General features: G+C 51.7%; 3 protein-coding genes across 8 annotated transcripts; 1 reads left to right on the top strand and 2 right to left on the bottom strand.

Annotated features, from left to right (window-relative positions):
• The first annotated feature begins 23,958 nt into the window (after positions 1-23,958).
• GPX3 (glutathione peroxidase 3) lies at positions 23,959-34,067 on the top strand. The gene is made up of 5 exons (XM_030571760.1): positions 23,959-24,177; positions 30,131-30,284; positions 30,978-31,095; positions 32,537-32,636; positions 32,761-34,067. Exons 1-5 carry the CDS (start codon positions 24,091-24,093, stop codon positions 32,995-32,997), a joined length of 696 nt encoding a protein of 231 aa, XP_030427620.1. The 5' UTR covers positions 23,959-24,090; the 3' UTR covers positions 32,998-34,067.
• Positions 34,068-35,265: 1,198 nt separating this feature from the next.
• TNIP1 (TNFAIP3 interacting protein 1) lies at positions 35,266-83,549 on the bottom strand. Of its 4 annotated transcripts, none has more exons than XM_030571746.1 (18): positions 83,366-83,549; positions 58,152-58,322; positions 56,540-56,662; positions 54,566-54,654; positions 53,788-53,856; positions 49,758-49,946; positions 48,865-48,959; positions 48,603-48,693; positions 47,059-47,148; positions 46,175-46,240; positions 45,536-45,667; positions 44,498-44,626; positions 42,926-43,054; positions 42,550-42,675; positions 41,042-41,122; positions 40,271-40,468; positions 39,388-39,474; positions 35,266-38,865 (listed from the first exon to the last, which is right to left on the bottom strand). In XM_030571746.1, exons 2-17 carry the CDS (start codon positions 58,282-58,284, stop codon positions 39,409-39,411), a joined length of 1,806 nt encoding a protein of 601 aa, XP_030427606.1. In that variant the 5' UTR covers positions 58,285-58,322; positions 83,366-83,549; the 3' UTR covers positions 35,266-38,865; positions 39,388-39,408. The 4 variants fall into 4 exon arrangements, with proteins under 4 accessions (XP_030427606.1, XP_030427603.1, XP_030427604.1 ...); XM_030571743.1 differs by having other exon boundaries at positions 39,388-39,478; positions 83,366-83,546; XM_030571744.1 differs by lacking the exon at positions 83,366-83,549 and adding an exon at positions 78,207-78,296 and having other exon boundaries at positions 39,388-39,478.
• Positions 83,550-91,646: 8,097 nt separating this feature from the next.
• ANXA6 (annexin A6) lies at positions 91,647-132,701 on the bottom strand. Of its 3 annotated transcripts, XM_030572682.1 has the most exons (26): positions 132,585-132,701; positions 126,099-126,157; positions 121,924-122,014; positions 121,013-121,107; positions 120,527-120,640; positions 120,028-120,118; positions 117,137-117,216; positions 116,984-117,040; positions 115,923-116,016; positions 114,168-114,263; positions 112,897-112,955; positions 112,205-112,327; positions 111,453-111,511; positions 107,546-107,624; positions 106,364-106,445; positions 104,406-104,500; positions 103,502-103,615; positions 102,046-102,136; positions 101,015-101,094; positions 99,831-99,884; positions 96,578-96,595; positions 94,638-94,731; positions 94,039-94,134; positions 93,058-93,116; positions 92,610-92,732; positions 91,647-92,057 (listed from the first exon to the last, which is right to left on the bottom strand). In XM_030572682.1, exons 2-26 carry the CDS (start codon positions 126,114-126,116, stop codon positions 91,998-92,000), a joined length of 2,022 nt encoding a protein of 673 aa, XP_030428542.1. In that variant the 5' UTR covers positions 126,117-126,157; positions 132,585-132,701; the 3' UTR covers positions 91,647-91,997. The 3 variants fall into 3 exon arrangements, with proteins under 3 accessions (XP_030428542.1, XP_030428543.1, XP_030428544.1); XM_030572683.1 differs by lacking the exon at positions 96,578-96,595; XM_030572684.1 differs by lacking the exons at positions 126,099-126,157; positions 132,585-132,701 and adding an exon at positions 122,271-122,274.
• Between the last annotated feature and the right edge of the window lie 9,020 nt (positions 132,702-141,721).

Genomic DNA, 141,721 nt, shown 5'->3' with positions numbered 1-141,721 from the left:
TGTAGAGTCTCTAAGCAAGATCCAGGCACTGTATAAGCATGGGGTAAGAGTTTCCCAAAGAGCTGACAATCTAACCAGGACAAGGAGTGCAAGGGGAACCAGAGAAAGGAGGTGACTTGCCCAGTCGCATTGCAGGTCAGCAGTAGAGCAAAGAACAGAACCCAGGTCCCCACCCACTAGATCGCTACCTCCAGGACACCCGCGAATGGGTCTGAGATGTGTTGGGTCTAATGGCTCGTCTAAATGAACACTTGGCTGATGGCAAGCTGAGGTGTAAATCTATCCCACACGCGCCTACTGCGCACTGCTTGTCCACATGACCCGTGCTGCCGTACACTCACAGTTCTCTCGTGCACTTTGTTCTATCCCACTTTGAAACGGAAGGAGATCGGAGCACACCACGGAGCTTTCAGTGCACAGCAGCAGGGTCCAACGAGCACTTAGTGTGTGGCAGGCTAGACTGGCCGCACGTGAAGCGTTCGTTTGGACTCACTTTAAGAAAGCGAAGAGCTGGGGGCAGAGGATGAACATTCCAGATGCAGAAGCTTTTGCTTTTTTGCTGTCACGATGCAGCTGGTGCCCATCTAGATGAGCTTTCACAGAGCAACAAGCCATTTCCTTTGTTTTAATCTGGCTCTTTCTTTTCCCATGTAATCTCAGCCTCAGTGAGACTCATAGAATTGCAGGTTGTGTGGGGTAGCGTCACTGCAGCGCGTTCTCAAAGGGAAAGCAACCCCTTGAAGTTCAGAGGCTGGGAAAACGGTACCTGTGCCAGAGCATTAGGCTGAGGAAATGCTCACAGGACTGATGGCCAGACAGCAGCTGCAGCCAGTAGGGGTATGGGGAAAGCTGGCTGAGCACAAGATGATGCCAAAGAATACCCAGGTAAAATGGCTGCCTAGAGAGGCCTGACAGCGAGAAATCCTGGTGACCTGAGCTTACACCAGTCCTGGTGAAAGTGCCCGGTCAATCCAATCCACACCTCTTCACTGAGGCTGGCTAGAGGGTTGATCCCCATTTCAGAGGCAGAGGTGATGGAGGAGGGGCTGTGCATATGACAGAATAGGGACCAGTCAAGACAAGAAGGGATGGACTGTTCTGGGAGTCTGGTCAAGATCCAAGGGGACTGCCCCCCATCCCCAGGAAAGGAGTGAAGAGGTGTCTGTGCTTCAGGAGAGCGCGTGGATGTGGCGACAACGAGAAGGTTGGTGAGATCTCTCAAGGAAGTGGGGGGTGCTCAGAGACCCCAGTGAGACAGAGAGTGAAATTCTGAAGGGTGACTGGACTTGGTTTACTCATCACTGTAGTGCCTCCTGGTGGCTGGTCAGGACATTGCATGGATCCTTTCACTCTAGCCTCCCCATCTTGTCAGCTGACCTAGTTCTGCCATGGACTTCTTCCGGATGACTTGGCCTCTGGCCAGGTCCCACTTACGTTCAATCCTCCGTCCGGGCTACAAAAGTCCAGCTAAAAAAATCCAAAGGTCCCAAAAGATCCTTCTCTTGGTCATCTCCTCAGCCCTTGCCTTGGACTCAGTCTTGACCCCCACCCTGAGTTGAATAGTGTCCGATTTTTAGGCCCTTCCTTGGGGCTGGTAGGAGAGCCTAGTCCCACCCTCTACTCTGGGTCCCCAGGCTGGGGACCCTGTATTAAGTTGGTAAATCTGCCCCTTTGGACATATTGCTGCCTCCCTGGGCACCTCTCTACCTCTAGTCCCCTTGCAGTATCTCTGGGCCCTTCCCTGGGCATCTGGCAGTTACTCTTAGGAGACTTCTTAGGTTTTCTCAGTTCCTTGCCCCTCCCTTGGGACACCGACCGACTTGACTGCCTCTGTGGGTTTGGCTCTTCACCAGGCCTAGCATGGGGCTAACTCCACCCCTGTGGTTTCCCACAGAGAGGAGCCTTCCTACCTCCTGGCTCTCCTCCTTCCAACATAGGTGGCTCCCCTAGCCCTCTCCCTTTATAAGAACCACCCAGTCTGAATCTCCCCAGCTGGGTCTAGTCCTTAATTAGCTCTGTCCCCACCAGGTGCCACAGAATAGGCCAGAGGGGCCCTCAGGCTCTGTGATAACCCTTTATTTGCCAGTGTGGGACATATGCCCCATCACACTGATCTTAATTACTGACTCACTCCACCTTTCCCCAGACCTCTCACCAGCACTTCAGCTCCCACCAAGGAACACAGAAGAATTCGACTGAACACAGGGAAGAGTTTGACCCTGGGACAGGAGATCCTGAGTCAAGCACGGGCCATAGGGGGTGGGAGGCAGGTGAATGGACTCTTTTGTGAATGGCTTGGAAATGGCATCCCTTTTGGCTGGGAGGTTCGCAGGGTGAGGGTTCAGAACCAGGCTCCATGCCCACCACTCACGTCTCACCTCACTATGTCAAACCCCACTCTCGAGGACATCTCTTTCCCTTGTCACTACATCACTGCCCCGGGCAGAGCACACAGCATGGTTCTGGTTCTTGTTCCTGCCATCTCCTCTCAATGAGGCTCCTGTACATCTCCTATTGTGCTGTTTATCACGGCAGGGCCACTCACAAGCACTGGCCGTCTTTCCCCGGTTGTTTAAATCTCACTGTATGCCTTGCTCCCCCCCAAGATGCCACATTGTTATCCCTTGGCAGTGAGCATGGTGCAGGGGCATCACAAATATACACAAGCCACGTGAAGACCTGGTTGCCCTCCATCTACTACCTGACAAGCCCTGCTCCATGGAGGGAGCAGTGCAGGAGCAGCCCTTGGGGACTCTGCCTAGCTGGATTTTCCTGCAGGCATTTGTATCATGCCTGATACTTGGACCCCAAGCCATTCCTTCTTTATACTCCCACGCAAAAACCTTGGTTAAGGTGAAGCTAAGGTTGCAGGCCCATAGCAGTGGTTGGCCCCTATTGTAATGGCAGCACCTCCACCAATAGATGGTGCTGTGTCTATATCCTAATGTTAAGTTGTTGTTATGTTGTTGTATCTGATTTGGGAGGGGGGGTTAGTAGGAAGGTTGAGCTCTGCCTGTCATGCTGGAGTTGTTACCTGCAGTGTTCCAATACCTCTTTTGAGTTCTATAAGCCAGTATTATACTGTGTTATCTTTCAAGAATGTCAGAGCCAAGGAAAAATCCGAAACGTCAAAAGCCCTGGAAATACAGTTTGCATTGCTCAGCCGAAGCACACAAATCCCCAGAGCAATGCCTGAAGCAAACCACACAATATCCCATTGTATCCATCCAGAGCAAGCAGTTCAATTTTAGCGCTGATCAGAAAAAATCTAGACTATCCTAACCTGAATTGCATGGTGGTTTATGGTCATGCACAACACACGTATGCAAATTTTACATATTCCTGATTAGACCAATAGCATTCTTACTCTTAATTAAGGACCTGATCCTGTGAGGAGCTGGCACGATTTCTCTTTGTAGGGTGATATAATTCAAGAACCCCTTGTGCCATTCACTTCAAATTTTATAGAAAAATTCTTTCTGGGCATCACTCCCTCCTACCATTTTAGATACTGAAATGATTTGTTTGGTGACATTAGAGGTGGTGAGGAATGAGTTTGCTGCCCTACCTGGCACATTGATCATTACACAAAAGGTTAAAATACACAAAGGAAACTCAGGTTTCAGAGTAGCAGCTGTGTTAGTCTGTATCCACAAAAAGAACAGGAGTACTTGTGGCACCTTAGAGACTTAACACTTTTATTTGCGCATAAGCTTTCACGGGCTACAGTCCACTTCTTCAGATGCATGAGGGAAACTCAGTGGCATTCTTAACTTTGGAGTGATTGGCCCCATTCTAGTCAATCCAATACTAGTCAATTGAAACGTGTAAGGAAGTAAGAGAAGTAGTCAGTTGTGTCAGACATTTGATATTCCCCTTTTGCTTCATCTACTACCCCCAACAGCGCTAGATAATGAGTGAGACTCTGACTCAGCGACAATTCCCACAATTGTGTAAGTAGGCCGTGTCATAAACAGATAGCTAAGGGTTAATGTCTCTTTCACCTTCAGCACCTGACCAGAGGACCAATCAGGAAACCGGATTTTTTCAACTTTGGGTGGAGGGAATTTTGTGTCTGAGGTCTTTGTTTTCTGTCTGCCTGCTTTCTTTGAGCTTTGGAGAAGTAGTTTCTGCTTTCTAATCTTCTGTTTCTAAGTGTAAGGACAAAGAGATCAGATAGTAAGTTATATGGTTTCTTCTCTTTGGTATTTGCATGAATATAAGTGCTGGAGTGCTTTGATTTGTATTCTTTTTGAATAAGGCTGTTTATTCAATATTCTTTTAAGCAATTGACCCTGTATTTGTCACCTTAATACAGAGAGACCATTTGTATGTATTTTTTCTTTCTTTTTTATATAAAGCTTTCTTTTTGAGACCTGTTGGAGTTTTCTTTTCTGGGAAATTTCAGGGAAATTGAGTCTGTACTCACCAGGGAATTGGTGGGAGGAAGAAATCAGGGGGAGATCTGTGTGTGTTGGATTTGCTAGCCTGATTTTGCATTCCCTCTGGGTGAAGAGGAAAGTGCTTTTGTTTCCAGGACTGGGAACGGAGAGGGGGAGTCACTCTGTTTGGATTCACACAGCTTGTGTCTGTGTATCTCTCCAGGAGCACCTGGGGCGGGGGGGAAGGGAAAAAGGATTATTTCCCTTTGTTGTGAGACTCAAGAGATTTGGGTCTTGGGGTCCCCAGGGAAGGTTTTTCAGGGGGACCAGGGTGCCCCAAAACACTCTAATTTTTTGGGTGGTGGCAGCAAGTACCAGGTCCAAGCTGGTAACTAAGCTTGGAGGTTTTCATGCTAAACCCCATATTTTGGACGCTAAGGTCCAAATCTGGGACTAAGGTTTGACATGGTGTTAGCGGTGGGATCTACTACCCCCAACAGCGCTAGATAATGAGTGAGACTCTGACTCAGCGACAATTCCCACAATTGTGTAAGTAGGCCGTGACACACAGGGCTTAAGTCGCTAGATTCCTGCATGCTGTCTGTCTTGCTTACTCACTGGGTGCTCTCCTGAGGCATCACTGCAGTATGCATGACTGTGCATATGGAAGGTGGGTGTGTGAAAGAGCGACGATGTACGCTGGCAGGGGATGGGGGCGGGGCAGGGCGGGGTGGGGAATTGGTGGCGGAGACACACACAATTTATTCATTAGAAATTTGGAGAGAAACTGGAGGCTTGTATGGCTTGTATATTAGTATGTGCTCTCAGGCAGGAACAAAAGTTTGTGCAGCAGGTGCCAGAATCCACTCATGCAATAAATTTGGGAGAGTTGTCAGCACTAATTGCCTCTCCTATCGGGAAGTGCAAGCTTTTGAGAGCTCTGTGGCTTTGCCTGTAACTGAGAAGTAGCTGACGGCAGGGGGAGGCGAGGGCAAACAGCTGTTGCCAGGGCAATGAAGAAGGATGACACGGCAGGTAGTTCTGGAAGCGCAGGCAGCAAGCTCCTGCCACGTGCCCACCTCCTGAGCTGCTGGGCTCTGCCAGGGTGTTTCTGTCACACTGCCAGGCAGAGCAGCAGAGTAAGCGGCTCAGAGAAATGAAGTGCCAGGGCTGGGAACGACCCCCAGATGGCTGAGTTTTCTTCTTTTGGAGCTGGCAAGAAGACGAGTTCCTTCCTCGAGAGCCGCGAGAGGCCCAGCAAAGGGGGTGTGTTCTCTCTGCTTCTGGCTAGAGGTCATCCGGCCACTTTTACAGCCACAAGCGTTCCTACAAAGAGCCCAACCCCGAGGCATGCTTATGTGTGCTGTAAATAATAATCAGCAACAGCTGCAGAATAATGCTGCAGGATCAGTCCTGGGCCCTCCATTCCCCCAGCTGTGCATTTACCCAAGCTCCCCAGCCAATCAGTTCTGTCAGTTCACATGTTTCCAGTGGCTTCACAGGGCAACAGATGTTGGATTGGACCCACTCTGAGCAATGGGTGGGCTGTTCATGCCATTGAAGTCAATGGGAGGTTTGCAGTAGGCAGGATATCACCCCAGATATCAGTCTGTCTAAATTATTTAGCTGGCCCCCAGTACCGTTGTGTTAGAACAATTCCCCATCTTTAATGTTTGGTCTGTAATCCTCACAATGGCCCTGTGAGGCCGGGAAATAGGGTGGTATATCTCTTTAGATAGCGTGTGAGCCCTTGACTGGTGTTCACCACGTTCTGTGTTTCAGGAGCCGCCAAAGGCCAGCCGTGTGTCTGGAGTCAGGCGTGGCCCATCTGTGTATATTTAGCAAACGCAGTTATTTGGGACCCACGTGTGCTGGTCCAGTTTCTTCACAATGCTTTGTTGTGTACAGAGCAAAAGACAGCTATAACCCCTGTACAGGGGGAGCGGAGACACAGAGAAACGAAATGACTTGCCCTAGGTCACACAGGAAGAGTAGGAAGATCTGAACTCAGATCACTCTAGTCCCGGACAAGCTGCTTAAATACTGGACCATCCCCTTGTCTCCTACTTGGCCAGTGTCGCAAGAGCTTCCCCACTCTTCAATCTACCCTGAAAAGCACAAAGCTCTCCTGGCAGCCCTACGTGAAATAGGGCTGTGGCTGAGCCAAAACAGCTGACTGGTTGAGGCAGCCAGTATGATGCTGGGGTTTGCTTCTCCATCTCCCAGTGAATTATTAAGGAGAAGACAGGACATAGAACTGGCCACTGCTTTCCCACCGCCTCATTTAGCATCCACTGGGCCAGTCTTTCTTATGGGAGCTAAAATGAACCCAGTTACTTTCAGGACCCCCACTGCTTAGATTCTCCATTCTCTGTTATATAATCTCACGAACACTATCCCTTTCTCTCCATTCAAACACCAGCAATATTCTTTTCTACCTGTGAAACCTCTAAAGAATGTCCATGCATAGCATGGAAAGCTGTGACTGGCATATTACAGCTCCTCAACATCCCAGGAGCACTTGATTCCCCACTGTGATTCAGCAAGGACAGAAGATTTACGAAGCCAGAAGAGAACACTGCTGTTGTCAGACAGCTGGGTAAATAATGGCCTTACAACAAAACATGATGCAAAGGTAGCTGGTGTCCCTCACCCATCGTAAGCGATTATTCTTTTGCCTTCTATTGTGCAACTAGAACAAAAGTTCAGAGGCTAAGTGGACTTTAGATAAATCGTATATTGCCGGTTGTACAGATTGTTCTTTGAAAGAAATTGCACAGCACGTTGCAATTTAGCACTGTTCCTCAGACTCTTGATCTTGGTGAGAGCTTGAAGGTACAACCCTGTTCTCCAAGACATGTAGGCATTCGGGAAAGACAGCTTCTTGGCTTGCATGCCTCCAGCTGCAAAACTGGACACCTGCTCGGCCTCTGGCCTGGCTTCTGTGCTCAGGAAAATGTGGTGAGGCTTTTCCATGGGCTGCACATCCAGGCTTTCCTCACTAGGCCATGGCTATTCCTCTGCCAGGTTCCTGCTCACATCATGGTAACTGATGATCAAGTCCTCAGGCTGGGGAACGCATGCAGGCTAGCGTCAGGGGTACTAAAGGAGGGAGGTGAAGTAATACAGAGTCTGATCGCTGACACCAGCTCCCTGGGTAACAAATTGCAGAGGTGACGTCCACGTGGGCATTGTACCAATGAAGAAAATGCCTTTGCAGGCTGCTGACAAGCTGCAAGAGGCAGACACAACCCAGGTGCTGTCTGAGCTGAGCCATCCAAGGTATTGCTTTTTGCTACTTGTGTTCCAGTCATGTGCCTTAGCTGTAATTACAGGTGGCTGTAATGCAGCCTGTACTTTGCTGATGATCCCCAGCTCTCAGGGACTGGATTGAAGTAATTGGATTTGCTCCAGATTGGCACCATTGTTCAGGGCAGAATTTGATTCTCTGGCTTTAGAAAACAAAGACTTTTTAAAAAATACTTTAAAATATATTATTTTTGCATAATGTACTCCCTCCTCCACCTTGCTGGCTTGATGCAGGGGAAGAATTTTGCCCACAGAACAATTTGTGCCATCATGGAGGGGTCATTCTGGACTGAGGCATCTGAAGAGCATCCCAATGGGTCAGATATTGGCCTGGCAGCCTCTGGAAGGTCAGTCAGGAAAGTGCTTTCCAGACCAAGCTTCATCATTTACAAGCATGGAAAAGGCCCAGATCAGCCCTAGAATTCAAAACACGTTTGACTCCCTCCATGTGGGGGTATCTATCTATCTATCTAATGCATAGAGCTTCCAGAAGAAGAGACAAAGGAGCACCGAAGAGGACTGCATAGCTGGAAGGATTCCAAATGGATCTGGCGTGGAAAGAAGATGTGATTGTTGGCACAAGGCTTTGCCTTTCTCTGGAAGTTTCATCTCATCGGTGCGGGGAATTCTTTCCTCACCCTTCTGTTACCAGATTTGCCCGTTACTTTGGGGTATACTCATTTATTCGGGTTACTCTGCTGGGGGCGGTTCTGTAATTCTATCAATGTACTGCTTGTGTCATGTGTGTTTTCATATGGAGCTCTACTCCTCCCTTCTGCAAGTCCCCTCCCAATGGAGCTACCCTGCAGGACCTAGGTTCCCTAGGGCTGGGTTACTCCAGCCCCAGAACTGGGTGAACACACACACACAGAATCGGAGTGGATCGGGCCAATCAGCGCTTTCAAGCTGATCCCTTATATATCTCTGGACTCAATAGGCTGGATTGAGCAGCACTTTTAAGCTGCCACCCTTATGCATCCCAGATTCAGCACGTCCCTATCCCCACTCTCACATCACAATTGTACTGGCAGCAATCTACTTGGTGAGCAAACCCCACAGGATTTTGGGCACTGCAGGGATCTTTAGCTCAGGTAAAGAAGTGTTGCTGCAGAGTGAATGGGGGAAGCTAAAAACACAAAAGAGTAAAGTTCAGCAAAAGAGAGAGAAGCAACCAGCTTAACCATAAAAGTTATTTATTGAATACTAGTGATAATTACACAAGGAGGCTAAACCAATATAACCTACATTATTAAAGGTTAATACCTAAGATAGAAAGGAAAACAGAGAGAGAGAGATAGAGGGGGTCTCACCCACTCTATGAGGCTTGAACTGGTTGGGGTTCCCAGGTGATGGTGGTAGCTCAAGGTCCTGAGTGCTGGAGACAGGCAGAGCCCCCAGCACAATCTGTCAGGAGAATATGGAGTTCCAGTGAAAGCAATGCATAGTTTGGATCTAAGCATCAGAACCCTGACTGGAAGGTGAGTAGGGATTTTTGTAGAGAAAATACAGTGGTTCAAGGGAGAACACTACACTTGTTTATAGGTAAACTGATGACTCAAGGGTTTTCTTTAAGCTAGACAATAGGAGCTGATCACTCTTGGCTATGGGTGGTGGTTTCTTCCAGGGAGCTCACAATGCAACTAGGCTGCTTCAGTATTTTGGATATCAGTCAAGGATTCATTACTAGAATTGGTCTGATAACTGCTGAGCTGGGCACGGGCAGGCGTAGGTTCATTAACATCTGGAGCAGAGATTCCCATGATGCAGTGCTTCTCTGCTTTTTCTGGTCCCAGAGTTCAGTGCAGTTCTCTGTTCTTCATTCTATATGCTAATCCCTGTCCCATCTTTCATGCAGATGAGGCAAGGGGAGTTGTCCCTGCTCTCCATTCTGTATGCAAATGGAGATGTCTTAATCTTGTCACCCTTCTCAGGAGGGGTCTAGGTGTGTCTCCCAATGCCCTTCACTGCTCTCTGCAAGCCTTTTCTCTGATCAGTCTTGGTTTAAGCAGAGACCGTGTGGGGGTGTCTTTCATAAGTTAGACAGGCTGGATACTGCACCCTGGTTCCACAAGAACACAGAGCTGACTGGTCTCACTTCTGGCATCATCTTCCTGGGAGACGTCAAAGGCTCGTGCTCTGCTGTGATCCTTACGCTAGTACAGGGGTAGGCAACCTACGGCATGTGTTTTTATTTTATTTTTTTATTTTTATAATGGAGATATACCAATCTCCTAAAATTGGAAGGGACCTTAAAAGGTCATTGAATCCAGCCCCCTGCCTTCACTAGCAGGACTAATTTTTGCCCCAGACCCCTAAGGGGTCCCCTCAAGGATTGAACTCACAACCTTGGGGTTTAGCAGGTCAATGCTCAAACCACTGAGCTATCCCTCCCCTGAAAGTAGCACACAAGCTGATTTTCAGTGGCACTCACACTGCCTGGGTCCTGGCCACCAATCTGGAGGGCTCTGCATTTTAATTTAATTTTAAATGAAGCTTCTTAAATATTTTAAAAACCTTATTTACTTTACATACAACAATAGTTTAATTATATATTATAAACTTATAGAAAGAGACCTTCTAAAAACGTTCAAATGTATGACTGGCACGCGAAACCTTAAATCAGAGTGAATAAATGAAGACTTGGCACACCATTTCTGAAAGGCTGCCGACCCCTGTGCTAGTAACTGGGCCCATGGAGCACATGCAGGAATCTTGTATTCAGGCAGATCCAGACAGCTCACAAAGCTAATTGAGTATCTCTGGGTGCAGATGCCCTTGTTGGTGCTAGGACTGCAGTCAGGTGAGCAATTAGGAGGGTATATTGAGACCAGTTGTGGGGGGATGGCTTCATTGAGTCAACCCAGGAGCGGAGAAAAATCTGCTATTTAGCTTGACATCAGGGGTTCTCTCTCCATTTGCATGAGCTAATAAGGATAGGAGGTTCTCTGAGTTGGAAGCAGGGCAAGCAATGCAGGGAGCTGTTTGGGGCTCCATTCCCCCTCAGAGTCACAAGCTCTGGGACGCACAGGCCAGGCCACTCCTTTCTCAGGAGAAAGCCACTTGACACTAGACCTCCCACTTGGCAGCAGAAGCAGAGGACAAGTGACTCCTGGCCTGATGCTCACTTCCTGCAGCCTAGACCCTGATGTCTGACCTGAATGGGAATGGATGGAGCCAGTTCAACTGAAACGTTGCGGAGGAGCCAGCCACAAAGCAGATGATTTGAAAGGTGGCCAGCGGGTTAAAAGGGAAGAAAACGAATTCAGCAATGAAAGCTGGAAGGTCCTGAGCAGTGGCAGAGAGACATGTGTGGCACATGTAGGAGTCTGTTGCAGTATATATGTGTCAAAGTGAGTGGGTGCCACCAGGTGTGTGCAGCTTAGGGTGACCAGATAGTAAGTGTGAAAAATCGGGACAAGGTGTGGGGGGTAATAAGCATCTATATAAGAAAAAGCCCCAAATATCGGGACTGTCCCTATAAAATCGGGACATCTGGTCAACCTAGTGCAGCTGCATAAAGGGTGGAACTGAGGGCACAAATACAAAAGCATGCAGCTGCCTACGTGTGTACATGTGCATGTGTAACGTATGTGTTTTCAGAGGCATACACTTGCAAAAGGGCGAGCTTCAGTTTGCACAAGTGCAAGAGGGTGCGTTAACTTGTGTGCAGAAGTGCATGTGTATGTCTCACTTGGTTTGATAGTAGGGATCCCTTCCCAGGTCTCCTTATCCCAAATCTCTATTTCTTATGCTGAGTTAAGATCAATACACCTCAGACCCTAAAGATGGTGCTAGCGAGTTTTGGTACGGCCCATGTGAACTGCAGCACAGCCTGGCCTCACCAAGTGCGTGCAGTTTTTCAGTTAACCCGAAAAAGGACTTTTCAAGCAATCTGATATGAAAATACCAGCAGTGTTGCTTTGCTTTTTAGTTTCCGAGCCTGCAGAGTGCACTCGGTTTACGTTTTCCAGCTTTTCTCCATAAACAGGAGGGCTGGAAACGCAGTTTTTTAAAAAAATCAAAGCTGAGATTTTCTCTTCCCATGCATCCAGGAGCTGGGGCTTTCAGAAAACAACCCAGTATCGCGACTCTTGTGATAAAAATCATGAGTGTTGGTGACAGTAGGGCGCTGTTATTCCAGACAGACTCTGAGCTGGTTGAGGGAGTTTCTCCAGGCCCCAGCTGCAGCCAGAAATGAAGGGAGACCACAGAGCAGCTCTGTCTGGAGAAGCAGGGGAAATGGAATGACCGCAAGCCTGTTTACCTCCCACAAGCCACCCCCAGCCAAGCGTCTGTAATAACAAACCTGGGGCTAGGCACTGGAATGGAGCCTGTTGACTTCTGATCAAAGGACAAATAAGGGGGAAGGTTACATTTGTCTAACCCACAGAACCCTCCTTTGGCATGTAAATAAATTGTTCTGGTTGCAAGGTAGCGCTCCTCATGGCCCCTGCACTAGAGAAATGGATAGCGTGCTTTGGAAATAGGCAAGCTTCTCCCCTTCCTTTCAGTTACTTTGCTGCTGGCAAAAAGGGCTTGAATGAAAAGCCTGGAGATTAAAGGCCCCAGTTTCTCCAGCTAGTGGCAGACTTTCCCCACACCAACCCCTCCCCTGGATTCTGCTATGGAGGTCTCACCTCCGCGAGAAAGAGGGGAGGTCAGGTCTCCTTGTTGCTGAAGATGCCCATTGGTACCAGCTGTGATGGCTGCTCTGCTTTTCCCGAGCCAGAGAGCAGCTCTGAACTTCCAGCCTGCATGACTCTTGTTGGAGTATCAGGGAAACATCAAATCAAGGTAGTACAAAAGGAAAGACTCCAGGAGAGAGCACCCAGGGTATGTCTCCTCCTCTCTAATCCGCTGCCCCAGATCTGCCTCCCCAGAGGGCAGCTGCCTTCAGCAGACAGTGGGCTCCTCAAAATGCAAAGTGCGGTGCAGAGTAAGTGAAATCGTAGTGCCTACCTAGCCACATACAACACAGAGGTCATTTTTCCTGCTGCAAACACTTCTCCAGTTAGGAAGTGGGCTGAAAGAATCCATGCCACAGACTGCACTGAACGGCCATCTAGGGACAGGAGACCCTCGGAAGGTTTGAAGGCTCTATTCGACTGAGCACAAGTAGTGGGGAAGATTTTTTTTTCCAGGCCATTCTCGTGAACCAAGTTTCACACGCAGCAGTGTTTGCCAGTTGTGAAGCGGGGGTGTTGCAAATATAAGAAGTAAAGTTTTAAGCGTGACCCTTGTATTAGGATGGGGGCAGGTTTGATCGGTACCACAAACTCTTTGACAGTTCCATTGGGGTTTGGGAGGCCTCCAAGCAGAGACCTGAATCAATACTAGGTGACCAATCAGAAAGCTCAAATAGTGATTTCTGAAAGCCGTAGCCCTGGTGACTGGACTATATTCACAGAGGCACCATCAGATGCCCTCGTAGCTGTTCAGGAATATTTCACAAAGAGGAAAGGAGGCCAAATTCCTCAGGCAAATTGTTTGCTGGGAATCATTTGCTCCGCTCCGCAAAGCATAGGTGCATTTGGTACTTTGGGAGGGTCTAAAAAGGATAAATTTGAATGTTAATTGTTTCAGACTTAGATTGGGAGCTCTTTGATGTAGAGACGGTCTTTGTGTTCTGCATTTGTGCAGTGTGAGCACCCTGGAATCCAAGTCTCTGACTGGGGTGCCGAGGTGCTACGTGCAATGCAGATTCTTCCTTTTGCACTCGACCCCTGGCCTCCACACATGCAGCACACGGCTCTTGAGGGAGTTTTAATGGAGGTCTGTTCCTGGGCTTTCCAGTAATGCTCCATGACACCTTGCAAAATCTCTGCAGGCTCCACTCCAGGCGCCAGGGTCGAGGTCAAACACAACACAGCCCCTGTCTCCTTTCATCTCTGCTGGCCCAGGGCTGTTGTAAACAATCCCAGGCTGCACTTTAGGAATGGGTGAGGCCGATCTTTGATCCCCTGCTTTCCTAGGTCTGACAAACAAACCAAGCCGACGACAATGGGCTGCTGTTTTTAAAGCCTTGCTGACGGCAGCGGGTGCCACCAAGTCCTGGGCACATTCTGCCCCTGAGGGGAGCCTGTGGGAGAGACAAGCCCCAGGGGTTGTAACAGTCCTGCCTGAGGCGCAGGGAGATGAAATGACTCGTCCAATGTTCTGCAGGGCATCTGCAGCAGAGCTGGGAGTTGCAGGCAGGTTTCCCAAGGCCTAAGCTAGGCCCTAAGCAGCCTTCGGCTCTACTCACTTTGCCATTTCTACACAGACTGGGCAGATCCTGTCGCCCAAGGCACTCGCTGCTCTTCCATCTCACCCAGACCCTCTGCATCCATTCCCAGCCCTCGTGCCCCATGACCATCTGCCCCCACTGGCTTTCTAGTCCAGGCCACTGGGCGGGTTTCCTGTGTGAATACCTGGTTGCTCCTGTGCTGGTCTCCCTCCCTTGCCAGCTGCTTTTGCACTGGCTGCATCACCAGCTCCCTGCTCTGATAAGCCAGATGACAAAGATTAGCTACCACCCCCGTGGCCTACCCATAGCTTTGGTGGAGGGATTCTCTGCTGGCCAGTAGAGGCATTTTGTGCTCCTTTGTCCCTCTTTCCAAGCACAAGCTATAAACTAAAATCCTGATCATCCCCTGGGGAGTAAAAACACATGCCTGGGAAAATGCAATGGAAGTGGGGTGCCACACATACCTGCTGTGGGGCTGCACCTGGCCAGCTCTGGGGGGCGGGGAGGGGGGATCTATGCTGGGGCAAAGACAGAGGTACACCGGTAACCAGACTTATACTGATTTCTTCTATGGTGTATTTCTCACCAAGCCTGCAGATGTCACAAAGAATAAGCAAACAGCGAACAAGCCAGCTCTGCTGTATCCCAGCTGCCATAGGGGTCTGGCATGGTGTCGCCACCCACAGAGGAGGAGAGCAAAGGGGGGAACCAGAAATGAAAGACACCTCAATGTGTGGAAAGCACTGCCAGCGATTAGTGCTTGACAACTGCACATGACAGAACAAGATCTTCCCATTGCCCCAGCTGGAATGCTGGAGGAATCTGTCTAAGTGATTGCCCAGGGCCAGCTTATATTGTGCCAGTAGCTCACGCAGCGCATTGTGACGTGGGGCAAACGAGCTGCAGTCTTTCACACTGTTCATCCCAGCCCAGTGGAGACAGCAAACATACAACCACTGCGAGGGAAACTGGCCTGGACATAACTCTGCAGCCTGCATCCAGGCCTCGTGCTTAATCAGCTGCTTCCCTGGAGCTATTAGGGCCTTGGCAGCCTGACACTCATCACTGTGTTTCATTTCAGAATGCCGGCCACCCATCGTGACACCCTAAACACCCTCCTGTACAGATCCATAGGTGGAGCCTGGGGCCGCTTTCCGCTGTAGCTGTGTGTGGTGAGGCTTGTGGTGAAGGAGCATACAGCGCTGGTCTCGTATCTTCTCCCCACCCCCACCCCTTAGTAATTGGCATGCCCACTGTTTAACTTGTGCACATCAGTGGGGCTGCACTACCTGCCCCACACTATGCACGGAGCTAACACAGTTCTCTTGCACTTCTCCTTCTCTTCCAAACATTGCAATCCCCATCTCCATGCTGACGCCAGCTCAGAACGTCAAATCATCTCCAGTTGGTGCATTCGGGGCAGGAGGCACAGCTGGATGGGGAGGTGGTGCATCCCATCCCTGCACCAGACCTCTCCTTATGAATCTTCCCAACAAACAGAAAGGAGCTGCCGAGGGAGTCTGCCAAAGCAGCTATCACACTCCTGGTGCTAAATATGGAACTCCTGGGGCCATGCGAGATTGCCAGGGTGTCAGGAGACAGCCCTAACGTTGTCAGTCACATGTGGAACTGTGCAGTGGAAGGGGGTGTGGTACAGTTCTTTTCCAGCTCCCCACCTCCCAGGAAGTGGAGTCAGTTTCCAGTGGGAGCTGGGAGAGCGTTAGCATCTCTCTTGCAATGGCTCAATCATCTCCAATAGACTTAAAACTTGCAGCCCTGCTCTGGTCTTTGACCAGGTTCCAGCTCCTGAGGGTGAGCCCGGAGTGAGGATCCCTTTGCTTACACATTGGATCCGGAGTCTGGCCCATCTTTGCAGTCTGGCTGGATTTTCTGTGATCAGAACCGCAACACTCAGGTGTCTGCAGGCTCAGAGGGATAGTGAGAGACAAGGAACCTATCCCCTCTAGCCTGGCCTGCAGCCCAGTTCTGCTCTGCAGAAGAGGAGCCCAATGGGTGGATGAAGAATACAAGCCCCCAGGGGCTGCTGCTGTGCTGGAGGTTACTCAGATGGGGGCCCTCCGTTCATATCACTAGTGCCATGGGAAAGCTGTTGATTTAGTGAGCCCTGGCTTGCTGGGTGCCAGCTGATCTCAGGGTTACAGTCATGCCAGTTGCCATCGCTGTGGTTGTATATTTGCAGTCCCCTTGCACTGCTCCTGGGCTAAGATGAATTGTGTGCAAGATTATGGCCCGTTTGCCCAGTGTAACAATGCGCTGTATGAGCTAGCAGCATAATACATGAGCTGATGTTGGGCAGGCTCTTGTGCATTTTCTCAAGCTGTTCAGTTCCTCCTCTAGCCTCTCTCTCATCAGTGTTGTTGGCTATACAGGTATTATGCCCCTGAGACCCGCTGGCCACTGATCTTACAGTTTCGCCTACATGTCCTTGAGTCTCTTATTCCCTAGCCAGAAGCCATACAAGCAACAGGGTTGAGTTTGCAGGTTGGGGATCCTCCCAGGAACTGTCCCTGATGGAGAAGGGACAAAGGAGGAAGCAGAATGATGCACATGGCCTTGAATCAAGGGTGGAGTGAGTGATCCACCTTCTGCATAAGCCGCCCAGACTGACTGACATGCATTCTGTAGCCTTTTGGTTTTTACATCCCCATCAGGGCAGACACACACGAGAGGGGGAGAGTTTCTACCTGGCACCACTCCGCAGATGAACATCTCCTTTGGAAGATCACGCATTTTGGGATAACAGGTTTGCCTTTGTCCTTATGACTCTCCCCCAGAGCTGAAGAGACAGCTTCAGCAATACCTGCCATATGACTCAGTAGCCATATGATACGCTACTTATGCCAGAGCCTGGGGACAGCCTGTGAGCCCCAGCTCTCCTGTACGTAAGGAGGGGATTTTGTGGTATGCTAATAGCGACGTAGTGTGCTTTCTTCTCCTATAAACCATACGCAGGAGTCACTGGATAATGCACGTCAGTCATGCAAGGCACACACACTGTTGAAAGGAACTGCCTGCTGTGCCATGGACAGGAGATTGGCTGTCCAGTAGCCTCACCAGGCATGGTCAGTGCTGTTTGATGGCTGTTTGGCCTCTCCGGAATAGATTGATGGGCTTGGTCCTGGTCCTGCGGAGCAGGTGGCCACATCACACCCACAGAACGACAAACCACTGACACCCTCCGAAGAGAAGCCAAGAACTGAATGGGGTGGCAGGGAGGCTGACCTGGCTTCTTCTCTCTCAGGGGGAAGCTCACAATGCTGTGGCCTGTGCTGAATCCCTACTGTGGATAGAGGGGTTGGTTTTTTTCCAGTGCTCCCATCTTTCATCAGCACTGAGCTCACTCGGAGAAGAGGAAGCCCACACTAGATTGGCCTTTCCTTCCGGCTTGGAAGACTCCTTGGGATCTACAGGAAGATATAGTTGATTATCAAAGCTTTGTAGACAGGAAGGTTGTGACGAACTGGGAAAGTTCTTAATGTTTTCTCTGAGTACTGTGTTGGTGCCTCAGTGTCCCCATGGCAGTTCTTAAGTATCTGGCAGAGCAAGGGCCAGTGCACCTAAATGCCTGACACTCTGTCTCCTAGCAACTGATGGCCTGGGCCCCTCCTCTGCAAAGGTGCCAGCTGAAGGTGTTGGAGACAAAGGGATCAGGTGACCTCCTGGCCCGGGAAAGGGGCTGAGCAGAGAGGAGGGGCTGGGAGGGGTTGTTAGTCTGGAGCTGGCTGGGGTCAAGGGTGGAGGGCAGACCTGGGGGTCTGGCTCACTACCCCCCAGAATGGACCCAGCCGAGGGGTCCGGTTCGCTGTATCTACAAGCTCTGTTTTAGACCCTGTTCCTGTCATCGAATAAACCTCTGTGTTACTGGCTGGCTGAGTCATGTCTGACTGCAAAGTGGGGGTGCAGAACCCGGTGGCTTCCCCAGGACCCTGCTGGGGTGGACTCGCTGTGGGAAGCGCACGGAGGGGCAGAGGATGCTGAATGCTCCAAGGAGAGACCCAGGAGGTGAAGCCGTGTGAGCTTCTTGCCCTGAACAAGTCTGCTCCAAGGGAGAGGAGGCTCCCCAAAGTCCTGCCTGGCTTGGTGGGGAGCAGTTCCAGAGCATCGCCCGGTGACTCCGTGACAAAGGTACATGCTGTTGTTGGAGTGGATGGCTTTTCCTGTTGGCATGGATGAGAGATTAGTTGATCTCACAAGCCCTATCATCTCTGCAGGCTCTGCTCCAGGTGCCAGGGTCGTGGTCAAACACAACACAGCCCCTGTCTCTTTTTATCTCTGCTGCCCCAGGGCTCTTGTAAACAATACCAGGCTGCACTTCAGGAAGGGGCGAGGCCAGTCTTTGATCCCCTGCTTTCCTGGGTCTGAAAAACAAACCAAGCAGCCAACAGTGGGCTGCTATTTTTAAAACCTTGTTGACATAAGCAGGTGCCACCAAGCCCTAGGCACATTCTGCCCCTGAGGGGAGCCCATGGGAGAGACAAGCCCCTGGGGGTTGTAACAGTCCTGCCTGAGGTGCAGGAAGACAAAATGACTCGTCCAATGTTCCGCAGGGCGTCTGCAGCAGAGCTGGGAGTTGCAGGCAGGTTTCCCAAGTCCTCGGCTAGATATGGAAAGTACATGCTGTTGCTGGGGTGAGTGGCTTTTCCTGTTGGCAAGGATGAGAGATTAGTTGATCAAGCCCAGAGAGCCCTTCTCACTCGCTAGCTGGGCCGCCCCATCAGAGTGAGAGCCAGCAGAGTCTCATGATGGGGCTTTAGCCCTCTGCACCCACAGCTGGGAACATGCACCCTACATGGACTGGCCCTGGGAGCTCCTGATCTATGTGTGATGTGGTGGGAGCAGGGGTAGGTCTGGATCAGAGGATTGCACAGCCCTGGACTGCTTCTGATGGAGAACAGAGTGGATCGTGAGCAGCCTGTTGGCAGGACTTGAGTGGACCTTTAGTTCTTGCAGAGCCAATGGCAGCCAGCTCCCCTGCTCTGTCTGGTTTCCCTCAAAAGCATTCACACTGCAAACTTTCTCTGCTGAGAGCCTGACACCCCTCCCTTATCACAGGGGCAGGGTAGCACTAGCCAACGTTAGCACTAAGCCTTCTGCTCTTCTTGGTAATTGCACTCTCCTAGCAGCCCCTTTAATCATTCTCGGAACCCTCTCCAATGTATCGACATCCTTCTTGAGGGTGGACACCAGAACTGGACACAGGATTCCATTAGCGCACACCCCAGTGCCAAATACAGAGGGGATTGAACCTCCTTCTCCTACTCAACATTCCCCTATATAAACACCCAAGGACCACATTACCTCCTCTAGCCACAGTGTTCCACTGGGAGCTCATATCAGCTGATTATGCACCATGACCCCAAAGTCTTTTTCAGAATCACTGTTTCCCAAGATAGAGTCCCCGTCCTTTACTTATGGCCTACGTACGTCCTTCCTAAATGTATGCCATCACATTCAGCCAGATTGAAATGGAGAGTGTTTGCTTGTGCCCAGCTTATCAAGCGATCCAGATTGCTCTCCACCAGTAACTCCCCCAACCTTTGGATCAGCGGCCAACTTTATCAGTGATGATTTTATGTTTTCTTCCAGCAGGTCACTAATAAAAGTGTTAAATGGCATTGAGCCAAGAATTGGTCCCTGCAAGACCCTACTAGAAACATATCCGCTTGATGATGATTCCCCATTTACAGTTAATTGTTGAGACCGATCAGTTAGCCAGTTTTGAATCCATTGAATGTGTGCTGGGTTTATTTTGTATTGTTCAAGGTTCTCAATCAACATGTTGAGCAGATGTCTAAGCATACGACAGGTTTCAGAGAAGCAGCCGTGTTAGTCCATATCAGCAAAAAGAACAGAAGTCCTTGTGGCACCTTAGAGACTAACAAATTTATTTGAGCATAAGCTTTATGCTCAAATAAATGTTAGTCTCTAAGGTGCCACAAGGACTCCTGTTCTTTAAGCATATGACATCAGCATTTCCACCTTTATCAGCCAGACTTTGTTATCTCATCAAAAATGTTACCAAATTAGGTTGACAGGATCTATTTCCCATAAATCCATGTTGATTGGCATTAATTATGTTACCCTCCTTCAATTCTTTATTAATCACATCCCGTATCAGCCGTTCCATTCTTTTACCTGGGATCAATGTCAGGCTGACCTGCCTATAATTATGCAGGTGGCCCTGTTTACCCTTTCTAAATGTTGGCAGGATTGATTTGTGGCAGTCATTGCAGAATGAGCATCTAGAGGCACCTGAGATGTTCCTTGTTATCTCCAGCTATGTAATCCTCCAAAGCGTAGGGCACTTTGGCTGAAATCAGAGACACTGACACACTGCTTTCTCCAGCCAGAATCCTTCCAGTCCCAGCTTGCATAACCCTCACCTCCCGCAGCACACTAGCCCGAGATCTTCACCTGCAGCAGGAATTAAGTGAACAAGGCTATTTTGTTTTCTGATCAAGCCACTAAAGCTTAACCAGTTTAGCATGTCCCAAAGGGCAGCAAACTCTCAGGCACGTTAACAAGTGCTCCCATCTCTTCCCAGGACTGTCCATGTCAGCTGAACATAGATGGGGCCTGCAGGGCTTTGATAAGCCCTTGGAAGGGACATCAGCTGGAGCCCAACATTCAGGGTGGCATCTTCAGAAATGCTCATTGTACAGTGCCTAGCACAGTGGGATCCTGGCCCATGACCAGGGCTCTTAGGTGCTACTGAAATATGTAAGTGAGGCCAAAGCTGAGGGCTTAGGAAAATCCCAAATCTTTATTGCCCCTTTCTGATAAATCCAGACCCCCTCTCTGGCAGCTTCAGCCCACCTCCCTGAACTACAGGGATCCCAGTAGGGAATATTCCTCTGTAGCCCAGACAGCTACAGCCGGCCTAGCAGAGGGAGCCACCCCAGACCTATTCAGTTTTTTGTGAGTTCAGGGATTCACGTGTATGTCCTGCAGTTCTGAGCTGCTCTCCAGTGTTTGCTGTCCGCTGCCTCCCCAGGACCTTTGTCCCATGTCACTGCCCAGTTCTACGTGACCTGGCCAAGAACTTGCTTCGATTGCTCCCCTGAATGTCCCCCTCACTGTGCTCACTGCTCTCCACCAATCCCCTGCAGGGACACTGGCAGGGACTTCGCTTCAGCACCAGTCAGATTGAACTTTGAGTCAACGCAAGGTAAATATTTTGATTTCTCCAAACTGGGGGGTACTGGGGTCCTTGGCTGCCTGTGCTGTCCAGGGAGCAGCTGAGGCTAGAGGGGACTTTCTTGGCGCTGTGCTTAGCCAGAGGTCATGACCTCATCTCTTGGTTGCAAACCTTGCTGCTTTCACCCTGGTGGTTCTGGGATCTGCATGGGCCCAGTTTAGAGCATCTCTTAACCCCAGTCTGCCCTTTCTCCTCACACACCTAAAATCTCCTCCTGCAGCCTCCTTTTTGGCCTCTGCAGCCCCACACTCACCCCTCCCCCATCCAGTACAAAATAGCTGTAAGAACATTTTGGTTGCTCATGGCTCTGGCCAGGACACCTCTCTGTGCTGACTCCCCAGTTTCCACCACATCAAACTCCTTGTCACTGTCCTCCCCTGCAGAGCCCCTCCTGGCTCTGCACCTCCCTGCTTAGGCATTCTGATCCCTTCTCTGTTTTCCTAGCCATACCCCGAGGTATGGGTGGAGGAGGTGAAGGGGTGTATTCTTGGGGGGCTGGGTGGTCCAGTTCAAGGTTTGCATGTTTGTTGAAGCTCCCTAGAAAGCGGCTCCTCATGCACTGAGGCTCCCAGGGCAAGCAAAGCAAGCCTAGCTTAAAGGACTTCTTAGTCCCCACCCCAGCTTGCATTAGCCAGTCCACCATTAACTTCTCCCTAGAAAGGAGTCTAACCCCAGCTGCCCCCATTAGAGCACCTGCTCCTGAGGCCCCACCCACAAGCCTCTGCTCTGCCGAGAGGCAGCCCTAATGGGTTCCAGCTGCTAATCAGGCTTTCTGGTCTCCCAGTGGCCACCTGGCCCCTTTCCTGACCTCTGGTTGGGAGGGGCCTGGGAGCCCTACAGCAGAAGGATGTTCAGAGCTGAGTGGGCTCAGAAAGTGGCACAAGGGCTGGAAGGCAAGGCAAAGAGCCGGGTGGAGAACAGGGGGGTTGCTTGCCTGAGTCACCGCAGTGGCTGGAAATGTAGTGGAGACATTGAGAGTGGGCTACATGTCAGCATCAGGGGTCTGACTCGAGTGACCTTGTGACCGGATGACAGAGACACAGAGGAGCAGTGGAACCACGTTCCTCCTATGAAATCCCCCAGTCTCCTGATGCCACCTGTTCTCAGTCAGCAAAACCCAAACGCAACCAGCCCTCTAGGGACAATCCCACCCACCCTGCTTCTGCTCCTCTCTGCTCAGAAGTAAACAAGGGTGGGGTTGTTCCCAGGCCCCTGTTCTCCAGCCATGCTGCAATCCAGCAGGAACCCAGTGTGTGAACTGAGCAGCCCAGCTTTGACAAGTGCTTCATTAATAAGGCCAGCGTTCCCAGAGGCAGCTGAAAACTCAGGGATGGCATCCGTGGGGAGTGGGTTAGGGGACAAGGAGTCTCTGTTTAGCAGAGGGCAGGAGCCAGCCATCAGCTGGAGAGAACCAGGAGCTGCTATGGATGGGCTGTGGATCAAGATGAAAGCACACACAGTTAGCTAGTCAGTGTCGGCCTGGAATGGCCTCTCTTAGGGCTTAATGGGGCTTGCTAGTGTTACTAGGCTCCCACTCAGAGCAGTAGCAGCCCGTGTGTGACTCTAAGGAGGGAGCCGTGCCATCACTGTGTCTGTGATGGTACTTACAGCTGTGGCTGTCTGGGTGCCCCGAGCAGAGGACAGTGCAGAGGTACTGGGGCCACTCCCTTGATGCTGGGACCTTCCATTGCCTGTCCAGTTCCCTGTGTAAACTGCAGCAGGTTGGGGAGTGCTTTAATTTACACTGGCTGCCAAGCAGCTGGGGATCAGCACAGGTGCAGGGAGCCCTGGCCACAGCCTCTTACCCACCATCAACAGCTGAGAGGTGGGATGGTGTAGAAGCCACTCTGTCCCAGGGGCTCTGATTGGCTTTAGAGCTGGAGGAGCATCAAGTGGCCCTAACACAGGGAATTGAGACCAAAAAGTTGCCACCTCCAGCAGAGATTTCCCCTAGGCAGCAGGAATGGGAATGCCTTGGTTCTCCATTCAGTTATACATACTGGGTCACACCACAGGTCCATCTAGTTCAGTATCCTGCCTTCCTCAGCTGTTCTCTAACCCTTCCCAGGAATATTTGCCTTTATTTTATACCCTAAAATTGGGAGCTCCCAGTGAGTGCTTTAACCGCTGGCACTATCGTGCAAACGTACCCATCTTCCGTGTCCCCCACCCACCCCATTCCCTCTCGGCTGGCTTACCCACCTGCTGCATCTTGCAGGGCACTTAGCCCGTGAGTAGCAGGGATTGTCCTTGGAATGCTGGATGGTCCCTGCTTGTGCCCCATTTGGTGTGAGATGCAATGGATCAGTGGCTGTATTCGGACACGTCCAGCAGGATCACCAGGGTAAGACTCGTGGGCTGGGCCAAGATAACAGCTGTGAATTTCTCCATTGTTTTGATCCTAATCTCCAGGAGCTCAGGCCCTGCTGCGCTGCAGCCAGGCCGTAGTGTGTTACGTAACAGGTAGGTGGTTACACTCCTTTCCCCTCCACCCCTTGCTCTTTGGTTTTATCCCCCTCTGCTTTGGAGAGTAGCAGAATCTGCACTTAGATCCCAGCCAGAATTTCACACTGGGGCCCGAGCTTTTTTTATAAGCCAAACCAAAGCCCTGCAACTCGACCTCTCCAGCCACGGGGGTGTTGGGATGCCTGATCTGAGTGCAGATTCTCCATTAGCTGAAGCAATCAATCCCCTTTCTCCCTCCCCCAAACACCTCTGGAGCTCACCAGGGCCCACATGGTTAATAGCTCCGGTAGCAGCCCTGCCATCCCTGCCTCTCTCTCTGTGATTGGTTAGGAGGACTCAGGCTCAGCCTTTTATTTCTCCCTGCTGTTGTGCTGGAAGGTGGCACAGTGTGGGGAAGAGGACAGTGACGGAGAAGCCCAGCCAGACACGGGCACCCAGTTGCTGTGCTCCGTGGGGCAAGAAGAGGGTGTTGGCACCCCACAGCTGCCATGGGGGGCAGACTCAGGGGCTCTTGGATTTTCCCCTTGTTCTTGGCTGGGTTAATTCAGCCTAACCAGGGACAGGAGAAACAGAAGGTAAGGGGAAATCGCACCGGAGAACGGTGTGCATGCAGGGTCGGTGCTTTGACATGATGCTATTGGGTCCCAGGGAGCATGCTGGGGTCGGGAGGGCATCCTTCATCTCTGTCTGGGGGTCTCACCCATACGCTCATCAGGAGAGATGGACACAAATTGGATCTGGGTTTCAATGCCCTAAAGTTCAGGTGTGTTGGGATCTGGGTGGGGTGCAGAGGGCTTGGGGTGAACAGCTCCCCACAGAAAGGAACAGAGTTCCCATTTCTAATGGGGGTTTGGTCTGGGCCAATTCCTGTTCGCAGCAGGCAAACAAGGGGAATGCACTGATTTGCTGGCGGGAGGAAGGGATAATTTCTCATTCCCTGTCTCAGCTGATTCCCTCTTTCCCTTCTGCCTAACTGGGTTTCACCTATTTAAATACACGGTGTTAGTGCAGGGGACACAGACGCTGCCTTTTCTTCTCCCTGCTCCCTCGCTGCACCCCACCTACTGCTCTGGCAGCTCCCCCATTCCAGCTATCAGGGTGAAGCTTCCTTTTGGCCTGTGCAGAGTCCTGGGGCCCCAGGGAATGATTATTCCAGGGAGCCTGGCTGCCTGAGGATCTTAGAGGAAGAGGAAAACATCTAATCAGTGTCATTGTCTCGGTTGACAGGTCACCTCATGAAGCCAGCACACCAGTCAACGTGACTGGCAAGCTCTGTGCAGGCCAGCGCCAGGACTGGACTAGCGGGAGGTGGTAGGGTCGGAGTGGGGGGCATCAGAAGAGCTGTGGAAGGTGTCCAGGGAGTAAGGAGGGCCCAGTGATTAGGGCGCAGGCCAGGGACTTGAGTTGCACTGGCAGATCTCCATGGGGAAGCCTAGCTGAGCTGTCGCCTGCCTCCCCCCCCGGGATGCTTGTCTCTGGCAGGGCAATCAGCTCCCAAAACCGGGCTTACGTGAGAGTTGAGTGCTGCATAATTCCTAGGCTGCTGCTCTGCATCACCCATCCATCGCCTAGGAAGTGACTGTGATGTCACAAGCCCGGAGTGGTAGTGTCTTGGACTGAATCAGAGGAGCTGGGTGGAAAGGGAGAAAGCTACAAACATTTGGCTCGCAGTCTGTTAACCCTGTTTTGTCTGCCTGTGCTGGAGGCTGCCTTGCCCTCCTGCTGGCAGGGGGAGATAATTCTAGATGCCCCGGGCTCAGGGTGTCAGAAGGAAGGGTTGTAGGGTGATGAAGTGCGAGAGACAGGTGCGCTGACACCCCAGTGCTGGACATGGGGGGGGGGGGAGAATGCATGCCAGGCTGCATGAGGTAATTAGATACAATTATTGCAACAGTCCTTAGTCTCCCCTATACCTTCTGTATGGGTTCCTGCAAAGACCAAGGTAGCATGTCGAATCCCGGTCAGGACTCAGGGCCCTCTCTGTGCTAGGGGCTGTACAGACATATAACGAAATGGTGGTCCTCCCACCAAAAAGAACTCACATTCTAAGACGATAGTGAGAGGCAACAGATGGATCTGACAGACGGGCTGCAACAGTGAGATGGTTGTGAGGAGCATAGAAAATAGCAGTCACATTACAGTTATATAAACCGTATTCACCGACGTTAAGCTGGCACATATCAGCGCTCTGAGTGCATCTTGCCTTCTGAGAACATGAAAGTGAAACAAAATGCCAACTGAGCAAACAACTTAAGAACCCAGGGAGTTCAGAGTTGGGGTTATATGTACAAACCCCCCAAACTTTGGAAGGTTTTAGACCCATAATTATTTCTTCACTTCTTCTCTGATGTAGAGGGGAAGTAAAAGCAGTTCTAAAAATAATAAAATATATAACAAATGGAATAAAGGGGAAGTGGATAGTAATGAATATAAATCAGAAGCTAGGAATGGTAGAAAATTGAGAAGGGAAGCAAAGAGACACAAGGAGAAATTTATGGCCAGCAGAGTTGAGGACAGTAAGGAGTTTTTAAAGTATGTTAGGAACAAAAAGAATCCTGATGATGGTATTGGTCCATTACTAAATGGAAATGGTAGAATGATCAATAATTAATCAGAAAAGGCAAAAGTGTTCAATACATATTTCTGTTCTGTGTTTGGGGAAAAAAACAAATGATGTAGTCACATTTTATGATAACACTCTTTCTATTCCACTAGTATCTCAGAAGGATGTTAAATAGCAGCTACTAGAGTTGGACGTTTTTAAGTCAGCACATCCGGATAATTTTCACCCAAGAGTTTTAAAAGGGCTGGCTGAAAAGCTTGCTGGACTGTTAAAGCTGATTTTTAATAAGACTTGGAACACTGGAAAAGTTCCAGAATACTGGAAGAAAGCCAACATGCCAATACTTAAAACTGGTAAACGGGATTATCTGGGTAATGAGAGGCCTGTCGGTCTGACATAGATCCCAAACAAGATAATGGAGCAGCTGATAAGGGCTTCGATTAATAAGAATGAAAGGAGGGTAATGTAATTAATGCAGCTCAGCATGGGTTTATGGAGAACAGACCCTATCAGACAAACTTGATGTTTTTAATTTTGATTCCAGTTTTGTTTGATAAAGATAACAGTGTTGATGCAATATATTTAGACTTCTGTAAGCCATCTGCCTTGGTACTACATGACATTTTGATTAAAAACACCAGAAAGATATAAAATTAACATGGCATACATGAAATGGATTAAAAGCTGGCTAACCGGTCTCAACATAACCATAAACAGAGAATCCTAATCAAACAGGTGTGTTTCTAGTGGTGTTCCATAGGGACCGGTTCTTGGCCCTGTGCTATTTAACATTTTTACTAAGGTCTGGAAGAAAACATAAAATCATCACTGATAAAAGTTTGCAGATGACAGGAAAAATTGGGGGAGCGGTAAATAATGAAGAGGACAGGTCACTGATTCCAAGTGATTTGGATCGCTTGCTGAACAGGGCACAAGCATTTTAATAGAGCTAAATGTAAATGTATCCATCTAGGAACAAAGAATGTAAGCCACACGTACAGGACAGGGGACTCTATCCTGGGAAGCAGGGACTCTGAAAAAGATTTGGGGGTCTTGGTGGATAATCAGCTGAACAGGAGCTTTGGGCAAAGGGGCTAATGCAATCCTCAGAGGCATGAAAAGGGGAATATTGAATTGCAGAGAGGTGGTTTTACTCTGTATGTTGCATTGGTGCCACTGCTGCTGGAATCCTGTGTCCAGTTCCAGTGTCCACAATTCAAGAAGGAGGGTGGCAAATTGGAGAGGGTTCAGAGAAGAGCCACAAGAATGACTAAAAGGTCAGAAAACCTGACTTACAGTAAGAGACTCAAAGAGCTCAATCTATTTAGTTTAACAAAGAGAAGGTTAAGGGGTGACTTGATTACAGCCTAGAAGCATCTACAACTATTTAATCATTTTAATAATAATACTCTGAAACCTATTTAATACTAGGCTCTTCAGTCTAGCAGAGAAAGGTCTGTCACTATCCAGCAGATGGAAGTCAAAGCTAGACCAATGCAGACTGGAAATAAGATGTACATTTTAAACAGCGAGAGTAATTAATCATTAGAGGAGGTCAGATTAGATGATCACAGTGGTCCTTTCTGACCTTGGAATCTATGAAGCTGTGCTCTTTGTCGGTGTGGCCATTGGCATGGGTAGTTACCCAATATTGCTGTGATTGTATAAACTAGACACACATTTGCAACACCCAACTTATTGGAAAAACCTGGAGTATTGGAGCACCATCATTAGGTTTAAGAGTTAACACCTCATTGAGGTGAAGGGCATTCATGCCTCGTGGAGCTGCTGTTTCAGACTCTGGGAATCCATTCTGCATTGGTTACACTCAGGTCACTGTGGGAAGGTTTCCTTCACAGCCTGAAGGGTTAGGCACTTTGTGCTTATGCAAGAAGAATTGGAACCCAGCCTAAAGGCTAGATCCAGCCCTGGGCTGTGTGCTTGGCATTTCGATCATAGAGTCTGCAGCAGCAGGTTTCCCTTCCTGAGACCCTCTGGGAAGCTGTAGGGACAGGAGCAGGCAATCTCTCATACCAGGGCCCTTCCCCTGCCAGGGGAGCAGCTAGATGCGCTTTTATTTCTCGTCCTGATGAGAAAGGTCCCTTCCCCTCTGTGTCTCTCTAAATCTGTCCTGGTGAGCAGGCAGCCTGGGCCACCTTGGGGCACAGTTTGGCTCCCCACTCTCTGAGCCAGCGGCTCTGCCTGACACCCACGGCTGAGTGGGATCCTAGTAACAGCCTGTTTCTAGGTGACAGACACTCAGCCAGGAGCCAGGCAGTGAGGAGTCACAAACCAGTGTAAATCCCTCTGACAGTAATCCTTCTAGGAGCAATCTCCCATGGTTCGTCTCACACGCACAGGATGGGGCAGCCAGTGCCCCCTCCTTTCGAAGGCTGCTCCTCTCCCATCCCTGCAGAAGAAGCAGAGGGGCCAGCGTGAGCGGGTCAGCTCCTCTCCTTGTGCAGGAATGAGCCGCAGTAGAAAGAGGCTCAGGGTTTCTTCTTCACTGTTGACACACTGTGGCTATTTTTGATCCTTTCCCTCCCCACCTGTGGTTCTGTGGCTGCTGCTTGGGTGGAGTAAACATGCAAGCAGCTGCAGCCCTGGAAAGTCAGAGGCGCTGGGTGGGAGGCCAGTGCGTGTCAAACACCATTTCTGAGACTCCAGCGGGATGAGCATGCCATGCGAGAGCCCAGCATAGGCTGCTGGCTGCCATTTGGTCTGGGAAGAGGCTTTGCGTGAGAAACCCTGACCAGGCGATCCGCTGAGCCCAGCCAAGGCTGCCAGAGACAAATCCTAACGGGGGCTGGAACAATGTGTATAGTGGGGGTGCTGAGACCATTGACCCAAATTGCATATGATGGAAACCACGTCAAGCCTGGGGATTCGGCAGCCCCCCTAATTCCAGCCCCTATGAATCCTACCCCTTAGCAGAGCCAGGATAGGAGAGACACGCCCTAGGGCTTAACTCCCGAGAGCGCCCCCGCCTGACTGTTAATGTGTGCTCCTTTGTGCCTCGCTAAGCCAGGCCTGTTTGCAGGGAGCAGGGGTGCAATGAAAAAGGAGGGCAGCGTTCAAACAAAGGGAACCAGGGAAAAGATTTTCCTCTCGCTGGTAGAACATATCGCCCTCTCTGCATGCGACTAACCCAACTTCCCATGTGACAACCGCCATCTTGGCTGACACACCAGGGAGTGCTATGGGGCTGCCCCAACTCTGGGGAGGTGCGGAGGTGAGGCCCTGGAACACACACTTCCCAGGGGGTCACCTGAACGTTGCTCTCTCGGGGAAAGCACCAAATGGCATGGAATAGCAAAGCTCTTTTCTGGGGCAGGGGATGGCGTCCCACTGGGCCCCTTCCCCTCCCTAAACTGGATGTTGCCCCTCTGCATATTCCTCGGAAGAGAGGGGTGGAGGCTGGCTGGAGGGGAGAGGCACTCAGGGAGCATGTGAATGATGAGAAGAAGGGGAGAAAGGAGGCTGAGGATAGGAGCAGGGCTGAGGAGAAGGGAAGCAGAGGAATGAAATAACGGTTGTGGGGCCAGCAAGGAGGTGGAGGAGACGAAGGGAAGGGTGGCAGTGAAGGTAGGATGGCAGGGGTTGAGGAGGTGGAGAAGGACCGAGAGGAAAGATTGAAGTAGATCATCCATTGATCCAAACCTCCCTGTGGTTGGTGGGAGGGGCTGGGTTCAGACTCTAAAAGTGGATCAGAACCTCACAGCTGTCTCCATCCTCTCCTGAGCCGAGCCAAACCTGGCCACGCTGGAGGATCCCAGCAGTGTGCCTTGGCCCCCACCAGGCAGAGCGGGTGAAGGGGAAGCCAGGAGAGGAACTAGGGGCTCTGGAGTGCCTTGGGAAACAGAGTAAAACCCAAAGAAGCTAGTTAATCGCTGGTCTTCAGACTTTGTTGCTTGCCTCTCTCCAGCCCTGCCCCTTCTCACGTGCCCTGTCTGGCTGTTTTCCAGGTGGACTGTTACAATTCGGTGGGGGAAACAATCTACAGGTATGGGGCCGTCACCATCGACGGGCAGGAGTACATCTCCTTCGGGAAGTACAAAGGGAAGATGATTCTCTTTGTGAATGTGGCTACCTACTGAGGACTCACCATGCAGTACCTGGGTAAGATCCCCTGCCCGGAGGAAGGAGGGGGGGATTGTGCTGGAGTCTGGGATAGCCACCTCTGCACACCTCAGAACACTGGGGGTGGGGGACCTTGGCGTAGGCCAAAGAGAAAAGGAAGGTTGTGAAGTGAAAGAGGACGTGGCAATGAGGGGGGTGGGGTGGGAATCCTCACTGAGCGAGTGGAAAGCCACTGCTGGTGCAGGGGTCAGATCAGGGGTGTTGTGGGGCAGATGGAGCAGAGGAGGGATGGCCAGGGCATGCCTGGGCTCCAGCGATTTCCCCCTTGCCACAACGTTATAACGGAGACAGGGAGAGAGAGATGACCGCACAAGCAGGGATTTAAGCACAGATGGGGCCCAAGTGCCAGGAGACCCATGCTGCTGCTAGGAAGACTGAGGGGAAGCTGATGTGATGGCGTATAGCTCACTACTGCTGAAGGAGAATGCCAAGACTTCTGCCTCTGGGGTCTGATCCTGGCCTCAGAGTCCTGGGAGAAGCACAGAACTGGAGCCCTCTCCCACCTCCCATGTGCTTCAGATTCCCAGCCAAGTGTGTCTCCATCACAAATGGGTGCCATCTCGAACGCCAGCTGGCTGCTTGGTGACACCATGTGCGACTCAGCCACTGGGACAGCAGCTCCCATCGATTGCTGTGACTAACCTGCCTCTGGTGGGGTTTTCTTGTGCGCAGAATTGAATGCACTACAGAAGGAGCTGGCGCCGCATGGACTCGTCATCCTGGGCTTCCCTAGCAACCAATTTGGCAAACAAGAACCCGGCGAGAACTCCGAAATCCTCCCCGCGCTGAAGTGAGTAGATACTGAGGCCCCGTCTACACTACAGCATAAAATCGAAATTATTAAAACCGGTTTTATAAAACTGGTTTTATAAAATCGATTTTACGCGTCCACACTAGGGCACATTAATTCAGTGGTGTGCATCCATGGTCCTAGGCTACCATCGATTTCCGGAGCGCTGCACTCTGGGTAGCTCAGTAAAAGAATGAGACCAATAACTTTGATTTCCGTCCACACTAACGCTAAATCGATATAGTAATATCGATTTTAGGGTTACTCCTCTCGTTGGGGAGGAGTACAGAAATCGATTTTAAGAGCCCTTAAAATTGATTTAAAGTGCCTTGTAGTGTGGATGGGTACAGAGTTAAATCGATTTAACGCTGTTTAAATCTATTTAACTGTGTAGTGTGGACCAGGCCTGAGTGACACAGGGGCCTGAGATCCCTTGCGGGGGTGGGGTCAGCATGGCTGCTCTGGGTCCTCTCCTCTAAACACCCTGGCTGCCACCTGGGCTGGAAGAGGGTGGAAGCAGGCAGTGCCTAGTCAAGTGGATATACTGGAGATCAGTAACAAGAGTGGCACTAATTCCCTATTGTGTCTCTGAACCCACGCTAAGCCCCAGGGTAATTACAGCCAGCCGCTCCGCACGGTATCTGACAGGGCTTCAGGTGTGTAGATTAGTGTTGAACCAAGCTCAGCGCGGTCAGGCTGCTTGACCTCAGCCACTGAGCAGGTGGCTCTGGGTCCCGGCCTTTAGATGCAGTTGCTGCAATCTGCTAACTGCATGCTGACCCTGCAGGCTGCCTCCCGCAGGGCCCAGGCTCCTCCCTGCTGCTGGTGACGTAGGGGAAGCAAGGCTGACGCCCCATCACGCCAGCAACTGCAGCAGCATCAGTGTAACAGTGCACGGGAGTGATTTAAAAATGGTTCCAGCCCCCACAGCCTGCCTGGGCACGTAGACCAGTAACCATTTAGAAAACAGTTTACAAGCCTGGTTGCTCACCAGGACCCTGCTGTGTCTAGAACATAGGCCAGGCCAGGCTTCCGCCAGCCGGGCAGCGTGTATGGGCAGAAGCAGGAGTTTCATCACTGTCTCCATGCTAGGTGAAGATGGGCCTGTGGAACTCCTTGCCTGAGGAGGTTGTGAAGGCTAGGACTATCACAGGGTTTAAAAGAGAACTAAATACATTCATGGAGGTTAAGTCCATAAATGGCTATTAGCCAGGATGGGTAAGGAATGGTGCCCCAGCCTCTGTTTGTCAGAGGGTAGAGATGGATGGCAGGAGAGAGATCACTTGATTGTTACCTGTTAAGTTCATTCCCTCGGGAGCACCTGGCATTGGCTGCTGTTGGAAGACAGGATACTGGGCTGGATGGACCTTTGGTCTGACCCAGTATGGCTATTCTTATGTTCCTTTGAACTGGAACCTGACTTCTCTCTCTTTGATTTCAGATACGTCCGGCCCGGGGGCGGCTTTGTCCCGAATTTCCAGCTTTTTCAGAAAGGGGATGTGAACGGGGAGGAGGAGCAGAAGTTCTACACCTTCCTGAAGGTGCGTGCTTCCAAGCGCCCTGTCCGGAGACCAAGCCCCCAGGTTTGGGGAGCAGTAGATGGGGGCAGGATAGCTTTCCCCAGCACACAGTGTCATTGATGCTTGTCCTTCGCTCTCCTTGCAGAACTCCTGCCCTCCCGTGGTGGAAAGCTTTGGTGACCCCAAAAAGCTTTTCTGGGAGCCCCTGAAGATCCACGACATCAAGTGGAACTTCGAGAAGTTCTTGGTTGGCCCGACTGGGCGGCCGGTGATGAGATGGTGCCCCAGGACAAACTTGGCCGTCGTGAAGAATGACATCATAGATTACATGAAGCGGCAGGCCTTTGGTCAGAGGAGACAGCCCCTGGTCAGAGAAGACTAATGTAGAGATGTCAGCGGTGGGATGGGGTAGGACTCAATGCTTTATCCACAGCTAAAAATCTCCATGCAATGCATCCAAAGAACTGAATCCCTTGATACAAAATACCTTCTGCTGTGACACCCATACAGGTGGAATCTGCTAGGAAAGGCATGAGTCTCTACAGACTAGTTTGCATGCATGCTTGTGCTACTCTGTAGAGACCGGCCCTGACCCCCACTTGCTATAGACCGGTCCTGCAACATGTTTTGGGGAAATGGTTGCCTAAAATGACATTGGATTTACACCAGTCACCTATCTCCCTGTAGCATCACCTCCTCACGCTGCAGCCAGACCTGTCTGCTGTTCTTAACCTGCCCTTCTCCACTGCCACCCTCTCCGTTCTGGAGAGATTCATTATTAGCCAAGCTTTTCACTTCCTACAGAAACATGGACAGGGGAGATCTCAGGGGAGGGGAAAGACTCTTTGCAAGTACAGAGACCATCCCTCTCCACTGCTCCCTCAGGAACAGACTCCTGCTGAAAGCCACTCATCACTATTTATTTAGCAGTCCAGCCCTCCTCTCTTAGAACTGATCTTGCTGTATATTTGCCTTTGCCATCCCCATAAATTGGGCTCCTCCTGCTCTTGTCCCAGACCTGGCAGGAGAGCCCTTGGTGACAGATGGGCTTGGATAATGTGCCTGGTCCCACCCCTCCCCACAAAACCTTCCACACCTGGAAAGTACCCCTTGGAATCTCTCCTCCTGCAGCCCTGAGCTCCCTAGAGGGCGAGTTCTCTCTAGCTGCTGTGGCTTAGTGTGTAATCGTGGGCGTGCGTGAGAGCAGGGCATGGGCTCTGGGTGCTAGGAGAATGCATCACCATGAAGGTTAGGTCTGAAAGCCCCCCAAAGGGTGGACCTGTCCCAAGCCTGCATGGGTGTAGAGCAGCCCTTCCAGTGCATTCAAGCTGCTCTGCAGTTTCCTGTGCAGGGATGCGCTCTCCTCTCTCTCCCAGGAACCCAGCTTCTCCTCCCACGCCCGCAGCTTGTGTAGAGCTGTAGAAATGCAAAATAAACACCTGTGCAACCAGGCAAGGGGGCGCTTGGTTTTTAAGGAGTTTTTTTTGGGGGGGTTCCTTTCATGCAAGAGCATGAGCCAGCAAGTCCATCTGGCACCTGATCCTGCCGGGCCCCAGCTCTTGACTCAGTCATCTCCTCCTGTCCTGGGCTCCAACACCAGCTCCTGTCATCCCAGGCATGAGACACTACCCAGATGAGCTCATAGACAAGGGCCCTTGAGATGCTGCAACTGCCAGGGGACCCAGGGCCCTGGGGTCCTCACCCTACCTGTGACAGTGACAGGACCAGCTGGCTTGGGCTGAGAGCTTGGAGGGAGCGAGGGTGTGTCTATCTCACAGCACCTGACCTCCAACCTGCCTCTTTCTGTTGATCACAAACCCTCCCACCACAGTGTCAAAGGACTCCCCTTCCTCAGCCATGGGGCCGAACCCACCCATGCCCCACACCAGCTGAGCGCCTCAGTCTTCAATGGACTTGCCCTCAGTACAGGAGCTCTTATCCCCATTTCCCAGATGGGGCACAGAGAGACTAAGTGACTTGCTCAAGGTCCCACAGAAAGTCTGAGGCAGAGTCCCAGACTCACCCCAACCTCTGGCCCCTCCTCCTCGTGGGCTGGTGCAGGAAGAGATCCCTCCCTCTCCTGTTTCAATTTAAGCCACTTGCTGGACAGATGATCACAAGAAGCACCAAGGCTGCAGAAGCACTTGGGCGTCCCTAGGCAGAGTGGGGCTGTGTCCACCCCGGGACAGATACTGGCTATGGGGACTGGTGTGACATCGTGCCTTACTCATCCATCTCCACCTGTACAGCTAGGAGCAGGCTTGAGGGAGGTGTGCCAGGCCCAGAGCAACATGGAAAGTTCTGCTCCCAAAAAAGGAAGCCCCCCCTGTCCTCTCCAGGCATTATCTGATCATGCAAAAGCACCCCCCCATCCCTCTCTGAATTCCCTATGCACAGTGGGGAGACGGGCACCCCAAAATCAGCTCCCTGCAGTAGCAGATGATACGTGTGTCAGGGGTGAGGGAGTTGTTTCTGGCTGGGGAAGCTTCACAATTGCTAGTTAAGAAGCACTGTGACGAAGAGCAAAACTGCCAGCAATTCAACTTAGGGCACCAGCCTAACACTCTGTTTTCACTCGAAGACAGGAACCCTTTGCTAGGAATCGCCGCTGTCTGAGAACACAAGGCAACAAAGCAAGCTCACAGTGGACAATGCCTGGGGTGGAAAATCTCCAGATAGTTTATTAAGGAGTATTGCAAAGGAACCGTTATTACAATTCACGGTAATTTTTCTGCAAAGAAACCAACCAACCCATGTCAGAGATTTGTACATGCATCTCTGGGGTAGACGTTTGTCCCCTGGGGGAATGGAGCGGGTTTGTTTTCCAGGATATTTGGTACACAGGGAGCATTTCAAAACCTAGGCTGAGTGGCTGGATTTGTATCAGTTTGAAACATTAGCATGTCTTAGATGTGTGAGCAAAATGGATGGTGAAACATCTCTAATCCATGGAAATGGTCCTCTCCCTGTGGAGAACCCATGGGGATTGGGGTATGAAAAACAGGCCCCCTCACCCCTTTTCAGCTGCAATAACAACACGGGTTGCTGTGCGCAGTAAACACAGAGCCATTGGCTAGAAAGGCAGCCCAGAGCCAGAGCTAAATGTTTTGTGGTGGGGCCCAGTGCCCAACCTAGTCAGACCCCTCTGGGGATGTCACTCTTACACTAGTTTTCATCTGATGCAGGGATGGCTTTTCGCATACAAGACTGACACGAATCCAGGCCTAGATACAGAGCTGTAAGGAACGGGATTTAACACACATGAACGGGAAACTGAAGGGACAGGCAGCAACCAGAGCAAAGGAATGAGAGGCTGGGCGGTTTAGGAGCCACGCTGAAAAAAACCAGACACTGGGCGGTGGGCGCAGAACTGGGCAGTCACAGGAAGCCAGCAGGCCCCGAGGGGACCCACCAAGCTGAGAGACTGATGTCAGGGGAGATCAAATCATGGAGCGTTTTACACATGCGTATGCTAGTTACAAGCTTCATGCGCTGTAAGCCGGGCAGGTGTCCCTTTTGCTATTGAGCCGTATTCACAGGAATAGTACAGCCAGCCTCCAGAGCTGGGGTTTTGTTATTCTCCCTCTGGTCTGGGGCAGGCAGGGCAGATTGAGCCAAAAGAGCAGGTCCATTAGTTCAGAGGCAGAAGCAGATTCAAGTCTCTACCTATGGACTAGCCCCTAGAAGCGGACAAGGAACCGCTTCTGTTAGCCTGGGTAACATTGGTAGCCTTGTCTTCACACCCCCATGGCCAAATCCACTTGCTTTGCACATGTGAACAGTGCCTAGGAAGCCCATGGGGCCACTCATATGAACCAGACAAACAGAGGCCAGCTCACTAAATACAGAGCTGTTAGATTGACAGTCTGAAACCCTGAGGCACATGCCAGCGATGGCCAGATAGGGGTTCTTGGGGACACAGGCACCATGTGATCATGGACAACAGCCCAGTGAATGGCTAGTGGGCGAATGCACCCCATGGACTTCAACATGTGCAGTGCAGAGTCAGCAAACAGACAGTTATCAGCTGGCCTCCATACTGCAAGCTCCCCCAGGTTTAAGTTCACATCCTCTGGTCTATGCAGCAGATTTAAATCGAGATCATGGGGAGGGTGTGCATACACAGGCAGGCATTATATTGAAATATCTACCAGTATGGACAGGCACATTTTTGCACAAACCATACAAAACCCAAACTACTCTGAAAAGGAGTCCAGCGCAAAGCTGGGACGAAGGCTGATGAAGCGCACATGATTTAGAGAGCTGGGGGTGCTCCATCGTGCTGCTCACTTCCTGAATTTACCCTCCTATATCCTACGATTGTCCAGGGTTACGTCGACCCACAGCACCTCCCTCGGATGGGGATAGTCCCTTTCCAGGGACTGTCAGCAGCTGGAGGGGACTGGAGTCCATTCCCATCCCAGAAAGGAAACCTGAGAAGATGGAGTAGGGGAGGAAAAGGTGAGGGACAATGAGTTGGGTGTTTTCTCTGCAGAGAAGATGGGGTGAAAAGCTCCTCTTCTCCCCTTCCCTTCCAGTTATTGTTCAACAGCATAGAAAACGGCAGAGATCTGCCCACTGTTCCTCAGAACTAGCCCACACAGCTAACAGGGAATTGGAGGAACCAGGGGAAGTGACAACCACAAGAAAGAAGGGGCAAGAGCCCCCCAAAGCACACATTACCATTTGCGTAATTAACATACAGCAGATTAATTACAGACAACAATACACTGCACACACAATACGCTTGCATAAGAACAGACACATTAGCCCCTTCAGGGAGATTGAGGAATCGGAACATGGCCATTCCTTTCCTGTCCTCAGACCTTGTTTCATTGTCATTTTTTTCTTTGGAAGACCCGTCACCCCTTCAAAGCCACTGCCAGTACTGAACAGCAAGTACTCAGAGCCTCCTGTTCAGCACACCCCGGCACTTCACAACAGCTACCCCGGGGAGTCTGCAGAGCCGGGCAAACCCAGGGCGCACTGCAGGGGGATAAAACAGGATGGAGTAGAACAGGTCTGCCTGGGCCCACAAAGGAACTTGTGTCTATTGTTTGCTGCTTCCATCAGGTTTTCCTCCTCTCCCTTGCGTCCCCACTTCAGCAAGGTACAGCACACGCTTGTCTTTGAGCAGGTGAGAGGTCCCACCGATGTCAAGGCACGCCTGATCTTAGACACGTGCTTAAAGCACCTTGCTGAATCGGGCCCTAAAATCGTAACTCATTACTGAAAGGCGGCTCGTTAGCTCTGCTTTGGGGACGTGGGAGAAGAGGGGTAGAGTTCACAGCCTGCTCCCTGGGAGCAATAAAGGCAGGGTTATTGCACACCATAGACCAGCGGCTCCCTGATCACTCAGACTGGACTGTGAGGTCAATCTATGAGGGATGCCACATCTTCTATGGACAGCGAGTGTGTATGTATATGTATGTACACAGGGCTGGGCAGTATCTACATGGGGCAAGCGCTACATGCCCGAGTTTCAATAGAGAGACAAGAGACATTTACATTTGGCTCCTGGGCTCAGGACACTTTAAAAGCCATCCAAGCCAGAGCGCTCACTTTAGTCCTAGAGAGTGTTCACAGGTAAATGATATGAACCAATGGATTCAGTTTAGCTTCAGCTTGGCTTCTTTTTAACTATGAAAAGAACCACACACAATTAAACCCTCTCCCCTACCCATCTATCCAGGGTATCAGACAGCTGTTCAGCTGGCCTCTCTGCTCATCATGGGATTGTATAGGGCGGCTCTCCCACCTAAGCTATTTGATGGGAAAAAGTCTCTGGGGTCAGCCAGCAAATACATGTTAAAATACAAAACCAGGCTGCAGCAAAATCCTCCACGGAAGGCTCTGTTGAAACATAGGGAACGGGAGGCTCCCAGCAGGTGTTGCTGCAGAATGCAAGGCTGGGAATCAAATTAAAACCAAAGCGACATGGCTAGGAACAAGACCACCACACAGGGCCATTTGCACAACCCCCATAGGCTGGGTTCCCAGTCAGGATTCCAAGGAAGCACCCATGCTACTTGCTCCTCAGCAGCTCCTCAGGGCATGGGGCGTTCTCTCTTCAGCAGCTCCCAGCCCGTCAAGGATCTGCTGTTATATACAGAGTGTGTGAACAGGATAACTAGCAGGAGGCAGGGTCTATACACACTCAGGCACGCACACTTCCCGTCCCCTCTTCTTCTGAGATTAGCCCACAGCTAAACCGGCCTTTGGTTTTTCGGTAACCCAAGCCCTGCAGGTTCTGAAAGACAGAAAGCACACCCACATTGCGTAAGTATCGCTCCGCTCTCCTGGTACACACGCTATTTAGAGCCATTTTTAAACAGATCACAGCAGCATCTCACGTTATTCCCACGTGCTGGGTCAGGGGGCTGTCAGGGGCCATCTCAGGCCTGTAGTTAACTTTACTCTCAGCTTTGAGACAGGTGTTTCCATGCTCCTGGGGCTAAGCAGTGGCAGAGTTGAGGCCCAGTGAGGGCAAGGGAGTAGCGTGCAAGCTTCCCCAGGCTGGGCTCTCCCAAAGCACCTTGTTCTGTTCCACTACAGCCCCCGGATTCTCGTGCAGCAGGTCTGTGACGTGGACAAACCAATGCCAAGCTGGTGACAGAAGGGATTTGACCATGTATGCCCACTGCCTCAATGCACTGCAGTACTGTGCCCTTCCGAGCTGCAACACGAATGGCAGCTGTCCGGGGTTCTCACGCAGTGCCACTCTCAGGAGAAGGAAAGTAACCCCTGGCGTGCAAGAGCACCGTTTCCTTACCAGATTCCTTGGGCAGTGGTTTCATTCCCTCCACTGCTTGGGAGTTCTGGGCCCTAGACACAGCACAAGGTGGGCGCCAGGTGTATTCTGGCTGAAAGGAAGAGCAAAGAACGAGGCAGCGTGAGGGAGGGCAGGAAACAGATCTCAGATTCCGTACAGAACCACTTGGCAGGAGGCAGATGGGGATGTAGGAAGGATATTCCAGTGGTTAGGGCCCTGTCCCAAGACTTGAGAGATCCAGGTTCAATGTACACAGGGCTTCCTGTGTGACCTTGGGCAAGTCACACAGTCTTTTTGTGCCTCAGTTTCCCTCTGTAGAATGGGGTAATAGACCCTCCCAGTGATAAATGCAAGAATGTGAGGATTTCAGATATTCTAGTGCTGGGGGCCAGATAAGCACCTAGACAGATAGATGGGGAAGAGGAAAATATCAGTGAGGTCAGATATACAGACACTGACATTTTGGTTCATCAGTGGTCGGAGTCCAGCAGATGGATCATGGATTCATGAGCCACAAACTCCTGACGGCTGTCCCTGGCTCTGCCACTAAGTCACACACCAATGTGCAGCCCACCAGCAGTGTGTGCAAATCGTCTGGATCAGTCACTTGTGCGTGCAGTCCCTCACATGTGCACGCAGTCACGCTGACTGCACACGTATTGTGTGTGCACAGCTGCACTCCCTCTGGGATAAGGAATGAGGCCCTTAGCTGGCAGGGGGTCAGGTGGAAGGAGGTTGCCAGGCTGCCACCTGGGGATTGTATGACAGGAACCACCTTGCCTGAAACACATCCAGACATTGCAGGAGAGGCTGGGAGGTGCGTGCAAGGAGCAGGATGGTCCCACCCTGGCCCAGCCTTATGGCTTCCCACGATGGTACTCACAGGAGGGAAGTGGTGAAAGTTTTGCACTGGTGGATGGTCGCCCGGCATTGCTGAAGGTGGGTACCGGATTTGCTGCCAGTCCTCGTAGCCACGGTAGACGGGGTGGGGCACTGGAGGGCTATACTGGAACTGGTACATGGGGCAGGCAGGGCCAAAAGGCCCTGGGACCGGCTCTGGGTGCAGCCTCTCTCCAGAAACCTGCAAGAGGCAGATGGGCAGATTCAGGAACAAAGCCGAGATAGCCCAGCTTATACAGAGCCCTCTTCTGCCCATCTGTGCCAGCCTAAAGTGCCTGTCATGGTTGCATCTGTGCACCACGAGCCCTGGTCCTTGGCTCTGGCTGACAAGCACTTGGCACAAGATCCTAGGCAGAGGCAAAGATGCCTGTAAGATCCTTTCATGTCCTCTGATCCCAGCACCAGCCAAGCGCAGGTTCAGTCCCCAGCATCACCTACAGTAACCTCAGTGCTGCGATGGCTAGACGCCTTCCCCCCCACCCCGTACCGACCACACCTCGACACACCCTCTGTGCTGGGGGCAGGAGGCATAGAGCACACCGGTAACTCTGGCACACGTCCTGATTTCTTCGCCTCCTGAACAGCTGCACACCAGCATGCAGGGGTTTTTACAGCCTGGGCACCAAACTCCCAGGGTAGCCCTGGCCTTGCTGCTCCCTTTCCAATCCCCCGCCCCTAGAAAACCCCCACGTTGCTCCAGCCAACACTCCGTCCCCAAGAGGAGAGAGCTGCTTCTACCCACCACCCTCCATACCTGCTTGTGCTGCTTCAGCAGCTTCTTCAGTTTCTCCTTCTCCTCCTTCTCTCTCTGACAGTCGTCCTTGAAGAGTCGCAGCTGGAAGAGAGGCGGGGTCAGAACGGAGAGGGGCCTTGCCGCGGTGTGGCACAGCACCGCCCCCCGCGGACGCCGGACAGAACTCCTGCTCGCCGAGGGCAGGGCAGCCCAGCAGCAGCCACTGAGAGCCACGCTGGGGCCGAACCGGAGCACTGAAAGCACCCACTGCCCCCACCCTCGCTGGGCACATGCTGGTCTGCCCGTAGCATGATCCCAGAGGGGCTTTAAAATAAATTCGCAGGCCGGCCTAGGTCACGGCCACAAGGGCGCTGGGCACTGGCAGCCGGTGGCCGCTTGTTTCCTGTGGGGTGTTACAGCCCAAAAGGCAGGGGAATTTTGGCAGCCCCCACTCAAAAGGCGAGGGGAGGATTCCCTCAGGCCAAGCATCTAAAGCCACCTCATCAGCACTGACAGAAGCCCTGCCTGGCACCCCTGAGGCCAACAGGCTCCTTTGGCTCTCCCACCACTGGCTGCTCCGAGAGCTACTGACCGGCTGGGCTGCGTGCCGGGGCGAGAGGGACAAGGGAAAACAGCCCCAAATCTCCCCAAAGGGGCAACTTCTGCAACTCGTCAAACAGAGCAGCCCAAGCAGCTGTGATGGAGGAGACAGCTCCTCCGCCCAGGCCTCTCAGCTACTCCCACGAGGAGAAGAGAGCTTTGAAATCTCACAGACGACAGCGCCAACCCCCCCTCAGCACGAAGCTCCCCAAGGCTGGGGGGAGCTGGCTCTAGGCCACAACAGAGGCAAGAAAACAACTTTATCTCAATAACCTTTTAGTGACCGACCCTCGCGGCTGGTGAGAAGCCACGGTTCAGGCTTTTCACGTACCTCTCCCCACCACAGAGCGAAGCCAGGGGGCTCAACTGACCCGGGGGGAGTGCTGACCTGAACGCTGCTGGCTGATGCAAGCTTTCCTGCACTGGGGACATGGGTCTATCGCCATCCTAGGTGGGATCGCAGGGCCCTGAACACTATGAATATACGTTGTCTGCTGTGTTTGTCTCTGCCCCCCAGCCCCTGCTGACTCCAAAGCACTCTGGAAACTGCTGTCTTCTCCCACCCAAGTTCCCCTTCCCAGCTGGCACGGCCTTCACTTCCATCTCATCTGCGCGGAGTGGTGAACAAACTGCCCACATGCTGACCCTCGAGGGTCAGCTCGCTGGCCGATCGGCACAAACGGGGGTCAGGGAAGGATTGTGTCAAGAGATCCGGCTCCATCTGCCAGTGGGTTTCACTTGTGCCCAGTCAACTCTCCCAGCATTGGCTATGTCAACGCATCCATGCACACAGCAGATGCCATCGCGTGGCAGAGCTGAAGGCTCAGGGGCAGACTTGTCCCTCCTCTTCCCAAACGCCTCTTGAGGTTCGCTTCAGAGCATAGAGCATTCTGAGCATGACTCCCCCACTCCTCACCCCACTGCCCTACCTGGTTGTTGGAGACCGTTAACTGCTTCTTAAGTTTCTCCAGCTGCTGCTTCAACTCTTCCTTCTCCTCGTTCATTCTCTCTCTGTCGTGCCGTTCCCGCTGGAAGTCCTCTTCGAAGATCTTCACCTGGCAGAGAGAAGAGGCAGAGAGGGTCACTGGGCCCTGTCAGACACCTCCTGCAGGCTCCAGGGGGTGGCAGGGCAGGCGACCTCCCTCTGAGCGCATGTTGAAATTCTTCATGCCAAGCTAACCGAAGAATTCACATCAAAATCTGCTCAGAGACCCGAGACCTTCCCAGGGTCTGAGTTCACGCGCTCTGCAGCCTCAGCGAGCCCAGGGAACTAGAGTGAGAGAAAGAGCCACAATCCCTCCTTACCTGCTGCTTCAGGAGCTCGTTCTGGGTCAGCAGCTCGTGCGGTCTCATGCTCCCGCCCGGCTCCACGGCGTTACTGAGTGCAGAAGGGGCAGGAGCAGGGGCCTGGACATTCAGGGCCTCCTCCAGGGCCTGAGGGTGAAGAGGGACAGAGGGCGCCATTAGAGTGCAGAGAGTAGTGGGGCAGATGCCCAGCTGGAAGGGGGCTGAGAAGGCAGCCCCGGAACAACAGATATCCAGTTAGTGCAGACAAACCAAGTGAAGCCTGGACATGGTGCAGGTGAAGAGCACAGCCACCACCCAGGCCATCTCTCCTCTCCTGCTCCAGTTGCTGATTAAAAGAAACAAAATCCCCACCTTTCTGCCTCCTGGAAAATCCCACGTTATCATTGGCCCTCCCTCCCCCCGTCACCACTCAGACAAGCGAGGATGAAACTAAGGACCAAACAAAGCCCTGGTTATCATCCAACAACGACAAAAACAACGAGTCTGGTGGCACCTTAAAGACTAACAGATTTATTTGGGCATAAGCTTTCGTGGATAAAACCCCATTTCTTCAGATACATGCAAGAAGTGAGGTGTTTTACCCACGAAAGGTTATACCTAAATAAATCTGTTAGTCTTTAAGGTGCCACCAGACTCGTTGTTTTTGTAGATACAAACTAACACGGCTACCCCCTGATACTATCCAACAGCGAGACGTGCCTGCCGCTGCTGCGGGATGTCTGGGCAAAGCCTCTGGCATGTACTGCCCAGGGCACAGCTGTGTCCCTCCAGGATTCAGACATGGGCACGGCGAGGGGCAGGTCAGCCAGCACGGCTCGGGACAGACAGAGAGGGCTCAAACTTGGAGACAGCATGATTGGTCTGAGGAGGGGCAGGCTGGTATCCAGAACACCCGGAGAGGCAGGCTGGATGCACAAGGGGTATCTGCCAGCCAAGTGCCACAAAGGGCTATTTCCCCTGTAATGCCCCATCCCCAAAAGAGACATAGGCCCTTCCTGCAGCTGCGCTTGCAACATGCGGCCTGTACACTGTCAGCACAGGCTCCATGTAGGACCCCGGTGACCTGCAGCTACCAACCGCAGAGCTGTAGAGACGTGCCTCCAGCTGCCCTCACACTGTCTGATGGAGTCATGAGCGGAGGCCCTCCCATAATCCCCTGAGCGAGGCAGATTCCATCAGAGACTCTTCCCACAGGGGGAGAAACATTTCTTCTTTCAGCTCAGCCAATTCCTAGAACATTAGCTCTTTGCCCTCTCAGGCACCGCAGGTCTCCCTGGGCCGCTGCTCTCCAGCACCACACAGCTGGCCAGGAGGGGTTTCTGTGAAAGATCCTGGCTAGGAAGGCAGGACAGCGAGCAGCTGCTCTAGGTTTCCTGTCCAGCTGGGAGGAGGGAGATGGAAAGGACCAGCTGCTGCCTTGCTCGGAGACACAGTGCATTGGATAGGAGGTGCAGGCAGTGCCTGGGAACTGCAGTTTGCCAGAGGTACAGGAACACCTGTATGAACAGGTCCGTGGAAACCAAAGACTTATTAGGGGCAACCAAGGCTGGATGCTGCCAGGCTACCCACCTTGTTTAGCCTCTGGATCTCCTTCTCCTGGTACTCCCTTTGCTTGGTGACCGGTGCCAGCTGCTCTTGCAGGAACCTGATTCTCTGCTTCAGATCCCTCACCTCCCCAGCCAGCCTCTCCTTTTCTGCCTGAAAGAGACAGAGGCAGGGAGGTCAGAGGAAGGCGTGGCCATACGTTACCCACTGCCCTTCATCCCAGGCCTGTCGCTCCCTCCCTGGGCGTGTCAGAAGGGAGAAGCCAGGTGGCAGAGCAGGGTGCGAGAGAGGAAAGACTCATCCCTCAGGTCAAGTACCAGGAAGCAGAGAGCGCAGCACCTCTGCGCTGATCGGGAAGGTGCCTTCTCGCACGGCCATGGCTCAGCAGAAGGGAGTCTAGTCAGACCTCTCTGCCCTTCCTTCAACTAGAATCGGCCCCTATGGAGGGCTCAGCAGATTTCAGAGCCTCTTTCCCTCACCCCCAGCAGATATTTCCCCCTAGTCTGACCCTCTTCCCCTCCGCCCCAAGCCAGCCAGGCTTGTCAATCTGAAAGCAGTGAGATGGACCTGCTCCTGCTTACCAGGCCCTGTGGCGGCCCCTGACTGGTGCTGCAGGGCGAGCGGCAGCCCGGTTGTTGGGACCTGACAGGAGGCAGCCTCCTTCCAACTGTTCGCTCCCATAAGGGGGGGTTTACTACGCTGAAGCAGGAGACCGGTGCTGGGAGGCAGAGTGCCCCCAGAGAGTCCGCATGGGGCCCGCCCGCTGCTCCAAAATGTGGCATGCAGAAGGATCGCTGCCTCCTCGCAGACTGTGGAGGAGAGCTACATGCCCCATCTCTCCCCACTGCCCCGGCCCAGAGTTTGTTCAATCATTCTGCTAACACAGTGACTCTCACTCAGCCGAAGCAGCCTGGCTCAGGAGACACCTGGGGAGCCAGAGGGAGACGATGTGCTGGGAAGAGTCAGGGTTACTGTGGCAAGAGGAAGCCAACGCACAAGTGCCTGGTTTTTGCCCAGCTCCTGGGTGGGGGGAGAATACAGCCCCTCCCGCCCAAGACTCACCTCCTCCACTTCTATCTTGGATTTTGCCAGGAGAAGTTTGCGATCAAAGTCCCTCTGCTTCGGCTCTCGCTCTGCCTCCAGCTCGTCCAGCGCCTTCTGGGAGTCTGCCAGCTTCTGGCGCAGATCTGTGATCTGCCGGGGGACAGGGCGGCCACATGACTGTCTGGAACGCAGCGCCCCCCGCAGCTGGTTGTGCACAGCAGAGGTGCAACTCCCAGCCCCATTTTCCCATCCACCCCCACCTGCATTTTAACTTAAAACTTCCCACAGCCTCTTCAGCTGCCTCTCCCCACCTGTGTCATGCATGAAACAGGAGGTTCCAAGGGAAAGAGATGGGCTCAGATATCACGGTGAAGAGGAGAATGGCATAGATGCCTAGGCTGGCATGGATGGAAGGAGACTCAATGTTATATGGATGGGGAGAGAGCCTGGGGAATGGAGAGTGCACTAAAGGGGCGGGGGAGACCCGAGTAGCCCCCATGCTGCTCCCTGCAAACACACGCACACATTCGCCTGCGAGACACTGCAGAAGAATTGCACAGTTTGGAGGAGAACAATTCGCCAAGAATGGTCTGTGTGTAGCGCTCACAGGGGCAGACACAGCATCTGCCCTGGCACATGCTAACACCTCGGAGGTACCTTCTGCTCGTACTGCTGCTTCATGGACCTGAAGTGCTGATCCCACTGCTTGTTCACCTCCAGCAGCTGGGGGAGAAAGACATAGAGTTAACTGGGGCATGGACCCATCTCCCCCGCAGCAAGTGGGGCGAACAGGCGTTTGCAGCCTACCAGTCTCCTATCCCCAGACATTCTCGCTCTCTCAGGAGCTCTGTGTGAGCAGAGCACCCAAGCAGAGCCCAGTTCTTCTCCCACTAGCCAGGCACAGCTGAACCATCGTTTGTAAAACCTTCATGCTTAGGTGACTTTACTGAGCAACTAGCAGCTCCAGCAGGAGACAAAGCAGGAATGTCACAGACAAGCAGGGGGCAGCCCAGCTCTGCCAGCGTGTCTCAGTGTGATCCACAGCCCCCTGCTCCACCAGCTCAATCCCCAGTGCTCTCCCCTAGCCCAATGCAATCCCCTGCTACCTCAGCGCTCCCCTCAGCTCGATCCCTTGCCCCCCTACTACCCCAGTGCCACATCCCAGCTCGATCCCTAGCCCCCCACTACCCCAGCGCTCCCCCTCAGCTTGATCCCCAGCCCCCCACTAGCCCAGCGCTCCCTCCAGCTCGATCCCCAGCACTCCCCCCAGTTCGATCCACAGCCCCCTGCTACTCCAGCACCGCCACCCCCAGCCGCAAGCTCTGCCAGTGCACCTCAGACTGATCCACAGCCCCCTGCTACTCTCCTAGTCCTGGGCCTGTCCTGAGCAGACACGGCCTGTCATGCCAAGAGTGGGACTGCTTTGTAAGGTGTGTACATTAGCACTAGGCCGTGAGAGCCAGGCCTGGCACGCTTTTGGGGGAAAAGGCCAACGGTCTAAGCCAACAATGCCGGGGTGCTCCGCAGCAGGCCCAGCTCACCTCATTGCGTTGATGCTCGAGGATCTTCACCTTCTTCTCACTGGCCCCTGGCACGCCCTTGACCAATGCTTTCTCTGCCACCATTCCACTCTGGAGACAGAGCAAACAGAAACCCTCAGGACTTTCACGGCAGCTGGGCCAGACACATCCCACAGCCAGGGAAGCAGGAGAAGAGTCCTGCGTCCAACAGCTGCCTGCCCCACTCCCCCAGCTGTCTCCCGCCATTCCAGCACACCTGAGCACCACGGCTCATGTTGCCTCACACGGCGATGGCTGTCAGCCCCGCCTGGCAGGGAGCAGAACCCACCTCCACCCTCGTGACTCACTGACACCAGTCTTGCACCGGTTGTCTCTCTGCAGGTAACCAACGTGAACTCGCAGCCCAGGCAGAGTCCACTAGCCTGCCCCGATAATCTCTCGACTCTGGCCACCACTTACCACCCCCCATCAGCCACCCAAGCAATTGCAGGGTAGGGAGGGGGAGAGAAATTTAGACATCGTTAGTGTCAGGAATTGCTTTTTGGACCCCAGACGGCGTGGGTCCCACACAGCGCTCTCTGGTGTCTGCCTCAGTCCTGTCCCCACCCCCTTCCCCGGGGAAAGGGAGATCTCCCGCTCTTTGGGGAAGCGGATGTGGTGGGAGCACCCAGCCATCTGCCTGCAAAGGCCAGGGACGCCTTCTAGTTCAAGGGAGATCAGCCTTCGGCTTTGGTCCCCTGCTGCTTTACTGCCTCTCTCAGCACGGGAACCCTCCACTCGCTTCTGTTGCTGGTTTGACGGAGCAATCACCCGCCCTCCCAGTCACACAAGGGTTTCAAGGCAACGGTTCACGAGTGCACCCGCACTCATTTGGCCTCACCACCTCCTGCGGCGTAAGTAGCATTCTCCCCACTGTGGAGAGGGGGTCTGCGCCCCAGCTCAGTGGCAAAGCCCTGGTCGCCCAAGACCATTCCTCCCCTTACAATGACGTGCGCCTTTCCAGCCAAACCCCTTGGCGATGAGGGTGGGGAGCAGCCGTGCTCTCCCGCTTTGGACTTCTCTGCTGTTGCAGTTGGTAGCCAACACTGACCCAGTGGCATTTAGCAAGGCTGTAAGGAGCATGGCAGAATGACTACGAGCTCTGCCATAGCTTTGTGTTCTTCCCTCCAAAATAAGCCTCTTAAAGAAACAAATACCTGCACTTGTTCCAAGCTCAGGGCCTGTTCTCCCACCCTGGAGGCTTCCTTCTACAGAGGGGTGACTGCTGGAGTCAGGGCCACCACCCCAGCAACACAGGGGTAAATGGGGAGAATCGGGCCCTGGGAGATTCAAAATATCAGCCTATGAAGGATTAAGGGATGCTTTGAAGATAAATGGGGGGCTTGCCAAGAGGGTTTCCAGGCACTCTCCTGGATCACATGGTGCTCTGGACTTGGGACTCCATTCCAAGGTGCGATCAGGGTACTGTTACAAAGGCTGGGAGCTGTCCCTGCGGAGTGGGAGCTGTCCCTGGGATGGCACAGGGAAGAGGAGTTGGGAAGAGGAAGAGTCTTGGCTGCTCCTACCTGCTGCTGACCAGCGCTCTCCGCACCGTCCCCTTTCACGCCCACCTTGTTGCTCATCATCACCATCTTCTTCAGCTCCAGGTTCTCACACCTTTGCGGCGGGAAGAGCACAACAGAAACGCAGACTGAGAGACCCTCAAGGATTCATACAGCAACCAGCATTTGAAGAAGTTAATAATCGGGGCAGGAAAGACGCCGAATTCCATCCAATCCACCCAGCCAACGACGCGTCTTGCCCAACCAACATCCCTCCTGTTCTCACCTAAGCTTCTCCGTAGCCTGGTTCCTCCGCTCCAAATCCTTCTCCAGCTTTGCCCGCAGGTCCTCGTTCTCATTACGCAGCTGCTCACACAGCGTCTGCCAGAGGAACACAAGTGGCTTTAGGCTCATGCTTCACACAGCCTCCTTGACATACAGGGAAAGGGCATTGCAGCGACGGAACCCCCTTGATTTAACAAGGCCAGGCCCCTGCCCAGTACCCTGATGGCCAGCTTGGTCTCTCCTCCACTAATGCTACTGGAGGGGAGACGCACCACGTACACTATCCTTTGGGCACTACACATCTCGCTCACAGGCAGAACGTGACCTCAGTGCTTCAAAGGGTGGTCCTAAAGTGGCCAACCCTACTAGGGACCATAGGAACCGAACCAATGGTCCAGCTAACCCAGCAGCCTGTCCCTCAGTAGCATCCGCCATCAGCGCTTTGGAGGAAGATGCAAGTCATTCTATGTCCAGTAATGAGCAATTACACAATCACTCTGCCCACGAGGGAAGATTTCCCCCTCGCCCCAGGCACTTAGTGCTTTGTTCATGGCCAGAAGTGGGAGAGAAGTGACAAGGGGATGCTGGATGAGAGCAGGCTGGACACAGACGAGCCTGCAGTTTCTCACAGAGAGACAGCAGGGGGAGGTGGGAGCATGGGGACACAGAGAAGAAAAGATCAAAGGAGGGACTGATGCGGCGGAGGGGGGAGAAATGAGGAGAGGAAAAGGGAGAACGTGGAGAAAAACAACAGCTAGGCAGTGCTTCCTTGCGGAGGCCCCTGCTGGATTTACAGTGAGGGGTGTGTGTGAACGGGAAGGAAGTTTCCTAGGCACGCCAGCGGGGGACAGACCCCACAGGCCTCTCTGCCGTGTGCCGAAGGAACGTCCCTACCTGCAGAACGGATGTCCTCTGCTCGTTCTTGTGCACTTTGGAGGCCAAGCGGTTAAACTCCAGGGCCATGCGCCCCAGGTGAGCCAAGACCTGGTTCTTGTCCGGTTCCTCAGCGAAGACGCTCAAGGTGCTCTCCAGCCGCTGCAGGTGCAGCATCAGGTTAGTGTCCTCGTTCTGCAGCTCTGTGTCCTGGGAGAGGAATTGCAGTCGGTCAGAGAGGTCAGCCCGGCAGCCTCGCACCCATGGAGCTGAGGGAGAGCAGGAGTGTGCAAGGGAGGAGGCGGCCAGTCACTCAGCCAGTGTCATAGAGTTCAACCTCTCTCGGCATGTCAGCAGCACCTTCCAGCCAGGGCTCTCAAGCGCGGAGTTAGCCCCACCTCGGCCCTGCCAGGCGAGCGCTCCCTAACGAAGCACTTGGGTAATGGGGAGTGAAGGTAGCTTAGCAAGCACCTTCCGGCGGGCACAAGATACGAGCCAAACCCAGAAGTCTCCGAGAACTGGTGCTCATCCTCCTGTTGAGATGCCAAGCGGCGAATGAATGTGGGGCCAACTCAACCCCCTAAACAGAACCCGAACAGGGCATCAGCACAGGGCAGGGGATTTACTGGGGCTCACCCCAGGGTCCTCCTTTCTAGACCTAACCCTTGCTTCTCCCTGCTAAAGGAACAGTGTCTCCCTCCACGCAGGACTCTCAGCCTCCAGTGCCCTCTAGTAGCTCCTGTATCTCTAGACAACAGTGCTCGTCTACACCCCAAAAGACACTCCAGTGAAACCCAAGCGTCTACCAGAGTTCTAGGATCTCCCGGCTTCTCTCTCTATTACCCATCCCACACAGGCAACGCTGGCAAGCACCAGTCCCATCCTGCCCTCACTGACCAGCCAGAACCCACAGCGTCCAGAACACACACGTGACCTGCCAGTGAGATCTGAACCAGCCTGGTGCAGGTTTTTCCCCACGCAGGGGAGTGTCTCCATTCAAGGACAGGCCACCCCCCTGGAGACATACTGTGGGTAGCCCTGGGATAAAAGAGGAATCTTGGAGCATAGGAGAGCTCGCCCAGATGACTCAGGTAGACAACCCTGCTCTGCCTGTGGGTGCCAATCAAATGCCAGAGTCCAGTGAGACCACCGAACCTGGAGTCTCCACTGCCCAGCCTCCTGGGGGACCAGTAAGTAAACCGGCCCCCATGGGCAGCGACTCCCCTCACCCTGCACCTCGCTGGGAAGTGCCAGAAGGTGCCGCTTCTGAGCTACACACTGGAACAAGTTCAGCTTGTGCTACCTGATTCCGTACGGGAGCTGGACCCCAAGGACCCGCTGCAGCCTCACTCAGAACCTGTCTCATCCATTTCCTCTCTGTCCCACTGCCGGCACGAGGCCCTTCTCCTCTGCAGCTCCTGGTACCTTCCCGCAGCCCTCCACTGCTTCTCCAAGCTAAGCTGGGGGCAGCCCCGTCTTGCCTCTATCACGTAATTCCTCTCTCCCACTGGGCTTTGTCTCTGCAGTGGTCCTGCTCCCAGTAACCCCAGGGCATGTGGGGATCCAGGTCCCATGACAGACGCTAGCCGAGGTTGGACCGGGCTGTATTTATCATGGCCGGGCACACCTGCCGGCATGTGTCACCCCGCACACCCACGTACTTACGCACATGTTGACAGAACTCCCGGCTGCACCATTCGGTTACTGAGCCCTGACTTGCCCTAACCTATTGCGGGTATTTAACTGTTTGGTTACCAAGGAGACCGAAGACACCTTCTGGAACCATGACTCCCAAGAGGGAACAGGTCTCACCCTGCGTGCCACCCAGCCAGTCCACCAAGAACGGGGCTCCTCCCACGCCAAGTCTTGTGAGCCTTCACCAGCTGGGAGCCTAGCACCGCTCCCTGGGCTGCCCGACTGATGCCCCGCCCCCCGTCCTTTTGCCCCCATTGCCCCGGGAAATCCCCGAGTTGCAGGAGTCCGTATCCATCTCTCACGCATCCCGCGGCTGACTCATAAAGGGGAACGCGAAAAAGCAACATCCACCAGCTTCACAAACCACAGGTCGTCCTCAGCTCTGTGGCTTTCTGGCCTCATCAGCTTTTATCACCGTTAGCAATGCTGCTGAGGAGGGCACCCTGTCCGGGCACACCACACTTGGCAGCCTCTGTATGTGCCCAGCCAGGCAGCACACAGGTCAGCTGTAAAGCCCCCTGCCAATGATAAGAGGCAAGAGAAAACTGGCTAAGACAACACCAACCAGTAAAGTTACTGGAGCGAAGCCCATTCCCAGCGTCTGCCAGGGGAAGCTGCTATCAATAGGAACGGAGCAGGGTGGCTTGGGGAGTAGCCGCCCTTTCGCCTGCTCCTGGTTTCTCTCAAAACTGGGTGAATTTCCCTATGGGGTTTAAATGGGTTGAGCTGGCACCTCTCAACGGACAGGTGGAAGCCAGACGGCTATAAGCTGATTTCAGAGCATCCACACACAAAGCTGCACTGGATTAATTAAACCACTATCTAAGTCACACCCTTTAGTGAAACTGGTGCAAATGTGTGCGTGGGCTGGGCCTTGCACTAACCCAGGGACCTGTCCCGGTGGAGCAGCATGTGTTTCTGGGACCTGGCACTAGGGCTGTTTTTATCCAACAAGAAGCTATTCTCTTTACTGTCCTATTTCCCTCCCCAGCCCCGGATGGTGCCCGACTCGGGACACAGTGGTCTGGGCCCAGAGCAAAGTGTGCAGTGACTCGCTCCACCGCAGTGCAGGCAGGGTGGGAAGGATTCCCCACTTTAGGTATGCTCCCCGCAGAACAGCCACGGGACAAGGCCAGGCTCTGGGAACCAAAACACAGGCTGACACACAAGGGCTGGGTACAGGCAATAAGTGGATGCTAGGGGGCGAGTGCCCCCTTCCTCAGCAGCTCAGTTTCTAGTCTGAATCAGCCTGAATGCTGCTCACTCTCCCACACACTGCAGCCTGCAGCCAGACTCCCAGAAAAACAACACCGCCAACAGCAGCAGCCTGCTCAGGGCGAAAGAGGGGCCGGGAGGCAGTGACTGGCAATGCTCTCAAGGGATGCAATCCCCTGGGACTCCTGGCAGGGACACAGCCAAGCTTACCACAGTCAGCCTGAGTGCAGGTTACCCAATGGGCCTCAGTCAGGACCCTGCCCAACAAGCTCTGCTGTGCCAGCAATGGGCACCTGCTGAGCAGAGCCTGCTAGCCATGCTGAGTCTTATGGTAGTTTTTACAGGGATAATTAACAGGGGGACAGGAGGATCCTAAACAGGCCAGAGTGGGTGCAAAAATCCCATTGACTGTGTGTGTGGCAGGGGGGCAGTGTGGGGTGGGGGTGGAGGGTAGAATAACCGAGCGATTGTCAGGTTGCACAGAGACTGAAAGGGTTATGAAAAGTGCAGAGCCAGATTGCGCCACTCAGGACTTTACAGCCCCTTTCTTCAGCCCTGAGACACCCAGTTTCCCAGGCTGATGGCCTGCCCTACTGGCTGAACGCCCAGCTGCCCAGAGCACAAGGCGCCCGCCCAAAGGGAAGTCACCGGCGCCGGCCCATTTGCATAGCGAGGGAGAAGGCCCTTCTGCAGCAGCTTTTCGCTTCCCCCTTCTGATCTTCCTGACCGTGTCCCGGGAAATGGGCCAAAGGGAGCAATCGTGCAGTGGTTCCTGTGTGCGTGCCACAGCCCTCGTGCATCAGGCCAGGGACTGAAACGGGGTGAGGCGACGGGGAAGTGGGCGCAGGGAGAATTGGCTGACTGCTGCTCTGGCCTTGCTACTCACCTAGACATGCTGGGAATCAGCCCTCTTTCCCTAGCTACTGCCCCTGATCATCCGCTACTTACCTGGCCTCCATTCCCATTCAGGAAGAGCAAACCCTGTCAGTGCAGGGGAAACCACCACAAACGGTCTTGCCCATCTCACACGGTCCCCACCGCCTGCCCGTGGACACATCGTGCCCCAGCAGTGTACTAACAGCCCTGTCTCAAGCCCCAAACGAGCTTCCCCCCAGGGAACTGAGCTGGCAGTTTAACTCACCGACTTCCTGCTCTCCTGGGAAAGCCTCTTGTCCTCACCAGATACAATTTCGAACTCTGAGGAGGATCCCTGCAAAGGGAGAGAAGGAGTCAGGCCCTCACGCAGGGAAAGCAAATCCTGCAGTGCTCCATCACAGCAAAGGAAGGACGGAGATTATAGGGGCGGCAGGGAAGGGAGACACTTCCCCGTTCTGTCAGCTAGCTTAATGCCATTAGCTCTAGTACACAACAGAGGTGGTTTGGGCCAGCGGGTCAGCTCTTTAAGCCACTCTATGCATTGTAAAGATGATCCTCCAGGTTTGGGGACTAGAATCCAGTGACTGGGGCTCCTAGGACAGACAGGTTTCCCCACAAACAGAAAGCAAGTCCTGTGTCTACAGGGGTCAGAGCTGGGATGGAAGCCCTTGAAGGGAAAGCAAATGGGCTTAAGTAACAGTGGCTGATGCTGCATTCTAATGCTACAATGCAGAGCAGCTGTTGCAATTACATGCTAGTCTAAAAACTTAGTCCATTCAATCACTGATGTGGGAAACAAACCAGGGAACCCACCCCAGTCAGGCAGGAATTCTAGCCCCTTCCAACATGTCTGTTTCGTTTCCTTAAGCCTCAATATATATATATATATATATATATATATATATATATATATATATATATATATATATATATATACACACACACACACATACATACACACATATATTTTTAATTGCCTGATAATTTCAGGGCCTGGGCTGCTAAGGGTTAAAGGTCAAATGCCTCTCTTTCCTCAGACTTACAGTGGATGGAGGCTTCTGAGCTTCTGTATCCGGCTCCTTCTCAGCGTTGCCTGGACCCGCAGGGGACAGGTGTGGCTCTGGATCACCTCCTGTAAAAGGGAGAGGGATGCCACAGCTGTGAATGTTTCAGAGCTTGGCATGGTAAATGGGACAGCAGTGAAGAGGCAGAGACCAGACAGGCTAACAAGTCACAGAGAACAATGATTTCCAGGTAGTGCAACAGGACAGAAACCTCCAACCCATTCCCTGGAAGGGGAAAGGGAATTCAGGCTTCCACTGGGTGAAATTCTGCACTGGCAACCAACGTTACTCAACTAGCCCCTCTCCGAACCCTCCCCCTGGCTACAAAACAAGAGAGTCTTGTAACATCAACAGGCTGCAGAGAGAGGTCAGTGTGGACTGGTTTCCTCCCATCTAACCAGCAGCAACAGACTAACAGGTCCCGAGGAACGGCTTCCAGGGCTAAGCACCACACTTGTAAACTCTTCTCCTGGCTCTTGCCAGTGGCTGCTCTGTGGGGAAGTGGCCCAGCTAATGCCCTGCATGCCATGCAAACACAGACTGTGTGTATTAACTCCCAGGCGTTTGCCTCTGGTCAGTCAGCTTTGTCGGGTAAAGCAGCTGGAAGTTCCCCTGTTCGGATGCTTCACACCACTATCCTGAAAGATCAGGTCCAGGGCTTAGATATTCTCTTTGCAGAATTTGCCCCCACACCACACGTGACGCCATTGACCTGACTGGAGCTTCTCCCCTCTCCCCCACCCCAATACAGAAGTCAAACTACACCTATGCAGGAATTCACAAGGATTCCTATTGGTTCTAACACCAGTTCAGCTGATTTTGTGGGAGCCCTGGTGTAGATAACTCTCCGGCAGCCACAGCCATTTTGAATCGCTCCTTCGATTAGACTTGCTTTAAGCAGCTTTACCTAAAAAACGGTTCTAGAAACAGGCCTGGCTGCAGGAGGCTTGTCTACATTAAGGTACTCGCTGGTTCTGCAGGGAAGAAAATTTTAGCCAACAAAAGTAAGTACCCACTCTTATTGAGCACGCCAGGGAAGGTTTGATGTCCACAGAAATCAGACAGGACCTCAAGTTTTCATGGCTTATCTGAAACATGCACGAATTACAGCAGCACTCAACGTATTGTCCTTAGAAGGGAGGAGGAGCTGGAGAAGGCAGACTAGCTGCAGGCAAATCTCAATATAAAAGAAGGCCAGCAGCCAGCTCTTTTCATTAGGACACTTAACTTTGCTCTTCAGTTTTCATTGCCATTCCATAGGTTAGGAATCACTTCCTTGCAAGAAGGCAGGGTGCAGCTTTTTTCCCACACAGGACTCCTGGACTACGGGGCACCAACCGTCTGCATACCCATTTTAAAATGCTGCCACAGGCTGTTACATTGAGAACACAAGAATGGCCATACTAGGTCAGACCAAAGGTCCATCTAGCCCAGTATCCTCTCTTCTGACAATAGCCAGTGCCAGGTGCCCCAGAGGGAATGAACAGGACTGGTCATCATCAAGTGATCTATCCCCTGTTGCCCATTCCCAGCTCCTGGCAAACAGAGGGTAGGGACATCATCCCTAATGTATGTGCACTAGGGAAGAGTAATGGGCAGGCCAGATGCGACTTGCTAAACCTTGCTCTGATCTCTCTCCATAAATGCAGACCAGCTGTTGCAATTACATGCTAGTCTAAAGACACAGACTTGCAGGCCATTCTACCACTGATGTGGGAAACAAGTACACTCCACAGGCCATGCAGCTCCCAGGGGAAATCAGGGTCAGAGAAGAAAGATTGTGTGTGTGTGTGTGAGAGAGACAGAGACAGAGAGAAGTTCTATAGAACACAGGAGGAGAAAAAAACACTATGAAATCCAGTCAAGTGTGAACCTGCTCAGACAAATACTTTATACTCGATTCCTGAATCTGGACTGGAGAGCTCTCCATGGGTGAGCCTCTCACCTTCATACCTGTTATTTCAGGCAGTTTGTCGAAAGAGGAAGATGACCTCAGCATCTCATTGTCTTTCACGAGGTCCTCCACCTTCTGCCGCAGCTTTGATGCTTCCATCTGGGACTCTTCCAGTAGTTCTCCTGGTGTATACAGTAAACAGAGGAGTTCATATTTCCTGGTATTTACACTCCTTCCCTACTATATAGCTGCCATGCCCCAGAGGCCAGTTCCCCATGCCAGCCTGCAAAAATCCCGTCCCCCACTTGTATTTCACGACCAGGAGAAATGGAAACGTCACACATGACGGAAATAATTCTTCCCAAGCAAATAATCCCAAACCGGAACTACAGTTGTTGCTTCTCTAGCATGGAAACATCAAGGACAGCACATCTTACGGGGAGATTATATATTTCATACGTCCTCCCCAGTTTTTAAAAGCTCTGATCTTAAGCCAGAAAACCTCACACTGGGCCAGGAGGGTCCCCTTTCCAAAGCCTTTAATCTCCACTGGGTAGTACAACAAGATCTAATCTTTTCCCACACTCATGCATCTTGTCAGGCATCTAAGAATGGTGCATCACAGTCTTCTGCTGCCTGTGAACTCAGATGTTACGGGTACATTGACACTGCAGCAGCATTCTGTCATCTTCACTGTGTCTACACCAGGCATTAGGTCGACCTAACCCCAGCACTCAGAAGGCGACATTTTTCACAGCTCTGAGCGATGTAGCTAGGTCGATCTAATTTTTAAGTGTGGACCAGGCCTTAGTCTGCATTATTTGGGTCCATAGAGTAAAGAGGTTCCCCTACATTTGCAGCACAGAAGCCAGCAGTGGAGGTGGACGAAGTGTCATCAGGTCCCATTACAGCAAGAGGGGAAAAAGCCATCAAACGGATTAGGCGTGGGGAGTTTCAGGTGGTAGCTGAACACAAGCATAGCCTTATTTAAAAGCTAGTTGGATCACGGCTCCTGCAGTACATCACCGAAGGATGCTAGAGGAGCTGAGCACAATTAATTCTCAGCCACGCATCAGCACAGCAACCACAGTAACCCATCCATTTAGCACAGACCACGGGTCTTTCCGTAGGCAACAAAAAACAACAGGTGTCTCAGTCCATCCGCACGTCCCTGTGCACAAGCCACAAGATCCTGCCGGCACCACAACAGATTTTACAGGGACCAAAGAGCTTTGCGTTGCCTTCTCAGTGACAGGCTAATGCCCGCTCCCAGTATGCACAGCTATGCCACTCACTGCAAAATGGCACAATTCATACCTGGAGGGGTTTCCCAGGCAAGAAATCATCCCCTGGGTATCAGTCATCCAGGGCATGTTCAGGAAAGGTTGAGAGGGACTACACATTGAACGTATAGTCCCACTTTCCCATGCCCCCGCTAGAGAGTGTTGCAGAGCCAGCAAGCGCACTGTGGGGTGGGGAAACAGAGGGGTGTCACTCTGTAGCACCCCCTCTAGCTGATGAAGCAGTGAGAGCACCATGATCTTTTGGATGCGGCATCGAGGCTGCAAGGCAAGGGTCTGCCACAGGGAGGCAGTGGACTCTTCAGAAAGGGGAAGGATAAAAGAAAACCCACCCTCCCCACCGACACAAGTCCAGCACCACAACAATTACCTAGAGACTTTATCCCCTGCATCTTCTCCTTCAGCCGAGTGTTCTCCTCCACCAGCCGCTCAAAGGCTGCGGCCGCCTCCTCCTGTGTCCCCCCACCAGGGTCATAGATGCGGTAGGGTCCTTTTCCTTCCATGTCTGCAGCTTAATCATCTACCTCCCAACCAGCCATCCCTGAAAGGCAACAAATCAGAACGTCACCCTTCCCGACCTGAGCCCCTTGCAGCGCGAGAACGGCCCTGGGGTACCTCGAGCCCTATCCCAGAGCTCACCAGCATTTGGGTTCCAGCAGCTGCCAGACATGGCAATCTCCAGTTGGCCTGCAGCTCACAACAGCTATATGTAAATTTCACAAGAGGTGGGTGGGTGGCTGCACGTGTTACAGTGGGTACTGCAGTCCCCGGACTCGCTGCAGACCTGCACTTGAAGCCTGCTTCAGTTCAACAACAATGAGCATGATTGTCTCCATTGCTGGGTGTGGCTCAGCCACAGGACTGGGCACCAACTGGCAGCCCCTGCTCATGGACAAAGCCTGTCTCTCCCCTTCCTTTCGCCCTGTCCCCAGCATGCACAAGTGCCCCACCAATGTCAAAAGCCACCTGGAAGCATCACTGGCACCACAGCAGATTCTTTTCCTGCACCCCCCTGTTTTCCCTCACTCATTAACATCATGCAAGCTACAGCCATGGGCAGTGTGTCAGGAGAGAGGAGACCAAGTTATTCCCTCTCAATTGCATTTAACCAGAGTTTCTTAATATGAGTATTTTGGACTCCAAGCATTGCGTTTGCACACCTTTCCCTTACAGAGAACATCTGCAGGACAAGAGCAGAGGTGCTCTACGCAGTTTTTGCACCAGTTTAACTAGATCAGTTCAGAAACCGATATCATTAAATCAGTGAGAGACGTGTGAGCAGACCAGCCCCAACATGGTTTACTGCAATTATCTTTTGAAGCTTCTGAGTGATACACGTTAGTCCTAAGAATGAGGAGTACTTGTGGCACCTGAGACTAACACATTTATTTGAGCATAAGCTTTCGTGGGCTAAAACCCACTCAGGGCATTCATTTCCCAGTGCTGACTGGCCCTTGGCTCCAATCTCCTTCCCCACCTCCCTCAAAGTCATTTCACCGCAGACTCATTCCACTTGATCAGGTTTGGTCCTCTTCCCCTTCCTTTTTGGAGCTGCTGGGCTCTCCTGCTATTTGGCCATTTGGTTAGCACTACAGCTGGTTAAAACATCTTTTGAAAAAAGATCACGAGAGCCGTGGAAGTTGTTTTCATCATAGTCTAACAGGTCAAGATTTTTTTTGGTAAAGAAATGTTCCAAGGATTTTTTTTTAAAGTGACATTTTCTAAAATGATTTTTTCCCACTTTTGACAAGATTCCTGCCACATGACTAAACAGATCAAGTAAACCTGTCAGTGCAAACAGAACAGAGAGAAAACTGCCCCACAGAACCCTCAAAATGAAAACCTCACAAAGGGAAACCGAAAGGTAAGGGGGGAAAAGGTTCCATGAAAAATTTGTAAAAGACTGAGAAAGAGCAGAATGTTTACATGAACATTTCCATTGCCAGAAAATGGCCAAGTAAACAAAACCGCCTTCAACCAGCTCCCAAACACACAGCTTAGTCCTGTCTGTGTTGCAAGATCAAACTGTGTTGGGCTCCACCCTATTAGATCCATCTTCTGCAATTCACTAGATGATGACCGTGTCAACACAGAGCCACAGATCAGGCTGTGAGACATCTCAGATAAGCCCAATAGTTCATTAAATAGCATTTTTGGCCCCAGGTGCCTCCTGGATACATTCCATGGCCCAACCCAGACATATGCCCAGGTGGAAAAAACAGTCTGTGTTAACCAGTTAAACCAGAAACAAAAGGCCCGGGAAACCACTCAGTTATTTGCTGGGCCTAAGTACCTGGATGTGGCTCAGCCATGTGCAGAGAACCAGCTAGCGGTGGGCGAGAGGGAGAAGAGGGACAATAGCTGACACCAGGACATTTATCTATTAAGCCACAAAACAAACAAAAACAAAAAAAAACCCTGGCTGCCTTTCTGCTGCAGTTAAGTGAAACACTCCTCCTTTAAGCTCCAGGGACACCTTTGCCAACTGCTACATGGCATTCAAAGGCTGCTAAATTACATTCAGTACTTCCCTAATTACTTTTCCAGGTAAGCAATGGCTTACCACAGGGATGTTATGAAACAGGGTGGAGTGGCTACCCAAGAATCACTGTATTACCACAAGTTCCACTCTAGAGCTGATCAAGAATTCTTTGACAAACCGTTTTGGCTTTTTACCCCCAAAATGCCAATTCATCAAAATCAAATCTGTTCATGCAACAGGGGCTGGATTCAACACATCTCCTTACTCAAAAAACTGGGAAAAGAAAAAAGTTATGATATTGTCTAAATGGATGTTTTAACATTTTCTAAACAGGAAGTTTCACAAGTTTTAAACAAAATGACTTTGTTTTGAAATTTTAGTACATTTACATTAAAAAGGGGGGGAGGAGGAGGAGAGACGTTCAATTTTGATCTTTGTTCTTTGAAACAACTTTTTTTTCCAGGTTTTCCACTGGCAAAAGTTTTCAAGAGTTTGATTTTTCATCCCAGTTTGGGACAGGGAATTTTCTCAATACTGTATGTCAAATTTTTGTGGGACAGGAAAGCTCTAGTCCATGCTCTGAAAATGTGAAGCCCCCTGGCCTAAGGCACAGACCTACTTCCAAGTTTACATAACCTGCCTGTCAGTGGGATCAGGGACTTTCCGATGACAATTGCCACCTGACAGGATCTGCAACCAGAATAGCAATTAACTCACTGATTGTTTGAAGATAAATAACATGACCTAGCAAGGGACTTTTTCTCCAGAGCAAGGTTTAAACTGCTAGTTAGAATGCACTGGGAGAGCTCTGTGCATCCTCCCTGCTCTCAGTGGATGTATTTCACTAACCAGGACTGGATTCCAACAAAGTCCACTACGATGGATTAGAGGCCCAGGAGAAAGTCTGCAGGTCCAGTCCCTCCGTTTACAACTTTGGAGTGCATTCTCTTATCCTGTACATGTTGCAAAGGCCTCCAGTGCACTACAGGTAACACAGGGCAAATCATTTCCGCAACCGGCAGCGCTCGTGAAAGAGAAAAGTACTGGATCCCAGTCTATCAGTACCTACATGGGGAACAAATATTTAATAATGGGCTCCTCAATCTAGCAGGTCTAACACGATCCAACAGCTGGAAGCCAAAGCTAGACAAATTCAGACTGGAAATAGGCGTCAATTTTTAACAGTGAGAGTAACTGACCATTGGGACAACTTACCGAAGGTTGAGATGGATTCCCCACCACTGACCATTTTTAAATCAAGATGGGACGTTACTGACAAAGCTCTGCTCTAGGAATTATTCTGTGGAAGTTCTATGGCCTGTGTTAGACAGAAGGCCAGACTAGTTGATCACAAAGACCGCATGGCCAGAAGGGACCAATGAGAGACAGCAGTGATAGACAGGCACTGAGTGAGCCCCCTGACCCCTCCACAGCACATAACTCTGCCAATGGACCGCCATCCTGGCCAGCAGTGCCTTCTGCTATTCCGGCCCTGACCTCCCCAGGCAGAATCACATCTAAGCACATGGGCAGCTTGCACAAGGCGCATGGAGGCCCACAGCAAGGCACCAAGCCTAGATGTTAAGACTCGTGCTTTCTGTGGCCTGACGGAGTTATGATACCACGTCTCCAAAGGGGAGAAACAGGTGCACTCTGACCCACCAAGACCTGTCTGCACTTAGTAGCATAGCGATCTCCCCATCCCCGCCCCCTCGCACACATCTGCATTCTCAGACCAGGGGGACGCTCAGGCAGAGAGTACTTCAAGGGCGTGAAGAGCAGTCAGAACAGTCACTAGCTTCTCAGGTGCTACCTGACCAAAGGCTCTGCTTCTGGAGCATCTGGGAGCAGCTGACAGAGCTAGGGCAGTTTCAGTACCTGCTGACCTCCCATAATGAGCGAGACAGCATCCAGCACCGGAAAGTGCTCAGCACTGTCAGACTGAGCATCCCACAGAGGAGATGCACCGAGGGCGAAAGAATTCCCTAAAAAGAATGCAAGCCAGCAAGAAGGGACTGGCAGTCAGGCTGCCTTAGTCACAGAACTGGGGAACTGGGACCATCTCACATGGGGGGGGAGGAAGAGGTATTCACCACCAGCTGTCCTAGCCGTTCTTCCTCGTTATCCAAGAATCAAACATTTGGTTGCCAAGCCTCATGGGACTGAGTGGTTGGGAGGACAGGTGGGTTAATGCACAGTCTCACTTAACAGACTGAGCCACAGAGAACCATTGTCCAAAACAAATGATTCCAATAGCCAGAGGTTGGCTGACTGGAAAGACCTGAGCCACCTGTAGCCTCATATGGACAGTGGCCTTCGTCTGCCTGAGTCTGCTGATGGTCTGGAACAGTAGCTCCAAGCCATCCATCTCGGTCAACTCTGAAGCCTAATGAGGGCAATTCAAATGTCAAGGTCATTAAGTGTTTCCCCACCAATTAGCAGTGGTATTTAGGTCCCGCCCAGCCCATTGTGACATACATAGCGTTTCTCTGTCACACACAGGGTCCAATTCAAGGCTCTGTCACACCCACCCCCCACAATCCTATTGCTGGTCAAGACTCCACAGGCGCCTTTGGTAATCCATGGGGCCCTCCCATCCCCTCTGCCACAAGGCCACCAAAAGTTTCGTTCATGTTCTGAGTTAAGGCCAGAAGGAGCCGTGAAACTTCACCATTCCTCAGTCCTGAACTGTAGAGAAATGGGGGGGGGAGGCTGTTTTTTTCAAGCTGTCCTGGTCTTTTCATCAAGCGATGACGACTCCTCCCGAGTCGTGAGACTATCTGAGGGGAGAGCACAACCACCTCAAGAGAACCGGAGGGAGAGGACACAATCACACAAGGCTGACTGCGGTCACCTGCCCACCAGCTCTGTTCTCCGTTTGCTGGAGAAGAGGGTGGGGGCACGAAGACCTTTCAGAGGAGGGTTTTTATAACAACTCAGCACAAGGAGAAATGAGAGGATGAGAGTGGGTGGGGGAGAATTCAGATTAAAGATCAAGAATGTCACATGTCTAAATAGTCACATCGCGGTGTCTGGGAGAAAAATACAACCCGGTGAGCCATCAGTTTCAAGTCAGCTGCACTGGGGATTAGTACGGGGGAGACAGCTCTTGCTCTTTTGTTAAGAGCAAGAAGGAGCTTCTTTTCCTTTCCCTGGTTCAGATCTCTCCCCCATGCTCAGTATGTTGACAGTAGAGCTAGTCAGACATTTTCAGACAACGGTTTTTCGTCAGAAAACACCGATTCGTTGAAACTGAAACCACTCATGGAAAGGGTCGTTTTTCCTACAAAAATAAGTAATAAAAAAAAATTTTTTAGCTGAAGTTTTAAAATTGTTGAAATGTTTCATTTCGACATTCCAGGCTGAAATAACTTTTGTTTCAAAATTAAACTAATTATAGTAAAAAGGCAATAAAAATTGGTCAAAATTGACCCAAATGGAATTTTTTTATTATTATTATTATTTATTATTATTATTCAGTTTGTAAAAATTTTCTAGGTTTTGACTTTTCAGCCCTATTTGAAACAGGACATTTTTTCAACATCTCGAATATTTTCATGAGACAGTAAAACTGGTTTGGTGCTAGCCCATGCTTAGAGTTCTCCCGCATCTCCATCCACTTTAACTAGCAGGCAGCACCAAAGCAGATTGAAAAAGGCGAGGCAGAGAGATCAGGGCTGCGAGACAGGACTCCTGGGTTCCCACCAAATCCCTAGCACTGACTTGCCGTGAGGCCCCTTCTGCAAAATGGGGATCATGCTGGCTTAGCGCCCATTCAGGTGTGGCAGGGACTAGTTAATGCTGAGCACCCCTGGAAAGGATAAAGGCAATGGGTGTTAGAACAAGGGTCTTCAAGGCAAGGTCTCTCCAGTCTGAGGTCTGAGCAGTGTTCGACTGAATCTAGTCCTTCACTGTTCTCCACATTCCAGTAATAATGCCAGGAAAAATTCCAGCATGGGATTTTCCCAGAACTGCCACACTCAAGTGGAGAGTGTTCCCAAGCGAAGCCTCACCAGGCAATCAGGTAGGTATAGGAACTTTCTTCGACTGCGATTAAAAACGTTCCAGTAGCCTGAAGTGCACCAGATGCAATCCATGGAGCTCATTCCAATTTGCCCGTTTCAAAGTCACTTCAAACCAAGAGCGGGCTTTGCTGTGGCCCTCTGTTGGAAGGAATTAGGACTGCTCAGCTGTGAACACGGGCCCATTCTGCTAACAGCCATTAGAGATTCTTCCTTAGCTCAGGCAGTGGGGGCCCGGGCATTTGGAGTAAGATGACCTCAGTTCTATTCCTGCTGCTACCACCACGCTGTGAGTGGTCATGGTGTACAGAGAGGAGCATCACAAATCCATAGCCAGGTCCATGCCAGGAAGAACACAAACAACTTCCTTCCCTTCCCACTTGTGCTCTATAATTCAATATAATGAGTGTGTGCAAATTACGTAACATCACTCCCTTGGAATTTCCCTGGGAAGTTGGCCTCCTCTGGAAGGGTTCTGTGAGACAGTATACAATAGAAGCCAGTCACGAGTGAGCTAGGACGGTACATCCGGGCACTAGCCTTTCACTTCTGGAGATCCATGTTCAAATCTGCCTACGGTCATGACGACTTTTGTGACCTCCTCTTAATCGCTAGTGAAATGTGGTTGGCAGTCCTTGGCAGAGAGAGCCCAGCATGGACCAGGCGCAGGTGGCACCACTCAGGACTGAGGTGCATCAGCAGAGCTGGGCGGGGGAAATTTGCACAGTGTTTTCTGGAACCATAACTGGCTCAAACTAAGGTTGTGTGCCCTTTGCTAGCATGGGCATTACATTCTCACTTATACTTTCAGCTTCCCTACAATGTGCTTCTAATTGTGATTATTTTTAGATTTCATTGGCCATGACCAGTCCCTCCCCAGCCCCCACGGTTATTTAAAAACCCGAGAGGTTAGTTATCAGCCATCCAGTGGTAACGGTGTGAACCTTGTCACGATCTAGTGAATAATAGCCCTTTGGGAAAGACTATTAAAAACATCTAGCACTCACCACTGAGAAATGGATTCGCACAACCAAAGCCACCAAAATCTCCCCCTACAAGTTCAACACCAACCCACTGACTAGCAACAAAATACTGTTCCCAGATCATTCACCTTCTTGGAGAGGCCCATATACAGATGAGGAAGCAATAAAAAGCCACACTGGTTTGGGCTGTGTTAGAAATATACTACTTAAAAAAAAAAAGAAAAAAAAGAGGCAGAAACAGCTGGACAAATGGAAGAGAAAAAATGTTTTCTTCTGAGCAAGAGGAGCAATTAGTATCATATGAACGGCTTAGAGCCTCGGATCACAGAACCCTCAGCTTTAAACCACAGTTGTTGGCATCATCTTCCCCTCCTTCCACACACCCCGCATTGAGAAACCATGGCACACCCAGGGGACTGAGTTAACTAGAGTAGAAGGCAAAGTGCATTCACTCCTCCCCCCATAACAAACACTGCAAAACATAGGCACCGGCACATACATGGAGGACATCCCAAAAAATAACATGGACCAGACCTCCAGAAATCATGAGATTGGCTCAAAACCACCACAAAGTGGGCTCTTATTATTTCCCATTGGGGTGCACATTTTCTAACTTTTCTTCACAACCATGAGGCTAGAAACGTACTTTTAGCAGTGAATACAGATATTGGCGGTAGTGTCAAAGGGTTTCAGCAGAAATTGGGGCCCTAATATGCCAGGGCTGCATAAGCACCGAAGAGACAATCCTTGCTATAAAGGGTTTACACTCTAAAGACACACACAGGTAAGGGGTAGAGGAGATTGATACAACATACAAGCAAGAGGGAAAGATGAAGAGTTGACGCAGCTTGGTTAATTACCCGTAAGGCTGCAAGTTTGTCATGGAGGTCACAGAAAGTCATGGAATCTGTGACTTTCTGCAACCTCCATGAAATTCCGCAGAAGCAACAGCCAGAGCAGCTGACCCCAGGGCCGCACAAGCAACTGGCCCCGGGGTCAGTCACACTGGCCACTGCTGGAGCTGCCCCCAGGATCACCCAAGCAGCAGCCGGAGTAGCAGCCCCAGAGGTGGCTGCACCTACTGCTGCTCTATGGCCCAGGCAGCTGGCCCCAGGGACTATCCAAGTAGCAGCCCATGTGGCTGGCCATGGGGACCACCTGAGCCACGGTCCCGGGGTGGCCAAAGTAGTAGCTGGGGCAACAGCCCTGAGGCAGCCACACCAGCCGTTGCTTGGCAGCCCCGAGCAGCTAAGATTTAGTCAGGGGTGTTTATAGTAAAAGTCATGGACAGGTCACAAGCCGTAAATTACTGTTTACTGCCCGTGACCTGTCCATGACTTTTTAGTAAAAATACCCGTGACTCAATCTTGGCTTTAATTACATTGTCTGTAGGCTTGGGTTGTTCTTTAAATAATTAGGGTTAACAGTGTGTGTGGGGGGGGGAGTATAGGAAGAGAAGTAGCCACAGCTATTTCAAATGAAAACGGAGATTCTCATGGGCTCCTGTCATTCCAGGAGCTGGGGTTTTAAGTAAAAACAAATATTGTGAGACTTGCAATAAAGTTGTGACCCTGAGCCACCAGAGAGCCGGCCTGCATGTGGCCCTGACCTGCCCCTGGGAAGCCCCAGATATACCGGGAGAGTGATCCCTGCATTGCTGCTGACAGCCATGGCTGTTTCCTCTCTAGTGGCCCTGAAAACAATTCACAGTGCTGAGAAACACCTTGGTGAGTTTACACTAGCAGTCAAAGGAGTTCCAACAGCAGTGGAGGTGGGGGGAGACATTCTGTGCTGAGACTGAATGACTGTAACAGGGCATTTTCACAGTGTACATGGGAGACCTCAACAATCATAAGGTTTAAGGTCAGACGGGATCACACCAGATCTTCCAGTCTGACCTCCTGTACATCACAGGCCACCAACACCATGTGGGACCCACACCCCAAATCCCACAACCAAAATTAGATCAAAGTAGGACAGCCCACAGGAGTCTAGGCTAGTATGTGTCACACAAAGAGACCAGGCAGGACCAAAGTGCATCGATCCACGAGGCCCTGGCAATGGCAGAACAATGATTAAGTGACAGAAACCCAGATAAACCTGGCAAGTGACCCCCACCCACACCCTGCAGAGGAAGGTGAAAAGTCCCCAAGACCACTGCCAATCAGACCAGGGGGGAATTCCTTCCCAACTCCCATATGACAATCAGTTAGACCAGGGGTTGGCAACCTTTCAGAAGTGGTGTGCCGAGTCTTCATTTATTCACTCTAATTTAAGGTTTTGCATGCCTCTAATACATTTGAATGTTTTTAGAAGGTCTCTTTCTATAAGTCTATAATATATAACTAAACTATTGGTGTACGTAAAGTAAATAAGGTTTTTAAAATGTTTAAGAAGCTTCATTTAAAATTAAATTAAAATGCAGAGCCCCGCGGACTGGTGGCCAGGACCTGCCATAGGTTCCCTACCCCTGAGCAAGAACCAGCCAGCACCGGAGAGAGAAAACATCTAGTGCCACCTCAGAGCCCCGGGGGTGGACCAAAGTCTCATCTGCCCCGAAGAGTGAAACCCTGAAGCCTCGGCTTTTAGGAACGCAAGATATAAACTGGCAGTGAGCCCCAGGGTTGCTGAGCCCTGAGCCCTGCACCCCCGTCCCCCATCACAAGCAGCCCCATACATCATATAATCCCGTTCACAAATTTACCCAGCTTTCTCTTAAAGCTAATTCAGTTTGCCCCCACAAGCCCAATTGGGAGGCTGGCCAGTGAGTGAGGCTCTCAGAGCTCCGCTTCACCCCTCAGCCTGTGGCTCTGTCCCACACATCCCTTAGACACCACCAAATCATTTAGCAGGACCCTGGCACTCATGGGAAATTGAGCCCGAGGCCCCTCCCCATGAGCAGAGCTAGGAAGCAGGTGTGCCAAGCCTCAGGAGTCACTGGCACAGCACACTGGAAAAACGCTACTCAGCGTCAGCCGATCCTTATGCAGAGCAGGGGTTTTCCTTCTTGCAACACAAGACAGTTCAGGGCACCCAGGAATCCATGGCTTGAAAGCAATCTCCTGAACTCTGGCAGCACACTTGGCTTTCCAAAGGGCACCTGCTGAGGACAGCAACTGTCTCCTCAGAATTAAAGGAAAAGCACTTTAGCCTTCTTTACTGGAAAGCAGCTAACTATAATACGGATGTGCCGTCTGTGGCCAGGAGGGTAGATACTGCAGGGGCTACAACCGGTTTAGGTCTCAGTGAGAACTCCAGTACTTCCGCCATCCACATACAAGTATTCTACAAACAGCTCTCACACCCACCCACCTAACGCCCCTGGGTACGTACTTGGCTGGCTACCACGGGCGCACTGTTGTTTTTAGCATGCTAGCTCAACCATCTCTAGTGCAGGTCTATTTCCCCATGTTGTGAAGCACACTCCCAGCTGCCGAGTAGATGTACCCTTGGAGGTGAAGCCAGAGGGGGAAGCGCGTGTCAGAAAACTTGCAGGGTGGGGAGCTGCTTGGGAGAAGGGACTTTCCTGAATGAGGAGCTGAACCCGGAGAACAAACTTCAGATTGTACTATAGTGGATTCAGCATAGAGTGGGTAACTCCTGGCCGGCTGCCTGCAGAGACCATGTCAGCGTTTTATTTACCATAAGGGCTGGCTGGAAAACAACTATTTCAAGGTTTCAAAAAACAAGGTTTCAAAATTTGGTTTCATTCTGATCCAGAATGAAACCAAGACCTTTGGACCATTTTATTGGGGGTGAGGGTGTAAGAGGGAGAGAGAGAGACACACACACCCCAGAATAGCCAATCGGGAGAGAGAGAGACATCCCAGAATAGCCAATTGCCCAGTAGTTCTAGTCCCTGCTCTATCTGCTTCACAGCAGGGTCCTCTACCTCCCCGGCTGAGCGCCCTAACCTCTGGGCCATCAGCTATTCTGGTCTCAGCCTCTGGGTATGTCTACACTGGAGCTGAAGAAGGTGGAACTTCCAGCATGAGCAGACATACCCAGGCTAGCTCTGAGAAAGCAAGCACTCAAAAACTAGCATGGCCCTGATGGAGTGAGCTGCAGGACAGCCTAGTTGCTCTGAGTATGTACCATGGGTCTTTTACCGGACTGTACTCGGGCATCCCACTGCCCATGGCTACACTTCTAGTTTTTGTGCACCAGCTCAAGAACAGAAAGCAGAGGTACATCTACTCAAGCTGGAAATTACACCATCCAGCTCCAGTGCAGGCATACCCTCTGTCCAGAAGTTGCATCCCAGACCCAAGAAAACTTCCCGATGAAATCTGTGTCCAAACAGATACATTTCCACATAACATTTCAGTTTTGATGAAACAGCATTTGCACTGGAAAAATGATTTATCACAATTTTTTCCAGCTCTTCTTGTAACTACCCTGGGATAGTGGCCATGCAGGGGGCAGGTTAGTTAGCAAGCAGGAAAGCCATTGCTCTCACAGGCTTCTGCTAGAAGCAATTATCAGCCACCTATTAGCCAGAGGCCAATGCAAAGGAACACCGGTTGTGAGATTTTAGCAGCAGTGCCCTGATGAGAAGCTAAACCCCTTCTGTGGGGCAATGGTCTTCTTTGCAGAATGCTGTCCTTGGATGCTGCTTGGGGACTGTCATAAACAGATAGCTAAGGGTTAACGTCTCTTTCACCTGGAAAGAAGTAATCTGAACCACCTGACCAGAGGACCAATCAGGAAACAAGACTTTTTCAAATCTGGGTGGAGGGGTTGTTGTGTGTGAGTCTTTTGTCTTGAATCTCTCTCGGCTATGGGAGGATTTCTGTTTCCTGCTTTCTAATCTTCTGTTTCCAAGTTGTAAGTACAAAATATAGTAAGGCAGTAAGGTTTCTATTGGTTTTCTTTTGTATTTACATGAATATAGTTGCTGGAGTGCTGTGAATTGTATTCTTTTTGAATAAGGCTGTTTATTCATATTTCTTTTAAGCAATTGACCCTGTATTTGTCACCTTAATACAGAGAGACCATTTGTATGTATTTTTCTCTCTTTTTATATAAAGCTTTCTTTTTAAGACCTGTTGGAGTTTTTCTTTAGTGGGAACTTCAGGGAATTGAGTCTGCAGCTCACCAGGGAATTGGTGGGAGGAAGAAGTCACGGGGGGAGATCTGTGTGTGTTAGATTTACTAGCTTGATTTTGCATTCCCTCTGGGTGAAGAGGGAGGTAATTCTGTTCCCCAGGACTGGGAACGGGGAGGGTGGAGTCCCTCTGTTTAGATTCACAGAGCTTGTGTCTGTGTATCTCTCCAGGAGCACCTGGAGTGGGGGGAGGGAAAAGATTTATTTCCTTTTGTTGTGAGACTCAAGGGATTTGGGTCTTGGGGTCCCCAGGGAAGGTTTTTGTGGGGACCAGAGTGCCCCAAAACACTCTAATTTTTTGGGTGGTGGCAGCAGTACCAGGTCCAAGCTGGTAACTAAGCTTGGAGGTTTTCATGCTAACCCCCATATTTTGGACGCTAAGGTCCAAATCTGGGACCAGGTTATGACATGGTGGCAGTGTTTATGGGAAAGATAGAATCCAGAAACCAGTAGAAATATTTTATTGGATGCTGCTTGGGGACCTCATCCTCTTTTGGGAGGATAAATTCTCTCTACTAATCTACCCTTTCCCTAAACCCAGTACTTTAATTTTGCTTCCCACGCAGCATCAGTACCTGCCTCAGCTGATCACAGCTTCCCAAAGCAGCAGAGTAAACTGACATGCTTTCCCAGCAGCCTTCAAAGCTCCAAACAGAAGCATTTAAAATGGAGAACTTGTTAAGTGTACTCTGCTGCTTGAGGAAACTCTAAGCAGCAACAGTGGCAGTGAAACTGCCAGCAGACTCAGGAAGTCAGCATGGAACTGAGTCCCAATTGCAAAGTTATCTTCATAACCATAAGAGCTAGAATTCTTATTTTAAATAAAAGCTGAAATTCTGTAGAAACTGATGGCTTAGCTCTTCTACGCTCTCTTCACTCACCGGGCAACGTTTCGTACTCACCATTGGCAAGTGAAACTTCAAGCCCTGTGCTAAACAGCCTTCTTGTTTTCTGCGGGTCAGGCTGAAGGGGTATTATAGGATCACCTCAGCCCATAGCTCTACAAGAAGAAAAGGCCATTAACAGCTCACTTCCCTTCCTGTCACTTATTTTGCCTTTTCAAACACTGTTCTGAGCACTGGACGAGAAATCTTGTATGAAAGTCACTGTTTCCAGAGCTCCCAGGATAAACGCCATGGATCAAGCTATCTGGGATGCACACCCCCAACTCCAGCATCCCATAATTGTCTTTGCAGGAGATAAACAATAACTACATTGAGAGACAGCTGAGGCTGCTCCAGGATACACCCCCTCCACCCAAAACCTTAGAAGCATAGAAACAAGATGACCATATGATGCAGTTGTGTCATGATATAGCTCCAGCTTTTCAGGTGTGGTTCCAGGTACATTAGTAAACAGATCAGTTTTCTCACAGATGTTGTTATACCTACATTTAGAAGCATGATTTCTATGCTGCAGAAAACTGAATGTTAGGTTAATAACCAAAAAGCTCTCTCTGGATGGCAGGGGAACGGACCTCCCTACCCTAGCCCTTATGAGGTGCTCATTCACTCACACCTAATATTGTTATAAAACATGCATGCAGAGCTGAAAATGTACACCATGCCTTATAAATATAGAGAGGCACATTCCTGGGCTAAAAGAGCTTACAGTAGCTGGAGCACGTGCCATTCGGTCGCTAAATGCTTTCCAGATTGTCTCAGGGCTTGTCTACATCACAAAGTTGCAGCGCTGGTGAGGGGGTTACAGCGCTGCAACTTAGGAGGTGTACACATCTGCAGGGCATCACCAGCGCTGCAACTCCCTGTTTGCAGCACTGGCCGTACTCCCGTTTTGTCTCGGGTGTAGAGGATCCAGCGCTGGTAATCAAGTGTAGACACTTACCAGCGCTTTTCTTGACCTCCGTGGAATAAGCAGGTATCCCAGCATACCTGAGGAAGCCTCTGGTAATCAAGCAGGTCTCCTTCCCCGGTTTGCTCTAGCGTTCCCCGAATCCCCGAGCAAGCAGGTCTCCTTCCCTGTGGTTTGCAGGGGGGTTCGGGGAACGCGAGAGCAAACCGCGGCGAAGCTGGTCTCCTTCCCCGGTTTGCTCTCGCGTTCCCCGAATCCTCGAGCAAGCAGGTCTCCTTCCCTGCGGTTTGCTCTCGCGTTCCCCGAATCCCCGTGCAAGCAGGTCTCCTTCCCTGCGGTTTGCAGGGGGGTTCGGGGAACGCGAGAGCAAACCGCGGCGAAGCTGGTCTCCTTCCCCGGTTTGCTCTCGCGTTCCCCGAACCCCCCTTGAAGCCGCCCAACAGCGCTGCAGTGTGGCCACATCTAACACCACTTGCAGCGCTGGTTGCTGTAAGTGTGGCCACTCTGCAGCGCTGGCCCTATACAGCTGTACTAATACATCTGTAACAACCAGCGCTGCAAAATTGTAGATGTAGACATACCCTCAGAGAAAGTATCTTTATAATCCAGGAAGCACAGTGGGATTAGACGTGGGGGCTGGGCCAAACTGCATGTGTGTGTTATTATGTAAAAGAGTATTATTATGAACCAGCAATTTGGTAGGCATATCAGCCTGGTCCTGGTTTCCTGGATATTAGACAAGAAAAATGATTGAGAAAGGTTGTTCTGTTCATTGTAAACTCTGTGGAGTGGGGACTGTTTTTTTGTTCTGTGTTGCTCAAACTTTTCCTATAGGACAGGGCATATTTTAACAGAGAGACTGACTCCCAAACACCTCCCCTCCCATTTGGGACCACACAATATCCCTTGGGTCACAACAACACTTGCTTACATGAGAAAGTAAAACTGGAAGGACTGCATGTATTTCAGAGAATCATACACATGTAGGGTTGGAAAGGACCTTGAGTGGTCATCTATTTCAGCCCCCTGTGCTTAGACAGGACCAAGTAAACCTAGACCATCCTTGATAGGTGTTTGTCTAACCTGTTCTCAAAAACCTCCAATGACGGGGACTCCACATCTTCCCTCGGAAGCCTATTGCACTATTTAACTAGTCTTATAGTTAGGAAGTTTTTCCTAATATCTAACCTAAATCTCCCTTGCTGCAGATTAAGTCAATTGCTTCTTGTCCTACCTTCAGTGGACATGAGGAACAAACCATCCTCTTTATAACAGCCCTTAACATATACGCAGACTGTTATCAGGACTCCCTTTGGTCTTCTTTTCCTCAGGGCAAAACAGGCCCCGTTTTTTTAAAGCGTTCCTCATAGGTCAGGTGTTTTAAACATTGTATCTTTTTTGTTGCTCTCCTTTGTACTCTCTCCAATTTGTCCACATCTTTCCGAAAGGCACCAAGAACTGGATACAATACTCCAGCTAATGCTGAGCAAAGCGGGACAATTACCTCTCATGTTTTACATACTACACTCCTGTGAATACACCCCAGAACGATAATCAGCTTTTTTCACAACTGCATCATATTGTTCTCACATATTCAATATGTGATCCACTCTAACCCCCAGATCCTTTTCTGCAGTACTGCTGCCTAGCAGTTATTCCCCATTTTGGAGTTGTGCATTTGATTTTCCTTCCCAAGCATATTTTGCACTTGTCTTTATTGAATTTCATCTTGTTCATTTCAGACCAATTCTTCAATTTATCCAGGTCATTTTGAATTCTAATCCTGTGTTCCAAAGTGCTTCCAATCCCTCCCATCTTAAAATCTGCACATGACACTAAGAGCACACTCTCTGTTCCAAGTCATTAATAAAATATTGAATAATACTGGATGCAGAACAGATCCCTGCAGGACTCCACTAGAAATATCCCCCTAGTTTGACAGAGAACCTCTGATAACTACTCTTTGAGTATGGTCTTTCAACCAGCTTTGTAACTACCTTATTGTAATTTCATCTGGACCATATTTTCCCAGTTTGCTTATGAGAATGTCATGAAGGTCTGTGACAAATGACTTACGAAAATCAAGATACATTATGTCTACTGCTTCCTCCCCTCCGCCAGGTCAGTTACCGTATCAAAGAAGGAAATTAGGTAGATATGGCATGATTTGTTCTTTACAAAACCATGTTGTCTATTCCTTACAACTCTATTATCCTCTAGGTGCTTACAAATGGATTGCTTAATAATTTGTTCCAATATCTTTCCAGGTATCAAAGTCAGGCTGACTGGTCTATAATTCCCACTCCCTGGGTCCACTTTCTTCCCTTTTTCAAAGATACGTACTATGTTTGCCCATCTCCACTCCTCTGGGACCTCAACTCATCATCCATGGGTTGCTGAAGATGGTTCTGAGATTACTTAAGGAACTAGCTGAAGCAGTCAAGAGTGAATTTCGTCAGGTCCTGCCAACTTCAATACATTTAACTTACCTAAATATTCTTTAACCTGTTCTTTTCCCTGTTCTGGTTTATGTCCGTCTCCCATGTTGTTAATATTAATTATGCATCTGGTCACAATTAAACTTTTTGTAAGTGAAGAGTGACGCAAAATTGGCATTAAACACCTCAACCTTCTTGGTGTCATCAGCTATTAGCTCTCCTTACTTGCTAAGCAGTGGACTTACACTTTCCTTCATCTTTCTCTGACTCTTAACCGGCAATAAGACAAGGTTCTATAAATACATTATGTCCCTTGCGAGACACAACTCATCTGGTGCCGTAGCCTGATGTTTCCCTACATGCCTGTACTATTCTTTTGTATTCATCCTTAGCAATCTGTCCATGTCTCCACTTCTTGCAGGATTCTTTTTTGACTCTTTGTTTATTAACCAATGGAGCCATATTGGCCTCTTATTATTCTTCCTATCTTTCCTTCACGTTGGGATAGTTCGCTGTCATGCCATTAATACAGTCTCCTTGAGAAAAAGGCAGCCTTCCTGAACACGTTTACCTTTCGATTTTCTTCCTATGGGACCTCACCTACCAGTTCTCTGAGTGCGTTAAATTGCTTTCTTTGAAGTCCATTGTGCTTATTCCCCTGCTCGCATGCCTTCCTTTCCTTTGAATAATGAAATCTATCATTTCAAGATCACTTTCACCCAAACTGCTTTCCACCTTAAGATTTGCAATCAATTCCTCCCTGGTAGCCAGAATCGAATCTAAAATGGCTGCCCCTCTGGCTACTTCCTCCCCCTTCTGAAACAAGAAGTTGTCCACAATACGTTCCAATAACTTATTGGAGATTTTGTGTTTTGCCATATTACTTTTCCAACAGATAAGTGGATAAAGTCCCTCATTACCATTACAGCCTGGCCTTATTTTTAGTTGCCTTTGTGTGATTAAGGACCCAGAACCAAGGCGAGATGCCAGCCCCAGATGACCAGCTAGCTGTCTGGACTACTAGCAAGCACTCTGTGAACCACAGATGGTCCATGGACTACACAGCTCAGTAACCTTTGATCTAACCCAAAAAGGCAATCAGCAAGTTAGATTTTCCTAGGACTCATCTTTGCCTTTCAGTCCAAGCCAGGTAAATGCAAATCTGGAAAGGTAAACTACAGGGAGAACACGTGTCTCTCTTTCATAGATCAGCTAGGATGTTGTTCTTTGAAATCACAACTGGATTGACTATTGAGAAATTTCTTCCCACCATCAAATCCTTTGACTTGCAGCACACAGAACCAGGTGTCCACCAGACACTCTTCTAAGGCGAGTTCTGAGGCTTTCCATGCACGATGCTCTCTGTGACAAGGTTAGCAGGGAAGGCTGTGTCTAGTGATCAGCTCAGAGGACGGGTTGTCAGGCCTCCTGGGTTCTACACACGAGCGATGTGGGTGAGTCAAGTCATTTCTCTGAGGATCAGTGTCTCCATCCGTACAGGAGGGATAATACTATGTATCGTTATTCCAGGGTTGTTGCAAGGTTTATCTAATGTATGTCCATAGAGTCCACGGATTAAAAACAGTGCGTGCGAGCAGGACATCAATATTACCCAGGGAGCAAAACAGTCTGCAGGGACTCACCAGGGAGCCTCAAATGGCTCCTGGGAATGGGTAAGTTGCTCTTCTGGAACAGAGGCGGCTCTAGACAGTTCGTCGCCCCAAGCACGGCGGCATGCCGCAGAGGGTGCTCTGCCAGTCGCCAGGAGGGCGGCAGGCAGCTCTGGTGGACCTCTCGCAGGCATGCCTGTGGAGGGTCCACTGGTTCCGCGAGCCGCTGGTCCCGCGGCTCTGGTGGACCTCCTGCAGGAGTACCTGCGGAGGGTCCACCGGAGCTGCCTGCTGCCCTCCTGGCGACCGGCAGGGCGCCCCCCTCGGCATGCCGCCCCAAGCACGCGCTTGGCGCGCTGGGGCCTGGAGCCGCCCCTGTTCTGGAAGCTGCTATTATGTCAGACACTGTCCCCAAGCCAAAGCTGTAAGTGACATCTATAATCAGCAGCACCCCAGTTCCAAGCACGCCCCCAAGGTCTGCGCTGTGCATGGGCGGCACAGTAAGTGGAGGAGCAGCATGTAACGCCCCCACACCTTACCACATGCACACAGTGCCTTAGGGGGCACTCCAGGGAGTGCGGCACTGTCGGGGACCTTTGGGGCCAATGGGCTGGCAGGGCGATGTCTCATGGTTTGCCAGGTGGGCACCGCACCTCAGCTTTTCCACCACAGGTCCATGAATCAGGCCCACTCAGAAAGAGTGAGTCACTGGGTATCGGGGCGGAGGGTAGTGCAGATGTCTGGAGAGCCGCCGAGGGCAGTGGGGTGGCTTTGCCTACATGCCCCCCCCCATGGCACCATTATCAGTCCTGGGTGACCCCACCCCACTGCTCCAGGGAAGCAGAGCAGAGCGAGACCTCCATCAACCTCCCCACCCCCCCTGCAATAACAACATCCCGGGGGGGCCGGGGAGCACCACCTCCATTCCCACACCTTCCTTCCCAGGAGCCCCACAGCGAGGGGGGGGGCAGCACTTGGGAAAGCAAAGCGCCTCCGGAGACAGCCAAGCAGCTGGGGGGCAGGGAGGGAGGAGGGAGAAGCCCGATCTGCCGAGCCCCGCTTTGCTTTACAAACACTCAGCTCCAGTCTCCCAGCCCGGCCCCCTGCAGAGGGGATGCGGCCAGGTCAGGCCAGCCCAGCAGGACGCCGCGCGGCGGAGCCCCGCAGCAGCGCCCCTTCCCGGCTGGCTGCAGCCGGGACCCCCCGTCCCAGCGCGGCTGGCTGCAGGGGGCCCCCCGCCGCTACCCGGGCTGGCTGCAGCCGGGCCCCTCCGTCCCAGCGCGGCTGGCTGAAGCCGGCCCCCCCCCCCCGCCGCTACCCGGGCTGGCTGCAGCCGGCCCCCCCCGTCCCAGCGCGGCTGGCTGCAGCCGCCCCCCCCGCCGCTACCCGGGCTGGCTGCAGCCGCCCCCCCCCGTCCCAGCGCGGCTGGCTGCAGCCGCCCCCCCCCCCGCCGCTACCCGGGCTGGCTGCAGCCGGCCCCCCCCCGTCCCAGCGCGGCTGGCTGCAGCCGCCCCCCCCCCCGCCGCTACCCGGGCTGGCTGCAGCCGGGCCCCCCCGTCCCAGCGCGACTGGCTGCAGCCGGGGCCCCCCCCGCCGCTACCTGGGCTGGCTGCAGCCGGGCCCCCCCGTCCCAGCGCGGCTGGCTGCAGCCGGGCCCCCCCCGCCGCTACCTGGGCTGGCTGCAGCCGGGCCCCCCCGTCCCAGCGCGGCTGGCTGCAGCCGGGCCCCCCCCCCGCCGCTACCCGGGCTGGCTGCAGCCGGCCCCCCCCGTCCCAGCGCGACTGGCTGCAGCCGGCCCCCCCCCCGCCGCTACCCGGGCTGGCTGCAGCCGGGCCCCCCCCGTCCCAGCGCGGCTGGCTGCAGGGGGCCCCCCCGCCGCTACCCGGGCTGGCTGCAGGAGCCCCCCCGTCCCAGCGCGGCTGGCTGCAGCCGGGGCCCGGGCACACTGGCAAGCGGAGGGTCTCGTCCTACCTGGGGACGGGCAGCCCGGGTCTGCCGGCGGCGCGCGCCCTACCGCGACTCCCGCGGGGACCGCTCAGCTCGCGGCAGGAGGAGGAAGTGAGTCAGCCCCGCCTCCCCTGGAAATTCCCACCCGTGATTGACAGGCCTGAGAGCTAACCAGCAAACCCCCCCCCCCCCGCGTGCCGCAGATCGGCTGCTAGCGGCTGGGGGGGGACGACAGAAACAGAGGGCAAGAGGGGGTGGGGGAAGGGCAGGAGCTGCAGGGCAGGGAGCCTGGGGGGGTGGGATTGGGGGGTGGGGGGTAGACACAGGAGAGCAGAGGGAGGGGTGTGGCCATAGAATCCTAGAATCTCGGGGTTGGAAGGGACCTCAGGAGGTCAGCTAGTCCAACCCCCTGCTCAAAGCAGGACTAATCCCCAACTAAATCATCCCAGCCAGGGCTTCCTCAAGCCTGACCTTAACATCCTCTAAGGAAGGCAATTCCACCACCTCCCTAGTTAGCCCATTGCAGTGCTTCACCACCCTCCTAGGGAAATAGTGCTTCCTCATATCCAACCTAAACCTCCTGCACTGCAACTTGAGACCATTGCTTCTTGTTCTGTCTTCTGGACCACTGAGAACAGTCCAGATCCAGCCTCTTTGGAACCCCCTTTCAGGTAGCTGAAAGCAACTATCAAATCCCCCCTCATTCTTCTCTTCTGCAGACTAAATAACCCCAGTTCCTTCAGCCTCTCCTCACAAGTCATGTGCTCCAGCCCCCTAATCATTTTCTTTGCCCTCTGCTGGACTCTTTCCAATTTTTCTACATCCTTCTTGTAGTGTGGGGCCCAAAACTGGACACAGTACTCCAGAAGAGGCTTCACCAATGTCAAATAGAGGGGGATGATGACATCCCTCGATCTGCTGGTAATGCCCCTACTTATACAGCTCAAAATGCCATTAGCCTTCTTGGCAACAAGGGCACATTGTCAACTCCTATCCAGCTTCTCGTCCACTGTAACCCCTAGGTCCTTTTCTGCAGAACTGCTTCCTAGCCATTCGGTCCCCAGTCTGTAACAGTGAATGGGATTCTTCCGTCGTAAGTGCAGGACTCTGCATTTGTCCTTGCTGAACCTCATCAGGTTTCTTTTGGCCCAGTCCTCTAATTTGTCTGTGTCCCTCTGTATCCTATCCCTGTCCTCCAGTGTATCTACCACTCCTCCCAGTTTAGTGTCATCTGCAAACTTGCTGAGAGTGCAGTCCACACCGTCCTCCAGATCATTAATGAAGATATTGAACAAAACTAGCCCCAGGACTCACCTTGGGGCACTTCACTTGAAACCGGCTGCCAACTAGACCTGGAGCCATTGATCACTACCCGTTGAGCCCAACGATCTAGCCAGCTTTCTATCCACCTTATAGTCCAATCATCAGCTCATACTTCTTTAACTTGGTGGCAAAAATACTGTGAGAGACTGTATCAAAAGCTTTGCTAAAGTCAAGGAATAACACATCCACTGCTTTCCCCTCATCCACAGACCCAGTTATTAAGGAAAAGAAAAAGTAGTAAGAATAAAGGATGGGAGAGACCATCAGGAAACTACACTAGTGTTCTGGACAGAGGGTCCTGCAGCATCGGGCTTGTGCACTGTGACATTCTGGAGTGCTCTGGACTGAGGGCCCCGCAGCATCAGGGTTGTGCACTGTGACGTTCTGGAGCATTCTGGACGGAGGGCCCCGCAGCATTGGGGTTGTGCACTGTGACGTTCTGGAGTGCTCTGGACTGAGGGCCCCGCAGCAACGGGTTGTGCACTGTGACGTTCTGGAGTGTTCTGGATGGAGGGCCCCGCAGCATCAGGGTTGAGCGCTGTGACGTTCTGGAGCGTTCTGGACAGAGGGCCCCGCAGCATCAGGGTTGAGCGCTGTGATGTTCTGGAGCGTTCTGGAAGGAGGGTCCTGCACCCCACAGCATTGAGGTTATGCACTGGGACGTTCTGGAGCATCTGGACGGAGGGCCCCGTGCCTTGCAGCATCGGAGTTGTGCACTGTGACGTTCTGGAGCATTCTGGATTGACAGCCCCATGACATGCAGCATCGGGTTGTACGTTGTGATGTTCTAGAACATTCTGGACTGATGGCCCCATGTGCTGTAGATTGTACACTGTGATGTTCTGGAGCGTTTTGGACTGACAACCCCATGTCCTGCAGCATAGGAGTTTTACACTGTGATGTTCTGGAGCATTCTGGGCTGATGGCCCCATGGGATCACTCTTCTGAGCTGTAGCATAGCTACAGAACACTGTAATTGTCTTTATAACACAAAGAGCAGGAAGAGGCAACCACTCTTATGTCCCTATTTTCCCTTCCTAAATTTAGCACTTGCATTGTTTTGGAGTCTTCGAGTCACTGATCCCACCTTGGCTATCTGTGAAAGGGGAACGGACAGGGAGGGAGGCAGAAGGCTGATCGTCTTTCTCAAATGATTACGTATGTGGTGGGGGATTTCCACTTCTGGATGGAAGTGGGTACCGCCACAGTGGTGCTTGCAGTGAACGTTGGGCTGTTCACTATCTGCCGCTTCCTCTCAGCCTCTCCAACCCACAGTTGCTCAGGAAGAAAAAAAAGCCTTGAAGCCTGCATCTGATTCTATTAATATTTACTATTTATATTGCCATAGCAAGCAGCAGCCCCGAACTGCCCAAGGACCAAGGCACCATTGTACAAACACAGAACACAAAGGTGGTCTTTGCCCCACATGTTAGCTGCCCACTGGCTGTCTGCTTGCATTTGGCAGTATCAGCAATCATTACGGGACACTTATGCATGGTGGGTGTTGTGATTTGCAGGGTGCCAAAGGAGAGCAGGTCCCATGCTGATGATATAGCTCAATGTGCAGCAGCAGTAAAAACCCAAAATGTTAGGAACCATTAGGAAAGGGAAAATCAGACAGAGAAAATCATAATGCCACTATATAAATCCATGGTACACCCACCCCTTCAATACTGCATGCAATTCTGGTTGCCCCATATCAGAAAAGATATATTAGAATTGGAAAAGGTCCAGAGTAGGGCAACAAAAATAATTAAGGGTTTGGGACAGCTGCCATGTGAGAAGAGATTAGAAAGAGGGGGGAGTTTTCAGCTTGGAAAAGAGACAACTAAGGGGGTTATGATAGAGGGCTATGGTGTGGAGAAGGTGAATAAGGGAGTGTTATTTACTCCTTCACATAACACAATGAAATTAACAGGCAGCAGGTTTAAAACAAACAGAAGGAAGTACTACTTCACACAACACACAGTCAGCCTGTGAAATGCCTTGCCAGGGGATGGTGTGAAGACCGAACTTATAATGCGGTTAAAAAAATTAGATAAGTTCATGGAGGATACACCAATGACTATTAGCCAAGATGGTCAGGGATACAACCCCACATTGTGGATGTCTCTAGCCTCTGACTGCCCGAAGCTAGGACTGGATGACGGGTGATGGATCACTTGCTGATAACCCCGTTCTGTTCATTTTCTCTGAAGCACCTGGCATTACTAGAGGGGGGAGTCTGTGCAGCTGTCAGCAAGGAACCCATGGTTCTGGGGAGGGGAGAATCAGAACGGAAACTCTGAGTCTTTAGGTGGATACTCCCATGTTTGGATCTCAGGACATCACAGACTCAGAGGTAGAACCCCCCCGGCCAGGCTGGGGAGGTGAAAGTGGGGCACAGGGCGCATGGAGGTGCAAAATCCATTCTTACTTCAAGTTTTCACAAGTGAATTACACAGATGTAACCGAGAATTGCCAGACGCAGCATTCCTCTGGCTAGAGAATGGTCACTGTGTTTCCTTAGCATGCCAGAGACCCACTGCTTTGTTTCCCAGTGACCAGACATTTCCCTAGCCTTGTAACTATGGCCGACTCCCCTTGATATCAAGGGGAACTGTGCACGAAGGTCAAGAGCGCTATGTGGCTCTAAGAATGCATGAGAGGCACGCCTGTGTACAGTGCAAAGAGCTGCTCCAGAGTTACTGCAGCTTTCCTGGCATCATGAGCGGCTCAGATTGTGAGAATTCCCCAGCCTTTATTGCCTAGGGGAGAGTCAAGTCATCTGGCCTTTTGAGCTGTTTGTTCTCATAATATATTGGAAAATCGACATTGAAACCTGTTTCCTTATCACATTCCCGCCCTCCCCACACACCCTGCTTCTGTTATTGTAGGATGGTGGATAATGACAGGAAAAAAAGAGCCGGTGACAACTGCAGGGAATTTTCCCATTTTTGCACAATATTGCATAGATTTTAACATGCTGGACCTGATGTTCCATTTAATTATTAGCCATTTTTTGCCAGTAAGGTGCTAGGGAATATGCCTAGCAGGCTGTGGAACAAGCAGAGGATCCACACTGCAAGCAGAGAAGTTGAACCATTCTCCTATAGCTTTCAGCCTATGCACCTCATTGCTGACTTGTGGCAACTCCTACTAGCCCATGGTGGGCTCTCTCGGAAGTCTGCCTGTACACTTCAATCCTGCCCTACAGCACGGTCAGCCATTCCAGCCTTGGCTTCCTGCAGTACACTGGCCATGCACCACAATCACTTGTTGGAAACTGGAGGATTCAGGAAACGCCGGAGAACACTGTCATTAAAGTACGTTACAAGGGGTAAGCTCTGTGGCCCAGGCCTCGAAGCTCTAAATAGAACAATGCCTTAAAATATTCTACAGGGTTTAATTTCACAGCTCACCATGTTGTAGGGCTTTGGTTTTGGGGCTCTCGTGTCCTGCATTTTAAACCAGTGCAGGAAATGTAAATGCCAATGTTCTATAGCTGAATATACCACCCAGGCACTCTGTGCAACCAGGCATCTATGACCGAAAAACAATCAAATTATCCCCGCTTCTCCCAAAGCTCATTTCATTCTGTTTTTCGTTCTGTAAGCCAGCAGAAAGCCTGGAGGCAAAGCTAAATACAGCCATATTGAGCCACAAATGGGCTTGTTTTTAACATAGTGTCTCAGCCTGCAAATAAATAGCTTAACGCAGACTGTAAAAACTCTGGTCTATTTCTGTCAAAGAGAGAGAAAGAGGTGTCTTGCCTCTATCTCCATAGTTCTAAAATCTTGATTTACACCCTAACAACTGACTCTTCTCCCTTTCTTCTTATCTACCACATGCTCTGGCTAAAAGAACCGTTGGTTACTCACCCAAGTAGGGCCAAGGGGAGCTGGCAAGAGAGAGCCTTCAATCCAGCCTCTGGGCTGCTAAGCGAATACAGGAAGGAAAGCCCAGCTGAGTTTACTTTTAGGCAGGAGAAGGGGAATTCCCCATGATGAGGCCCCAGACAGCTGGAGTGGTTTGATAAGGAGCCACACACAGCGTGAAGGGCTCTCCTGCATCTGTCCTCATTAGTAATTGCAGCCTGGAACCACAGAACAATGATTCAGTTATGGAATCCTAGGAAGGCTGATGAGATCATCTAGTTCCTGCCTGGCCACCGGAAGATTGTTCTCTTTCTCGCATTCCCGTATGTTTAGTGACGTCCCTAGTTTAGTGTTACTAGGAAATACTTCCTACTGGCCAGCCTGCCTTGTCCTCCCTAGCCAGTGATCAGCACATCCCACTGACATTCCCTCACTGTCCCATCAGCCTCAGCAGCGGTGAAGTCAGTTGAGCCAGTGGTACAATGCCGAAGGCAGGGTGAATGGACACCAGCCCTGCAGTCATTCCAAATAAACCACGTGGAGTGGTTACCAAGTTCTTCGACAGTCTGCTCAATAGCTGGAACTGGCTGGTGCTGGAATAGACATGAAAGAGTCAGAGTCTTTTCCATTTTAAAGAGATTGATCCCAACTCTCCAGGGGGCCTTTGACTGAGGCCATAACGTTAAGTCGGTTATAGTGCAGAACACTGCTCTGCCAGCATGGACTTTATATTCCTCCGATTCCCTCATTCCACAAGTCAAAGGATGATGATAGGAGCAAGTTCGGCTGCCAGGTCCACTCATGCAGACCCACTGATTCCAGCAGCCTTGTCTATACTAGCCAAATGACTGCTTGTGCTATATAACAGCTGTTGCACTGGTATAAGCACTGATGTAGACAGTGCTCCTACCACAGTATCATGCAAATATGTGCCGAATATGTCCTGGCAGTAAAAACGCCAGAGCCCCATCTACACAGCAGGACAAATTCTCTGATAGGATAACTCCGCTCATGTCTCAGAGCACCTAGAGCAGTTTAGCACCCAGAAGCTGCACCCTTGCTGGCTCCTGCTCTGTTGTGAGCATTTGTTTTTCTATTCTAGATGCACCCAGTGCAGGATGCACAACTATAACTGACAGCAGAATCTGGAGAGACAAGGTGGGTGAGGTGATATCTTTTATTGGACCATCTGGCTCAGTTTTTCTAGCTGCTCATCCTGCATCTACCTGGCATCAGAAATTCAGGCTGTGTTCACCCCGCTCATTATATCACCTTACTTCTAGAATTAAGGGGACAACTTGGCTGGTGCTGCATAAGGCAGATTGGAATCCAGCTTCCTCCCCTATCGGCATTACTGTACCTGGCTTTGGCACTTGGAACAGGAAACTAAGGGAGCAAATTTGCACTGGTTTGGTTATGCCAGTTTAGTTAAATTGGTACAAGCCCCAAGCTGTACACACACAGTTCAATTCAGAAGTGGCTTATTACGGTTTAGCTTAAACCTGTTCCTAATCAGTTCCTGCCAAACCAAAACTGACCTGGTGCAAACCAGAGTCCCCTCATAGTGCCTTTTGCACAAATTTATGTAGATGAGTTTAAAATTGCACCTTTTGTTAAACTGGTGCAACTCTGCATGCAGATGAGCCCTGAGTAAGAAAACATCCTGGTGCCCCCTGTTTACTTGCTCGGGTTAATTTTGTAATCTCATCCTATAACTTTGTACAAGTGGAGGGGGGAGAGACGGGTTGGGGACAAAGGTCAGGAATCAAATCCCAGACACAGAGGGCATCTCGAGAGAAGGCACAGGGGGGAGTGGACAGGATTAAAGGATGAGTGCTTTTCTAGGCCATTTTTGCACTTTGATCTGTGCAGGGCACCACATTTCTGACATTTCGGTGTCTACTGACATCAGAAGTGGGGTTTCGCTGCTCCTGTGGCTGTAGTATTTACCAGTCCAAGCTGGTCTGTTTTGTTGCTTTGGTTGACAAAGGAAAGCAGAAGAACTGCGAGGATGATGCCTTCTGAGCTCAGGGAGGAAGCTTTGGCCACAGAAGGGGATTTCCAGAACATCAAGATCTGACTATGTAAATCATGCACTCACTTTACCCTGGCAGGATGAGAGGGCTCAGGGATGGAATGCAAGGGAGTGGGATGAGTTGGAAATCAAGTAGGATAGAGGCAGGAGCTGAGAGGGAAAGAGGGGAAGACTACAGAGGGGAGGAGAGCGGACCATTGAGGAGGCGAGAGAGGGAAAGAAGAGGTGTGGAGGGGAGAAGTGATAATGGGAGGAGAGGAAGGGGACAGGACTATTAGGGTGAAGAAGAGAATAGAGTTAAGGTAGGCAATTGCTTCTCCATACCTTCTGCAGCCCTGGCCTAGGGAAGCTATTTAGACTCATGCCTAAAGGGCAGTTTTCTCCATGACCCATCCCATCATGCTGGGGCTTTTACCCTTTCATTTAATCAAATAACTTCCCCCACTTCCCAGAACGTGTACCAAGGATCTTCTCTACCCAGTAAGCCATCCTATGGGCACCAAAAGCATCGGTGGCACGATCAGATTGTCAGTGATGGACATAAACTGAATATCCAGCCAGATTACCTTCAGGACCTAGCCAGAGATGGAGCTGGGTGGTGTTCCATCGGCAAGGAGGTCATTATTCCCTTCCCATTATTGTAGGTATGCAAGACCATTTGATGGCTAACAAGAACTGTGAAATCAAGCAGAGGCACATGTCATGGCCAATTCTATGGGCCACATTCTGGTGTAAACTGGTGCAGCTCCAGAGATGGCAGCAGAGCCACACCAATATGCAGTAACAGAGAATTTGGTCCTAAGAGATCTCAGATCATGTTTTGCTTTGCTTTAGGCTTTAGCTATTTCAAGCCTAAATTTTCAAGGCCAGTAACACACAGGGCATTCTCTATAACCCCACAGACTCAGAACTGTTTGCCATCAAATTGCCTTTAACTAGACACAACAACAAAAAAAGATCAGCAATCATCATCTGATGGACTGTTGGCACCACAGAGATGAGGAGGTTCCTGGGACAGCCCATTGTGGGTGGGGAAGGGGGTTTGTCGCATGCACGGAGCAAATTAGGTAGTAGAGACACAACTGAAAGAGTAACACAGTGGCAAAACATGGTCATGCCCTTACCAGGTTTCTGCAGCGATACTTCTCTGTAAATAACCAGGCCCTGTGGTCAACAACTCCAGCATGCACATCAACTTGGGACCCAACTCTGGTTTCCATCCACTGTCTCTGGTCAGACCAGGTCCCTTTCTGCACAAGCCATTTCCATTAAAACTGGTACAGGGAGTTTCGTGTGAAAACAGGAGTCAAGAAGGGTTGTCAACCCTCCAGGATTGTCCTTGGAGTCCAGCCAAACTTGGCAACCCTAGAATCAAGACTGTTGTTTCCTCCTTATCTGTCTATAGTTTGGGAGAGCTGAAAAGCCAGAGAAAAAACAAACAAAAATAACCTACTGACTCCCCACCTTGCACAGAGAAACATACTGAAAACACTGCTCCAAACCCCAGCCTGCTGGTGTTTTAGTGAACTCAGATTTCTCCAAAGCAGCACTGTTGGTTTTGGCCAGAAGACAGCAGCTTAATGAGGCCACAGCATGGAATGTAGGGAGAGGGGCTAGACCCCAGAGCCATCCTCGTGCTGAATACATTTGCCAAACCTCCCAGAGTCTGACAGCAGCAAAGAGGACCCAAAATAGTCCTGGGAACTGACTCAGAGTGAAAGCTCATCCATTTGGGACTCAAATCACTGGCTTTGGGGTTTTTCTAAGTGTTGCAACTAATGAAATGCAATTTTGCTTTGCCTGGAAACAATCCCTCACTGACAGCAATGCTGCAGCAGAATGCAAAGCAGCTGTGTGCGTCTGGTCCTCTCTGTTCTTGTACTGGTACATGAACCCCTGGCCCTCGCAGACAGTTTCCTGTGGGAACACAGAAGGCTTTGTTTTCCTTGGGGGGGGCGGGGGGCAGGAGATAGGGCAGACCCAGACCTGCATTCGTATCTCTCCCAAGAGTCAACTTTCGGGTGCTTCCCTTTTTTTATTCTACACCCTCTCGCTTCCTTCTATAGCGCTGTGGTTCTTAAAACATTAGAACAACTTTCCTGTTGCATTTATTTCTGTGTTTGACATGGCCTTTTTCATGTACTTACTGGAGGCAGGGAGAAAAGCTGTTTGGGGTGTGACAGGCGAGAGAGGAAATACCACCTAGGACTGATGACACTTTCCTGGTTACAGGTGTCCATTGAATTACCAGAGGTCGCCATTTGCCTTCAGAACCACATAACCTAGCCAGGTGAGGTCCTGAGAAAGATTTCAAGGCTGGGAAAGTTCAGCCTATGGAGTCTGAGCTTAGAACAGGCTCAGATCCAATGCATGATGTGGGAGAGAGGTGTACTGGAGGAATAGTCCTGGCTCTCCTCTGGAGACCAGGACTAAAATCCTAGATGGGTGAAGATGGCCTGGATGCAAGGCCTTTCACCTTCAAATATCTCATTTGATCACATTGGTCCCTTCTGACCCTAAAGTCTATGAGTCTGTCTCTATTTGTAAAGGTCCCCCACCCACAGACTTGGCCATGAGCCTCACAGGATCGGGATAGCAGGGGCTGCAAGACAGGGACCTAGAGCAAGAGTAGCAAGAGGTTCTGCCAGATGGAGATCAAGATGCATTTAAACCCTGGGCAGCGGAACCACTATGCTTGGCTCAGGCTGCTTCAATTAACCCTTCACTTTTAAAATCATCCAAAGATGTGACTTGCCATCCCAACGCCACCCTGCTTTTCTCATGCAGCAGAGCCTGTTCTTTCTCTAAGATCTTGAACAGCACCAAGAAGATGGTCAGAAGTTAAACAAAATCACTTCTACCCCTCCGCCACCCCAGCCAATTTTCTGCATCACAGAACGTGCCAGTAGTTTACATGGCGACCAAGTTATCTTTTTGATGCATAAGAAGTCAGTCTTAAACCTTGGAGCACAGAGATCGTTACTCTCTCATTTCCTTGTCATTCATTTCAAGTGGGTGCTACTGCACTTTTGGTTTTGGTTACACTTCTCACTGCAGAAATAGCTGCACTCTGCTGGGAGCATCATTCCAGTCAGAGGGAGGGAGAGCAGGAACCGTCTTGCATCACCAAAGTCTTCCCCACTCGTCCATGATGATGAACAAGGACAATTTCTGGGGCGGGCTGCCTGGGAAGTAGAGAAGAAGATGGAGTTGGATTATTTCCCAAAGCAGAAGTAGAGAAGAAGGTGGAGTTGGATTATTTCCCAAAGCACCAGACGGACAGGATAAAGAGGGAAAATACTCCAAATGCAGAACGAGTCCTGTAGGATTGTGCTTGAGTTCCCCAAACCACTACAGCTCTCCTATTATTCTGGGGGGACCCCACCTCTGACATTTCCAGGCCATCAGGAATTGCTCCCTCCTGGCTTGGGATGCTTTTAGGGGCTGCTGAGTTTCCCACAGTGATGGGACATGGATTGTATAGTCTAGGTCTGCACTGAGGATCTTCGGAAATTCTGCCACCAGTGAGTGCTGGGGCAGTCCCACTAGCACTAATAACAGAGGGAGCAGACATGGAGCTCGGGGTGTTAGGATTAGTGTACATGGTGGTTACAATGATGATGGCTTGTTTCTGCTGGAGCAATAGCTAGTGGACCTTCGTTACCACGGCAGTAAGGGCAAGATAAGGACCTAGATCGATAGATGGATGCCCTGGGGCTAAACCATCAGTGGTGGGGGGCGGGATGTCAGAGAATCGGTGTTGCAAAGGGAGCTCCTTTGAGGAGGATTTCTCCCTCCTATCACTGAGTGACTTTGGTGTCCTCAGCCACTTAACAGGGAGCAGCCAGGACTTGAATTCATAGCCACACCCTCCCAGGGAAATTCCTTGCGCATGAAAACAAAGACGCTGGTCTCGGTGCGTCAGGTTCAACTGGAATTTCTGGCAGGCGGTGGAGAGTGAGTTTAGGGCAATCTCCTCTGAGCGCAGGGCCAAAATAAACAGACCTCCTGGACCTTTGGGGATCATCTCTCTATGCTTGGCTTGCCAGTGAATGGAAGCAGCTTGTCTCTAGTTGTGTGGTTCGGGGTGGGCCCTAGCGTATGCAGACAAACAGGCCCCACCCTCAGAAGTCGGAGTTACACAAGGATGCTGTGCCCAGGAGAGCCATGGTAGCTCACCATCACATTTGCCAGCATTTGCATGTTGCTCTCAACCCTCCTGTTTCCAAGCAAACAGATGCACTTGACATGCTGCTCCGGATTCCTCTTCCGACAGAGGTGTCATATCTCCACTAAGTCAATGGAATTACTCCGAATTCACCCACTCCTCGCCCCCGGTGACTAAAAGCAGTAACTGCCTCACAGCTTCCACAAATAGATGCCTACTTAGAACATTCTCGATGAGCAGAAAGGAGGAGCGAATCGGTCAGAGCAACCACAAGACCTGCTCCGTTCTTGAGTCTAACCTGCTCCTACCCCCAAGGCCGACAGGCCCAGCACTGAATTGACTTTCATACAATAGCTTTAGCCCCCTTTCAAACATCCTCCTGCAAAATGCTCTCCGCTCTTCCCAACTGATGGCAGCAACATGGGTTAAATGCCAGCTGCTAGGTTAGTGGCCCACTCTGAAACCAGCTGTTTTGGGGATTATGAGCTTGCGTTGCAATGTCGTCCCTTCGCTTGGGTTGCCTGTTTGTTGTACATGGGGTGGCAGGGTATGGTAAGGTACTAGGAGAGTAGGTCCAATTTTTTTTGATGGAACAGTTTTCCATTGGAAAATGCCCTTTTGTAGAGCCCTGCAAATCCACGAGTGTCCACTTTATATCTGTGGACCATTTCTGTGGATAGCCGCTCGGCTGCAGATACAAATTTTGCATCCGTGCAGGGCTCTGATGGTAAGAACTGGGCAGGCAGCTGTGAGAAACTGTGGCGTGGATCCTCCACCTGCCCTTGGTGTGGGTCCTGGGGGGGGGCAGGGACACGGGCCAGGGATTGCTCAGGCCCTCTACCCATGGCAGGTGGAAGGTCCACAGTGGCTCCCCACAGCTGCCAGCATGGGTCTCCCTGACTCAGCTCTGGCTGGGGGGCTCGAAGCCACAGCTCGGCCATGAGAATAGCTGGGCTGGCAGCTGTGGGGACCCTCCATCTGCCCTGTGGAGGGGCCCGAGCACGCAGCTCCGCAGGTCCCTGTGCAGCAGTGACCAGTGGTGCTGGAATGAGGGGGCCTCGCCTGTCACTCTTCACAGGATGGATCCCTTCCCCTTTTCTTCCTCCCCAAGGCCCCTTCACCTCCCCCCCCCCCAGGGAGCCATTGCAGTCCCTCCACCTGCCCATGGTGCAGGGATTGGGGGGGCTGAGAGCAGCCCTCGGCCATGTCTCCCCCCCCCAGGCTCTCCACCCGGCTGAGGGCAGGTGAAGGGTCAGCGACTCTGCGCTGGCTTCCCACAGCTGCCCGCGCGGGGGAATAAGGGGTGCCTCTGAGCCTCAGCCTGGCCACAGTAAACAGAGCCCTGAAAATCAGAGGATATCCGCAGACAATTTTTGTGGATCGCGGATCGGCTGCAGATACACATTTTTGTATCCATGCAATTTTAGAATAAGTAATTGTTAGGTGCATATTACAGTTTTGGCACATGTGCTTTGAATGCCCCATTAGCAGCTTGTAAAGCACATCAGACCATGAATGGGATCACAGGTGAGGGCAGGAAGGTCAGATTTTTACTTCATCTTTATTGTACCAACATCCACACGAATACCTGATATCCAGAATTGCAATCACAGTCCTTTCCATAAAGGTACAGAAATCCAGTCCAGATTTTTCACAGAGGAAAAGGGAAGCTTACACAGGTTATTGCCAGGGAATGAACAATGGGTTTAATTAACCAACCTCTTCCCAGTTTAGACAGATCCTGAACTGGATTTCTGTTTCCACTTGGAGCAGACTCCGGGTCACATGGCATTTGGAGAACTCCTGACAGCTCTGTATTTTGGAATTAAACCATGAAGTTCCCGGGTGGTTTTTGCATGTGCCATTCCCACTATTTCCCCTGGGTATTCTGTTCCCCACTCCACCAGAAAGAAAGGCAGATTTCCCACGGAAAATACCCATGGGAGTGAAGGTAGCAGAGCATGCAGCAGCCAGTGTGATCAGATAACAGAATTAGGTGGCACTCAGCATTACACAAGGCAGCTGAGAAGATGGGCTCTCTCGCACACGAAGGTCTTGCAATAAGCGAACTGGAGTCATTCCATGGTCAGCAACATTAAGGTTTTATTTCTGTGGTTTAAAACGTTTCTTATATCACAGTAACTTCCTGGATTAGTGACACATTTGGACACGAGTCATCTTGCACCAATTCAGACAATAATCCCCCACCCCACTCCCTCCCATTAAATCCCCACCCTGAGACCACCCGGGTGGTCTGCACTGCTTGCAATGTTACACTCTTCTGTGGCACGTTTTTCTAGCACAAGGTGAATCTTCTTCCAAGTGGAACTGGATGTCCTCCGAAGCCCCCTAAAAGCTATAGTGACATCTAGACTGTGTGCACGTGATGGCTCAGACACAGGGACGGGCTTTCACAGGGCTCCTGGGGCAGCTTAGTCATCCCCTCCGCAAATGGCCAGCAGAGCTTTGCAGTAATCGCCGGAGGTGTCCTTCTGCAAGAAGGAAACAAACGCCAGAGAAAAATGAAAAGCCAGAATCCATCTTGGATCTCTGCCTCTGCAAATCAGTCTCACCCCACAGAAGGGAGGAGAATCTTGTGTCAACATGATAAGGGGAGCGCAATCCGGCCCTTAAGCATTTTGGTCTCCTCCAGCAGAAGGCAGGGATCAATGCTGTTGGTGCACAGATGTTATGGGGACAAGCGTCTTAGAAATACCTTAGAAATTTTCACTCACAATGTTCACTGCCTGCCTGGTACATTTAAAGCGTGAATGGACAAAGTGCTGGTTACCATCCAGCAGGGCACAATCCTGCATCCCCTGGCAGATGGAGTAGCTGGCTATCCAAAACAGTGGGAGCCAGCAATCACCATGGTGACACTAATGGCCAGTGATTCAGAAGAGCCCAGGACACTCCCCTGCAGTCAACTTTAAGGGCAAAGGCCAAGCTAAGAGGCACATCTTTAAAGCCTGGCCTGCTCCTGGTCAATGGTAGGGACAGCGCCCAGTGGGGATGTGACAGGGAAGTTCCTGCCCGCTCCTCACCTCAATCATGTGGTGGAGCGACTTCTCGTGCATCTCCTTGAACACACGCCTGATGTTCAGCAGATCGATCTCGCTCCTGGAGACCATGATCCTGGTGAGGGTTCTCTCATCGGTGCCGATGCCCTGGCAACGTGGGGAGAAAGTACAATAACCAAAAGGGGCAGGGAGGGAGCACGATGGGTCCCCTCCCACCATTCCGCTAGCTGATAAATTAAACGAGTTTCCCAAATTTCTGTGCCCAGGGAAGAGTGGCAGCAGTGACGCTGTCATTGGACATAATGCGGGGCAGAGGTATTGCAGCCGCAGCAGCCAGACGGATGCTTCACCAGAACCCATGCAATGGAAAATACCAGTCACTGCCACAGGGCTGCCCCAGCTCCAGCCAGGCTGAAAAATGCAAAGAGCGCCAGGTTGCCATGGAAACCCCAAACAGAGAGTTTGTTTTCACCTTCATGGAGTCGTAGAGCTTGTCAGCAAAGAACGCCGGCTTGTCCTTGACGCTCCGAACTGCAGGCAGAGAGAGAAGAGACATGGTCTGGAAACCTTGCCAAGGACTAAGTAACCAGCCCTGCCCCACACCCCCAGCAATAGTGGCATGGCTCCAGGATACCCAGTGGGGGCTGGCATGGGGGAATCATTCCCCACAGTAAAGCCCCTCCAACAACTTTTGCCTTGGGGGCACTGTTTGCTCTCCGCTTGGGTATTTCAGAGGGAGCAACCACCTTCCCTGAATGTTAGCGGGGGACCCAATGATATGAACTCAGTGGGAAAACCTGATCCCAATGAAATCAATGGCAAAACTCCCATTGACTTCAGTGGCGCTAGGATTTCACCCTAGATCCCAACTTCACAGCATAGGTCACTCTCTAAGACCATCCAGGCAGGTACTTAGCAGGCTCTGAATTATTCAGCTGCCTCATCTCCACTGAATGGAGAAGATGGACCAGAACCAATCCCTGATTTTCTTTTGTTTGTCCCTAGTATTATTCTGATCATGGCTTTCACACAGAAAATAAGAGAGACTAAAGACAGCTTTCCCGATACCATCCCAATATTTAAGTAATACAATCCCTTCTGAAGTTCTGGTTCCATTGGACTAGCTCCAGGGAGAGAAGAGGTGCCCCAGAGCCAGTTAAGGTGACCAGATGTCCCGATTTTATAGGGACAGTCCCGATTTTTGGGTCTTTTTCTTATATAAGCTCCTATTACCCCCCACCCTTGCTGTCTGGTCAGCCTAGAGCCAGCCCTAGAAAGGTGAGGTACATGGGACTGCAGGGCTTAAAGTGGATTGTGATTTGCACAGCCTAGTAAAGGAACCCCCTGCATGGGCAATAGCAGAGAGCCCCACAGGGCCATGCACCATCTCACACTGGGCCACAGTGGAATCCCGGGCCCCCTCTACCCACTGAGCACACAGCGGAGAACTGACCTATGGCCACGAAGGCATCCCTCACGTCTCCAGACATGTGCTTCCGGATGGTGTGTGCCACATCATGGTTGGTCATTTTAATGAACTCTTGGAACACTAGGGACCAAAGGAGAAGAGAGCAAGTCACAAGCCAGAGCATACGACGTCCCAGCCCCCCAGTCCCGAGGCCGCTCTAAGTTCTGCTGTAGGCCAAACCGGCCTCAAGTTGACCCCAAGACCTGGCGGGGAGGGAAACAGGGCACAAAGCCACCTATGCCCCTCCTTTGCATCCTGCCCTAATCCCCCTCCCCCCCCCCCCAGACCTGAAGATCAAGCCCTCTGGTCCGTGTTAGGAAAGGCTAAGTAGGTGCCAGAAGGAATGGTTACAAAACAGCACATGAGTATTTCCTAAGGCAGGTGCAGTTGGCAACCAGGACCCAGAGGTGCAGGGTCCTTGGGCGAAAGGAAAATTTCCACCCTCTTATCAAGGGCTGCATCACTACGGGTGAAGCTGTCACAAGCTCACTCTTCCAGGAAGCGGCAATGTGGGCTCCGCAGGTCAGATCAGAGAATTCACCACTCGTCATAGGGCCAGATGCTGGTTATTAACGTGCTCCTACCTCTGCGGAGATGGGGGTAACTCCGGGTGCACAAAATGCTCAAGAAATGGGTTTCCAGGGATGTAGAGTCGCCGCTGGAAACATCGGATAGTTTCTGCAAAAGTAAGCAAGAGTGAAGGAGGAGAGGAGACAGTGCAGAGAGCAGGAGGGGCCGTGCTGTACACCAGTTCTTCCTGGGAGAATAGGTGGGAACATTTCAGTCCAAAAAGCTTTCCAGAAGGAAAACAGCTTCTTTGACAAAACAGATTTTCACAAAATAAAGTCCATTTCTCTTGAAAATAGTTGAGTTTTCACTGAAAAACAGGAAAACCCAGACATAGAAACATTGTGGTTTTCAGCGAAAATCTGAAAAATTGCAACACCGAGGATTTTTCCCCCCTGTTTCTGTTGAAAATGTTTGACAGGGAAAGTTAATTATTTCCCAACCAACTTGGCTCCCTAGGTTTGATTCTGGTCCAGAGGGCTGAACTTGATGACTTCCTGAGGTCCCTTGCAGCCCCACATTTCTGTGATCTTATGTTTTACTCAGGCCTTGCCTACACACAAACACTGTAGCGCTGTAACGAGACCTGGTGTAGTTAAAGAGATACACCTGTGTGTGTGGGCATGTATTGGCGCAAAGGTGCTTTATTCCCGTAGGGAACGGGAATAGCCTGTAGTGATGCAAAGCATCTTTATCCCGATAGAACTGCGCCCACCCTTGGGATTGCACCGATTTCACTATTTCAGTAGAAAGTCACACTGCAAATAGAAACAGTTAAACCGGTCTAAAAAACTGTGCAGGCCTGAGTCTAAAGTCATTAGTGAGCAGCCTGCTGTGGTCCTGAGTGGGCCGTACACAACCGGAACAGCACCACCGGCGTCACCTCGCATACATGGTGTGGGCGCCATTTTGAGAGCCTAATGGCCTCCTCTATGCAGCAAAAGTGCTGGCACGCTGTTCCGGTACCACTGCCCCGGTGCTCCCGAGATACCCCTGCAGCTGCAGACCCTGTTCTGCACCAGTCAGCCTCAGCTACTGCAACTGCTTGACTTCACAGGGAACAGGACTGGCTCTCAGCTGTTCCACATCTCGGTCGGAAAGGATCCGATCTCCCTTCTCCTCCCCCTAGTGCAGCACCTTCCCACTTAGCGTGGACCCTGTTTAAGCAGCTTCCATTCAAGCCCCCAAGTGTCCCTTGAGGCCTGGCCAGGCTCTGTGGCCCATCCCCTGGGGCCCTGTTGGGCATGGAGAGGCTTGTCAGTCTGGCTGGAGTCTGCAGACGCCTCTGTGGATTGCTGGGAGAGTAGTGATGAAGCTTGGGCCAGTGTAAATCAGGAGTAACCCCACGGCAATCAATGGGGCTACGTGGTGTACAACTAAACTTGGCCCGGGGGCATCATATCAGAAGAGTTTGTGGGGGAGGGAGAAGTTGTATTTGAACAAACCACGGTGTGGGGGGAACTGCCCCTGTTTCCATAGCAAATGTCTCCCCCGCTTGGGCCCACAGGGCTGCCCCCTCTGAAGTGACTTGGGACTGCCCTGGGACTCTGCTATTACGCACATTTCCCAGGCACCCATCACCAATCTTGTCACTGGGGTTCCCATGGGACTTTCTGGGGGTGGCGGCTGGGGGGTGAGAAAGTGAGGAGTCGGACCATTGCCGAGGCTGCTCGCCCAGGACACTGCGTACGTGGGCTCAGACCTGGAGCCTGCACTCCTGCTAAACTCCCGAGCTGACCTCAAGGGAGCGCTCCGACAGAGGCAGGAGGCAGGGTTTGGCCCGTGGGGACTGTTGGAGCGAGATGGACAGCTCCCAGCAGGAGGAGCCTGCAGCCTGGTCTGGGTGTGCAGTGGGCAGGGTTTTACTGCCCCTTCCCCCTCCAGCACTGCAAACAGACTAGGTAGTATCCTGTTAATCATGCAGATGGGGTCAAAGAATAAAAGGGCAAGCACTCACCAGGCTCTCAGCGACCACCTGGCAGAGAGAAAGAGGGGGGGGGGAGAGGAAAGCAACAGGGTCAGAGATGTGCAGCTTACCCCCTTTCCTGGGGGAGGCACTGATCATTCCCCCCACCGAGAGAGAGGGAGACAAGGGTGGCAGAAGAGGACTCCCATTCACCTGGAGAGGCGCCCACCATTCTGACCACTGAGCGGCTTGGCCATGCCCTTTGCTGACCCGGCTGCTGAAAATGCCAGCGGTCAGCAGGGCAGGCAATCAGGCTGTTCACAAGCGCATGAGGTAAAATATAGAAAACTCCATTACCCCTCCTCTGCTAACAATCCCTTACAGAGAGGGCCCTTGTGTGGGTCAGAGGAGAACGGAGCGCGCAGTGGAAATCCCGTTGGGGGTGGTGGTGTCCCAGAAGGGTGATGGAGCATAAAAACATAAGAACGGCTCTACTGGGTCAGACCAAAGGTCCATCTAGCCCAGTTTCCTGTCTTCCGACAGTGGCCAATGCCAGGTGCCCCAGAGGGAGTGAACAGAACAGATAATCATCAAGGGATCCGTCCCCTGTTGCTCCTTCCCAGCTCCCTGCAAACACAGGCTAGGGGCACCATCCCTGCCCGTCATTACTCTTCACAGAGTGCTATCAATGTACCTGGAGTTTTGCAAACACATTGGAAGACAAGGCCCCTGCTCTGAAGAGCTTGCAGGCTAAGGCAATGTCTGGGCTGCAGTCCCAGGGGCGCTTACAGCTTCAATCTCACTAGCTCGGGTTCAGCAGCACTGAAGGTGGCAGTGCACACTTCAGCACAGGCTGTCCAAGCCAGGGTAATTACAGGGCCAGGCGTGCAGCTGCTGCCTCTTCACTGCTCTGGTACCCATGCTGGCTGGATTAAAGCTAGCTCGGGTCCGTCTACCTGAGCAGCAGTCACACCTTGTGACTGCAGTGTGGACATACCCGGAGCAGGAGAGGAATGAGGCCATGAAGGGCTACCTGTGCACATGCCAGAGAGAAGCTGGGTGATGCAAGACCAAGCCACAGTAATTGGGAGGTCAGGAGGTTTGTTTGGTGCAGGGAGAGAGGGAAGATGGCCTATAAAATTACATGGGGACCGTTGTTCTCTTCTGCCAGCCTCTAAAAACTACTCTGCCCTCTCCGAGCCTGCGTGAAGGTCAGGCCCTGGGTGGTGAGGGCATTGGTCTTGCTATCTGATGAAATGTGAGATTATTCCAGTGCATTCCTCCAGGGCTGAGCCATGGGGAGTAGTTTGGCTGGAATGGCCTGAATAGGGGCCTGGGATTTCGAGTTTATCTGCTCAGCATAAGTCATTTTAGCCACTAATCACTGCCTCTCTCTTTCTCCGGTACAATCAGCGGCAGGTCTGAATGAAGCACGGCACAGGACATGCGTAGGAAGGCACAGCACAGCACGGGACAGGCCCGGGACAGGCGTAGGAAGACACAGCAGCATGCGGTAGGGATGCTAGCCCCCCCTCTGCTGGTAGCAATGCTAACAACATTCTCCAGGAGAACAGTGCCGGCCGTGCTAATGAAAGGCACATGTCAACAGGCTTCAAGCACAGAGAGCAGCAAATGGCGGGGCCAGGGAGCAGCCGTGTCCACAGGCGTTGCAGCAGCAGAATATTCAAACAGCCCTTGGAATAGCTCAGGCCAGAGAAATTCGTAAACAGGCTTAGGAGCTCCAATGGTGCAGTGCGGGGGTGGGGGGGAGATGATTCTTGTCACGGGGGTTGAAGTGTGAGCTCTGCGGAGGGCAGAGCTGTGTCAAGGGGTCTTCAAGCTTGATCCCACCAGGCTAACCTTGCCTGGTTCCTGGGCACTCGTGTCATGCTCACTGGGGACTGGGGCTGGTTTACGGGTTTGTGCTGAAATCATGAATTCAGCAGTTCCTGGTTGATTCAGATTAGGAAGCAGGTGCAGCTCAGCTGTTTCAGCGGCCTTCCACTCTGAGATCCAGTGTCACTGCCAGCAAAATGCAAGGGATCGGTAACTCCCGCGGATCAAAACCACAGCAGCTACTGGCACCAGCCTGTGTGAAGCGAAAGTGCTGAGCTTCTCCCCACGGGACAGCCTTCCTAAGCTAACTGCAGCGGTGCTGCCAGCAAGGGGATCTGACTTTTATTTGTGTGGCCCACAAAAATGGTGGCTATTTTGCAAACTAGCTTCTGAGTGATGGTGGCGGGGGGAGGTATTTCCTTTAATAAGAACATTTACAATCCAGGGGGCCAGACTGGGAGCTTCTCAGGAGAGGGACCTTGCCTTCTGTCATGGTTTGGGGACACCCTGTATGTTTACAGAGCTCTGCCAACCGCAATGGCCCCAGGATATTAGAACTGGGGCTTGCAGAAATCAAGCGTGGCAGTTTTATCCAAACACAGATAGTTTTGTCCCAGAAATGGTTCCGCTTCACTAGGCATTTTTCATGTGGGTTTATGCATGGGAACATCTGAGTCATGAAGACCAGTCGTTCCAAACACGGGAGCCTGACGCTGAACACCTGAAGCCGTGGCTTGATTTGCAGAGGTGCTGAGACCTCATAGCTCCCATTGGAGCACCTCAGAAGACCAGGCTCCTTGTTTAGGTGCTGGATGTTAGGCTCCCAGTTTGAACATTTTGGATTTGTTGACTTTCCAAGTGCAGCGGCTGGTGTCGTTCAAGGCAGCGGAAGGAGAAAATCGAAGACAGGAGACAAACAGGAAAAGAGTCAACGATCGCACTAACCAGCGTGAAACCACCATGGAACCCACAAAGGAAATCCCTCCAGAATGGTCTGAAAATTCCATCCAATTTAGTGCCAAAGTGACCTCTGGGCAGACTGGCACATGCTGCAGCACTTCATTCAGGGCCTCAGACACCAACCCACTCACTAATTCTACATCTTTTTAACTAATAAAATGGTTGATTTAAATTCTAAAAGGAAGCACCACGCCCCCAACTCCTCCTAATTCTCCTAGCAGTATGGTGTGATTTCTGCAAGCCCCAGCTAGACTATTCTCATGGAAAATTTGATTGAGATTTTTCCTTTAGGTTGGGAAGAGAAGAGCTACTAAGCAACACGAACTCTTTGAAGGCCCCCTGCGCCTCAGTGTTGGGTACACGGAACCCATCAGAAACGGAGAGGGTAGGTGGTCTCGGGGTGGACATTCTCAGACCCAAGGAGCAAAGGAGAGGTTGATAAATAACACCCACTCACACGTCTGTGAGCATGTGTGTACATGTGCACACCTGCAGGTGCAGTTCTCACCTTGGCATCTTCATGAGCTCGTGTGAGGTCTTCTCCTCCTTCGTCACGGTTGCCCTGTGTTTAAACATGACAGTCATGGAGAAAGGATCTTGGAAGAAATGTCTGCTCAGAGCAGGAAGGATCCTTGTCCCTGCTGCAAACCCAAATGATATTGGATGGCTGAGGCTACTAGTGGTGGCAGAGAGTCTTTCACAGCCAGGTCACGTGGTTGGTGGCAAAAGCCTTGGCCGGCTGACAACTGTTTGGTGACCTCTGCCTGGTTCCTGATGGACACAGGTCTACATCCCAAAGGCCATGCATTTAGCATTAATGGCACCCCAGAGCCTGCACTCCCTTTTCACCCCTGCCAGGGGTCTCTCCAGAAGACACCTGACACACACAGATGGGGATGGGAAGCCAGCTCTGCTGCTGCCTGTTCCATATAAAATTAGAGGACTGCAGTCCACGGTACCATCTGTGTGGCAATGTCCCTTTAAGCCACCTGGCTCCCTGGATCTTCCCTGTTCTCTGCAGTGACAATATATTTATTAGGAGTTTAACTGGGGCACAAAGACCCGAGGACCATCCACAGTCAGATCTCCAGTCCCACCCCAGCATGTGCACACTGAGTACGTTTCCTCCAACATTCCTTGACCAGCTGGGATAGAGCATCACCAATTCCTGTTCATTAAGGACAGGGTGCCTGAGAGCCCTGAGCATATCCTGTCCAGCGCTCAGTCACCTTCTCAGAAATAGAGAGGAGATGGGGCCAGATCCACAGCCAGGGTCAGTCACCACAGCATCATGGACCTCAGAGCAGGAGGTTTTACAAGGACTCAAGGGACATTTTTGTCTAGGTTTATAGCTCCGTTTCCCCCTTTAAAAAATGTGCCCTAGAGCGTGACCTTTCCAGCAGCCTGCAGTCTGACTGGATGGCCATTTGGCATGTTGCTTTCCTATAGGCCGCAAGAGCTAGAAGTGAAAGATTTGAGTGGGTACAATCAATCAAAGGACAAACACCAAGGCATTCTGGTGTATTCCTGAGTTCTGTAGGCTGTCTTAGATTCTACCTAAAGAAACACAACCACATCCCTGTCAACTGTCGGGGAGAAAGGGGGCTATGAGGAAACTGGAGTTTTGTGAGGGGTTAGATTGGAAAACCAGAGTCCCACAAGCAAAGCACACTGGAGAAAAAGTGACCTTACCAGAGCCAGAGAGACAAGAATCCTCTTGAAGTGTCCTGATGTGTCAGAGCTCAGCGCATCCTCCAGAGATTTGTGATAGGCTGGGGAGAAAGGAGCACAAAAATGAACACAGTATAAATATGCATCCCACCTCAAAGAGTCAGCCCCCGCCTTTCACTCACGCATCTGGTTTTGCTCTGGCAGCTGATCATGCTTGCCACACGGGCCCTGGGGATGGAACGGGGCACATGAGAGCAGTCCTTTGCCCGTACAGCCTGTGTATCCAGCTGCCTTGTTTACACACATAAAATGGACGCACAACAGCTTTTACAGGCACAGTTTTGGACACGGAACAATGGGTGCTCAGAATCGGAGGCCGGCTGAAAAGCCTTCACCTGATCCCACATGGTAAAGGACAAGCCCTCTGTTCCAGATTCCCTAATGAAAGGGCCAGATGGAGGAAGCGTGGACAGAGGAGAGGGCAAGGGTAGGACATGAGTCATGCAACTGGGCCATGGCGAGGCTCCAGGACGGGCATGTACAGCTAGTTATCACGCATGGAGCTGGTCCAGGGCAGCGGGTGTTTGGGAGAGAAGGGGAAGGCCTTGGAAAGGGATTCTGGACTCTCCTGTTTTCTAACGACAGGCGCTCAGGGAGAAGAGATGGTGATGGGCACTGAGACAAGAGCCTGGGTAGGCGGGCAGGGATCTCGTTTGCTGAGAATGAACATGCAGGAAATCCAGGACTTGTGCCAAGCACCTCATATGTTTCCATTGCTCCTGAATGGAGGCCAGGGTCATGTGGGAGACGCTGACCATGCCTAGAAGGTGTCAGGTGCCTTCACAGAGCTGTGTGAGGAAGCTAGGCCTGGAGCAGCAGCGGTACACAGACCACTTACCCTGGCAGAGCTGTACTGGGGGGAGCTTGGTCAGCATCGGTCTTGAGTCCCTCACTTTCAGTAATGCTGAAACGTAGCCCTCTTCTCCCCAAGCTCACTGCCAAGGCAGATTGCCCCTGGCATTTCTCTAAAATCTCTCCTCTGGCTTCCTTACCTGCTCTATATGCCTCGTTAATCGCCTGGATCTCCCGATTATTCCGAGTGGCCAAAATTTCAATGAGAATGTTCTCATCGGTGCCAGCCCCCTGGAAGCACAAAGGGAAGAGAACAGAAAGTCCCTACGTTAGCGACACACAGCACACTGTGGGATGGGAAGTGCCTTCCAGAGTAGGGTGACTAGACAGCAAGTGTGAAAAATCGGGACAGGAGGTAGGGGGTAATAGGCCCCTATATAAGACAAAACCCTAAATATCAGAACTGTCCCTATAAAATCGGGTCACCCTATTCCAGAGGGATGTTGCCGGTGAAGTTAGAATGAAAACCCTTCTGGCTGGGCATTTGCACATCATGCCAGTCACACAATAAGGAAGATCTCTTTAATAACAGCAACGCTTTGTTTCAGGAGACAAAATCCCTAAGCACAGGGTAACTCCAGGGTAAATACCCTGCTGCTATGTCCTCATTCCTGTTTATTTACTCTGTATTTGTGGAGACTGGAGAATCCCCCAAGGCAGTGACACCTAACGCTGTGTTTGTGGACCTCAAGCCATGACTAATTCACAGCACAGCAAACAGAAGCTATTCTCCTTGGATTGCTGGCTTGGCTCCTCTCCCGCATAGTTATCAAGGGATTCTCACATTGCAGTTAGGCATTCAGTGATCCACTGGCCCTTGAAGAGCTTTCTGGATTCAAGGAGGCAAGAAAAATCCCTTTTGCCCTGAAAATCCTGCAGGTGCCCATTGGGTTTTTAAAGGGAAGTTCTGCTGTTCTAAATTCTAAGAGCTGCAGCAGGCTCCAGAGAGGGTAGGAATCACAGCAAAGTATTTCTCTATCCTCATCATGTTTTCTTGTTGGGGTGGGGACGATTAGGACACATGGGATGCACATCAAGTCTCCGAGCTGCATCTGCCCGAGAGTCGCTGCTCTCTCTCTTCGCTGACAAATGGTGCTGTCTCAGGTTGTCACATTTTGCTTTCCTTCCCATTATAGCTCCTATCCCAAACTCCTGCTGGCATGGCCTCGCAGCTAGAGCATTGCACAGGTCCTCAGTGAACCTGTGTCCTATTCCCAGCTCTGCCCCGGCCTGCTGAATGACCTAGGGCAAATCACTTCATCTCCCCGTGACTCATTTTCCCCACCCATCATGATACTGACTTCCTTTTTGAAGTGCTTTAAGATCTACTGATGACAAGAGCTCTATGAGAGCTAGGTATTCTGAGTCTGATTATTTCTGCTTTAGGTCTGGGCCTGTCCCCTGCCTCTCTCCTTGTTAGTTTGTTGCAAGAGGAGAAGCAAACGGAAATCGCCAGCTTGATGAAAGATGCCACCCTATGGCATAGCTCCCGTGCATTGGGCCATGCAGCGCTGGAAGCCTGGCTAGAGTGCAGCGGGAGCACCATGGCTGACTCTCAGACACAGCTGTGGAGAAGTTTTCGAGTGAACAATTTACCTCCATGGCTTTCTTCAGCTGCTTGGCATCAAACTGTGCCGGTGTCATCATCAGTCCAAGGATCAGCTTGGCCAAGCTTCCCGACAGCTCTGATTTCAGATCGGCCATCAGATCCTGCAAAAGGGATGGATGTCACCATGTTTAACCCCGTCTTCCTTACCAGTCACAGCTCAGAGCAGCTAGTGATGGAGGGAGTCACAGCTACCCCCTAATCTTCAGCACTCCCTGCTGGCCAGCAAGGGGAAAGGTGCAGAAGGCAGGAATAAGAGAGGGGAGCAAAGAAGAAATACCATGGGCGAATACTTAGGCTATACCCTGTGCCTCAGTGCTACATCTGTAAAAAGGGGCTAAATACTTCTGCACTTTGGGTCGCATGAGGAGAAAATCCATCAATGAGTGTGAAGTGCAGGTACTATAGAGACATGGAAATGGTATATTTGGGCCCAAATTCTCAAGTGTCTCCTCTCATTATGAGTGTCTCTGTTCTGGGATGCTCAACAGGAGACCCCATTTCACAGGCAGGAGCATAGCTCTTGGAAGATCAGACCCTAAGTTATCTAAAGTTGGACACTCAAAACTTGAGGCATCCAAAAATTGGGGCCATTTTGAAAACATGGCCCTTATTGACAGGGTTATTTGGGCGAAAACAGACAGAAGAACTTTCCACTAAAGAACAGACTCCTTCCTGACTGGGATATCTTTCACAGGAAAGGGGTAGATACAAAGGATGCTGAACTCTGTCTGTGAGTCTTTCCCCTCCTTACAGCTTCATCAGGCCTGGGAGAGACAGAGGAGACAGTAGTGGGGAAAGAGAAGGTGAAAATGAGCAACCACATGGAAGGAAAAGAGCTGAAAGGAAGGGAAGGTGGTAGGAAGCATCAGGGGAAAGGAGGCTCGTCTTTACCCTGCCAAAGTGAGACTTGTAGGCTCTCAGGATCTCCTGTCTCTGAGCGTTGCTTCTGCGTGTGACCACATCAATGATGGCACCTTCGTCAGTGCCTGCAATGACACAGAAACCAGCCTACGTGAAGACCAGGGGATTTTGCAGTAGGGGGGTTGGGCCTGGAGGACAGGTAGGCACAGACTGAGCCAGTCCAGGCTCTAGACAGGACCACTCAGCAAAGTCCAAGCTCCTGAGACACGTTTGCTGCCACAAGGCCTGTGAGGCGGAAAGTTGGGTGTCTAGGGGACTGGGAGCTCTGCTCTCTAGACCCTTCTCAGCAGATTGTGAGGGGTTTGGGGCAGAAGCCTTCCCCACCCTGAGGCCGTTTCTAACAACAGGCCTGGTATTCAGAGTCAGTCTGGAATGGCTGGGATGCTACAGCACAGGACATCCAATGGTATCACACAATCACTCCAAATTGGCAGCAGTGGTATCACACAATCACCCCAAATTGGCAGCACTCCCCAGGGCTGGGCTTGTGCAACGTTCGCTAGTCATGGGGGAGAATCTGAGCGGAGAGCTGAGCCTAGCTGGCAACAGCAACTTCCACCAACAAAACAATCGGACACTCGGGGGAGAATTTTCAAGTGTCTAGAAATCAGTGAGGAGCAAGTCCCATTTTCAAAAGTAACTTAGGCACCTAAGTCCCACTGAAAGTCTAATGGCTCTTTTCTAGCTCGGGTAGCTATGATTCTGGGATTCTCCCCTACCAGGAGAAAGATGAGGCTACTGCTAACTGTTAGGTTGACATTAACCCTGCTTCCTCCTGACCCATAGTGTGTCAGCCATGACAGCGTGATTCAGGCTTGTGGGGCTACGAATAGGAGAGTAGACGTACAGGCCTGGGCTGTGAGACCCTCCCTCCTTGCTGGGTTTCAGATGCCAGGCTCCAGCCAGAGCCCAAGCCCAAGCCCAAGCATCTGCACTGCTAACCCTGAAAGCTAGAGTCAGATGAACCAGAGTCAGGTACCCCAGACACTTTCCTCAGTGAGGACACCAAAGGGCCTGATTAGTTTATCAGTCTGCCAGTGAAGGGTTGTTTCTTACTGTATGTTTTTCAGTCTAATTTTCAATTACCTAAGAGATGACCTTTAGCTGTCCAGAGAGAGAGACACACTCCGGGAGATCACATTGGCAGGAAGTGTCCTGATATTTAGTCTAAATTTCTCTTTGATAATATTTAATCACATCTTCTGATGTCCCTCCTGGGCCACCCCAAACAGTCCCTCCCTTCCTACTTGTAGACCAGAGCTGGGTGAATTGAGAGCAACTATCCACAAACATCTCAGTCATCCAGGTGCTCATCTCTTCCCGTTGTTTCCTTCCCACAAAGATGCGCACAAGCAAAGTACCAGAACACGAGTGTTCATGAGAAGTGGATTTGAGGCCCATGGCTCAGAATCATTTATTCAGGAATCAAAGTTTGTGCCCTAACTAAATAAAATTCATATTGGGTGGATGTACCTTCTAAAAGTTAGGGAACAGGGAAAAAAAATCACATGATTTTCGTGACCAATCACATACATGCAAATCTCTAACACTTGAAGGCATACTCACTGGGGTGAAGAGTTTGCAGATGCCTTTTAGGCTGAAATATGTTTGCAGAAAACATGCAAAACAAAGTCTGTCTGTTGAGGGACAATCAGTGATATGGAAAATGGGCCAAACTCTCTGAGTAAATCCTTCACTACAAGCTTTCCACTCTACGTAGCTCCAACTCCAGTTGCCTGAGCCTAATGCAGACAGTTCTTTATTCCAGTCGATCTGCAGAATTATGTTTCTAGATCTTTATTCAGATAGTCTCGGTCCTTCATGGGTTTTCTTCTCTAGAATCCACTAGGGAGTGGAACATTTCCCCAGAAGACAGAGGAGACAGGGCCTCCCACCTTGCACCAGTGCCCCCACAGCCTCCTACTTACCAAGTCCCTTCATTGCCTTCCTCAGCACCTTCACGTCACCATCAGCATTAAAGTCTGCAGCCGGGCGCACGGTTCCTCTCAGCTGCAGAAATGTTAAGAGGTTTTAGATTAAATCCAGAAACCCACTGGGCCAGGAGAGGAGAAAAAACAGAGGGAGAAGGCGTGTTAACCAGCAAGCCAAAGGCAAAGCAGCTAGTGGGATTAGAAAGCAGGTGGGGGTCTGTGTGTGGATGCCAAGTCAGCAGTGCCCAGATACTGGCCCCCAGGAAAGGAGATAGCCAAAGAAGCCCCAAAGAGGAGGCGCTGTTGCTTGTATAAATACCATCCTCGCATCATGCTGCATGACAGCCAGACTGGGCTTCACCACCTCACACGCCAGGCAAAGCGACAGAGCTGAGAACTGGGAGTCAGCAGCACAAAGGGAATGAAAGTCTTTCCCCTCCCTCATTAGCCAAATTCTACCCTCGGGTGTCCTCATGCAGCTCCCCACAAAGGGAATGGAGCCGTCTGTGCCCCTCCACAGGCTGACTGGGCTGGGAAGGTCCTTGCCACCTAACCCAACCCTGCTCCTCATCTAATACTCTGCAAGGCAACGTTTCCAGGGAGCAACTTGAACAGCCTCGCTGCTGGGGACAGAGCCCCCTGGTCAGACACACAAGATCTGCAAAAGGTTCCTAGATGATCTGCTGCACTGCCATTCTTCAGGGGGTTGAAAGCAGATCCACCCCCATCACCACCCTCCAGAGCCCTGGGATGCCTCATCAGTGCAACACCATTAATGTGGTGAACATGAGGCCCCCTGAGCCCCACTGCTGCATGTGCATGAGACCTCTGTGAGGCACTGAAGCCAGGCTCCAGATTGCACGCAGTGTACAGTGCTGACATGGCACTGGACAGCACCAGCACCCAGCAGGATCCACCCGGCTTGCATTTCAGTGTCAGCAACCTGTGTTAGTAGACACACGTGCTGCCGCTGGGTGTGGGGGAGCATCCAGCACTTCTGGGGTTAACTCATCACTGGAAATCAGAACCTCCGGGGAAGCCTGGTGTTAATATGCACAGTAAAGACGTCTGATTGGCCAGGGCAGCAGCCAGTTAGAAGGTGCCAGCGCGCAGAGGGAGGAAGCTGTGATTTCCAAGCTCGCAGGGAGCAGAGGAGGAGGGATTGGAGTGGGTTCTGACCTCTACTTTAGCCACTGCACTCAGCTCCCACATCCGATAGGCCACCTGAGCAGCTTCAGGGAAGAACTCACCTGCGGCGCTGAAATGGGAGGGGATAGGACACCAGGACAGTGAGCAACTGGGGAGCTCACCAACACAGGAGAGATCAGCCAGCACCATAATCCAGCCGCTGAGTGATCCCACGCCAGATCAGCCCACACCATCACCCGATCTTTAATGCTCCGGAGCCGGATCAGCCCACACCATCACCCGATCTCTAATGCCCCCGAGCCAGATCAGCCCACACCATCACCCGATCTCCAATGCCCCCGAGCCAGATCAGCCCACACCATCACCCGATCTCCAATGCCCCAGAGCCAGATCAGCCCACACCATCACCCGATCTCCAATGCCCCCGAGCCAGATCAGCCCACACCATCACCCGATCTCCAATGCCCCAGAGCCAGATCAGCCCACACCATCACCGGATCTCCAGTGCCCCAAAGCCAGATCAGCCCACACCATCACTCGATCTCCAATGCCCCAGAGCCAGATCAGCCCACACCATCACCCAATCTCCAGTGCCCCCGAGCCAGATCAGCCCACACCATCACCCGATCTCCAGTGCCCCCGAGCCAGATCAGCCCACACCATCACCCGATCTCCAGTGCCCCCGAGCCAGATCAGCCCACACCATCACCCGATCTCCCATGCCCCCAAGCCAGATCAGCCCACACCATCACCCGATCTCCCATGCCCCCGAGCCAGATCAGCCCACACCATCACCCGATCTCCAGTGCCCCCGAGCCAGATCAGCCCACACCATCACCCGATCTCCCATGCCCCCGAGCCAGATCAGCCCACACCATCACCCGATCTCCAATGCCCCCGAGCCAGATCAGCCCACACCATCACCCGATCTCTAATGCCCCGGAGCCAGATCAGCCCACACCATCACCCGATCTCTAATGCCCCGGAGCCAGATCAGCCCACACCATCACCCGATCTCCAATGCCCCAGTGCCAGATCAGCCCACACCATCACCCGATCTTCAATGCCCCCGAGCCAGATCAGCCCACACCATCACCCGATCTCTGATGCCCCCAAGCCAAACCAGCCCACACCATCACCCAATCTCTAATGCCCCCGAGCCAGATCAGCCCACACCATCACCCGATCTCTGATGCCCCCAAGCCAAACCAACCCACACCATCACCCAATCTCTGATGCCCCCAGACCAAACCAGCCCACACCATCACCCAATCTCTAATGCCCCCAAGCCAGATCAGCCCACACCATCACCCGATCTCTAATGCCCCCGAGCCAGATCAGCCCACACCATCACCCGATCTCCAATGCCCCCGAGCCAGATCAGCCCACACCATCACCCGATCTCCAATGCCCCCATGCCAGATCAGCCCACACAATCACCCGATCTCCAATGCCCCCACGCCAGATCAGCCCACACCATCACCCGATCTCTAATGCCCCCGAGCCAGATCAGCCCACACCATCACCTGATCTCTGATGCCCCCAAGCCAAACCAGCCCACACCATCACCCAATCTCTGATGCTCCCAGACCAAACCAGCCCACACCATCACCCAATCTCTAATGCCCCCAAGCCAGATCAGCCCACACCATCACCCGATCTCTAATGCCCCCGAGCCAGATCAGCCCACACCATCACCCGATCTCTAATGCCCCCAGGCCAAAGCAGCCCACACCATCACCCGATCTCCCATGCCCTCAAGCCAGATCAGTCCACACCATCACCCGATCTCCAATGCCCCCGAGCCAGATCAGCCCACACCATCACCCGATCTCTGATGCCCCCAAGCCAAACCAGCCCACACCATCACCCAATCTCTGATGCCCCCAGACCAAACCAGCCCACACCATCACCCAATCTCTAATGCCCCCAAGCCAGATCAGCCCACACCATCACCCAATCTCCAATGCCCCCGAGCCAGATCAGCCCACACCATCACCCGATCTCCAATGCCCCGGAGCCAGATCAGCCCACACCATCACCCGATCTCCAATGCCCCCATGCCAGATCAGCCCACACAATCACCCGATCTCCAATGCCCCCACGCCAGATCAGCCCACACCATCACCCAATCTCTAATGCCCCCGAGCCAGATCAGCCCACACCATCACCCGATCTCTGATGCCCCCAAGTCAAACCAGCCCACACCATCACCCAATCTCTGATGCCCCCAGACCAAACCAGCCCACACCATCACCCAATCTCTAATGCCCCCAAGCCAGATCAGCCCACACCATCACCCGATCTCTAATGCCCCCGAGCCAGATCAGCCCACACCATCACCCGATCTCTAATGCCCCCAGGCCAAAGCAGCCCACACCATCACCCGATCTCTAATGCCCTCAAGCCAGATCAGTCCACACCATCACCCGATCTCCAGTGCCCCCGAGCCAGATCAGCCCACACCATCACCTGATCTCTGATGCCCCCAAGCCAGATCAGTCCAACCATCACCCGATCTCTGATGCCCCCAAGCCAGATCAGTCCAACCATCACCCGATCTCTAATGCCCCCAGGCCAAATCAGCTGATGCTCCAATTCAGTTCCTAATGCCCGTAGGGACAAATCAGCCGGCGTCCCAACCCAAATCTGCAGCCCTTTCTCCACAGCCTGAATCTTAACGTGACCCAGAGCTGCTGAGACACTAGTGGGGCTTTTGTGCATTGTCAGGATAAAGTGACCGAATGAGGCGGGTGAGTTGAGCCTTGGGGGCAGAGGTGTGTTTCACGCTAGCATTGCCATGACTCGGGGTCACTGCATCGCCTGTTCAGCTGCTTCATTGTGCTCTGGGACCATGGTATGTGACGAGGCGTTGGCTCCACTGGTGGGCTGGGAACAGGGCAGGGAGGTTTCTCTGGTTCTTGCACCCAGCACTGGGTGGACAAGGACAAAGCGTTCCCCCCACCATTGCTTACAGCATGGGACCCACTCTAGTCCATAGCCTGCATCTACTGTGCTCCCCCATTCGCGTCCCTGCCTTCCCCCAGCTGGCAGCGATAGGGTGCCACTGGGGGGACCGCAGGACTGTGAACAAGGCTGGGCTCACATGGCTTTGGACAATGGTCTCGTCCCTGCAGGGTGGGGGAGTTGGGTTGGGTTTTTACAGCTGCGTTCAGGGGCGGTTCCTATGACAGGAGGCTGTTTCATGCTGGCATATCACCAGTGGGAGAGTGACTCAGCTGCAGATGTGGAGGGGGTCCCGTCCCAATGCAAGCTGGAGATACAGGATACCACGGCACCCCTTCAGCAGCTCCCTCAAGCAGCTACAAATGCTTCAGCTCAGGTGGGGCTTCCCCCAAGGCCAACATCTGACAGGGGCCTCTAGAGGCAACAATTGGGGGCGGGGAAGGGGAATGAGGGAATTGGGACAGGACTATAACCCCTCTGGTTGTGCTGACCATGTGGACTACGGGACCTGCTCCTATTGACGTCAGTGACAGAGGATCAAGCCCATGATGTGGACGCTCCACTTTGGCACCAGACCAGCGCTCCGTGCCTTTCCCTGGACTGCAGTGGAAACCCTCCAACAGGGACCCGCATGGAGCTCCAGTCAAGGAGGCTGCGGAGCCTAGAGTCTGGCCTCCCCATAGACCCTGAGGGACGCTAGTGGGACTAGGGGCGGCTCCAGGCCCCAGCACACCAAGCGCGTTCTTGGGCGGCAAGCCGCGGGGGGGGCTCTGCCGGCGCCACGAGGGCGGCAGGCAGGCTGCCTCCGGTGGTTTGCCTGCAGAGGGTCCGCTGGTCCCGCGGCTTCGGTGAACCTCCCGCAGGCACACTGGAGGCAGCCTGCCTGCCGTGCTTGGGGCAGCAAAATCCCTAGAGCTGCCCCTAGGCGGGACAGTACAAGGTAGGCAGCGGGCACGGCGGACATGCTTACTCATCGTCTCCTCCACACAGCTTCAGCAAGGCCTTCTTGTACTCGCCGGACGTGTCGTCCTGCAAAGGAAGAGGCAGAGGCTAAAACCACATGCGTGCACAGGGCAGACTTCGCTGATGGGCCTCTACCCACATGGGGTTGTCTAGCTCGAGCAGGTCATGTGCTTCCCTGGGGCTGAGAGGGGGTGACGCTGGGTCTCCCAAAGCAGCTCCTGAGTGGGAGGGGATTTCCTGACTGCATTCAAGGAAACCAGGGCACACGGCAGAGAGGGGCCGGTTGGGGGGCCGCCATCCACCACACTGTGGATTCAGGAACAAATCAGTTTGGTAACATATTAGGAGCTTTAGCCAGCTGGGGGCGGTGGAACCCCAGAGCTGGGTGCAGTTCTGGGGTGTCCAGATCAGGAGGGGGAAAAAAATCTAGTCAGAACCTTCCAAAAATGCCTGAGGGATGATTCCAGGGAGCATCGGAGAGTCTCTCCCTAAAGCTGCCTCAGCAGCAAGTGGGGATTAAGGGATTCTGCGCGTCAGAGAAGAGGCTGACTAGAGCTTTTCACAAAGCCAGAATGAACCCCAACAGCTCCCCAATGTTCTCCTGTTGGTTTTCCAAGCCCACCTCCCTGCAGCCCCTCCCGACACCGTCAAAAGATGGGGAGAGGATGAGATTCCCTGGCCCCACGGGTCTCCCGTATGTATGTGGTTGGGATCAAAGCTGAATTACTAGGTATTCTCCCGGCAGTGCCCTCCTTTTACCTTAATCATGCTGTGCAGGGACTTCTCATACTTGGTCCTGAACACTTCCCGGATATCCAGCATGTCGATCTCGCTGCGGGAGACCATGACACGGATCAGGGTGTTGTCCTTGGTCCCCAGCCCCTGGAACAGACGGCCCCACAGGCCATGGCTTAGCCACACAATCATGCCAGAAAGTCACAACTTGTTTGCAGACGATTCGTCAGCTCAGAAAGAGGCAAAACCCTGGACTGGTGGTTCTCTCTGCACTGGTCACCCAGCTGGGCTCCCAGTAACTCGTGAAACCGGCCGAATGCCAGCTAGTTAATGTCCCCGTGGCCCCTTGTCAGAATCTCTGCTCATTTACATTGCTTGTCCCCAAGCCCCTTGCAGGTAAATTCTCCTGGAGCGGTGCAATCTTCTCCTGGGGCACAGTTTCAGAGGAGAGTAACAGTGTCATTATGCTAGCCTGGGCTCGGATTTCCATGGCCAGAATCAATCTGCCCAGACTGTTCCCACCCCTCTGTCCCATGCTCTGCTGAACTTCCCCCGCCCACGTCCCAGTGCTAGAACCCTGCCAGGGCTGCACCCAGAAGCGAGAGCCTCGTGCCTCTCACGGACTAAAGGAAACGGGGTTCATGCCTCGCTAGTGGGGTATCCCTGACACAGCATCTGCGGAACCTGGGCTCCTGAGAATGTCCTGCACCACTCACCTTCATGGCCTTGTAGAGCCTTTCAGCAAAATACTCTGGGGTGCTTCGGATGCACTTCACTGCAGGAGAAACAATGAAGGTGAAAAAACAAGAAAAGTCACAAGAGTCCAGTGACCCCAACAGACAGAGTTCCCCATTGGCCAGCAGAGCAGAGTGGCTTCCTGAGCCCTTCTAAACACAGCTCTTCTAACCAGCTCAGGGCACAGGTGACTCCTTCAAATCTTCCAGGCTCCCGGTCTCTCCCTGACACCTCCAACACCACATTAGATGCTGCTCCCTAACCCACCCACCCCCAGCTTCCCCAGCCTCAGTTATTCTCCCTGTACCGTGTCTGTTTTCCTCCTGTCCCAGTACAATTCCCAAGGCTTCCTCTAAGGTGTGACCCACCCACAGGACAGTGGTTACCACTAAAGAGCCAGGATGAGTTATTGTATTGTGGTGCCTCAGGTGTCGCAGCTGTTGGCTAATCTAGTTAGAGGGAAATGCTGTGACGTAATAGCCAGTAAAGTTCTTTTTAATGGTGGGTCAACTCTTGGCGCTCTATTTTCCTGCTGCAGATTACAGGTAACTCCTGTGGACATGGGACCCTTGCAGCTCTTCCTTACCCTCTACAATAACAGGGGTATGGACTGAAGGAGGACTGCAGGATTTGGGCTTGCATTTACACGCACAGCGTGGAGCGGGCCCCGTGACACAGCAGGGATTTGCACATATTTCCACAAGTCAGCCTCGCTGCGGGCTTCTCTACGCTGTCTGGGGCTCTCCAGCCATTCCCTGCATGCGCAGGGGAATGTTACACATTTTAGCATGAACAATTGTCCGCCCAGAATCTCTTTCTGAGACAGGACACCAGACTTGACAGACCCTAGCCTCATGCAGTCGGGCAAGTCCCACACACGTATACTTGGGGGGACCCAGACTGTGTTTTTCCACAGGGGTTAGTGTCAAATTTTCAAACTTGGATGCCCCAAGATGGGCACCTGGGACCTGATCTAAAGCCCATTGATACCATCAGGAATTCTGCCATGGATTTCAGTGGGCTTGGGAGGAGGCCCCATAATCCATAATCCAAAGCGGCCCGTTTCTGAGCGGTGCCGAGCAGCCACACCACCAGATGACGTCAGTGGGATCACGGTACCGGTGAGTGCTCAGGTCTCTTCTTCAGCTGTGTAAATATGGAGACAGGCCCTTCACTTTAGGTCCCTCGTTTGACCCTTTTGACTCGAGGGTCTCCTCCAGCCCTGCCCCTCCACCAGACAGCACCAACTCACCCACTGCCAGCATCAGCTTCTCGATGTCCCCGGACAGCTCGCCCCGGATGCTGTCCTCGATGGGCTTCCCAGAAATCTTCAGATACTCGTCAAAGACTAGGGTGAAAGCAGGAGAGAGGCCCCGTCACAAGCCACACTGGTCTGGCCCAGTGGCGGGGAAAATGGAGGTCAGCGTCTTTTTGGGGGAGCAGATACCACTCTGCATGTTGGGGGCTCTCGGAGGCAGGGATTATTGCCTGGGAGAGCGTCTGGCTGTGCTCAGTAACCCTGCCCATTGCTGCGTGGGAGGGCGAGAGGAGGAACTAATCTGTTGTGTTTTCTCTTCACTGCCACATGCCAGGTTTGCAGCTGTCCATGTGGTGCTCCCCCTGGCCACAGAGCATGTGTCAGCCACCTGAAATCTTCAGCTGACACGCTGGGAACTGAACTGGGGACCTCCAGAACTAAAAGAGTGGGCTCTCACAGCTTGAGCTGAAACCCCCAAACCCTATGGCTTGGGGCTGTAACAACTCATATCCTCTGTGTACCAGCATAGAGGATCCCTGTAACCTGCAGCCCCCAGCTGGAAGTGGTTTCCATCATACGCAGGGTTTACAGTTACGTTCAGTGACTCTCAGCACCTCCACTATACAAATGGCTCCACCGCCACTGCCTGTAACACACACTCACCAGTGGGTTAGACAGGCGCACTCCCATCCTTTGTGCATTAGCCAGATTGCGAGTCATTCGGACACTACAGCATGAAGGCGGCCATCCAGTGGCTGGTTACTCCACTACTTTCACAGGAAGTCTGCTTTTAAGGCAATTACCTTAAATGATGTGGGTTTTAATTGGCAGAGGCACCAATGACAACAATGAAAGCTACGAAGCACGAAGCACTTCTACAGAAACAAAATCTCTCGGGCTGAACTAGTTATTGCAGCCATGAGGTCTGAGAGAAGATGAAAAGGAACATTCAGGGTCTCTCAGTATTCAGGGCTCCCCCAGGAACAGCCCGATAAGATTTTGTCAGAGATGGAATGGGCACCGGGGTCTCCTCCCTCAAAATTCAGAATAAAGAATAAACGGACACAAATCAGACATCAGGAATCATAACACTCAAAAACCAGCAGGAGAACACTTCAACCTCTCTGGCCACTCAGTAACAGAGCTGATGGTGGCAATTTTGCAACAGAAAGACTTCAGAAACAGACTCCAAGGAGAAACTGCTGAACCTGAATAGATTTGCAAATTAGATACCATTAACTCTGGCTTGAATAGAGACTGGGAATGGCTGAGTCATTACACTACTTGGATCTATTTCCTTATGATAACTATCCTTACACCTCTTGTCAACTGTCCGTAACTGACCATCTTGATTATCACTACAAAAGTTTTTTTTCCTGGTGATAACAGGTCATCTTAATTAATTAGCCTCTTAGAGCTGGTGTGGCATCTTCTCTGCATGTATATATATACTCTTCCTATATGTTCCATTCTATGCATCCGATGAAGTGGGCTGTAGCCCACAAAAGCTTATGCCCAAATAAATTTGTTAGTCTCTAAGGTGCCACAAGTACTCCTGTTCTTTTTTCAAAATTCATTAGATCTCATGGAAAATGGTTACTTGTCCTTCCCAAGCGTGACCACCAGATGGCGAGAACCCAGACTGGCTGGCATGTCCACACAGAATCTGCAAGAACCAGCGAGCTGCTTTGTGGGGTGGGAGGAGCATTGTGGTTTGGTGATCTCATGATCGCTTTGAAAACAGCTTACCCAGGCGGAGATGCTGTTTGCTTCGGTTTCCCAGGATGTAGATGAACTGGGCCTCGTCTGTGCCCCACTTCAGGTCGCCAGCTTCCAAAAGATCCTTGCAGAAAGGTGAAAAAAAGCAGCAAAAGCCCAGAGTCAGAGAGTGCTAAAATCCTGGCCATGCAACCCAGAATGAACACACTCAACACCTGCCTTCAGGGCCAGCTCCAAACCCTAATGCCACTGCTTACAAAAGGCAAAGCTCCTTCCTGCTCTCAGGCTTGATCATTTGTTTAACTGACTTCATCTATAGGGACGTTATCAATTCAAAATCTGATTTGTCTTGTCTTCCTTCCCCCTGCCATATCTCAGTGTGTCTGTGTGCAATAAAAACAGTTACAACCTTGCAAGATCAGATGTCTGGAAGAGAGACTCTGTGTGTGTGTGTGTGTGTGTGTGTGCGTGTGTGTGTGCGCATGCACACCTAGGTTCATATCCTGTTTGGGCCACAGCCATGTGTGTTTGTGAAGCTTCTACTCAAGTGACTCTTGTCCACACAGCCTCTCAAACGCTGTAAGAAGGGGTGATAAACATGGGCCTGAGCTGCAGAAGTCACAGCTGAACTTGTCCATAGACTTTAAGGTCAGAAGGGAGCATTATGATCATCTAGTCTGACCTCCTGCACAATGCAGGCCACAGAATCTCACCCATCCACTTCAACAAACCCCTAACCTAGGTCTGAGTTACGGAAGTCCTCAGATTGTGGTTTGAAGAACTCAAGCTGCAGCGAATCGTCCAGCAAGTGACCAGTGCCCCATCCAGTATGGGGTGTCCACAGCCAGAGCTTTGGGCCCCTTTCTGGCTGCCCAGACACATAGCAGAGCAATGAATAAACTATAAAAAAATGTGTTTAAAACTGAAATCGGAAAGGCCATGTTCTTGGCTGGGATAAATCAGCGTTGCTCCGATCTGAACCAGCTGGGGATGCAGCCAGTGCCACGAAAAGCTCATTTTTCCTCCCAGTCACTGACTGTGCCATAGTGATTGCCAGGGAAGCAAGCCAGTCTCAATTCAGCGACACTTACCTTGGCATCCTGCTCCACCAGGTCCTCGCTCACGACATCGTCCTCCTCCCGCGTGCCCTGCATCAGAGATGAGAGGCCAGCAGCTCAGTCACAGAGGAATGAGGGCAGTGGACAGACAGAGGGGAATGGGGAGGGGTGGACAGATCAATGTACCTGAAGCAAAACAACAAGCATCTTCTTGAAGTGGCCCGAGGTGTCTCCCAGAACATCTGCCTCCAGCTCCCTCTCGTAGGCTGGAGTGTTGGAAAGGAAAACGGGAAGCACTTCAGCTCTGTATTCAGGTTAGGCCGGAGGCCAAGACAAGGTACATTCCTTGGCTCCCAGGATGCAGACCCCGGGTTCAAAGGATGTATGTGGAGCTGCTGTCCAGCACGCCACCCCTCTCCCAGATGCAATCAAAGCTGCACTGCCTTTCACAGCAAGCCCAAACCAAGCCAAACCCACTTCAGAGACACTACCCCCTGCCAACAACTCCCCTTGCCCCCACAGCCCCATCACCATAGGTCTAGTTTGACTTCTATATTTGGAGGGTGACTCCCGTCAAGCCAATGGCGCTGCGCATGGGGGCAGGGGAGCAAATTCTGTGCCTGCCAACAGGGGCACCATTTCAGGTATTTTGGGGGAAGGAGCAACTTTAACCATGATTCCAGGGTCTACTTAGGCAACTGAAAACTCTAATTTTTTTTTCAGATAATAACTTAGAAATTATCCGACAGGAGCACTGTATCTAATTCCTATATCAAGAAAGAAAATTAAATAAATAGTAGACCCACTCAGCTCCAATACTAACATGTTCTGACATCTTGTGGGAAGTCACTTAAGGGACACTGGTTAGGTTTAAAATGGTAATGTACATCCTTACTCAGAAGGGACCATCATGATCATCTAGTCTGACCTCCTGCATGTTGCAGGCCACAGAACCTCACCCAGCCACTCCTGTGATAAACCCCTAACCTCTGGCTGAGTTACTGACTTCCTCAAATCATAGTTGAAAGACTTCAAGTTACAGAGAATTCACAGTTTAAATCTGCAAGTGACCCCCTGCGCCATGCTGCAGAGGAAGTGAAAAAAACATCAGGGTCTCTGCCAATCTGACCCAGGGGAAAATTCCTTCCTCACCTCAAATCTGGTGATCAGAGAGACCTTCAGCATGTAGGCAAAACCCACCAGGAAGATACCCAAGAAAGAATTCTCTGTAGTAATTCAGAGCCCACCCTAGCTAGTGTCCTGTCTCTAGCTGTTGGGGATTTTTGCTACTGGCAGTCACCGACGGGCCACACCATTGTAGGCAGTCCTGTCACACCATCCCCTCCGTAAACTTATCAAGCTCAGTTTTTAAGCCAGTTAGGTTTTTTGCCCCCACTGCTCCCTTTGGAGGCTGCTCCAGAATGTCACTCCTCTGATGGATAGAAATCTTCACCTAATTTCAAGCCTAAACTTGTTGATGGTCAGTTTATAGCCATTTGTTCTGGGGTCCACACTGGTGCTTAACTTAAATAACTCCTCTCCCTCCCTGGTATTTGTCCCTCTGATGTACTTATGGAGAGCAATCCTACCTCCCCTCAGCCTTCTTATGGTTAGGCCAAAGGGGTTCTCAAACTTACAACATGACCACAGGAGGAGGGGCTGAAGCCTGAGCCCACCTGCGCCCCATTGTCCTAGGTGGGGGTGGGGGCAACGCCAAAGGGCTTCAGGCCCAGGCAGGGGGCCTGTAACCTGACCCCAACTGCCCAGGGCTGAAAAGCCCTCGGGCTTTGGTTTCTGCCCTGCACGATGGGGCTCAGACTTCAGCCCCGGCCCCCAACGAGTCTAAGCCAGCCATGGCGACCCCACTAAAACAGGGTCGTTGGGGTCCCGACTCACAGTGTGAGAACCACTTAAACAATCCAAACTCTTTGAGTCTCCTCTCATAAGGTAGCTTTTCCATTCCTCTGATCATCCTAGGAGCCCTTCTCTGCACCTGTTCCAGTTTGAATTCATCTTTCTTAAACATGGCAGACCAGAACTGCACACAGCATTCCAGCTGAGGTCTCACCCGTGCCTTGTATAATGGTACTAACACTTCCCTGTCTCTACTGGAAATACCTCATCTGATGCACCCCAGGACCGTGTGAGCCTTTTTCACGGCCGCATCACATTGACAGCTCAAAGTCATCCCTCTGTGATCAACAGATACACTCAGGTCTTTCTCCTCCCCTGTCACTTCCAACTGATAAATCCCCATTTTATAGCAAAAATCCTTGTTAATCCCTAAATGCAGGACCTTGCACTTTGCACTATTAAATATCATCCCATTTCTATTACTCCAGTTTACAAGGTCATCTAGATCTTCTTGTATAATATTCAAGTTCTCCTTCATATGGCCAATACCTCCCAACTTCGTGTCATCTGCACATTTTATTAGCACACTTCTGCTTTTTATGCCCAGGTCAGTAATAAAAATATTGAATAAGATTGGTCTCAAGACTGATCCTTGAGGATTCCACTAGTAACCTCCCTCTAGCCTGAGAGTTGACCTTTCAGCATGACCCATTGTAGTCTCCTCTTTAACTACTTCTTTATCCAACTTTCAGTTCTCATATTAATCCCCGTCTTCTCCAATTTAACTAATCATTTCCCATGTGAAACTGTATCAAATGCCTTACTGACATACACGCTGATATGATCTACTGCATTTCCTTTATCTAAAAAATCAGTTTTCTTCTCAAAGAAAGATATTTCGGTTCTCTAACTCCAGCTGCCCAGCACCAATCAGAAAGCTGAGTACAAATGCAACAGCAACATTTGGGGAGTGCAAGGCCTTCTCCCACCCACGTGCGAGGATACAGGCAGGTGCCCCCAAGAAGCATGCACAGAGTTTGGAGTGGAGGAGTCCATCTCAGGAGCAGCGAAGGGGGAAACACAGAGGAAGAGGCTATTGGGGGATATTCTAGTTCTGGTGAACCTGTACCCCATCTGACTTAAATCCTTCCTTGCCCACAGGGCAGTGACTGCTGGCCTCCTGGCCCCAGAGAAGCCAGGATGCCCTGGTCCCCCATGCTAACCGTCTCTGTAGGCTTCCACCAGGTTGTGTATCTGCTGGTTGGTCCGGGATGCCAGGATCTCAATCAGGCATTTCTCATCGGTGCCAATGCCCTGCAAGCAGGAAACACAACCGCCGTATGAGATGTCACGTGCTGACGCCAGGTGGGAATCAGCCGAGAAGGGCAGCCTCTGGGGGACTGCATCGGGAAGCGGGGATAAGTACTCCCAGAGCTAGGCTGAAGCACAGGGGTTCTCAAACTTTTGTACTGGTGACCCCTTTCACACAGCGAGCCTCTGAGTGCGACCCCCCTTACCAACTAAAAACACTTTTTTACATGTTTAACACCATTATAAATGCTGGAGGCAAAGTGGGGTTTGGGATGGAGACTGACAGCTCGTGACTCTCCAATTAATAACCTTGCAACCCTCTAAGGAGTCCCCACTCCCAGTTTGAGAACCCCTGCTGTAGCACGTACTGTATTCCAGGATGGTCAGAGCGAGCCTTTTCCTGCCCCTTACCTGAAGGGCATCCTTAATCTCCTTGGCATCAAAGTATGCCAGGGGCCGCATCAGACCCACAATCAGCCTCTCAAATTTCCCCGTCAGCTCCCGCTTCAGGTCTGCGATCAGGTCCTGGCCACCGGGCACAGAAGGGAGTGCAAGGAGACAGAGAGAAGGATGCATGAGTGGCAGACTCTCTGGGAGAAAGGACTTATAAAGACAGTCTCTTTAGCTGTCTGGGAGGAGGTCATGACCTCCTCAGCAGGGCTGCTGGCAGAGTCCGGGCTGGCCATGGGTATCGGAAGGCTTTCCCCCACCCGGCCGTTAGCTAGCGAATTTTCCCAGTGATTTTGCTTTGCTTTGTGTGCCCATTGCCAGTCTGGCAGGGACAGAGAAGCAGGGGGCTGTACATCCTGCATGCTCTGGTTTGGAGGATGCAGCAAAGGCTCCCTCTCCTGTGGACCACAGAGCAGGATGTGTCACCCTCCGATTCACTGGGGTTACCTTTCCATAGAGCGATTTGTAGGCCTGGCTGATCTCAATTCTCTGCTTGTTGTTCCTGGATGTTATCAGGTCCAGTATGGCCTCCTTGTCACTGCCTGCAGGGAGTCACGGTCAGTCACCCTCATCCCACTGCTTTGATCTGGGTCTGCTCTAAGATCCAGCTTTGCCTGGACCAGAAGCGGATTCCAGCTCTGTGCTGGAGTTGGTAGGACAGAGAGCTGTGACCAGGGCGTACCCATCCATGGCTGGCCTACCTGGGACCTGGGCAATGGACTGATTGGTCTCAGGGGCATCACTCGGGAAAGGGGGGCATAGCATGTTAGCACAGGGAATGCCCCAATCATTCGCTTTCCCCGTGGGGATCCTGCACTTGGGCACCAGAGACTGTCCCAGGTCAGATCCAGACTGAAGCACTGTGCCTTCTGCCTGCCCCCCAGGTAAATTGCAGACATGTCCTCCTTTTCTCCCCCACCCCCCACAAGATAAGCCATGGGACATTTCCCATAGGAAGGGTATTTGTGCATCATGAAGCCACTCCAGCGCCCTGCAGAAACAGGCAGCGGTGCCCTGAAAACACATGCACTGTGTGTCCTTGTTTACCAATTACATGGAGACACAGGGAGGTGATGAAGTGTGCACTGTCTGCCAGCACCGGAGGGGGCAATACTGAAGGGCTAGGAGGTGCTTTCATGGCCTTCTCCCCCCAGTGCTCTCCCTTGCCTTCAGAAAAGGGACAATCAGGGCATCCAGTGTCACCCCTCCATTCCGCTCACACCCGGCCATGCCGCCCCAGCAGCTTTTAGCAGAATGCCAGAACAAGGCCTGCTCCAAAGCCACTAATGTCAAGACCCCTGGAGATTCGACGGACAGAGGACTGGGCCTTTAGCGTGGCGGCAGTGGAAAGTACGCACCAAACCCCTTCATAGCGTTGTACAGGGCCTCTGCATCCTGGCTCGCGTTGAAGTTCGGGAACTCCTTCACGGAGCCCCTGTACCTGCCAGCCTAGAGAGAGGAAACAAGAAAACAAATGAGGAAGCGCCAGCTGGAGGCTCCTCTCCACCGCTTGGCCAGAGCTGGCATGAGGGCAGCAACGTGAACGCATGGGGCAAACCCGACATCTGATCCACCCAGCCACAGCTGAATTCCACCACTGGGCTTGTCACCCAGCCTCCACAGGGGGATTCAGTGAAAGAGGGCCCAGATCCACCAAGAGCTGGAGGCTTCCCAGAGGAGTCATCTCCCTGTGCCCTGATGGAACCTTGCCTTTGTTTCTGCTCCAGCCTGGCCCTTCTCCGGAGCGAGGCAGCTCAGCCTGGCCAGCAGCCAACGGTGCGGCAATCATCTATGCTCTGGGCCCCTGGGGCAGCTGGGCCTGCTCTAACCACAGGGATCAGGCCCCAGGATCCTCCCTTAACCCTTAGTCTTTGCAGTCCTAGCTGCTCCAGTGTGCGCGGCTGCCCTGCAGTTCTGGCACAACTGGCCAGGCGGGCTTGGCCATTGATATGGATGGCAGGCCCAGCCAGAGTTGTTATAGTGAACACTCAAAAACACAATGCTCTGGGGAGATGCAAAGCCTCCTGCCTCATGGCACATGCCAACCTCCAGCCGCTAGGGGTTGAGAGGAGGCTCCCTGAGGGGCAGGTTGTCCCATCACTATCTCCTTTGGGGTTTCACGCACCTTCCTCTGAAGCATCTTGTACTGGCTAAGGTCAACGAAGGGATCCTAGGTCCAACCTAGCCCATGGTCCAACCCACCATGGCAATTCCTATGCACCATGTTGCTATCAAGTCACTATGCATAGTTATAGCACTGGAATAGAGTCTAAGAATGAAGAAGTCAAGTCAAACTGGGAGAAACTAGGATTTCCCTCATGGTGCCTGGCTAATTTTTAGCCACCGACGCCTTGCTCTCAGCTCAGTGCTGAAGCAGCCATGACAGAGGCAGAATCTACAAAAGAGCCTGTGCAGGAACACGGAAGCAGAACTGTAAACAGCTGAGGCTCTACTGGACAGCAGATATGACACCCGATTAACCACACTCAACCACCACAATGGTTCAGTTCAAGGAATTGAAGAGGGACCACAGCAGGGAGAAGTAGATCTGCAAAAAGCAAGCAGTAGAGTCTGGTGACTCAAGCAGGAGACCGTGAGTCTGTTCTTAGAGCACCTCTGCTCTAGCCACCATCCCCTCCCGGAGCTGGACAAGCTGGCTGTGTGCAGAGTCTCTGGCATGGCTAATAAGAGAAGCCGATCACTCTCCCTGCTGCTAGGGCAGGATCATGTTGCCGGTGATTCATCAGCAGGGCAAAGCTTTATCTCTGCTTTCCCATTAGGAAGCTCCTGAGGTCCCTTATTCCCAGTGTGAGCCGCTTCCTGCACAAATGCCTTTGAGAGACGTGAATAACCGTTACAAGGCCAAGCCACTGGCAAAAGAGTCACTTGTCACCGACTCCTGCAGAATGTGGGAGGGTGAGGTATGTTCTCCAGGGATACTCATCTCTGGGGAGAACTCAGAGCAGGGGCCCATTGGGTGGGTAATCAGGTACCAGCAGAACTTCTTTCTGCCTGGGGGCTGGGATGGCATAGATCACACTGGCAGGGGCACACTCAGCGCCCACCACTCGGGCAGAGGCTTTAATCGTACCCAGCACTGAGTGACAGGGCACTTCATAGTCCCAATGTGTTTTACAAACATTAACTTGTTCACCCTCACAGCCACACCACTCTGAGCCCGGTGGAGAAACTGAGACACAGAGAGGCCAGGGCCAAGGCTGCACAGTGCGTGAGTAGCAGAGCTGGAAACAAAACGCAGGAGCCCAAAACTGTGCTGTATCTATACGCACTTAGCAGGAATGGAGAGCCCCTATGACAATGAATCGGAGGAGGGGAAGCAGAGGCTGCTCTGTGCTAGTAGTGAGCTTTCCTGGGGCAATAACATCCCCGACCCCCATTCCTGCCTTGCTGAGCAGCAGCAGCGTGAGATGCTGGGAACAGGGGCAGCCTTCCTTCCCCCCATTTCCTCAGCTGTTTATTTAGCGCATAGACTTCAAGACTCCCTCCTGCTTCCATCCCCCACTTCTGAGTCACACTGGCCTCTAGACAGCTGGAGCCCTTTTCGCTATAAATAGGCAGCTGCTCTGTGCTGGGTGGAGGTTGAATTCCCTACACAGCTTCACTCGCGTCTCCTCACACAGCCTCAGCACCCTAATCCCTGGTGCACGTGCTCACCTCTCTATGCGCGTTAGCTCTCTTGGGGGTCACTTTCTTTACTGTGTGACTATTTGTCTGTCACTTTAAGGGACTTCCCCTGTTTCAGGGACAGGACTTGCCCAGTGGATGAGATGAGAGAACACCAACTTCTCACCCATCCCTCCTGCCCAAGTGTCCTGTAGGGACACCTGGACACCCCCAGGAAGAGAAGCGGTGCTGACCCCTTGCCAGTATGACAGCCACCATCTTGGCCAGCACTGGGATTGAACCGGGCCCTCTAGATCCAGGCGCACAAGGCCCTGCAGCCTGAGCTAAGGAGCCAGGGGCTCTAACAGACTCACACCCTGTGTGGCTCGAGCACAGAGAGGGAGACATAACACACGCTGACCAGTGGCACTTCTTCCCACGCCAGCCCCAGGTGCACATGGGGGCTGCGAGGGATCGGGTGGCAGGAGCTGCCCTCCAGCAGTGACAGGCGTGGGTGCGTGCAGAGCTCACTGACACCAGAGATGGGGGATTTTCCACCCCTTCACCCCCCCACGGCTCAGCAGCAAGTGGGTGTTTGCTAATGGAGCTGCCAGATGGCAGAGGTGAAGGGACTTGCTCTCTTAGCAGAACAGAGTTGTTCTCCTTCAGGGGAGTTGCCAGGTCGGTTTCCTCCAGGCATGAAGTTGCCAGGTCGGTTTCCTCCAGGCATGATGAGAGGCCAGGCTGGGGCGTTGTGGGATCACTGAAGTGCCCGCTAAGGACAGGGCCAAGCAGGCAGAAGGACCCTTCCCCCAATCTGATATAAGTGCAGGGTTTGTAGCAAACAGCCCCCACCTGTGGCTGTTAAACATCACTCCCAGATAGCTCCTCTAGCCTGGAGCAGGGACAGCCGTGGTGACCCTTCCCTTCGCTCACACTCGTCCCCCTCCTCCCCCTGTCTACACTACATCTAAAGGTTTGGCAACAAGCTCTGGATTAGAACTTCTCAAGTTTCCAGAGCCTGCCTGGCATCCAGCCCAACCGTCACCCCCGGCATTTTAAAAACAGGGGCTTGCACCTCTTGCTTGGAAAACCAGGGAAGTGGTGCCAGGCTGTGATCTCCATTAGACCAGTGTAAATCAGGAGTCAGTCCTTCGGTTTGTGTGAAGTTGCTCCACATTTACGCTGGGGTGGCTGAGATCAGAATCTGGGCTGAAGGCCATGAACTGGTCTGATCTATAATGAGAAGTCTGTGCTACATGCCACTTCTTTTGTCCCCATACAGGCTCCTGAATCGCTCGCCCCTGCCTTTTTCCTTCTTTCTTTTCCTACTAGTTCTTTTTTCCCATCTGTGTTTCCCTCTGTCTTTCTTCTCAGCCCCACTCAGATCACAATCATTTGGATTACTATGCCTCTGCTTTGTGTTTACACAGAGCGCTAGCCGAAGGCCGAAAGACCATAAGTAAACAGTATCTGTCAGCAAGATCTCAAGGCTCATGATTCGTGGATGAAAAGCAACGCCAGCTGCCAAACTTGTGGTTGCTTTCCTGCTTCTCAGCCTTAAAGCTGTGTGAAACAACGAAACTGCCCCCACCATGAGCAGAAATGCTGAGTTACCCAGGACCACTATGGCAAGAATTATAAACTGGCTTGGTGGATTGTACCAACCTGTTAGCTTCACTAATACGGCCCCCTGGCAAAATATGGGATGGATTCTTGGTAGCCAATCCTTTAAGCCAGGACTGGCTGCTTTACATTACCAGAGAGGCACAAAACCACTGGAGTGAACCAGTGGGTCTGTCCCAAGGACAAAATGGTGCACAGCGGATCCCTGAGCCTCTCCATTTCTGCAGAGGAGTCGGCAGGAGGTAACCACTGCATGTCCCATGGGCTAGAGTTAGTACAGTACCTTGCCTGTGGGCGCCATGGCTTCTGGGTCAGAGTCAATGGGGGAGGAGGAAAAGGAAGCTGCAGAAAAAAAGAAAAACGTCAGGCAAAATGTCCTCTCACCCAACAGCTATAATGACTTTGGCAGGGGTTGTGCTCTCAGTCACAGCAATGTAAACCCGGAGTGACGCCACAGAAGTCAGGGGATCCACTCTAGATTTACACCGGCGTAACTGAGGCACGATGTTTGGTCTGTTATATCCTTTATTGGCCCCTATCCGAGGCTTGGCCAAGCTCACACACCCAGTACAGTTATTGCAGGGCACAGATGCCTCTGTCGGGCAGAGATGCTGCCCAGATTTGCTCTGCCTTTCATCCCCTCTCTTCCCTAGAGCCATTCTGTATGTATTGATAGACCTGGAGGGCAGAAATCCTGCTGCCATGTGCTGGCACATGGAGCATCATTCCAAGAAACCAGCATTCACCAGGGAGAGCAGCAGATGCACATCTACATACACAGGTGCCTCTTTTTCTACAGTCAGTTTTGCTTCGCTCTCAGTCCCTGGCGTTCTGCTCCACCTGGCACAGACAGACACAGGAAGGGGATGGGAGGGAGGGAAGAAACACAAAGTAAGTTGCACTTGAGTCAGCAAGGAGCAGAGCATGGTCCCCGGGAAACACTGCCATTGGCAGCCCGCTCCCCAGTGGAAAGCCTGCTAGAGGAACTAGTTTTTCAGCACAGAGCCCTGAAGTCTTGCGCTGGGCAGAGACCTGGTTACCTAGGAGACCCCCTCTGCCTCCCTGCATCCTGAGTGGTTGAGATGCTCTTGCTGTTGCCACGTAGGGTTGAGCTCTCCATCGCTGGCGGGAGATGATCCCTCCCCAGAGTTTTGTCCCTGGCTGATCACTTCGAGGTGTTCTGTCTCTTGTCGGACGCTCAGTCTCCATAGCTTTGCTGGCGACAAGTTATTCATAAATTCACAGATTCTAGGACCAGAAGGGACCTCGAGAAGTCATCGAGTCCAGTCCCCTGCCCTCATGGCAGGACCAAGTATTGTCTAGACCATCCCTTATAGACATTTATCGAACCTACTCTTTAATATCTCCAGAGATTGAGATTCCACAACCTCCCTAGGCAATTTGTCGTGGCCCAGTCAATTTTTAAGACCTCCTTCTGCTGGCACTATTTACGTAGGGAATGGGCCCAACCCAAAGCCCATTGAAGTCAATGGAAAGTCTCTCACTGAATTCAATGGACTTTGGATCAGGCCCTGTGTGTTTTCATCTTGCTGTAATTAAACCTTGGCACTGCCATGGCAACTGGTGTTACAGTAAAACAACCAGATCCCACAGGAGCATGTCAAGAAGATTCAGCTTTTGCCATGAATACAAAAGCTCCCCTATTCATGCTCCAGTCACCTTGTATTCTCCTCTCCCTCTGCTTTCCCAGCTGTTCTCTCTTACATACGCCATTTACTGGAGAATGCCTCTAGGGAAGGAACAAATTGCTCTGAACAGGTACAGAGCAGGCAGCACTGAACAAACTTCCCCTCCAGGATTCTGCCACCGCACCTCAGGCCTGGCCTCTGCTATTCCAGTACTTGGCTTCTCCCAAGGAAGCCACCGACCATACCAGCAGGCAGGTTTTATTTGGAATCTAAGCCCCATTCAAGCCCAGGATCATCAGGAGTGGAAACCGAAGGCCAGATCCTGGCATGCTCAGCTGTTTTCACAAAGTCCTTGAAGTCAACCAGAGTTTGCCTGAGCGAGGACCTCAGAATTGGGCTTGATACTGACAGCACTTGATATTAGGAGCCAGCGGAAAGTTAACCGTCTCGGAGACATTTTCCTCTGGAACAACGTCATGCCATCTTGGCTTGGCATCACGCTGTGGTGAGCTCAGCTGATGTATCATCCTCCTTTGCACTGCAATAGCGTCCAGACCGCCCAGTCGGAGTTCGGGATCCTATTTTGCAATGGGCTGCATCCCCACGAGGAGAGGATGCTGTGCTGACACCAAAGATATTGCAAGACATTCAGACACATCTTACAAAATCTTTGGGCAGCCCTGCCAGCCAGGAGAGGCACCCAGGGAGCCAGGAGTGGCTAGTGGAGCAGGGCAGTGGTCCCCGGGTACATACAAGTCCCAGAGCACCAGTTCCAATGCTGGCCCTTTCAGAACACAGGGCAGTTGGGCTCAGCCTCGCTTCGTTTGGCATAGATGAGGCAAGTGAGTCCTGGGCGACAGCGTATAGGGAGCCTGTGGGAGACAGCAGGCTGGAGAAGGCTCTCCAGAGCTCCCAGGCAGAAGTCCTGGCAAACACAAGCCTGCAGGAGGCAGGAGCTGGAGAGGAAAGGTTGGGGAGAGCAAGCCCATGGCGGGAAAGCCTCGTCAGGGACAGAGCGAACAGCCCTGCACCAAAGATTGTGACACAGAGAAGGCTGGGCAGATGGCTTGTGTGTTGAACACTGTTAATAAGCCAAACTCCCAGCAGGGGAGGGTTATTATGACTACGCCTGCAGTGGGATGCTTACCAGAGGGAGAAGGGAAACTGAGGCAGTAGCAGAGGTCAATGCTTGATGGAGGAAGCCCCTGCTACAAGTGATGACCTCACAAACCAGACTCCCTGCAGTGGGGTGTTGTGTTCAGAGACCCGGCAGGGCGGGATGGGGCTGTGCTGCGTTCTAGAGAGCAGCTGATTCGCTCCCTGTTCACCATTTCATCCTGCAAGCCCTCGAGAGACAGAATCTCTCCTCAGCTCCAACCAGTCCCTTATTTCTCAGGGGAGCCCGGGGCTAGAACCAAGTGCCACATTTCAAGGTCTGCAGCGCGCTGTGCAGCCTCCTCTCAGGGGCCCCTCACTCTGTCTAGACTAGAAATCAAGCCGGATGCCAGAAACGTACAGAGATCCGACCCTAGGAAGTACAGCTCAGTTTCCATGGCAGCTCACCGTACTCCTACTTTAAGATAGATTTTACACCAATGGAAACAAGCCCTCACCACTAAAGTCACTGCCGGTCACCAGGCAACGGACACCCCGTCCACACAGGGAGGAGATTCACCAAAGAGGGGGGGCCATTTTCATTTTCCTGGGACTAAAGAGAAGCACAGGATGATGGCGGGAGAAAAGCAGCCAAATAATGGAGCCTGGAAATGAATGAGTCTATTGAGTGTTATCTGACACCCATCGGCTCTCAGGACAACTCATATCCCCCACAATTCCTGGAGCCGAAGCACCATGTTGCAGGAAAATTCAATAGTGGCAAAGCCCCAGAGCAGCAATTTGGGCTGGGAGAACTTTTCAAAACCATACGTTGAATACATTTCACTTTCCATCCTGTCCACTTCCACAAAGCCTGTGTGCGAACGGCCACAGCTAACTGCATTCAAAAAGGAGGCTCTTCTCCCGCACAGCCCCAGAAGAGCCTATGGGGAGGTCATCCGGATGGATTTCGGACACCACAATCATCTCCAGGGGCAAGCAAGAAGGTGGACTTGCCTCACTGCTCCTCATGAGGCGAGGAGTCAGAAGTCCTGGGTTCTCTTCTTGACTGACTGCCACCAACTTCCTGGATGACCCCAGGCAAATCACTTAACCTCCTCTGTGCCTCAGTTTTCCCCTTGCTAAAATGGTGATAACAGTATTGTCTCAAGAGAGCACTGTGGTGTTCTCCAAACATGAATAAGTGCTTTGAGATGATACAGAAGCATCTGCATCGTCACAGTTTTACTTGTGATTCTGAGAATTACTTATGATTCTTATGCTCTGCTGAGAAACCCAGGGGCCTCTACAGCTCCCTTTGCTTTTCTATTCTCTTTCCGAAGGCATCCTCTTGGCTGCAGCTCTGCCCAGAGAGGGTGGGAGAGAAATGTCTGGCGGGGGTGGAGAGCTCACAGCTCAGATCTCCAATGAGAGAGCCCGGCTCGAAGGACGAGGCCTGGCTGGCTCCTGGCTGACAGCCTGTCCCTGCATTGCAGTGTGGCTGCAGGGCAGGGATCCAAAAACCAGCCGGAGTCACTCCTCAGCCTCCAGCAGCATGGGCTGCGCTGTTGGACCACGAACTGGCCAAGAGGCACAGAACTCTGCAGCTTTGCTGGTCTTCACTGGCCAGGCCTAGGGGGGTTGCTGACGTGGGCTTTCACTGAGGCCATATTTTCTCAGGGCCAGCTCCAAAACTGGGCTTTTAATCCACAAACGCTGAAGCCAGCAGCCTGGAGAGCGAAATATCAGGAATGTGCAGGGCTCAGGGCCCAGAGCAGCTGAACTGACAGGCTTTGCAAAGGGTGCCCAGCACCTGCCATGGCTCCACGAGGGGGAGAGCTGTGCTGAAAGAGGGCGACGTTGGGCGAGGGTTACTTGCACAGATGGGGTCCCTCCCTGGGGCCCTGGGTGGGGGAGAGGGCTGCTTGTGAATACTGCAGCGAGGAGATGAAGAGGCTCGTACCCTATGCAAGCTTCCTGTTTACTTCCTCTCATACAGATCACCTACCCGGGCCTGGCTCTCACCTCTGCGTGCAGCCCCAGATAAATATGCAACAGAGACAGCCAAATTCATCTCACTGGGGATCTGATAACTCCCAACAGCACCTGGATCCGCTCACGGAACGAGCAGCTGCTCAAGGTGCAGGTGGCCTTCCACATGAGCCCTGGTTCTTGGATGGGGAGCAGGCCCCTGCTGGAATCACCACAACTCCATCCAGCACTGCTTTTAACATGCACTGATCCCCCTGCTCTAGGGGAGGCCCCTCTCCCTAAGAACTGCCTTAGCAAGACAAACAGCAAGAGCCCATCCTACTTGAGACACTCATTGAAGACAAGACAGGCCGATGGGGGATGAGATAGTCAACGCACTGTTGTGCCGCCCAGCCTCGCGCCTGCGGCATGTGAGCTGACGAGGGGCAAACGGAACCCTACTTGGGGGCTGGCCCCACACAACAATCGGGCTGCCGCCTCTCTTGGCAAGCACAGCTCGTTCCTGATTGCTAACACAGGAAGAGCGACCTGGACCAAGGGAATCACCGAAAGCCCTGATGGCTGAGGGGGGGTGGCGGGGAATCTGGAGGTGGTGCCGGTGTGTCCATGTTTGCTAGCTCTTGTGCGGACAAAAGGATTCACTGCTCATTATGCTTTAGGAGGGCTTATAGGGATTTTCTCACAGCACCTAATAAATAATTGACGAGAGTGGAGAGCTCTCTGCTGTTGCATTCAGGGTGTCTAGGCACTCAGCGGCCACTCCCCACATCCTTTAAATCCTTGGTACAGAGGCAGGATAATTGTCCTGAGCTCCCTTTCCCCAAAAGGGCCAGTGAAAGCCATGGTGTGCGGGCCAGCCACAGCCCCTGTGTTTTACTGACGGATTCACAGCCCCAGCCAGCCTGGCCCACCTTTGCAGGGCTCCTCTAAGCAGCAGGCCTTTGGTTTTACATTCTTCCCAGCCATGCAGAGTCATGCCAGGGTGCAGCATGGACAGAGAGACAAGAGGCCTAGGGGTTACTTTGAAAGCTTGCTGGCTGGCAGTGGTACTCTGAGAACACACCCTGCCAGCTATTACCCAGCACTGTACCAGGCGGCAGCCTCAGGAGGGGTTTACTTCTGCTTTAGACAGGAGGGGGTTTTCAGAAAAAGTCATTCCCAGAGCAAAAGTAAAGCCACAGGCTCCACCCATGCCCCTAGAATTGGGGCGTTGGCTCAAGGACCTCCTGCACCAGCCCTTTGGGGCTCTTCACGTTAAAAGAAATGCCTTGTAGGGGGGCAAATGAAACATCAGGAGGGTTAAAAAAAGATGCACGAGCCACTTCAGAAGACAGAGACACGGGACGCTACAAATCCAATGCAGTCTGCTTTTTAAAATTCAACCTTAAGCCTTAAGACAAGTGATGCTAGCTCCCCAAGACTGTCCCAGAGCTCAAGCATCTCTCCACAGGGTCATGAATCTTTTAAAAATATACATTATAAAATAACTATTGCATGGGACATTTTATGGAACGGGAGGGCAAAATTCCCTGGGGATCTGCTTTCCCCAAACGAAGTTCATGGATTTAACCCATATCCCAAGGTGTATGTCACTGGGATTTTTGTCTTTTTCTGTCGTCTGCACAAATACTAGGACAACCAAAGCTAAGCCAGGCTTATCCTTGTGGCTGGGTTTTGCACACACACACAGACACCCTGGGGAAGGGGCCCAGAACACACCCACCAGCTCCCAGCCATCTCTGGTTACAGAAACGCTACCCAGCTCCCCCGAATGTGGCTTGCTCTCCCTTTGGAGAGTGCCAGGTAGACTTCTGGTGATTTTCATTAATAATAAATAATCATTAATTTACTCTAAAGAGAAAATAACCTTGAAACTCACCAGCACGCTGAACATTTTGCAATGCACACAAGAGGGGCTATTGATTTGCCTTTAGTCCGGTGGCTTGCCAGACCCCCTTCCCCGCAATCAGCCCTGGCACTCTCCAGCTTCCCCTCTCACTAAGGATCGACCCTTTTCCCAGGCTCAGACTTACATGTCCTGCCAAGGCCTCTTCCCCTGGAGCAGCCCTTCTCAGCCTGCAGTGAGACAGCCCAGGAGCTGTGCAGAACAGCGCTTGGTATGGCAATGTGCAGCCTGCCCTCGTTGCAATGCAGCTGTTTCCTCTCCTCCGGTGGAACGACGTCACACACTTCAGAGCCTTCCAATCCGGGCTAGCCCAGGCAGGGGCAGAGGCCACCAGGAGAGTCACTGGTTTGCCTTGAGCGGCCCTCGCCAATGGCACTCTAGAAAGAACATGCACCAGCAAACTGCCATATGTCACCCTCCCTCTGAAAAGGCAACGGGGGTCAGAGAAATAATCCAGCTCCTGCCTCACGCTGATTTAACGTCTCGCTGCCCCAGTGGGAGCAGAGTTCAGTAGAGCATCTCATTATACGCACCGCCACATCCAGGACAAGAGCAGTGAGAGGGATAACCCGGGTGCCTCCCCAGGCTGCACAGATAGAACTGCAGCCCCCCCCGTGTAGGGCACAGCATGGTGGGAAAGGCTAGCCCTGGTGCTTTTCACAGCGGCCGTATGCCACCGCCCTGAGTCTCATGATGTGCATTATGTGGCACATACTGGAGATAACACTTATTTCAGTTTTATGGCATGAGTCTTATACCCTCTGAACACAAGAGCATTTAATACAATTAAGCTCTTAATACGTAGATCAAACTGCCTGTGCCACCACTAAGCTACGTCCACCAATGACCGTAACGCAACGATCCCCTCTGCCCCATCAGCTCATCCCTGACCCTAATTCAGGGGAAATCGCAGGCTGCAGGAAAGTTAACTAAGGAAGCTGGGCTCTGACCCACCATGGAGGGAAGCAAGTTTTGGGGCTTCATGGAGAATGCCCTGCCCCGTTGAACTGTGGGAGCTCCCAGCTCAAGAATCTCTGGTGGTCACTCCTGGTGTCAGTATCACTCTGCATGGGAGTGAGTGAGAGGACAGTGGAGGGGCAGAGGGATGCATCCTCCATATAGGTGAGGAGAGATCCAGCAAGAGCCAGACCATATATGGTGTCTTTCCCTTGTGCTCTCTGAAAAGATAAAAGGCCCAATTCCTTCTCCTCTGAGAGAGAAGCAGCCTCTTGGGTCAGACACCAAGGAGGGTTTTCAGCCATTTGCAAACACCTAAAAGTTGGGCTTGGTAATGGAAATACTAAGAGTCTTAACTTGAATGTGGTCATAGCGTAACCCATTGCTGCATGGTGACGTGCCAGGCCTGGCTTATAACAGCTCTGAGATGTGCAGCTGGAACTCGGGGGCCTCCAATTTCCAGTGCTTTGCACCTTGACATTTCTAAGCCCCCTGCCCGTGCGCTGTTTGCAGCAGCCATTTCCATCTCCGGGCTTATGCAGCCACAGCAGGAGGAGAGGTAGAAAGAAACAGAAGCAGGCAGTTTCCTTGCTCAGAAATCCCCCAGTCTGCCGCTCCCGCATGCCCAAGAAGCTCCATGTGTCTCTGCTTTCTGGCTCATGCTCACAGGTGTTCTGCCTCCAGCCAGCTAGCCTGCAAAGGATGCAATCAATCGTCTGCCCTAGCCCTTGCACTTGTCCCTAGGGAAAACCCCTCTGCTCAGGCCTAGCCATGCACGTTAGTGCCTTCTGTCCTAGCCTCCATCAGCTGCAGGCAGCTGCTTTACTCCTACTCCCATTGCTCTTTCACTGAGGCTGAAGGCAGAGGCTTGGCACACTCCTGGACTTTAATAAGTCAAAGGCTCACCTGGTGGCAGCCATTAGCACCTTTCAGCAGGACCTCCGGAGGGGGACAGTGCTCCCGGAGCAGGGATTTTAACTCAGCAATCCCACCAGCATTGCCCTGTTGGGATTCAAAGGAGCTGAGGTCCATGCTGTAGTGGGAGCTCCGTTCCTGGCTGGCAGGATGTGCTCCAATATCAGGGGGCACTTGGGCTCTACCAGAGAGAGACTCAAATGATGTGGCGAGTGCCCAGCCCTCAGCAGCTGCGTCGCAGGCAGTTGCCAGAGCTAACGCAAACAGCTGAGGGAGGGTCCCAGGCACCAAGGCACAAGTCTGGCCATGCTCCAGAGAAGGACAGGGAAACGATTCCTATTGAAATCGCTAGGGGCCTGATTCTCATTGACACAAAGGCCCTTTTACACCACTCGAGCAGGGTAAAGAGGCCTGCCAGCTTTGAGGCCTCTCCACTGCCTTCCTGCCTTGTGCAGGAGGTCAGACTGGATGATCAGATTGGTCCCTTCTGACCTATTAGTCTATGAGTCTATGAGAATCAGGCCCTATATCTCTTTCCAGGAAGTGTGCCCTGGGCCTGCTGCTCTCTATTGCACAGATAGCCCCTATAGTGAGGCCATTTCTCAAGCGTCTTTAAAAGGGTCAATTGTACGACCACCCCCTGGCTGTTTCTTTGGCACTTCCAGTCTATTTGCTGGGGTTTTCTCCTAGATGTAGAAAGCACAAGGGATGAAACAGACGACAGTGAAACAATCCCTGCGTTGCATGTGCAGGTAGACGGTTTGCATGTGAGAGCGAGGTGCACGAGTTCATGCACAATTCTTTTGCCTGCAGACCTGTGCCCCCATGAAAGCAAATATTTGCTCTTTCATGATCATGAACGGCCAGGAAATTGGTTCAGTCTCTTGTGAAACAGTGTGAACACAAGTATTAGAGGGGTAGCTGTGTTAGTCTGGATCTGTAAAAACAGCAAAGAATCCTGTGGCACCTTATAGACTAACAGACATTTTGGAGCATGAGCTTTCGTGGGTGAATACCGACTTCATCAGATGCATGTAGTGGAAATTTCCAGGGGCAGGTATGCAAGCAAGCTAGAGATAACGAGGTTAGTTCAATCAGGGAGGATGAGACCCTGTTCTAGCAGTTGAGGTGTGAAAACCAAGGGAGGAGAAACTGGTTTTGTAGTTGGCAAGCCATTCACAGTCTGTGTTTAATCCTGAGCTGATGGTGTCAAATTTGCAGATGAACTGAAGCTCTGAATACACTGATCATAGATAGAGGGCTTGGGGCCATTTCTATATTTGAAACTGAAATGCATCACAGTTACAATAAACTCCCCAGCCCAGCTGTGCCACAATGACTGTTTTTCTGCGTATAAAAGCCAGGGCTGATGTTAAGGGGTAGCAAGCAGGGCAATTGTTTGGGGGTCCCCATGCCACAGGCTTCAGCTTCAGCCCTGGGTGGTGGGGCTCAGGGTTACAGGCTGCAGTCCCTTGTGGCGGAGCTTTGGCTTTCTGCTGGGCCCTAGAGAGTCTAATGCTGGCCATGCTTGGCGGCCCCCCTCAAACTTGCTCATGGCCCCCCAAGGGGCCCGGGACACCTGATTGAGAACTACTGGTCTAGTGCATTGAGCAGTGGGCTGGAACTCAGAAAACAGTGGTTCTATTCGCAGCACTGCCACTGCATTACTGGGTGACCTTGAGCAAGTCAAGGATCACTCTGTGCCTCGGTTTCCCCACCTGCAAAATGGGGATAATGATACCGACCTCCTTTGTAAAGCACTTGGAGAGCTGGGACGATGATAGTGATCATGACTGAAGGCAACGGCAGAACTCACATTGACATCAGTGGGGCCAGGGCACCGTTAGTGAATAACAGGATGCGCTCAGGAGTCGAGGGGCAGATCTTGTTTGTACAGGGAGCACCCTGCCTGCTGTCGCCAGCCAGGCCTGCATGTGGAACGACACTGCCAGAAGGAATGGCCCCAAATCCAGCTCAGCGCCCCCTGCCCCTATTTCCAGTGAAAGAGCAGAGCAAGAGCCATCTATAGCCATGCCATCTACATATGGCGATGGGGCCTTTGGCAGGGCATGGGCCCTATATTTGTTGGAAAAATGTCTCCTATTTTTCCACTCTACTCTCAAGCATGGATTTAGGGTTCAAGCCGCCCGGCTGGGAAATTCACCAGGAAGGGCCCTTGGAAAAGGATTGTTAAAGGCTTCTCAGCAGGAGCCCTATGCTCCTCCCCTGCAGAACAGGAGTCAAGAGGGAATGAACAGAACAGGCCAGGGCCGGTGCAACCATTTAGGCGGACTAGGCGGTTGCCTAGGGCGCCGAGATTTGAGGGTGCCAAAAAGCGCCCCCAATTTTTTTTTTAAATGGTTGAGCAGCCGCTGCTGCTGGGACGGAGAGGGAGTCTGAGCTGCCGGCGGCAGCCGGCAGCCCAGGGGGTCCCCCGGGTCAGGGCGCCTGGGGTCCCCCGGGTCAGGGCGCCTCCGCGGCAGCCGGCAGCCCAGGGGGTCCCCTGGGTCAGGGGCCTCCGCGGCAGCCGGCAGCCCAGGGGGTCCCCCGGGTCAGGGCGCCTCCGCAGCAGCCGGCAGCCCAGCGTGTCCGCAGGGGGCGGCAGGCAGCTCCCGTGGAACTGCCGCAGTCGTGTCTGCGGACGGTTGGCTGCTCACGTGGCTCCGGTAGACCTCCCGCAGGCACAGCTGTGGCAGCTCCAGCGGAGCCGCGGGACCAGCGCACGGGGCGGCCAAATTGCCGTCCGCCTAGGGCGCTCAAACCCCTAGCGCTGGTCCTGGAACAGGCCACGCTGGAGTGATCCATCCCATGTCATCAGTCCCAGCCTCTGGCAGTTGGAGGTTTAACGGTGCCCAGAGCATGGGATTGCACCCCTGTCATAAACAGATAGCTAAGGGTTAATGTCTCTTACACCTGGAAAGAGGTAACCTGAAGCACCTGACCAGAGGACCAATCAGGAAACCAGACTTTTTCAGGTCTGGGTGGAGGGAAGTTTGTGTCTGAGTTCTTTGTCTTGAATCTGTCCCTCTCGGCTATGGGAAGGATTTTTCTATTCCTGCTTTCTAATCTTCTGTTTCCAAGTTGTGAGTACAAAGATAGGTTGTTTTTTTGTATTTACATGTATGTAGTTGCTGGAGTGTTTTGACTTGTATTCTTTTGAATAAGACTGTTTATTCATATTCCTTTTAAGCAATTGACCCTGTATTTGTAACCTTGATACAGAGAGACCATTTTTATGTATTTTTTTTCTTTTTACATAAAGCTTTCTCTTTAAGACCTGTTGGAGTTTTTCTTTAGTGGGGAACTCCAGGGAATTGAGTCTGTGCTCACCAGGGAATTGGTGGGAGGAAGAAGTCAGGGGGAAATCTGTGTGTGTTAGATTTACTAGCCTGACTTTGCATTCCCTCTGGGTGAGGGGGGAAGAGAGATTAGCTCTCGGTACTTCTGTTTTCCAAGGCTGGAAACGGAGAGGGTGGAATCCCTCTGTTTAGATTCACGGAGCTTGCTTCTGTGCATCTCTCCAGGAACACCTGGAGGGGGGAAGGGAAAAGGTTTATTTCCCTTTGTTGTAAGACTCAAGGGATTTGGGTCTTGGGGTCCCCAGGGAAGGTTTGGGGGGACCAGAGTGCCCCAAAACACTCTAATTTTTTGGGTGGTGGCAGCTTTACCAGGTCCAAGCTGGTAACTAAGCTTGGAGGTTTTCATGCTAACCCCCATATTTTGGTCACTAAGGTCCAAATCTGGGACTAGGTTTTGACAACCCCTGACCATCTTGATGGACTGATCTTCTACGCCAGTGGTTCCCAAACTGGGGGCACGGCTTGTTCAGGGTAAGACCCTGACGGGACGGGACGGGATGGTTTGTTTACCTGCCGTGTCCGCAGGTTCGGCCGATCGCAGCTTCCAGTGGCCGCAGTTCGCCATTCTTGGCCAATGGGAGCTGCAGGAAGCGGCGCAGGCCAAGGGACGTGCTGGCCGCCGCTTCCCGCAGCCCCCATTGGCCTGGAGCGGCAAACCATGGCCACTGGGAGCAGCAATCGGCTGAATCTGCGGACAAGGCAGGTAAACAAATTGGCCCGGCCTGCCAGGGGCTTTCCTTGAACAAGCCGCACCCCTAGTCTGGGAACCACTGTTCTATGCAGAATACAAGTCAATGGGAGTGACTCAGCGTTGCCAACCCGAAGCGTTTAAAAATCACGAGTCTGGCGCCCCAAATTCAAAGATTTGCTTAAAACTCATGAGATTTTTTTCCAGTAATAAAGGCTGGGATAGTTTTCTTTGCCGGCTGGTTTCTGAGTCTTTCAGTGGTGCTCACTGCATGTTCTCAAGCTTTTCTCTGCATTGACTGGGGCTTGAAAGTTCCTTTTTCCCCCCAAAGAACAGTGGAGATTCTCCCGAAAATTCCTGATTCTCGCAGCGGGGGCTTTACAAGAAACACTAGAGATCACCAGAGTTGGCTGCACTGCCTATTGGGAGTGGGGTGGGAGAAATAAAGCACCTGCTGAGGCGGCTAGACAAGGAGGTCCGTGAAAACCTACCCCACCCCATTGCATCATGCTTTCAACCCAAAATGTGTCACTGAATTTTCTCTTCTGCAGCATGGCCCTGTCCATCGTTTTCAGGTGCTGGCAGGTCTGACTAGGGTGCCCAGACATCCTGATATTAGAGGCTTTGTCTTATATGCGCAACTACACCCCCAATTCCCCTTCCAAAAAAACCCCCAAAAAAACGGTGTCCTGATTTTTCACACTTGCTATCTGGTCCCTTGAGGTCTGACGGTGCTTGACACTAGCACGAAGGTGCCTGACCTTAGCTGCCAGAGACACAGACAGTTCTCCCAATGGGAGCCTTACTGTCAATGTGCAAAGGAGTCTCCCTCCGCCTCCTGCGCTCCCCGGACCCCAGCCGGAGAACTGCCCCCCCAAGGCAGAATAGCCAGCCCTGCGATAGGGCTCTGGGCTCCAGCATCTGTGTCAATTCACGCTGCCACCTGCTGGCCCAGCAGCACCAGCCGGCATTAGCTCAGGGGTTCTCAAGCTGGGGGTTGGGACCACTCAGGGGGTTGCAAGGTTATTACATGGGGGGGGTGTTATAACCTTATTCCCAGATCTGGACCTTAGCGTCCAAAATATGGGGGTTAGCATGAAAACCTCCAAGCTTAGCTACCAGCTTGGACCTGGAACTTGCTGCCACCACCCAAAAAATTAGAGTGTTTTGGGGCACTCTGGTCCCACTGAAAAACCTTCCCTGGGGACCCCAAGACCCAAATCCCTTGAGTCTCACAACAGAGGGAAATAATCCTTTTTCCCTCCCCCCCCCCCCCAGGTGCTCCTGGAGAGATACACAGACACAAGCTCTGTGAATCTAAACAGAGTGACTCCCCCTCTCCCTTCCCGGTCCTGGAACAAAAGGACTTTCCTATTCCCCCAGAGGGAATGCAAAATCAGGCTAGCCACTTCAACACACACAGATCTCCCCTGATTTCTTCCTCCCACCAATTCCCTGGTGAGTACAGACTCAATTTCCCTGAAGTAAGAAAACTCCAACAGGTCTTAAAAGAAAGCTTTATATAAAAAAGAAAGAAAAAATACAAATGGTCTCTCTGTATTAAGGTGATACAATACAGGGCTAATTGCTTAAAAGAATATTGAATAAACAGCCTTATTCAAAAAGAATACAAATCAAAGCACTCCAGCACTTATATTCATGCAAATACCAAAGAAAAGAAACCATATAACTTACTATCTGATCTCTTTGTCCTTACACTTAGAAACAAAAGATTAGAAAACAGAACTACTTCTCCAAAGCTCAGAGGAAGCAGGCAGCCAGAAAACAAAGACCCCAGACACACAATTCCCTCCACCCAAAGTTGAAAAAATCCGGTTTCCTGATTGGTCCTCTGGTCAGGTGCTCCAGGTGAAAGAGACATTAACCCTTAGCTATCTGTTTATGACAGGGGGTTGCGAGCTGCCAGCCTCCACCCCAAACCCCGCTTTGCCTCCAGCATTTATAATGGTGTTAAATAGATAAAAATGTGTTTTTAATGTATAAGGGGGGGTCGCACTTAAAGGCTTGCTGTGTGAAAGGGGTCACCAGTACAAAGTTTCACAACCCCTCCATTAGCTCGATGTACCCCAGAGGCTCCCCTGCAGGGAGCTCCAAAGCAGTTCGGGGTCAGCAGAGGGAGCAGAGGATCGCTGCAGATGGGTAGAGCTGCAGGAGCAGAGAGGAACACCCCGCTGCCAACTTCCTGCTGTTGGCAATTAGAGTGGCATCCTGGCAATCAGCAGAATTGGCATCCTGGTTATAACCCCGAGCCGCTTCTCTGATCCCATTTCCTTTCTCTCACCAAGCCAGCGGGGCACAGTGAGAAAGGGGCAGAGAAGGGGATGGCACAGCCTGAAGGAAAATGTCCAACTGCTGGGAAAAGGCAGGGCTTTTCCTAGTATAAAAAAACAAATTGAATCCCTCCCCATCTCCATCCCCCACCTAGGATCTAAAGAGACATGTCCTAGTACTGACAGATTGGCATTGTTACCTCCCCGTGGACAGGTCATTTAACTAGCATTGTCACCCAAGCCTGGTTTTCTGGGTGACACAACCCCATCTGCTTTGTATAACCCAGTTGGCTGGGGTGATAGTCACACCTGTGATGCAATTAGATGCATTAGGAGCAGTTGCTCCTTGGAGATGGTTGCAGGAGACAATAAAAGCTTTGTTAACAACTGTCAGGCTGTCCCCTTTTCTATGATGGAAACAACATTTGTCTCCACTCCCTGCTCTTTTACCAGCTAGCACTCCACTCCAGCGCAGCTTGGCCACGACAAGTTTGCCAGGCACGCTCTAAGCTGATTGGCATGGCTTTTCACTACACAGTCGAGATGGCATGCTGGAAGCCAGGGACTTACTCTGTCAACCAGCAATGCCTCGGATGTACAACTGTGCAGCTGTGGTCTGCCCCGTTCCTGTTGGCTTGATCCCAGGTATTTCCTGCTGCAGATTTTTCAGCAGTGTTGTATTTAGGCTGGGCAGAATTCCATTTTTTATTTTTTTAGACTTTCGAAAGATAACATCAATGTTTATCTTAATGCATCTTTTTCTCTTTTCTCAGATTTAAATTTTCACAGATGTGCAAATTAGGTGGGAGGTCAAAATCACATGTCAGCATAGGCAAAGTTAGTTCTCAAGCAGCATTTTTCTGGCATTGCCTGTGTTTACATTTTTCTTATCATCACTGGCAACATTTTTTGTTGGGGTGAGCATGAGTATGGTGAAATCAACATTTACTGATAAAAATCTAATCCGTCTAAGCCAGGTGTAATGCACACACAAATATTATCATGCACATCAGGCAGACTTCTCAGCCTCCTCACCTGCTTCTTCCTCTTCCCA

This window comes from Gopherus evgoodei, chromosome 8 (assembly GCF_007399415.2).
Source record: "Gopherus evgoodei ecotype Sinaloan lineage chromosome 8, rGopEvg1_v1.p, whole genome shotgun sequence".
NCBI classification, from domain to species: domain Eukaryota; kingdom Metazoa; phylum Chordata; order Testudines; family Testudinidae; genus Gopherus; species Gopherus evgoodei.
The sequence above is the reverse complement of the archived record's forward strand: the minus strand, read 5'-3'. Positions and strand labels throughout refer to the sequence as shown.

Coding starts and splice junctions, on each gene's coding strand:
- TNIP1 (XM_030571743.1), bottom strand. CDS start 58,284: ATGGAAGGAAAAGGACCCTACCGCATCTATGACCCTGGTGGGGGGACA. Junction 53,857..54,565: donor CTCAGAAGCCTCCATCCACT/GTAAGTCTGAGG, acceptor CTCCCTTTGCAG/GGATCCTCCTCAGAGTTCGA. Junction 47,149..48,602: donor AGAGCGCTGGTCAGCAGCAG/GTAGGAGCAGCC, acceptor CTCTGTCTCCAG/AGTGGAATGGTGGCAGAGAA.
- ANXA6 (XM_030572682.1), bottom strand. Junction 117,041..117,136: donor TGCTTGTTGTTTTGCTTCAG/GTACATTGATCT, acceptor TCTCTGATGCAG/GGCACGCGGGAGGAGGACGA. Junction 101,095..102,045: donor TAACGAGGCATATAGAGCAG/GTAAGGAAGCCA, acceptor CTTTCTCCCCAG/CCTATCACAAATCTCTGGAG.